At 41.9% G+C, this 101936-nt stretch overlaps 1 protein-coding gene, 2 long non-coding RNA genes and 2 other non-coding genes across 5 annotated transcripts; all 5 read right to left on the reverse strand.

The window, feature by feature from the left end:
• Positions 1 to 37359: 37359 nt before the first annotated feature.
• On the reverse strand, positions 37360 to 41623 carry LOC114783512 (uncharacterized). The gene is made up of 3 exons (XR_003748504.1): positions 41430 to 41623; positions 40063 to 40248; positions 37360 to 38058 (listed from the first exon to the last, which is right to left on the reverse strand). It is a non-coding gene; the product is annotated as an uncharacterized LOC114783512 (long non-coding RNA).
• Positions 41624 to 46871: 5248 nt separating this feature from the next.
• Positions 46872 to 46943, reverse strand: trnag-ccc (transfer RNA glycine (anticodon CCC)). The gene has a single exon. It is a non-coding gene; the product is annotated as a tRNA-Gly (tRNA).
• A 2038-nt stretch (positions 46944 to 48981) lies between these two features.
• Positions 48982 to 67237, reverse strand: LOC114783503 (rabphilin-3A-like). The gene is made up of 14 exons (XM_028968964.1): positions 67074 to 67237; positions 66389 to 66549; positions 63953 to 64081; positions 63549 to 63788; positions 59446 to 59667; positions 58385 to 58464; positions 57649 to 57723; positions 53063 to 53172; positions 52845 to 52971; positions 51981 to 52037; positions 51718 to 51869; positions 51225 to 51306; positions 51020 to 51116; positions 48982 to 50318 (listed from the first exon to the last, which is right to left on the reverse strand). The coding sequence occupies exons 1-14, from the start codon at positions 67235 to 67237 to the stop codon at positions 50188 to 50190; spliced, it is 1827 nt and encodes a 608-aa protein (XP_028824797.1). The 3' UTR covers positions 48982 to 50187.
• A 4265-nt stretch (positions 67238 to 71502) lies between these two features.
• Positions 71503 to 75450, reverse strand: LOC114783504 (uncharacterized). The gene is made up of 4 exons (XR_003748502.1): positions 75227 to 75450; positions 74385 to 74861; positions 74031 to 74089; positions 71503 to 71705 (listed from the first exon to the last, which is right to left on the reverse strand). It is a non-coding gene; the product is annotated as an uncharacterized LOC114783504 (long non-coding RNA).
• A 25928-nt stretch (positions 75451 to 101378) lies between these two features.
• trnag-ccc (transfer RNA glycine (anticodon CCC)) lies at positions 101379 to 101450 on the reverse strand. The gene has a single exon. It is a non-coding gene; the product is annotated as a tRNA-Gly (tRNA).
• Positions 101451 to 101936: the final 486 nt, after the last annotated feature.

Genomic DNA, 101936 nt, shown 5'->3' on the forward strand with positions numbered 1-101936 from the left:
ACTGAGAACACTTCCGGGAGCCCAACCATCTCCTACATCTTTATCCAGTTCTCCTTCCATTGTTATTTCCACGGAAAGGCTTGTCTTTATTTTTTATTTTTATTTATTTATTTATTTTTTTTTTTTGAGAATTTAGTCCAGCTGGGGGTCTTGCCAATAGGTGGCACTAACAGCTGGGGAGTACCGTTTTTAAGTCAGTGAGTCAGCACTTGAAATATCCCCCTTTGGTGGTATCAAGCTTCTACCTGGGAGTAAGACTTCCCAGGCGGATACACCTTGCCTCTGCTTCCAAATGGGGGTGCTAGTTGTTCTCACTGTTATTATTCACAATCATTCATTCCCATGTGGTGCAGTATGTAAATGTGATTATGTGTTTTTACACTTTTAACATTAACAGGGGAATACCTGATATTCACCCTTTATTGAAATGAATTGGGAACAAAAAGGAATCTAATTCCCTTTATTATGTAATCTGTGAACACGGAAGAACAGACTGTCTTTCCCAGTGTTTCACAGCATTCACACCGTTGTGTATTTATTTGGCCATGTTAACACAATATATTCATATATCACATGTATAAAAACCTCTTCATACCTTTTAACTAATATTCTGGAAATTTAAGTAACAACCTGGGTGATTACTAGGGACTCCAACCCGTACGATAATTCTCTTTAATTATTCCTCTGGTACTTTAAGAAATAACTTCTGGTATTTCTAGGGACTCCAACCCATAACCTCTGGTAATTTAAGAAACAACTTGTGTTATTTCTAAGGACTCCAACCCATAACAAAACACACTTGTATTTAAATTTATTAAGGAATTTAGAAGTAATCTAAAATTACTCCAGGGCCTCCAACCCACTACTGAGATTTCACGCCGGACCCCAAATTGGACTCGTCAGTGCCAATAGTGGTCCGACCTCAGTATTCTTTTGTCACCGTTCTTTTATTGTAATTCCAAATTTTCTATCGTCTTTTAACTCGTATTCAATTCAGTCTTTTTCAGCCTTTTAGAACAATATTCTAATACAGGATACTCGGAGTCTGGACACAAAGTTATATTTAGAGTAGTCAATTACAGCAGAAGGAAAGGTCTGCTTACCTTTGTGATTCGAGCGCTCGCTTTCTGTCCAAACTCCTTTCACCCGGTCTCGACCAAATTCCTCCGACTTGTTTTTATCTGTTTCCTCTGTTGATCCAGAAGAACATCCTGTTCGTGACGCCAATTTGAAGGAATAAATTTGTGAGATTATTGGTCTTCTCCGCGGGTCCTTCAACCCAGGTTCTTTGTTGGAGGATGCATTGCTCAAGGCTGAGAAAGAATGAAGACTCAAGACTCAGTCTGCGCAGAAGGGGGAATCTTTAATGTTCACAGAAGACAACCACTAGCACTCTGTGTACAGATTCCGATGTTTCAGTGCGTGCTCAGCTCTTTTATAGGTACTGACAAACAAAGTCTTTTTGGGGTGGGGTCTTCTTTTGGGGTCTTCTGGTTGTTTGTACTGTCTTCTGGCAGGGGCAGATAACCCCTTCAGCAGGGTCAAACCACAAGGTGCAAAGTTGACAGTTTTAACACTGTCGGGTACGGTTGTCTTGTTTCACTTCCTCTTTGAGTGATATGTTCCACTTCCTCTTTGAGTGAGTCTTTTGTTCCTTTGTTTGCACGACATCTGATAACAGATGTTTTACCAGTCTTTAGCAAAGTAACATATGTCAAAGCAGTATATTTCTACACTTTGTATAGATCTATTAATATAACTCGGCGATATGAAGCGCTGATTACACAAACTACAGATCCCAAAATGCCGTGCGCACGTTGCTGAGCGCCCTACGCATTATTTGAATCGTTACATGCTGCAATACACGGATTTCGCCTGTATAGTTCAGCTCGACAAAAAGTCAGGAAAATAAAGCTCTACATCTGGGGTAACTAAATTTAAAGAGGATCAGTTAGAAAAGATTTCTAGGAACAAAGGTCCAAAAGATTATAACTGTTTAGTTTGAATAGTATCCTATTCATTTTTCATTCATATTAATTACATTTTCATGATGTAATTAATACCTAAAAAGTCTAATCAAATTAATTCAGAACAATTAAAAAACATTGACAATATTTATTGTCACATTACACAGAACTGAACATACATGTATGACTGCTGATATGCATGTTTTATAGTTTACTAAAAAAGAGTAGGGCTGCATTTCATAATAAAAGGAAATTGTGCATAAAAATTGTGCTTTTTCCCCTTTTCTGTGTCACATTTTGACTCAGCAGACTTTCATAGAAAATAAACCAACACATTTTAACAGTTAAACAATTTTAGACGCTCACTTTCTTCCCCTGTTATATTCCCCTGCTTTTTTGTTCAGTGAGAGAATTGATCTCTAGCTTGTCCTGCCAGGATTTTTAACCTGGGCTTGAATGGAGTCAGGGCCATTCTCATACACATGTGGAGGTGCTCGATTGTGAGCCTGGAAATATCAAGTCAAGTCAAGTCAACTTTATTGTCAATTCTGCCACATGTACAGGACATGCAGAGAATTGAAATTACGTTACTCTCTGACCCATACAAGTAACATTAAATACAAAAACAGTAACAGTAACGAATACAGAGTATAAATATATTTAGTTTTAATTATGTTCATTGTCGAGAAAGCTGTCTTGCAGCTGTCTTGCCAATCATGGTCAATATGTACAAGGCTACTTTGCTCAGACCAGGGAAAGTTGTCATAATAAGCATTTGAAGCCAGAAAGTGGAAGGGTCAGTTCTTATAAAACTGCTCTTTCAGGGCCACATCTTCTTGGAGATCGAGCAATTCCATCTGGAGAGGATCCAGCATTTGTCCATTCAAAGTGCTGTTTGACTTCCTTTGAGAACCCTCTGACAGCAGTGATGAGAAATGGATTCTGAAGGAACGTGGTGAGTTGCTGTCCAAAGCTGAAGCTGTAAAAACGGCTGCAAAAAAAGTTCACAATCAGCTTATCAATAAAGCCAACGAAAGAAACAGCATCTCGTCATCCCTGAACCTGTTCCTGCACTGCTGGGAAGTGCGTGAAGTCTCTATGCAAGTCTTCCATGAAGACGTTTCCTCTGAAAGGAGCAGACAGATGTCATCAGGTCACAAATTGAATTGTCCTTTCCCTGTAGCCTCAAATTCAGATCATTCAAATGTGAAGCGATATCAACCAAAAAGGTCACATTTTCCATCTGTTTCTCATTTTGTAAAAAGAGAGAAAACTCTTTTGCCTTCTGACTTCTTAGTTCTACCAAAAAAAAGATGCTGCTTCCTTCCTAATGGACCACAAGCATGCTAACACCCTGCCTTTCCTGAGCTGTTTCGCATTATCGTGCAGCAAAAGATCATCAGCATCGACTTCTCTGAGGAATTCTCGATGCGATGCTGGTAGGAAGAAGATGCCCTGAGAAAAATGATAATTTGGCTCATTGTATTCATCACCTCAGCATGCTCGTCTGACAGGGAGTGACTGAGGACAGATTGGTGAATGATGCAATGGTAAGATGTGAGTTCAGGATTGTCTTCTTTCAGTCTCGCTACAGCTCCTTTCTCTCTCCCTATCATAGCAGGGGCTCCATCTGCAGTTATTAAAATCACTTTTTTGGCTCTAGTCCTCTCTCTGTTAACAGCTCCTTAATGTCCATGTAGATGTCTTCTGGTCTGAAGTGAGATGAGCCCTAAAAGATCTTCACAGAATTCTGTGGTCTGTGTTGAAATACCAGACAGACTAACAATTGAGCATCGTCACACAAGTCAGTGGACTCATCCACAGATAAACCTTCACATGGTGCCGTACACTGGGGCAGTGGTGGCCAAGCGGTTGAGGAAGCGGACACGTAATCAGCAGGTTGACGGTTTGAATCCCGATCCGCCAAGGTGCCACTGAGGTGCCACTGAGCAAAGGGTGGTAGTAGCCTAGTGGGTAAAACACTCGCCTATGAACCAGAAGACCCTGGTTCGAATCCCACTTACTACCACTGTGTCCCTGAGCAAGACACTTAACCCTGAGTTGCTCCAGGCGGACTGTCCCTGTAAATACTGATTGTAAGTCACTCTGGATAAGGGCGTCTGATAAATGCTGTAAATGTAAAATGTAAATGTACTCATGCATGTCTAGGAAATCAAAGCACCATCCCCACACATTGCTCCCTGGGTGCCTGTCATGGCTGCCCACTGCTCACTCAAGGTGATGGGTTAAATGCAGAGGACAAATTTGTGTGCACTGTGTGCTGTGATGCTGTGTATCACATATGACAATCACTTCACTTTCTTTCTTCTTCTTTACACATGGCTTCATCTAGCTGGTTTAGCACATCCTGAGACAGTATTTCCCTTTTCTTTGTGGCAGAAGATGCTAACAATGGTATCTGCTTTATTTTATCACAAAGCTCTTGTTTTCCATCAAGTAACGTTACTGACAACCTCTCAATCAGTAAATGGCAGCTCTGAGGGAACACACATGAGCACGTTGTTGGGCAGTGAATGTGTGACTCGGGATCCCTTTGGGCTGGTCGTATTGGATTCTGAGACTGCTTATTTTCAGTGATATTACCTCAGATTTTATTGGGAATGTTTCCATTATGTCTCATAATGCCGTTTCACATTGGCACTTTTAGCAAGAGCCACGTTTTCTGAACAAATGAGGCTCGTAAGAATACATTTATTTATCATGAACATGGACATTTCCATGCAATATAAAAAGGGTTTAAAAGTTTTAAGCCACTAAAATCTGATTTATTTAGGGTAAAAGAGCACATGTACAACACTGTTTTCACGGTAGATATCTTCTGGGAACTTTGCTGTAATGCACATAGGTTTATTAATATGTACAATTCCATGTAATATAAATAAGGTTTCAACTTTTTGGACAACTATTAAGGATGACCTTACTAATATAACATCAGACCCAAGGGGAGGGGGATCTTGCAAGGCCTTGAGAAACTGTTCACCTTGGCAAGGATGTGCATATGGGTAAAGTTCCAAGGCAAATTGTACAGTGAAAACAGGATAGTATTTCTACACATACTATTTTAGCCTAAACAAGTGAGTTTTCAGTGGCACAAAACTTTTAAACCCTTTTTATTTTATTGTGGTCTCATGCTGAAGTAAATAAGGCTGCTCACCTGGATGAGCAGATGAGATTAATACATGGATCTCCGTTCATAGCGTTCTATGGTAAACAGGTTGGTAATGTTGCCTGGAAGATCTTCGTGGACTGGGGGCTTTCTCTGCCATTAAACCCGCCGTTTACATATCTCTGATATTATCATAATGTCACATCTTAGTGGAAAACGTAAAGGCAAAGGAGACTTACAGGTCACACACGCACTCATGTGACACTACAGGTGTCATATATTTAATACCACTGCAATGGTGCTGATATTTAATAATAGACACTTTATCTGTGAGGTTTTAGGGTGTACAGATATTACTAGATACATAATGGTGTGTGTGATTGTATCTGCATTTGCAGTGGCTAATCCAGATTCGTTTTCCCTTTCAGAGGTGTCCCCTTTGACCCTCCGGCCTTGCAGCCATCATGAGGGTCTGCAGGACCTGAGGTGGGACCGACATTGATGTTGACCAGTCCAGGGGAGATGCAGTCTGCATGGGCTGTGGATCGGCCCTGGAGGGCAACATCATCGTCTCCGAGGTCACTTTTTCGTAGCGCTCCAGCGGGAAACTATCGGCTGTGGGCCAGTTTTTGGCTGGAGATTGTGAGAGCACACTTACTTAATTATTTACTCACACCCGCTCGTTGGAAACCTGGTGGTGGCCTGGTGGAACTTGCATTATTTTTTCTTTTTCTCATTGCACACAATGTGTCTTTTAATGGCCACATACCTAAACATGCTGTGTTCATTCTTAGATATCTGATTAATAATCTGATTCAGAGGATACATGTTGGGAGTAGATGGCGAGATCTCCCTAAATTCTCCCTAAATGCAGGCGCGAGAAGAAAATATAATTTAACCCAACCCACAATTTATTATCCCTCCATGTCAGGTCACTAGTGTGGTTCAAAATTATTTTATTAAGTTTACTTTAGGATGTATTGAAACTAATTATAGGTTTTTCATCTTCTAAATGTAAAAATAAAAAGACAAATAAGTACTACTTTCCGATTATGATCGTCATTGTGAAACACAGCACAGCACATGGTGCATACAACCCAGCAGCCATGACAGGTGCCCGGGGAGCAGTCTGTGGGGATGGGGCTTTGCTCAGTGGCACCTTGGTGTTTCAGGGATTTGAACCTGCAACCTTCTGATTATGAGTCCATTTCTGTATATGCTAGGCCACCACTGCCCCACAAAACATCAACGCAACAAGAGCGAGAATCAAACCCCTAGTGGGCTGGCGATGGGGCAAAAGTCCCGTTTAGTGTTTAATCTGATGCATGGTTGTGATGTATTATTTATATTCCTAGTATACACACATAAAAAGGGCACTCTTTTGTTTAATTTTTTTTCAACTAAAACTATTTGCCTGGTTGCGATGTGTCACGGGAACAGGTTGAGATGCAGAGGTTTTTTTTCCCCAGCAGAGATCGGTGCTCTCGTTTGTAATGCCCCCTTTCCTACCGATGCCAATGCGTTTAATATTCTTTTTCCAAAATATTTCAGTATTTTGTCACTGTGTTTATCTGATCAACACTGTTGCATGTAAATGTCTGTAACGTTTTCTTTGTTTTTCTTGGCTGTTACATTTTGGTCTGGTTCTCGTTTCAGCTGCAGGAAATGCCCCTTCCATGGGTTCTGCTTTCTTTGCGAGGACAGGCAAGGAGTCCCAAGCCCAGACTGTGCAGAATGGTGAGCTAATCATATACCTATTGCAATTTGAAGATGATTGTACTTTTAAAAACCATCTTTTTGGTTTTATTTCCTCTTCTAGGTATACATAGCTGCAGAATTAATTTGATGTATGTGTGGGTGGTTTTTGCATTCATTTTCATATACCTGTACAGCATCATCAGTAGCTTATACCATAAATAAAAATAACCTACACCATAAATAGCACCAAAAATGGCTGATTGCTTGCTAATGATTAGTTTGGTGACATTTGTACTGAATTTATGTATGTCCCCTCATCCACATTGACTAATTACAGGTGAGTCCCCTGGGTCAGTGGTGGGTTAAGTATGTGGGTCAGCTGGGTCACAGGTACCAGGAACCTATTTCTCTTACCGCAGATTCAGCCTGAGCTTATTTACTGTACTGTAGAAAGACTTGGATGAAAAGACTGAGATGGGATGTCAAAAGGTGAGTTCATAGACTGCAGGACATGACACACTCACGCACACACACACACACACACACACACACACACAAGCTGCTCACATTGTGTGTACTGATATTGTCATAAATTCTGCAGTTTCAACCCTAATAACTGTGTTGGTTCTTTTAAAATACATGACATCACTTCCCGCCTCACAGCAGGCTCTTCCTGTGCCAGGCCCAGAGGTCTATTAGCATGTCCTCTGGCGCCACACCTTAAATCTCAGACTCTCCGATCAGAATCATCTGAATCGTTTCCAGTGTCTCGGGTGTCTGAGTCTAAAGAACATCCATTAGGTCGGGGTGGGAGGAGGGGACGACGCACCCATCCTAATCTTACCTCGGGACTGCTGCTCCAATGGACCGAAAGAATGGTGTGGATAACTAGACTGGCGGACAGATGTCATTGTCCCCGAAACCAGTGATTCTGGCACCACCAACCGCGCAGAAAATAGCATGTGGCTGTCGTTTCAAGTTCATTGGATTGAATTCATTTACAATTCCAGCATTTATAAGATGCTCTTATCCAGAGCAAATTACAATCAGTAGTTACAGGGACAGTCCCCCTGGAGACACTCAGGGTTAAGTGTCTTGTTCAGGGACACAATGGTAGTAAGTGGGGTTTGAACCTGTGATTTTTGTGGTCTTCTTGTTCACAGGTGGATGTGTTTCCTACTAGGCTACTACCACCCCATGTTAAAATAATTCATTCATTTTTATCTCTCAGGATGTTCATCGTTGTACTTGACGCCTGAAAAAAAGTGCAATCCAGTCACATGACTAAAAGTTATCCAGAGCTCCCTGATCGCCACTGAGCAAAGCACTGTCCCCACACACTGCTCCCCGGGCGCCTGTCATGGCGTCTGTCATTTCTGTCTGCCCCCTCATGTATGCCTATCTAGAACAGGCCCTGCCGAGAAGGGATAATGGCTCATTGGGCACAACTTGTACATTTTCACCTAGGGGCGTACTCACTTTTGTTGCAAGCAGTTTGGACATTATAGTCTGTGTGTTAGTTATTTTGAGTGCAGAGCAACTGTATACTTTACATTTACAGCATCACATCTTCAGTGTTGTACCAAGGAAAGATATAATAAAACATTCAAACCGCAAACTTCTGATTACGGGTCCCAGCAACACTGTAACCTCCAGTCATCCTCTTCACTTCAATGAAGAAGTGGGGTTTGTGACAGCGGTCAATCACCAATATGTTTACCTCAGATTTTTTTTACATTCTTATAGTTCAATTCCTCTTCTATATTAGTTACCACAATTAATTACAGCAATACTAGGACAATCTCTGGATGATCTAAAGAGATTTTGTAATGTGCTGCCAAAAATTTTGTCAAATAAGCATTTATTTTTCATGGGGGATTTGTTTAAATTTTATGATCATTTCAATTTAACAATGAGTGCAAAATACAGTGGAGGGTTCTGTATACAGAGACATGCTAAGCTGTAAGTACAGATGAGATGTACACACATTCAGACCTTCTTTCTATATATTCACATAGAGCATTTTCAATTCTGTTTTGGCTGTGCGCTGAGCCTGAATTAACACATTGAATTAATAGATGATCACACTCATATATTTGGGGTGGGACAGAATTGTTCCAATGTTCATAAGAAATCATAGAGCATACAATTCTACAAAACGTCTTTTGTTAATATGCTAAAGTATATGATTGCATTTATCATTATATAAGAATGATCAATTGTGGAAAAAGTACTGAAAAAGTCTCTTTACCCTGCATAATACAGCACTTTTATTCTACGTTTAGGTGGTATAAATGTACAAACTGTGTTCAGACCACCCCATAAAACATTTTAAGCACAGTTGGCCACAGAAGCACCAAATTCTGAATTGTATGGTACAATAAAAAGAGAAAAGAAAACCCAAAGTATCCAAAACTGTGAAAATGTTCAACCACTCCTTATTAACAAGCTTCTTGTTTTTCCTACATCAAAGATTAATATACAGATTAATATACTTGCTGGTCTTAAGCTCATCATTCGTTTGTGACCACATCGTTGTGTCTGTAGGGTGTCATATTAAAAAATACAGTCCTGCTTTATGTTACATAAGGGAACATAATTGCATATTTTCTTTGAATAACTTCTGTTTAAAGAGAAGTAGCACTGTGTCAAGACAATAATATATAAAATATCCATATAACCATGGTTTATCTAAGATGCAAGCAATTTTGTTTATGCATTTGAACAAATGCTGATCAAATATTGATTTATCTCAACCGTGCAACAAATTGTGCAACAATGACAGAAATACAGTCGTGTTCTCCATCTGCAGACTTTTGCTTGTAGGAGATCATTCCTTAGTTTACAGAGTTGGGAGAGACCAACACCCAGTTCTTCTAGCACATGTCCACATATCAACATGAAGATTATGGACACTTTCACTTTTTAGACAGCATTATGTGTGTGATTTACAATTTTAAATAGTACCTTCCTGAACACTTTCTGTTGGGTACTGCTGTATAACAGGTCGTGTGTAAGTGGTACAGTAAGTGCTGGCAGAGGTGATATAAAAATAAGAGTCAGTAAGCGAAGTTGATTTTTGAGAAAATTATCTCATCTTTTACAAACGCTCAGTCAGGTTGTGGTCATAGGGTAAGCAAAACATTAAAACAATGCAACACATTGAAGAACTCAAAGAAGAAAATTATAATGATTTTTATTGCCAACATTCAAAAATTACAATATTTGTAAAAGCTGAAAGCACGTCACTATATCATAACAAAATATGATAAACAAATGAAATAAAAGAAGAAACTGTGACTGCTGCTATATAAAGGACAGAAAAAAGGGGAAACCCACCAACACTCTAGAGTGAACTTATCTTCCAAACATCAAAGTCCAAAAGAAGACAATAAAGTCATAACGGTGGCTCTGAAAGAGCTTTTTACAAGACATATAGCAGCAGTAGCCCACCACACCAAGAAAAGATCTGCTGATGTGTAGCAGACTGCTATGAGCAGGAGGAAGTGGAGAAGGAAGAGTAGAACTGCATTTGTCACAAACCTGACCCCCCAATCAACATTTTCATTAAGATATTAATCACCATATTAATTCATTAAAAGTAAAGTGATCATGGGTGGCACGACTGAGGGCTGATGGGAGAAGGAAAGGGGAGTCATTTAGTAACACAAAAAAAAAAACGGCACAACGGATGGAAACGGATGGATCAAGACTGCATAATCTGCCGCATGGGCATCTGCTGTGATGGACCCGTGGCCCTGGGACATCATACTACCCTCCACTCAAGGGTGCAGCTCTGATGGCTGCGACAACCACAGGGCTCCGGGACTGCTGTAGTTGGTGGTCCTCCCTGGCACTGAAGGACCCGGAACCTCCGGATGCTGTCCTGTCATGTGACATAGCAGCATCAACAGGGAGGCTTCACAGCAGGATGCAGAGGTCCTCGCCCGACATCTCAAACATGGCGGGGGGTGCGTCCTCCATGCCCACACCGATTCCTCGCCACTGTAATTGGCCTCCTCGTCGCTCTGCCAACTCACCTGCAGATCGTTCCACTTCCAGGAGAGCCAAAACAAAGGAAACAGGATACAAATGGAAACTAACTCACAGGCGTGAGGCACTAGGCCAGGAACATAAACAAACACAATGTCCACATTAATGCAGCAATGATGTCTGCATGCTGCTTCACAGGTTTTATGGAGTCCCGATACATTGGTGTCAGCTGGGATGGATCAGGACTCCATAAAAAGCTGTGACGGCCCCATGGCCCCGGTACGTCACAATGGGAGCTCATATATAATCCAGTGATTGCTCTGTAAAAGACAAATCACAAATTCCTGTTCATGAAGAGCATTTTTATATTACATGTATTATATTATTTACAGTAATGTATTTTATGTCATATAATATGATGTCATTATATAATAAAGAACAGACAAGAGACAGACAAACAGACAGATAAAAATGAAAAACAACAATGTTTAGGGCAAACCAATTATTCAACCCAGGCCAGGATTCGAACCCGGTATTTCCACCACGAAGGTGAATGTGTTACCAATACACCACCAGGGTTTTTGGTTTGGTTTGCCAATTCATACTGGTTCACAGAACAACCAGTAGATTGACTAAATTTAGCTGCCAATTTAAACTAATTATAACTCAATTTTGGCTTGGAAAGCAGTGAAAGTTTAAAAAACGATAGGATAAAAGGATTAAGAGGGAAGAGTGGAATTGTTTTAGAATAAGTTAATTTTGTGGAATGGGTAAAATTGCAAAAAGAGTAGAGGAAAGAACATAAAGAGTGTAATGTTAATGCTAAAATTAAAAAATGCTAACTGGGCCTGGCCCATGAAATCAGATGAGGTTTGGAGCATGTTCAAAAATTAAACATGTTACGGAGGATGAATAGCAGAGATGGAAAGAAAAAAGGAGGAGCGGAGAAGAAGGAATTAAGAGAAAGAGGTTAAATGTGGTTGAATTGGTTAAACTGGTGAATAGTTGAAATATGTGGTGGTTGAAATGCTGAAAGTGTTATCATTGTTGCTCTGTAAAATGGAATAATAATAATAAGAAGAAGAAGAAGAAGAAATTGAAGAAGATTTTGGGTTTTCCAAGCCTAAATTTGAAATAATGTTTTGAATGTACTGAGTGTGGGAAACCGGAGTACCCGGAGAAAAACCCACGTGAACACGGGCAGTGTGCGCAAACTCCACACAGAAAGAACCCGGGCCAGGACTAGAACCCAGTTTCTTCCTATAAGGCAGCAGCTCCAAGCACTGTACTACCGTGTCACTAGAACAGAACACGTAAACACACAGACATCATATCAATTATATCACATATTACTAAATAACTATTACAAACCTAGCTTACCTCTCACTTACTTACCCATTACTTGGGCCAAATTTAAGGGTAGTGCCAGTGGTCAGCCAGTCTGCTGCAGATCCTGGACACCTCTTCTTACTGTCGCTGGGCCTCTCTCTTCATGTCTTCTCGCTCTGATATGATGCTGGACGATGTGAGGCGAGAAGGCGGTTGCCTCCCAGATGAAAAGCACACAGCACTTGGTGGATTCGACTTTTCCATCTTTGTGCTGAAGAGACAGACCAGGGGGTAACTTAATAACTATTATAAGCTAACTTACTACATATAACTAAATAACTATAACTACCTCACTTGCTACATACTACTTACTAACTATTACAACCTATCTTACTATATCTAACTTAATAACTATTACAACCTAACTTAATGCATTTTACTAAACAACTATTACAAACCTAAATTACTACATATTACCTAACTTACCTCTCACTTACTTCCCCATTAATTAGGCCAAACGTAAGGGTAGTGCCAGCGGTCAGCTGGTACGCTGCAGTCTATCCCATTACGAGTGATCCTGGACGCCTCTTCTCGCTGCTGCTGAGCTTCTCTCTTCATGTCTTCTCGCTCCTCCCAGATGAAAAGCACACAGCACTGGGTGGATTTGTCTTTTCCATCTGATTAACAGTAACATGTAAGACAAGATAACTTAATGACAATCAGGCTTAATGACAAAAAATGACTTAAAAAATGATTGGTATCATTAATTTGTTCAAGAAAACACCACAAAACACATGTGAAGTTTTACCCTCAGTCGGCTCGTCCATGTCCGAGCGCCCAGTAGATACACAGCAGCAGGACGCTGAACTGGGTCTGGACCGATCGTTGTCCTCTTGCTGCTGTTGATTCCTTCATGTCCTGGTTCTCCTTGCTGCAGAACTGGGTGGAATCAGCTTTTCCATCCGACTGCTGTAGAGACAGACCGGGGGGTAACTTAATAACTATTATTACCTAACTTACTACATATAACTAACTAACTATTACTTCCTAACTTACTACATACTATTATTACATATAGCTTAATAACTATTATGGCCTAACTTACTACATATCTCCTAACTTACCTCTCACTTCCTTCCCCATTAATTAGGCCAAACGTAAGGGTAGTGCCAGCGGTCAGCCAGTACGCTGCAGTCTATCCCATTACGAGTGATCCTGGCCGCCTCTTCTCGCTGCTGCTGAGCTTCTCTCTTCTTGTCTTCTCGCTCTGATATCGTGCTGGACGACAGGAGGCGAGAAGGTGGTTTCCTCCCAGATGGAAAGCACACAGGTGGATTCGGCTTTTCCATCTGTGTGCTGAAGAGACGGACCAGCTTGTCCCGGGGCAGCTGGGTCCAGGTGGTGGTGGGGTCTGGCTGCGTCCCGGTGGCCTTCATGCCTGCCTCTGGTGAACTGGTCACAGCGGTGACAGGCAGAGGCAGCATGGTGGATGTTCCAGGCTGGGGTCTTCTGTAAGGACAGCTCGTCTTGTCTCTGCCTGACAAGGTGCCTGGACTGGTCCTCCTGGCTGCAGTGTAGGGGAGAGGCGGCTTGGCTGCGGTGCCTGTCAGGGGCAGCTTCGTCATCCCGGCCTTGGGGTGTCGCTGGGGCTTCCTGGCTGCAGGGTGTCGTTCCAACTTCTTCGCCCTTTTTGATGGTTGGGGCATTGGCTCAATCAAAATAGCCAAACCTTCAACAGAGACAAGATTTACCACGAGTGTAAAATCTACCAACAGTAACGTGTAAGACTTAACAAGATAACTGGGAATTATGCGCTTGTTAAAATTGTCGTTTACTTTAAATCTGAGCTGATTCTGAAATCTTTACATTAATTATAATGCATGTTGGGATGGAAAACAGTGATTCTTGAAACTTTAGCAAAAACATGTCCTACTAAGAAAAGTGGCCATTATGTTAGAAATTAAAAACATTTTCATGAATAAAAATAATCAGGGTGTCTTTTGCACATTTGTGAGGCTTCTTTTCTAGGTGTACTAAAAAAAATTATTAATTTAAATTATTATATGCTGGCCACTGCTGACAAAATCAATTGGCCTTCGATAGGAGATAACAATCTTCTCAAACCCACATTATCGTCACCACCGTCAGATATTTATAAAAAGCAATAAAATCAGGCAACTACAAAGTCAACTACATTCCTGAGGACCCATTTTCAAACATTCAGCTCTAGAGCAGGGTTCCTGTAAGGTCGCTTTTTCTCTTAAACTTGTTCATAATTTTGGACACAGCTACTTTCACCACCATAACATGTCAACACTGTCTGTTTTTAAAAAATATATATTAGATTAGATAATGACATTAATGTATACTGATAAAGAAGAGGTCTGAAGTAGCAAAAGAAGGCAAACTATATTTATAATGTGAAAAACTTATGCATATCATGTGAAAGACTAGGTTTTTGTCCCCAGTGTCAGTCGTCACCACTGTCAGGTTTGGTGGTGGTGGCAAAAATCTCCAAAATTTGACAGTGGTGACAAAAATCTCCAAATGGTCCTCAGCAGAGTATAGAATACTCTCACTAGAATATAACTGTTGATCACAATATTTAAAAAAAAAATCATTAATTAAAACACCACAAAAACATGTGAAGTTTTACCCTCAGTCGGTTTCGTCCAGGTCCGAGCGCCCAGTAGATACGCAGCAGCAGGACGCTTAACTGGGTCTGGGCCGACCGCTGTCCTCTTGCTGCTGTTGGTTCCTGGATGTCCCGGTCCTCCTCGCTGCTCCCTCGTGATCCTGGCCGCCTCTTCTAGCTGCTGCTGAGCTTCTCTCTTCATGTCCTCTCGCTCTGCTATCATGCTGGTCGACATGAGGCGAGAAGGCGGTTTCCTCCCAGATGGAAAGCACACAGGTGGATTCGGCTTTTCCATCTGAGCACTGAAGAGACGGACCAGCTTGTCCCGGGGCAGCTGGGTCCAGGTGGTGGTCGGGTCTGGCTGAGTCCCGGTGGCCTTCATGCCTGCCTCTGGTGAACTGGTCACAGCGGTGACAGGCAGAGGCAGCACGGTGGATGTTCCAGGCTGGGGTCTTCTGTAAGGACAGCTCGTCTGGTTCCTCCTGGACAAGCTGTCTGGTCTGGTCCTCTTGGCTGCAGTGTAGGGGAGAGGCGGCTTGGCTACAGTACCCCTCAGGGGCAACTTGGTCAACGCGTTGACCTGTGACGTTCCGGCCTTGGGGTATCGCTGGGGCTTCCTGGCTGCAGGGTATTGCTGCACCTTCTTTGCCCTTTTTGCTGGTAGGGGCATTGGCTCAATCAAAATAGCCAAACCTTCAACAGAGACAATAACAAGATTTACCACGAGTGTAAAATCTACAACAATAACATGTAAGACTTAGTTAACAAGACAACTGGGAATTATTTGCTTGTTTACTTTAAAACTGTGCTGATTCTGAAATCTTCACAATCACCTCACTTTCACAAAACTCAACTGAAAGGGATCAGTGGTTTTTATCATTAATCAAGAAAACACAAAAAAACATGCGAAGTTTTACCCTCAGTTGGTTTAGTCCAGGCCCGAGCACCCAGTAGATACGCAGCCGCGCACCGCTGAACTGGGTCTGGGCCGACTGTCGTCTTCCTGCTGCTGTCGATTCCTGGATGTCCTGGTCCTCCTCGCTGCTCTGTCATGGTCTCCATCCGGATGAATATCCTAATCTGCTAACTTTGATCAGCTTCTATCTCTGTTTAAATTAAAACACAAACACGATGACGTCACTGACCGGAGCACGTTGCTTTTTTAAGTTCTTTAGTCACCACGTGATTTGTAGTGAGATTACATCTAGAAACCCTGAATTCACCTTCCTGAGCAGTAAAAGTACACAGGCAAACACAGCAAACGACAGCCACACAACCAGACTGCGAAATGATTTTATTTCATGTACTACTCGCTCACTACACCAAGTAACTTCTCCCCGTTTTTCAAAATTGTGAAGGTGAAGCTGCCAAATATGCAAATTAACCGCGAATTAGCAGAAATACATAAATAAACGAGGATATCTGTGTGAATAGTTGTCTGAGAGTCTGTTGCTGCGAGTATAAACATATTCGCTCTGGAAAGAGCAGCTAAACCGATGTCGGCTGGATAAACGGGGACTATTTTAATTAGTAAAACATGGCGCCGGTCCCGCACTGAAGGGTTAGAGGTCACAAACCAGCCGGTCCACGCAAAAATAACATTTTAACATTGTACTCCCTACTCACCAAAAACGATGTCGCTCCTCTCGGTCGCTTTACAGCTCTGAGAATCAACAAACTCCGTTTCCATGACAACGACGTTCTCGTCCGACGCGACGTGCGGCGCAGCGCGATTCTAACATTAAACACGGAGGCGCTTATGAAACGCGACGGCGATTTTAAATAAAGCAAATAAGGATTTTATGTTAATTTGGTAATTTGATCAAGCTTCATTAAAGGAGTAATAAGAAGTAATACATGCAGTTAAATACTAAAACCAGTAATAAATAAACTTGTAAAGTCCAGTTTTTAGAACAACTCAGTCGCCCAGTAATTGCTAGACAGGGTAGAAGCTATTTCGACTCGTGCACGCAGTGTTTCCTTCATAATGACATTTATTTTGATCAGGAAAATGTGAGGCCACCTCAATCACTTCGGCCTTTACAGGTGAGCTCACCGATGGAACTATTTTACCTGCTCATGCCACTCTTAAGTATTTAACCCTTTTTATTCCCCCTCCTCACCTATTCCTGAATTATGGTGCGCTCTGAAAGCCGCTGTTTTGTCCGGTTTGCGCGTCTGAAGTGACAGCGTTAACCACGCCCACTTGTCGCGCTGAACCCCGCGACAAGAAGTGGGGTGTTTCACTGTATTACGTGACATTACACCGTAATGTGTGACTCTAGTGGCGCTGTGTCATGATGCGATTTTAAGTGACGCTGGGACTGTCCCTGTAACTACTGGTTGTAAGTTCCTCTGGATCAGGGGATAAATGCTGTAAATGTAAAATGGCGCCAGCGTTTTTATAGGAGGGAAGTCGTGCTTTTAAAGTATACTGGCGACGATAAAGTTTTGTTTTGTGCTCAGAATGTACTCATATTTCGGGAAATATATCACCTGAACGTATAATGTGAGCTGAGCGCGGTGACTCCTTGCTGGTTTATGAATATTAACCTGTGATATTCCAGTCATAATTGCTCATATCGAAATGATGGGCTATTTTTCATGTGATGAAATATGACATAAACATTGTTTTGTGTTTATTTAATACTTGAGTAATATTAAATATGAATGGAGGATGAATGCCTCTGGGAAAATAAATATAACTGAACAGAAAAATCTTCTGCCTCTTTTTTTATTTGTAGCTGTGGCACATATCACTGTCGGTAGGGACGCACACAGGAACCCCCACAACTAGTCTCCTTAACCCCGTCTCCAGCCTGGCTCCTTGCTGCAGCGTGCACATCACCACGGTGACCAGATGCTTGCTACTGCTTCCCACCTGTTGCCGGTGCGTGGCGTTGCCTGCTACTGAACTCTTTCACATACCTGCCCTGCTGCATGAGCATCAACATGGCAAACAGAAGTTGTTCCAGATCACCTCTGCCCCTGCCCTGTTTCCATGAAGCGCTGCCTACATGTATTTTCACCCCACAGTCTGCTTCCAGCTCCAGCCCCATGTCAGTGAATGCACCCCCTGGATCGGCCTTGACAGTATGAACGAACAATCAGTAAATATATTATTTTTAAAAAATCATGAAATAAGTAAAAAATGAACAAACAACATGTTATTCTCTGCTGTGGAATAAAAGGTGTATGTTGCATTTTTGCACATAACTTTGGGTATTCCTGTGAACCCAGGAACCCTGCACCTTCCCTTTTTTATTATTACATTATTGGCCAGTGTGAAGTATTGGTCATGTGGACATCTTGGTTTGGAATGGGAGCCGTGGGCCTTGTTTCCTCCTCATCTCCACCACTGGTTCATACTTTCTTCCTGGCACTTTGAATTTCACAATCTGGTGGAGGGATGTATAGCCATGCAGAATGTAGTAGAGAGCCATCTGAGTGACGTGTTCCCTGGTGTCCAAGAGGAACTTCTACTGTCATCTTCATTATCACTGATATCTGTTTCAGAAACATAAAGTTTGAGTCAGTAAAATTGCAACCAGAATAAAAACAGCTTGATATTACACATCAAATTTGATATAAAAAATGTGTATTGAGGATAGAGATACACTTCTGGTATTAGTTTGGTGAACACTTCTACAGAAACCCATCAGTTGTGTAAAATCTGTGTACAGTAAATCTGTCAAAAGGAATGCATGTGCTTTTTAATGCATAAAAGTCTTTAAATTTGCATAATTTGACTTCAGATTGTAAATCTGGAAGCTGAATTTTACCAGCCCATGATGATGGTGTACGGTGATTTCCACTCTAAATGATGTACAAACTACAGATCCCATAATGCAGTGCACACTTTGCTGAGAAACGGAGTGCCCGGCGCACTGAGTTCGCCTAGGATCTGAAGTTTGTGTGTTATTAGCGCTTCGTATCTCTGGGCCTTAATAATGAATATTTAAAGTGATCTCTCGGACCACGATTTTGACACCCCTGCCTTAAAGAATCCTAATATATTAAAATGACCAATAAAGACCAATTTGGTCAAATTAAATAGAAATTAATAATAGATAGAATCGTGAAGAGCATTACAAATTCATGGCAACGTAGATGCCTAGCATTTGGATATTTAGCATTTTCTTTACAGTCAGCAGTAGATTCATTTTTTGGACATTTCAGAATTTGTATAATTTTCTACAAAGATCACATCCAAATTCATGTATTTGTTCTTTTTTATCTGATTTTTTTACTGTGGATTATGAGACTTATTGTTCCTGTTGTCATGTGAATGTTTATTTTTTTATTTTTTAAATTTAAATGTTATGTTTTTATGTTTTAAAATCCTTATTTTTGGGGATTCAGACTCTGTACCGAAGGTTCTGGAAAGAGTTTGATTGTGTGACTCACGAGACGTTATTTTATACGTTACAATACAGTGGGGTCCCCAACTCCTTAATTAAGATTATATCCTTTTGATTCACTCATCAGTCTACGTATGTTAAATGGGGTAACTGTGTGTCCGTCCCTTTTGATGTTTGTCATGTGGTTAGTAAAGGAAGTGTTCTGTCATCTCTTCTTTTTAATGTATACATGGATGTATACATTAATACATTAATACAATGTATACATAATGTATACATTAATGTATACATGGAAAGTTATGTTAACAAAAGGCTTCTCTATCAATTTACGAACCAAAACAATAAAAATCACTTCTCAAATTTGCCAGTTTATGTATTCTGTATTTTGTATGACACCTTGCCTTCCAGATGTTCATTCATTTAGGAGCTCTACCCAGACCTATTGACGCATTTGCTCCCAAAAAAATTTCCCATGCAGTATGGTGTTCCGGCTGGTCTCTTCCCAGTGAAATTCAGCTCTCGTTTCGGTCTCTGACTCTCTTGAGCTGCCACCATCTGGCACTCAGATTCCTGTTAAGCAACTCTGCAAAACCCACAAGGTTGTAGGAGGTATCCGGCTTTGCAGTGCAGGCATGTCTGGCAAAGGTTGCCATGAGGTCTGAAGAGAGCTTGGCCAGGAGCTGCTGTACATGCGAAGAACTGCCCAACTCTGCAGCTACCTGATTAGTGTCCAGAGACTGGAGCAGGCCTACTAAGACCCGACACCAGAGCGCACCGGAGGTCACTTAAGAATTGTGCTTATTTCTCTCAATACTAAGTGGTGGGGCTGCCCATATCTTTGCTGAAGGGCTGTCAGAGCATGTTTGTATGGAAGTGGGCTATTCTCAGATTCATGATGAAGTTATGCAGAGCCATTTTCAACATAGCAAACTCTAAAGGATCATCATGAACAAAATTAGGAAATGAAGGGTCTTCTATACATCGTCAGTATGTTCTTGGGGTGACTGGGAACTAACCGAAGGAAGATCTACATGCTGGGAACATAAAACATCAGGTACCTGATTACAGGCCTGAGTGGGAACCTGCATTACTGTGCTTCTAGTTAGAACTCCACCTGGTGGTCATGGATGGGATTGGATGACACGCTATAACATGGACGTTATGACAGAAATACGTGTCTGCAGTAGCTGTTGCTGCTGTACTGGGTTAACATACGCTGGGGGCTGTACAGAGTGTAGCAGAGTTGCATCTGAAACAGGCAGAATACTAATGGCTATCCGGACATGAAAAGGTGAAGCGAGGTGTTACCTGGGAGGAGGAAGAGCAGGCAGATAGGTCCATGGCACTGATGGCTGCTGACAAGAGACTGACACTGATTCAAAAATCATTGATTATTATAAAACCCTTTCAATAATCTTAGTACAGCACTGAATGAAGAAACAAAATTGGCCTTCATGACACAACAGATGTGGGTTTGAATACATCATTATTTCAATGTTTGTCCATAACTATTTATTATCTTCCCAGTAATTTTTCTATACTTTTAATCGAAAAACAAGTAAATTACTGAATGATCCACAAAGTTTGAACTGTAGTGTAAAAAAACAGAACACTTTTACCTGTATGTTGTGTCGTCCGCGGTGGACCCTGGCCCACTCCACGGGGGGTGGAATTAAAGCTCATTTTATTCACATGAATACTACATTAAACCCCACTGAAGATGAAGGTTAACTCCATCTGCATCGATGCAGCAAAGCATCTCATTTTCATTTTTCTTTTCTACAGTTAAAAGCCGGCAGTGTAATCTGACACTGAAATAATCTCCCCACAGTCTCACGTCTCTGTCTCAGTACTTGTTCATCTCAGTTTCGGGATGGGAACTAATGTGATAATTACAAGGGTGTTAAAATATAACTAGTTTAACAGATTCAAACCTAAAATGGGAAATGAGTGTGTGTGTGTGTGTGTGTTCTGGCACTCCAAGTTATTGTTCAGTTCATAAATCCTGGCAGATTAAAATAAACTCATCGGGCAGCAAGGTTGGAAGCATCTCCCAATTTCCTTTTTAAAAATGCGCTGCCTTTCCAAAATCTGGTGGTTTGCGCAACACTGGAAGGAAACGGGACCATCTGTGACCCCCTGTATAAATGTACATTCAGAAACAGTTACTACAACTAACAACGTTCTATAGTTCATGTAATACCAACAGAACTAACGTACTGATTTACTAAACTAGTTAACATTCCAAATTAAATAACTCAAAGCTGCATTACCATAGAGCAGTGGTCTCAAACTCCACTTTAGAAGTTATTTTAAACGGTGTAATTCACATAAAACCTTTTTTTGTATATTTGTATGCATCTTTACTGTGTAACAGCATTCACTGCCTCCAACGTGCAATAACTCCCCCCAAATTCTACCTATAAAGAATAAAGAAATATTAATGAAGGGGACAACATCACTCACTCAGAGGTGCAAAGTTGGGGTGATGACTCGCAGCTTGGCGTAGATGGAACTCGCCTCCTTTCCTTTCTGGCTCTTTGTTTCTCTCCTGTCTGGTTTCGCCAGGCGCCGCACTGCTTGTAGTGTCATTTTTTTTACTTGCTGAGTTAAAACTGTCTAGAACGCCACGGACACCGTCGCCATCATCCTCACGTCTCCGCCGCAGTCAGTGCCAGAATCAGAATCAGAGTTTTCACGACTCTGCCGTAAAGCGCCAAAAAGACGCGCCCCGTTCGGAGAGAGAAATCCTGCCCGTAAACTTTGTAAAAGCTGTGACGCACGAACTCCCACATTCTCATCCTTTTTTACAAATAGCCTAATAAAAACATTTCATTAGGCGCACTTTAAAATGAGCCCTTAAGGTACACGTGCCAAACTCGCTATTAATATAACTCGGCGATATGAAGCGCTGATTGCACACAAACTACAGATCCCAAAATGCCGTGCGCACGTTGCTGAGCGCCTTACGCATTATTTGAATCGTTACATGCTGCAATACACGGATTTCGCCTGTATAGTTCAGCTCGACAAAAAGTCAGGAAAATAAAGCTCTACATCTGGGGTATTCAACTAAATTTAAAGAGGATCAGTTAGAAAATATTTCTAGAAACAAAGGTCCAAAAGATTATAACTGTTTAGTGTGAATAGTGTCCTATTCATTTTTCATTTAATCAACATTTGATGTAATTAATACCTAAAAAGTCTAATCAAATTAATTCAGAACAATTAAAAAACATTGACAATATTTATTGTCACATTACACAGAACTGAACATAAATGTATGACTGCTGATATGCATGTTTTATAGTTTACTAAAAAAGAGTAGGGCTGCATTTCATAATAAAAGGAAATTGTGCATAAAAATTGTGCATTTTTAAATAAAGTTCTGAACTTCAAAAAAATAAAGGGAGAATTTCCCCTTTTCTGACTCAGCAGACTTTTAAAGAAAATAAACCAACAAATTTTAACAGTTAAACAATTTTAGACGCTCACTTTGTTCCCCTGTTATATTCCCCTGCTTTTTTGTTCAGTGAGAGAATTGATCTCTAGCTTGTCCTGCCAGGATTTTAAACCTGGGCTTGAATGGAGTCAGGGCCATTCTCATACACATGTGGAGGTGCTCGATCGAGAGCCTGGAATGATATTTAGTTTTAATTATGTTCATTGTTGAGAAAGCTGTCTTGCAGTGGCGTGTGGAGCCAATCATGGTCAATATGTACAAGGCTACTTTGCTCAGACCAGGGAAAGTTGTCATAATAACCATTTGAAGCCAGAAAGTGGAAGGGTCAGTTCTTATAAACTGCTCTTTCAGGGCCACATCTTCTTGGAGATCGAGCAATTCTATCTGGAGAGGATCCAGCATTTGCCCATTCAAAGTGCTGTGTGACTTCCTTTGAGAACCCTCTGACAGCAGTGATGAGAAATGGATTCTGAAGGAATGTTGTGAGTTGCTGTCCAAAGCTGAAGCTGTAAAAACGGCTGCTGAAGTTCACAATCAGCTTATCAATAAAGCCAACGAAAGAAACAGCATCTCGTCGTCCCTGAACCTGTTCCTGCACTGCTGGGAAGTGCGTGAAGTCTCTATGCAAGTCTTCCATGAAGACGTTTCCTCTGAAAGGAGCAGACAGATGTCATCAAGTCACAAATTGAATTGTCCTTTCCCTGTAGCCTCAAATTCAGATCATTCAAATGTGAAGCGATATCAACCAAAAAGGTCACATTGTCCATCTGTTTCTCATTTTGTAAAAAGAGAGAAAACTCTTTTGCCTTCTGACTTCTTAGTTCTACCAAAAAAAAGATGCTGGTTCCTTCCTAATGGACCACAAGCATGCTAACACCCTGCCTTTCCTGAGCTGTTTCGCATTATCGTGCAGCAAAAGATCATCAGCATCGACTTCTCTGAGGAATTCTCGATGCGATGCTGGTAGGAAGAAGATGCCCTGAGAAAAATGATAATTTGGCTCATTGTATTCATCACCTCAGCATGCTCGTCTGACAGGGAGTGACCGAGGACAGATTGGTGAATGATGCAATGGTAAGATGTGAGTTCAGGATTGTCTTCTTTCAGTCTCGCTACAGCTCCTTTCTCTCTCCCTATCATAGCAGGGGCTCCATCTGCAGTTATTAAAATCACTTTTTTGGCTCTAGTCCTCTCTCTGTTAACAGCTCCTTAATGTCCATGTAGATGTCTTCTGGTCTGACGTGAGATGAGCCCTAAAAGATCTTCACAGAATTCTGTGGTCTGTGTTGAAATACCAGACAGACTAACAATTGAGCATCGTCACACAAGTCAGTGGACTCATCCACAGATAAACCTTCACATGGTGCCGTACACTGGGGCAGTGGTGGCCAAGCGGTTGAGGAAGCGGACACGTAATCAGCAGGTTGACGGTTTGAATCCCAATCCGCCAAGGTGCCACTGAGGTGCCACTGAGCAAAGGGTGGTAGTAGCCTAGTGGGTAAAACACTCGCCTATGAACCAGAAGACCCTGGTTCGAATCCCACTTACTACCACTGTGTCCCTGAGCAAGACACTTAACCCTGAGTTGCTCCAGGCGGACTGTCCCTGTAAATACTGATTGTAAGTCACTCTGGATAAGGGCGTCTGATAAATGCTGTAAATGTAAAATGTAAATGTACTCATGCATGTCTAGGAAATCAAAGCACCATCCCCACACATTGCTCCCTGGGTGCCTGTCATGGCTGCCCACTGCTCACTCAAGGTGATGGGTTAAATGCAGAGGACAAATTTGTGTGCACTGTGTGCTGTGATGCTGTGTATCACATATGACAATCACTTCACTTTCTTTCTTCTTCTTTACACATGGCTTCATCTAGCTGGTTTAGCACATCCTGAGACAGTATTTCCCTTTTCTTTGTGGCAGAAGATGCTAACAATGGTATCTGCTTTATTTTATCACAAAGCTCTTGTTTTCCATCAAGTAACGTTACTGACAACCTCTCAATCAGTAAATGGCAGCTCTGAGGGAACACACATGAGAACATTGTTGGGCAGTGAATGTGTGACTCGGGATCCCTTTGGGCTGGTCGTATTGGATTCTGAGACTGCTTATTTTCAGTGATATTACCTCAGATTTTATTGGGAATGTTTCCATTATGTCTCATAATGCCGTTTCACATTGGCACTTTTAGCAAGAGCCACGTTTTCTGAACAAATGAGGCTCGTAAGAATACATTTATTTATCATGAACATGGACATTTCCATGCAATATAAAAAGGGTTTAAAAGTTTTAAGCCACTAAAATCTGATTTATTTAGGGTAAAAGAGCACATGTACAACACTGTTTTCACGGTAGATATCTTCTGGGAACTTTGCTGTAATGCACATAGGTTTATTAATATGTACAATTCCATGTAATATAAATAAGGTTTCAACTTTTTGGACAACTATTAAGGATGACCTTACTAATATAACATCAGACCCAAGGGGAGGGGGATCTTGCAAGGCCTTGAGAAACTGTTCACCTTGGCAAGGATGTGCATATGGGTAAAGTTCCAAGGCAAATTGTACAGTGAAAACAGGGTAGTATTTCTACACATCCTATTTTAGCCTAAACAAGTGAGTTTTCAGTGGCACAAAACTTTTAAACCCTTTTTATTTTATTGTGGTCTCATGCTGAAGTAAATAAGGCTGCTCACCCGGATGAGCAGATGAGATTAATACATGGATCTCCGTTCATAGCGTTCTATGGTAAACAGGTTGGTAATGTTGCCTGGAAGATCTTCGTGGACTGGGGGCTTTCTCTGCCATTAAACCCGCCGTTTACATATCTCTGATATTATCATAATGTCACATCTTAGTGGAAAACGTAAAGGCAAAGGAGACTTACAGGTCACACACGCACTCATGTGACACTACAGGTGTCATATATTTAATACCACTGCAATGGTGCTGATATTTAATAATAGACACTTTATCTGTGAGGTTTTAGGGTGTACAGATATTACTAGATACATAATGGTGTGTGTGATTGTATCTGCATTTGCAGTGGCTAATCCAGATTCGTTTTCCCTTTCAGAGGTGTCCCCTTTGACCCTCCGGCCTTGCAGCCATCATGAGGGTCTGCAGGACCTGAGGTGAGACCGACATTGATGTTGACCAGTCCAGGGGAGATGCAGTCTGCATGGGCTGTGGATCGGCCCTGGAGGGCAACATCATCGTCTCCGAGGTCACTTTTTCGTAGCGCTCCAGCGGGAAACTATCGGCTGTGGGCCAGTTTTTGGCTGGAGATTGTGAGAGCACACTTACTTAATTATTTACTCACACCCGCTCGTTGGAAACCTGGTGGTGGCCTGGTGGAACTTGCATTATTTTTTCTTTTTCTCATTGCACACAATGTGTCTTTTAATGGCCACATGCCTAAACATGCTGTGTTCATTCTTAGATATCTGATTAATAATCTGATTCAGAGGATACATGTTGGGAGTAGATGGCGAGATCTCCCTAAATTCTCCCTAAATGCAGGCGCGAGAAGAAAATATAATTCAACCCAACCCACAATTTATTATCCCGCCATGTCAGGTCACTAGTGTGGTTCAAAATTATTTTATTAAGTTTACTTTAGGATGTATTGAAACTAAATATAGGTTTTTCATCTTCTAAATGTAAAAATAAAAAGACAAATAAGTACTACTTTCCGATTATGATCGTCATTGTGAAACACAGCACAGCACATGGTGCATACAACCCAGCAGCCATGACAGGTGCCCGGGGAGCAGTGTGTGGGGACGGGGCTTTGCTCAGTGGCACCTTGGGGTTTTAGGGATTTGAACCTGCAACCTTCTGATAATGAGTCCATTTCTGTATCTGCTAGGCCACCACTGCCCCACAAAACATCAACGCAACAAGAGCGAGAATCCAACCCCTAGTGGGCTGGCGATGGGGCAAAAGTCCCGTTTAGTGTTTAATCTGATGCATGTTTGTGATGTATTATTTATATTCCTAGTATACACACATAAAAAGGAGACTCATTTGTTTAATTTTTTTTCAACTAAAACTATTTGCCTGGTTGCGATGTGTCACGGGAACAGGTTGAGATGCAGAGGTCTTTTTTCCCCAGCAGAGGGCGGTGCTCTCGTTTGTAATGCCCCCTTTCCTACCGATGCCAATGCGTTTAATATTCTTTTTCCAAAATATTTCAGTATTTTGTCACTGTGTTTATCTGATCAACACAGTTGCATGTAAATGTCTGTAACGTTTTCTTTGTTTTTCTTGGCTGTAGTTACAGGGACAGTCCCCCTGGAGACACTCAGGGTTAAGTGTCTTGTTCAGGGACACAATGGTAGTAAGTGGGGTTTGAACCTGTGATTTTTGTGGTCTTCTTGTTCACAGGTGGATGTGTTTCCTACTAGGCTACTACCACCCCATGTTAAAATAATTCATTCATTTTTATCTCTCAGGATGTTCATCGTTGTACTTGACGGCTGAAAAAAAGTGCAATCCAGTCACATGACTAAAACAGTTATCCAGAGCTCCCTGATCGCCACTGAGCAAAGCACTGTCCCCACACACTGCTCCCCGGGCGCCTGTCATGGCGTCTGTCATTTCTGTCTGCCCCCTCACGTATGCCTATCTAGAACAGGCCCTGCCGAGAAGGGATAATGGCTCATTGGGCACAACTTGTAAATTTTCACCTAGGGGTGTACTCACTTTTGTTGCAAGCAGTTTGGACATTATAGTCTGTGTGTTAGTTATTTTGAGTGCAGAGCAACTGTATACTTTACATTTACAGCATCACATCTTCAGTGTTGTACCAAGGAAAGATATAATAAAACATTCAAATCGCAAACTTCTGATTACGGGTCCCAGCAACACTGTAACCTCCAGTCATCCTCTTCACTTCAATGAAGAAGTGGGGTTTGTGACAGCGGTCAATCACCAATATGTTTACCTCAGATTTTTTTTACATTCTTATAGTTCAATTCCTCTTCTATATTAGTTACCACAATTAATTACAGCAATACTAGGACAATCTCTGGATGATCTAAAGAGATTTTGTAATGTGCTGCCAAAAATTTTGTCAAATAAGCATTTATTTTTCATGGGGGATTTGTTTAAATTTTATGATCATTTCAATTTAACAATGAGTGCAAAATACAGTGGAGGGTTCTGTATACAGAGACATGCTAAGCTGTAAGTACAGATGAGATGTACACACATTCAGACCTTCTTTCTATATATTCACATAGAGCATTTTCAATTCTGTTTTGGCTGTGCGCTGAGCCTGAATTAACACATTGAATTAATAGATGATCACACTCATATATTTGGGGTGGGACAGAATTGTTCCAATGTTCATAAGAAATCATAGAGCATACAATTCTACAAAACGTCTTTTGTTAATATGCTAAAGTATATGATTGCATTTATCATTATATAAGAATTATAAATTGTGGAAAAAGTACTGAAAATGTAAAAGTGTCTTTACCTTGCATAATACAGCACTTTTATTCTACTTTTAGGCGGTATAAATGTACAAACTGTGTTCAGACCACCCCATAAAACATTTTGAGCACAGTTGGCCACAGAAGCACCAAATTCTGAATTGTATGGTACAATAAAAAGAAAAAAGAAAACCCAAAGTATCCAAAACTGTGAAAATGTTCAACAACTCCTTATTAACAAGCTTCTTGTTTTTCCTTCATCAAAGATTAATATACAGATTAATATATTTGCTGGTCTTAAGCTCATCATTCGCTGATGACCACATCGTTGTGTCTGTAGGGTGTCATATTAAAAAATACAGTCCTGCTTTATGTTACATAAGGGAACATAATTGCATATTTTTTTTGAATAACTTCTGTTTAAAGAGAAGTAGCACTGTGTCAAGACAATAATATATAAAATATCCATATAACCATGGTTTATCTAAGATGCAAGCAATTTTGTTTATGCATTTGAACAAACGCTGATCAAATATTGATTTATCTCAACCGTGCAACAAATTGTGCAACAATGACAGAAGTACAGTCGTGTTCTCCATCTGCAGACTTTTGCTTGTAGGAGATCATTCCTTAGTTTACAGAGTTGGGAGAGACCAACACCCAGTTCTTCTAGCACATGTCCACATATCAACATGAAGATTATGGACACTTTCACTTTTTAGACAGCATTATGTGTGTGATTTACATTTTTAAATAGTACCTTCCTGAACACTTTCTGTTGGGTACTGCTGTATAACAGGTCGTGTGTAAATGGTACAGTAAGTGCTGGCAGAGGTGATTTAAAAATAAGAGTCAGTAAGCGAAGTTGATTTTTGAAAAAATTATCTCATCTTTTACAAACGCTCAGTCAGGTTGTGGTCATAGGGTAAGCAATACATTAAAACAATGCAACACAATGAATAACTCAAAGAAGAAAATTATAATGATTTTTATTGCGAACATTCAAAAATTACAATATTTGTAAAAGCTGAAAGCACTTCACTATATCATAACAAAATATGATAAACAAATGAAATAAAAGAAGAAACTGTGACTGCTGCTATATAAAGGACAGAAAAAAGGGGCACTTATTTGTGTTAATAACTATTACTACCCATCAACACTCTAGAGTGAACTTATCTTCCAAACATCAAAGTCCAAAAGAAGACAATAAAGTCATAACGGTGGCTCTGAAACAGCTTTTTACAAGACATATAGCAGCAGTAGCCCACCACACCAAGAAAAACCTGACCCCCCAATCAACATTTTCATTTTCAAGTCAAATAATCCCCATATTAATTCATTAAAAGTAAAGTGATCATGGGTGGCATGACTGAGGGCTGATGGGAGAAGGAAGCGCACATATGGTACATCTGGGAAAGGGGAGTCATTTAGTATCACAAAAAAAAAAACGGCACAACGGATGGAAACGGATGGATCAGGACTGCATAATCTGCCGCATGGGCATCTGCTGTGACGGACCCGTGGCCCCGGGACATCATACTACCCTCCACTCAAGGGTGCAGCTCTGATGGCAGCGACAACCACAGGGCTCCGGCACTGCTGTAGTTGGTGGTCCTCCCTGGCACTGAAGGACCCGGAACCTCCGGATGCTGTCCTGTCATGTGACATAGCAGTGGCTCCTGCTCCACGGGACACCTGACATATGTCTGGTGTGTCTGTGTTCTCCTGCAGGGTACTGGCTGATCAGACACTGCAGGCTGTGGTGGACACCCAGAAAAAGCTCTACCAGCCCGCTTAGAGTGGTTGAAGTACAGGGAGCAGTCATAGGATGCTGAAGATGGCATGGCACGACTGCAGTGACCAGGCAGAGGGCAGGATGCTGCGCTACTGACGATTGTGGGCGTGCAATGGTGGTAGTAGGCGACCCCTGTGGACTCCTCTCGAGTGGTGGTGGTAGGCGTGAGCAGGGAAGAGGAGGGGGTGATGTTCTCTGCTGTGGGCTGGAGTGCTGATACAGTGCTGTTGCCTGCGGGGGAACATCAGTGCAGAAGGAGAATGAGTTTACGATTAACGCAGGAGAGGCGGGGTTACCTCAAAGCAGGACCGACAGCGCAGCATCTGGCTGGCAACAATCCATCGCATGCTTTGTCCAGCACTCCACCGGATCGCAAAACTCCTCCTCGCTCTCACCATCTTCGTGCACCAGGAAGTCATGTGGGCCCACACCATACTGGCGACAATTCAGGAAGGGCACTGTGGGAGGTACAGACCCTACACTGTCCAGACACCAGCTTGCGTTGTCCTCACTCTCGTTGCTGTCTGTGTCATCCGCATCAACAGGGAGGCTTCGCAGCAGGACGCAGAGGTCCTCGCCCGACATCTCGAACATGGTGGGGGGCACGTCCTCCATGCCCACACCGATTCCTCGCCACTGTAATTGGCCTCCTCGTCGCTCTGCCAACTCACCTGCAGATCGTTCCACTTCCAGGAGAGCCAAAACAAAGGAAACAGGATACAAATGGAAACTAACTCACAGGCGTGAGGCACTAGGCCAGGAACATAAACAAACACAATGTCCACATTAATGCAGCAATGATGTCTGCATGCTGCTTCACAGGTTTTATGGAGTCCCGATACATTGGTGTCAGCTGGGATGGATCAGGACTCCATAAAAAGCTGTGACGGCCCCATGGCCCCGGTACGTCACAATGGGAGCTCATATATAATCCAGTGATTGCTCTGTAAAAGACAAATCACAAATTCCTTTTCATGAAGAGCATTTTTTTATTACATGTATTATATTATTTATAGTAATGTATTTTATGTCATATAATATGATGTCATTATATAATAAAGAACAGACAAGAGATAGACAAATAGATAAAAAAATGAAAAACAGCAATGTTTAGGGCAAACCAATTATTCAACCCAGGTCAGGATTCGAACCCGGTATTTCCACCACGAAGGTGAATGTGTTACCAATACACCACCAGGGTTTTTGGTTTGGTTTGCCAATTCATACTGGTTCACAGAACAACCAGTAGATTGACTAAATTTAGCTGCCAATTTAAACTAATTATAACTCAATTTTGGCTTGGAAAGCAGTGAAAGTTTAAAAAAACGATAGGATAAAAGGATTAAGAGGGAAGAGTGGAATTGTTTTAGAATTAGTTAATTTTGTGGAATAGATAAAATTGCAAAAAGAGTAGAGGAAAGAACAGGAAGAGTGTAATGCTAATGCTAGCATGCTAAAAATTAAAAAATGCTAACTGGGCCTGGCCACAATGCGTCACATGAAATCAGATGAGGTTTGGAGCATGTTCAAAAATTAAACATGTTATGGAGGATGAATAGCAGAGATGGAAAGAAAAAAGGAGGAGTGGAGATGAAGGAATTAAAAGAAAGGTTAAATGTGGTTGAATTGGTTAAACTGGTGAATAGTTGAAATGTGTGGTGGTTGAAAGGCTGAAAGTGTTATCATTGTTGCTCTGTAAAATGGAATAATAATAATAAGAAGAAGAAGAAATAGAAAAAGAAGATTTTGGGTTTTCCAAGCCTAAATTGGAAATAATGTTTTGAATGTACTGAGTGTGGGAAACCGGAGTACCCGGAGAAAAACCCACGTGAACCCGGGCAGTGTGCGCAAACTCCACACAGAAAGAACCCGGGCCAGGACTAGAACCCAGTTTCTTTCTATAAGGCAGCAGCTCCAAGCACTGTACTACCGTGTCACTAGAACAGCACACGTAAACACAAAGACATCATATCAATTATATCACATATTACTAAATAACTATTACAAACCTAGCTTACCTCTCACATACTTACCCATTACTTGGGCCAAATTTAAGGGTAGTGCCAGTGGTCAGCCAGTCTGCTGCAGATCCTGGACACCTCTTCTTACTGTCGCTGGGCCTCTCTCTTCATGTCTTCTCGCTCTGATATGATGCTGGACGATGTGAGGCGAGAAGGCGGTTGCCTCCCAGATGAAAAGCACACAGCACTTGGTGGATTCGACTTTTCCATCTTTGTGCTGAAGAGAAAAACCAGGGGGTAACTTAATAACTATTATAAGATAACTTACTACATATAACTAAATAACTATAACTACCTCACTTGCTACATACTACTTACTAACTAGCACAACCTATCTTACTTAATTTAACTTAATAACTATTACTACTTACCTAACTAGATACTACCTATTATTATCTAACTTACTACATATAACTTAATAACTATTACAACCTAACTTAATACATTTTACTAAACAACTATTACAAACCTAAATTACTACATATTACCTAACTTACCTCTCACTTACTTCCCCATTAATTAGGCCAAACGTAAGGGTAGTGCCAGCGGTCAGCCAGTACGCTGCAGTTTATCCCATTACGAGTGATCCTGGACGCCTCTTCTTGCTGCTGCTGAGCTTCTCTCTTCATGTCTTCTCGCTCCTCCCAGATGAAAAGCACACAGCACTGGGTGGATTTGTCTTTTCCATCTGATTAATAGTAACATGTAAGACAAGATAACTTAATGACAATCAGGCTTAATGACAAAAAATGACTTAAAAAATTATTGATATCATTAATTTGTGCAAGAAAAACACCACAAAACACATGTGAAGTTTTACCCTCAGTCGGCTCGTCCAGATCCGAGCACCCAGTAGATACACAGCAGCAGGACGCTGAACTGGGTCTGGACCGATCGTTGTCCTCTTGCTGCTGTTGATTCCTGCATGTCCTGGTTCTCCTTGCTGCAGAACTGGGTGGAATCAGCTTTTCCATCCGACTGCTGTAGAGACAGACCAGGGGGTAACTTAATAACTATTATAACCTAACTTACTACATATAACTAACTAACTATTACTTCCTAACTTACTACATACTATTATTATCTAACTTATTACATATAGCTTAATAACTATTATGGCCTAACTTACTACATATCTCCTAACTTACCTCTCACTTCCTTCCCCATTAATTAGGCCAAACGTAAGGGTAGTGCCAGCGGTCAGCCAGTACGCTGCAGTCTATCCCATTACGAGTGATCCTGGCCGCCTCTTCTCGCTGCTGCTGAGCTTCTCTCTTCTTGTCTTCTCGCTCTGATATCGTGCTGGACGACAGGAGGCGAGAAGGTGGTTTCCTCCCAGATGGAAAGCACACAGGTGGATTCGGCTTTTCCATCTGTGTGCTGAAGAGACGGACCAGCTTGTCCCGGGGCAGCTGGGTCCAGGTGGTGGTGGGGTCTGGCTGCGTCCCGGTGGCCTTCATGCCTGCCTCTGGTGAACTGGTCACAGCGGTGACAGGCAGAGGCAGCACGGTGGATGTTCCAGGCTGAGGTATTCTGTAAGGACAGCTCGTCTTGTCTCTGCCTGACAAGGTGCCTGGACTGGTCCTCCTGGCTGCAGTGTAGGGGAGAGGCGGCTTGGTCAACGTGTTGACCTGTGACATCCCGGCCTTGGGGTGTCGCTGGGGCTTCCTGGCTGCAGGGTGTCGCTCCAACTTCTTCGCCCTTTTTGATGGTTGGGGCATTGGCTCAATCAAAATAGCCAAACCTTCAACAGAGACAAGATTTACCACGAGTGTAAAATCTACAACAGTAACGTGTAAGACTTAACAAGATAACTGGGAATTATGCGCTTGTTAAAATTGTCGTTTACTTTAAATCTGAGCTGATTCTGAAATCTTTACATTAATTATAATGCATGTTGGGATGGAAAACACTGATTCTTGAAACTTTAGCAAAAACATGACCTACTAAGAAAAGTGGCCATTATGTTAGAAATTAAAAACATTTTCATGAATAAAAATAATCAGGGTGTCTTTTGCACATTTGTGAGGCTTCTTTTCTAGGTGTACTAAAAAAATTATTAATTTAAATTATTATATTCTGGCCACTGCTGACAAAATCAATTGGCCTTCGATAGGAGATAACAATCTTCTCAAACCGACATTATCGTCACCACCGTCAGATATTTATAAAAAGCAATAAAATCAGGCAACTACAAAGTCAACTACATTCCTGAGGACCCATTTTCGAACATTCAGCTCTAGTGCAGGGTTCCTGTAAGGTCGCTTTTTCTCTTAAACTTGTTCATAATTTTGGACACAGCTACTTTCACAACCATAACATGTCAACACTGTCTGTTTTTAAAAAATATATATTAGATTAGATAATGACATTAATGTATACTGATAAAGAAGAGGTCTGAAGTAGCAAAAGAAGGCAAACTATATTTATAATGTGAACAACTTATGCATATCATGTGAAAGACTAGGTTTTTGTCCCCAGCGTCAGTCGTCACTACTGTCAGGTTTGGTGGTGGTGGCAAAAATCTCCAAAATTTGACAGTGGTGACAAAAATCTCCAAATGGTCCTCAGCAGAGTATAGAATACTCTCACTAGAATATAACTGTTGATCACAATATTTAAAAAAAAAAACATTAATTAAAACACCACAAAAACACATGAAGTTTTACCCTCAGTCGGTTTCGTCCAGGTCCGAGCGCCCAGTAGATACGCAGCAGCAGGACGCTGAACTGGGTCTGGGCCGACCGCTGTCCTCTTGCTGCTGTTGGTTCCTGGATGTCGCTGCTCCCTCGTGATCCTGGCCGCCTCTTCTAGCTGCTGCTGAGCTTCTCTCTTCATGTCTTCTCGCTCTGATATCATGCTGGTCGACATGAGGCGAGAAGGCGGTTTCCTCCCAGATGGAAAGCACACAGGTGGATTCGGCTTTTCCATCTGAGCACTGAAGAGACGGACCAGCTTGTCCCGGGGCAGCTGGGTCCAGGTGGTGGTGGGGTCTGGCTGCGTCCCGGTGGCCTTCATGCCTGCCTCTGGTGAACTGGTCACAGCGGTGACAGGCAGAGGCAGCATGGTGGATGTTCCAGGCTGGGGTCTTCTGTAAGGACAGCTTGTCTGGTTCCTCCTGGACAAGCTGTCTGGTCTGGTCCTCTTGGCTGCAGTGTAGGGGAGAGGCGGCTTGGCTACAGTACGCCTCAGGGGCAGCTTGGTCAACGTGTTGACCTGTGACGTTCCGGCCTTGGGGTATCGCTGGGGCTTCCTGGCTGCAGGGTATTGCTGCACCTTCTTCGCCCTTTTTGCTGGTAGGGGCATTGGCTCAATCAAAATAGCCAAACCTTCAACAGAGACAATAACAAGATTTACCACGAGTGTAAAATCTACAACAATAACATGTAAGACTTAGTTAACAAGATAACTGGGAATTATTTGCTTGTTTACTTTAAAACTGTACTGATTCTGAAATCACAATCACCTCACTTTCACAAAACTCAACTGTAAATGAAGGGATCAGTGGTTTTTATCATTAATCAAGAAAACACAAAAAAACATGCGAAGTTTTACCCTCAGTTGGTTTAGTCCAGGCCCGAGCACCCAGTAGATACGCAGCCGCGCACCGCTGAACTGGGTCTGGGCCGACCGTCGTCTTCCTGCTGCTGTCGATTCCTGGATGTCCTGGTCCTCCTCGCTGCTCTGTCATGGTCTCCATCCGGATGAATATCGTAATCTGCTAACTTTGATCTGCTTCTATCTCTGTTTAAATTAAAACACAAACATGATGACGTCACTGACCGGAGCACGTCGCTTTTTTTAAGTTCTTTAGTCACCATGTGATTTGTAGTGAGAGTACATCTAGAAACCCTGAATTCACCTTCCTGAGCAGTAAAAGTACACGGGCAAACACAGCAAACTACAGCCACACAACCAGACTGCGAAATGATTTTATTTCATGTACTACTCGCTCACTACACCAAGTAGCTTCTCCCCGTTTTTCAAAATTGTGAAGGTGAAGCTGCCAAATATGCAAATTAACCGCGAATTAGCAGAAATACATAAATAAACGAGGATATCTGTATGAATAGTTGTCTGAGAGTCTGTTGCTGCGAGTATAAACCTATTCGCTCTGGAAAGAGCAGCTAAACCGATGTCGGCTGGATAAACGGAGACTATTTTAATTAGTAAAACATGGCGCCGGTCCCGCACTGAAGGGTTAGAGGTCACAAACCAGCCGGTCCACGCAAAAATAACATTTTAACATTGTACTCTCTACTCACCAAAAACGATGTCGCTCCTCTCGGTCGCTTTACAGCTCTGAGAATCAACAAACTCCGTTTCCATGACAACGACGTTCTCGTCCGACGCGACGTGCGGCGCAGCGCGATTCTAACATTAAACACGGAGGCGCTTATAAAACGCGACGGCGATTTTAAATAAAGCAAATAAGGATTTTATTTTAATTTGGTAATTTGATGAAGCTTCATTAAAGTAGTAATAAGAAGTAATACATGCAGTTAAATACTAAAACCAGTAATAAATAAACTTGTTGTAAAGTCCAGTTTTTAGAACAACTCAGTCGCCCAGTAATTGCTAGACAGGGTAGAAGCTATTTCGACTCGTGCACGCAGTGTTTCCTTCATAATGACATTTATTTTGATCAGGAAAATGTGAGGCCACCTCAATCACTTCGGCCTTTACAGGTGAGCTCACCGATGGAACTATTTTACCTGCTCATGCCCCTCTAAGTGTTTAACCCTTTTTTATTCCCCCTCCTCACCTATTCCTGAATTATGGTGCGCTCTGAAAGCCGCTGTTTTGTCCGGTTTGCGCGTCTGAAGTGACAGCGTTAACCACGCCCACTTGTCGCGCTGAACCCCGCGACAAGAAGTGGGGTGTTTCACTGTATTACGTGACATTACACCGTAATGTGTGACTCTAGTGGCGCTGTGTCATGATGCGATTTTAAGTGACGCTGGGACTGTCCCTGTAACTACTGGTTGCAAGTTCCTCTGGATCAGGGGATGAATGCTGTAAATGTAAAATGGCGCCAGCGTTTTTATAGGAGGGAAGTCGTGCTTTTAAAGTTTACTGGCGACGATAAAGTTTTGTTTTGTGCTCAGAATGTACTCATATTTTGGGAAATATATCACCTGAACGTATAATGTGAGGTGAGCGCGGTGACTCCTTGCTGATTTATGAATATTAACCTGTGATATTCCAGTCATAATTGCACATATCTAAATGATGGGCTATTTTTCTTGTGATGAAATAAGACATAAACATTGTTTTGTGTTTATTTAATGCTTGAGTAATATTAAATATGAATGGAGGATGAATGCCTCTGGAAAAATAAATATAACTGAACAGAAAAATCTTCTGCCTTTTTTTATTTGTGGCTGAGGCACATATCACTGTTGGTAGGGGCACACACAGGAACCCCCACAACTAGTCTCCTTAACCCCGTCTCCAGCCTGGCTCCTTGCTGCAGCGTGCACATCACCACGGTGACCAGATGCTTGCTACTTCTTCCCACCTGTTGCCGCTGCCTGCTACTGAACTCTTTCACATACCTGCCCTGCTGCATGAGCATCAACATGGCAAACAGAAGTTGTTCCAGATCACCTCTGCCCCTGTCCTGTTTCCATGAAGCTCTGCCCACATGTATATTCACCCCACAGTCTGCTTCCAGCTCCAGCCCCATGTCAGTGAAAGACCCCCTGGATCGGCCTTGACAGTATGAACAAACCACAACAGGCTTTTTTTTTGTTATTCCAAATCACTGAGAATTTTCAACTCAAAGATCATGAGATTAAGTTCAAATTTGATAAAAATCATGAAATAATTAAAAAAGGAACAAACAACATATGTACTTGTAGTGCATAATATGTTCAAAACAGTTATTCTCTGCTGTGGAATAAAAGGTGTACGTTGCATTTTTGCACATAACTTTGGGTATTCCTGTGAACCCAGGAACCCTGCACCTTCCCTTTTTTATTATTACATTATTGGCCAGTGTGAAGTATTGGTCATGTGGACATCTTGGTTTGGAATGGGAGCCGTGGGCCTTGTTTCCTCCTCATCTCCACCACCGGTGTTCATACTTTCTTCCTGGCACTTTGAATTCCACAATCTGGTGGAGGGATGTATAGCCATGCAGGATGTATTAGAGAGCCATCTGAGTGATGTGTTCCCTGGTGTCCGAGAGGAACTTCTACTGTCATCTTCATTATGTTTCTGAAACAGATACCAGTGATAAAGTTTGAGTCAGTAAAATTGCAACCAGAATAAAAAGCTTGATATTACACATCAAATTTGATATTAAAAATCTGTATTGAGGGTAGAGATACACTTCTGGTATTTTTTTGGTGAACACTTCTAAAAAAAAGTCTCAAGCAGGTAGGATTTTTTAGCAGGTTCAACTAAACACTCATTAGATGTAGTGATTGGTTGTTTTTTCAGTTCAAAGAAATTCTGGTGACACTGAAGTCCTGAATTTTGAAGCCCTAATGACGTACAAACTACAGATCCCATAATGCAGCGCACACTTTGCTGAAAAACGGAGTTCGCTGAGAATCTGAAGTTTGTGTGTTATTAGCGCTTTGTATTGCTGGGCCTTAATAACGAATATTTAAAGTGATCTCACGGGATGCGAACCACGATTTTGACACCCCTGCCTTAAAGAATCCTAATACATTAAAATGAAGGAACTAATAAAGACCAATTTGGTCAAATTAAATAGAAATTAATAATAGATAGAATCGTGAAGAGCATTACAAATTCATGACTAGCATTTAGATATTTAGCATTTTCTTTACAGTCAGCAGTAGATTCATTTTTGGACATTCAGAATCTGTATGATTCACATCCAAATTCATGCATTTGTTTTTTTATCTATTTTTTTTACTGTGGATTATGAGACTTATTGTTCCTGTTGTCATTTTAATGGTTATTTTTTTATATTTTAAATTAAAATTTTATGTTTTAAAATCCTTATTTTTGGGGATTCAGACTCTGTACCGAAGGTTCTGGAAAGAGTTTGATTGTGCGACTCATGAAACGTTATTTTATACGTTACAATACAGTGGGGTCCCCAACTCCTTAATTTAGATTCTACCCGTTTGATTCACTCATCAGTGAATGCGTTAAATGGGGTAACTGTGTGTCCGTCCCTTTTGATGTTTGTCATGTGGTTAGTAAAGGAAGTGTTCTGTCATCTCTTCTTTTTAATGTGTACATGGATGTGTAGTCGGTGGAACTATAATCAATAACCTGACGTGTGCAGATGATTTAATGATCTACTGTCCATACAGTGCTGGCCTTCATACGTTACTGAGGGTCTGGTCACAGCACCGTTCAGAGTTTGAGATCACTTATAATGGCAAGAAAAATCGTAAGGAAAGAAAAACATTATACAGACCAGTGACATTCAGCTCTCGTTTCGGTCTCTGACTCTCTTGAGCTGCCACCATCTGGCACTCAGATTCCTGTTCAAGCCACTCTGCAAAACCCACAAGGTTGTAGGAGGTATCCGGCTTCGCTGTGCGGGCATGTCTGGCAAAGGTTGCCATGAGGTCTGAAGAGAGCTTGGCCAGGAGCTGCTGTACATGTGAAGAACTGCCTGACTCTGCAGCTACCTGATTAGTGTCCAGAGACTGGATCAGGCCTACTAAGACCCGACTCCGTACTGCAAAGTCCCTGAAGTGTTTGGAGTCACCAGAGCGCACCAGAGGTCAATTAAGAATTGTGCTTATTTCTCTCAATACTAAGTGGTGGGGCTGCCCATATCTTTGCTGAAGGGCTGTCAGAGCATGTTTGTATGGAAGTGGGCTATGCTCAGATTCATGATGAAGTTATAGCAAACTCTAAAGGATCATCATGAACGAAATTAGGAAATGAAGGGTCTTCTATACATCGTCAGTATGTTCTTGGGGTGACTGGGAACTAACCGAAGGAAGATCTACATGCTGGGAACATAAAATATCAGGTACCTGATTACAGGCCTGAGTGGGAACCTCCATTACTGTGCTTCTAGTTAGAACTCCACCTGGTGGTCATGGATGGGATTGGATGACACGCTATAACATGGACATTATGACAGAAATATGTGTCTGCAGTAGCTGTTGCTGCTGTACTGGGTTAACATACGCTGGGGGCTGTACAGAGTGTAGCAGAGTTGCATCTGAAACAGGCAGAATACTAATGGCTATCCGGACATGAAAAGGTGAAGCAAGGTGTTACCTGGGAGGAGGAATAGCAGGCAGATAGGTCCATGGCACTGATGGCTGCTGACAAGAGACTGACACTTGTTCTATTGCGGCAGTGGGCAGCCATGGCAGGCGCCCGGGGAGCAGTGTGTGGGGACGGTGCTTTGCTCAGTGTCACTTCAGTGGCAACCTTCTGATTATGGGGCCGCTTCCTCATCACCTATGGGGGGGTGTTAATGCAGAGGACACATTTCATTGTGTGCATGTCTGATGTGCATGCTGTGTAATGACAAAGATCCAAAAATCATTGATTATTATAAAACCCTTTCAATAATCTTAGTACAGCACTGAATGAAGAAACAAAATTGGCCTTCATGACACAACAGATGTGGGTTTGAATACATAATTATTTCAATGTTTGTCCATAACTATTTAATATCTTCCCAGTAATTTTTCTATACTTTTAATCGAAAAACAAGTCAATTACTGAATGATCCACAAAGTTTGAACTGTAGTGTAAAAAAACAGAACACTTTTACCTGTATGTTGTGTCGTCCGCAGTGGACCCTGGCCCACTCCACGGGGGGTGGAATTAAAGCTCATTTTATTCACATGAATACTACATTAAACACCACTGAAGATGAAGGTTAACTCCATCTGCATCTATGCAGCAAAGCATCTCATTTACATTTTTCTTTTCCACAGTTAAAAGCCGGCAGTGTAATCTGACACTGAAATAATCTCCCCACAGTCTCACGTCTCTGTCTCAGTACTTGTTCATCTCAGTTTCGGGATGGGAACTAATGTGATAATTACAAGGGTGTTAAAATATAACTAGTTTAACAGATTCAAACCTAAAATGGGAAATTAGTGTGTGTGTGTGTTCTGGCACTCCAAGTTATTGTTCAGTTCATAAATCCTGGCAGATTAAAATAAACTCATCGGGCAGCGAGGTTGGAAGCATCTCCCAATTTCCTTTTTAAAAATGCGCTGCCTTTCCAAAAACTGGTGGTTTGCGCAACACTGGAAGGAAACGGGACCATCTGTGACCCCCTGTATAAATGTACATTCAGAATGGTTCTAGACGCAGATAATAAACAGTTACTACAAATAACAAAGTTCTATAGTTCATGTAATACCAACAGAACTAACGTACTGATTTACTAAACTAGTTAACATTCCAAATTAAATAACTCAAAGCTGCATTACCATAGAGCATTGGTCTCAAACTCCACTTTAGAAGTTATTTTAAACTGTGTAATTCACATTAAACCTTTTTTTGTATATTTGTATGCATCTTTACTGTGTAACAGCATTCACTGCCTTCAACGTGCAATAACTTCCCCAAATTCTACCTATAAAGAATAAAGAAATATTAATGAAGGGGACAACATCACTCACTCAGAGGTGCAAAGTTGGGGTGATGACTCGCAGCTTGGCGCAGATGGAACTCGCCTCCTTTCCTTTCTGGCTCTTTGTTTCTCTCCGGTCTGGTTTCGCCAGGCGCCGCACTGCTTGTAGTGTCATTTTTTTTACTTGCTGAGTTAAAACTGTCTAGAACGCCACGGACACCGTCGCCATCATCCTCACGTCTCCGCCACAGTCAGTGCCAGAATCTGCCGAGTTTTCACGAATCTGCCGTAATGCGCCAAAAAGACGCGCCCCGTTCAGAGAGAGAAATCCTGCTTTGTAAAAGCAGTTACGCACGATCTCCCACATTCTCATCCTTTTTTACAAATAGCCTAATAAAAACATTTCATTAGGCGCACTCATTAGGAGCCCTTAAGGTACTCGCGGGTCACATCCCGCGAGATTACTTTGTATAGATCTATTAATATAACTCGGCGATATGAAGCGCTGATTGCACACAAACTACAGATCCCAAAATGCCGTGCGCACGTTGCTGAGCGCCTTACGCATTATTTGAATCGTTACATGCTGCAACACACGGATTTCGCCTGTATAGTTCAGCTCGACAAAAAGTCAGGAAAATAAAGCGCTACATCTGGGGTATTCAACTAAATTTAAAGAGGACCAGTTAGAAAAGATTTCTAGAAACAAAAGTCCCAAAGATTATAACTGTTTAGTGTGAATAGTATCCTATTCATTTTTCATTTAATCAACATTTGATGTAATTAATACCTGAAAGTCAAATCAAATTAATTCAGAACAATTAAAAAACATTGACAATATTTATTGTCACATTACACAGAACTGAACATACATGTATGACTGCTGATATGCATGTTTTATAGTTTACTAAAAAAAGAGTAGGGCTGCATTTCATAATAAAAGGAAATTGTGCATAAAAATTGTGCATTTTTAAATAAAGTTCTGAACTTCAAAAAAATAAAGGGAGAATTTCCCCTTTTCTGTGTCACATTTTGACTCAGCAGACTTTTATAGAAAATAAACCAACAAATTTTAACAGTTAAACAATTTTAGACGCTCACTTTCTTCCCCTGTTATATTCCCCTGCTTTTTTGTTCAGTGAGAGGGTTGATCTCTAGCTTGTCCTGCCAGGATTTTTAACCTGGGCTTGAATGGAGTCAGGGCCATTCTCATACACATGTGGAGGTGCTCGATTGTGAGCCTGGAACGATATTTAGTTTTAATTATGTTCATTGTCGAGAAAGCTGTCTTGCAGTGGTGTGTGGAGCCAATCATGGTCAATATGTACAAGGCTACTTTGCTCAGACCAGGGAAAGTTGTCATAATAACCATTTGAAGCCAGAAAGTGGAAGGGTCAGTTCTTACAAACTGCTCTTTCAGGGCCACATCTTCTTGGAGATCGAGCAATTCCATCTGGAGAGGATCCAGCATTTGTCCATTCAAAGTGCTGTTTGACTTCCTTTGAGAACCCTCTGACAGCAGTGATGAGAAATGGATTCTGAAGGAACGTGGTGAGTTGCTGTCCAAAGCTGAAGCTGTAAAAACGGCTGCAAAAAAAGTTCACAATCAGCTTATCAATAAAGCCAACGAAAGAAACAGCATCTCGTCATCCCTGAACCTGTTCCTGCACTGCTGGGAAGTGCGTGAAGTCTCTCTGCAAGTCTTCCATGAAGACGTTTCCTCTGAAAGGAGCAGACAGATGTCATCAGGTCACAAATTGAATGATCTGAATTGTAGCCTCAAATTCAGATCATTCAAATGTTAAGCGATATCAACCAAAAAGGTCACATTGTCCATCTGTTTCTCATTTTGTAAAAAGAGAGAAAACTCTTTTGCCTTCTGACTTCTTAGTTCTACCAAAAAAAGATGCTGCTTCCCTCCTAATGGACCACAAGCATGCTAACACCCTGCCTTTCCTGAGCTGTTTCGCATTATCGTGCAGCAAAAGATCATCAGCATCGACTTCTCTGAGGAATTCTCGATGTGATGCTGGTAGGAAGAAGATGCCCTGAGAAAAATTATCATTTGCATCATTGTATTCATCACCTCAGCATGCTCGTCTGACAGGGAGAGACTGAGGACAGATTGGTGAATGATGCAATGGTAAGATGTGAGTTCAGGATTGTCTTCTTTCAGTCTCGCTACAGCTCCTTTCTCTCTCCCTATCATAGCAGGGGCTCCATCTGCGGTTATTAAAATCACTTTTTTGGCTTTAGTCCTCTCTCTGTTAACAGCTCCTTAATGTCCATGTAGATGTCTTCTGGTCTGAAGTGAGGTGAGCCCTAAAAGATCTTCACAGAATTCTGTGGTCTGTGTTGAAATACCCGACAGACTAACAGCTGAGCATCGTCACACAAGTCAGTGGACTCATCCACAGATAAACCTGCACATGGTGCCGTACACTGGGGCAGTGGTGGCCAAGCACTGAGGTGACACTGAGCAAAGCACCGTCCCCACACACTGCTCGCCGGGCGCCTGTCATGGCTGCCCACTGCTCAATCAGGGTGTTGGGTTAAATGCAGAGGACAAATTTGTGTGCACTGTGTGTTGTGATGCTGTGTATCACATATAACAATCACTTCACTTCCATGAAGTAACGTTTCAGCTACTGACAACCTCTCAATCAGTAAATGGCTTTTTTGTGTTGACCCAAAATCCGAGCAGCTCTGAGGGAACACACATGAGCACATTGTTGGGCAGTGAATGTGTGACTCGGGATCCCTTTGGGCTGGTCGTATTGGATTCTGAGACTGCTTATTTTCAGTGATATTACCTCAGATTTTATTGGGAATGTTTGCTGTAATGCACATAGGTTTATTAATATGTACAATTCCATGTAATATAAATAAGGTTTCAACTTTTTGGACAACTATTAAGGATGACCTTACTAATATAACATCAGACCCAAGGGGAGGGGGATCTTGCAAGGCCTTGATAAACTGTTCACCTTGGCAAGGATGTGCATATGGGTAAAGTTCCAAGGCAAATTGTACAGTGAAAACAGGATAGTATTTCTACACATCCTATTTTAGCCTAAACAAGTGAGTTTTCAGTGGCACAAAACTTTTAAACCCTATTTATTTTATTGTAATCTCATGCTGAAGTAAAGAAGGCTGCTCACCCGGATGAGCAGATGAGGTTAATACATGGATCTCCGTTCATAGCATTCTATGGTAAACAGGTTGGTAATGTTGCCTGGAAGATCTTCGTGGACTGGGGGCTTTCTCTGCCATTAAACCCGTCGTTTACATATCTCTGATATTATCATAATGTCACATCTTAGTGGAACACGTAAAGGCAAAGGAGATTTACAGGTCACACACGCACTTATGTGACACTACAGGTGTCATATATTTAATACCACTGCAATGGTGCTGATGTTTAATAATAGACACTTTATCTGTGAGGTTTTAGGGTGTACAGATATTACCAGATTCATAATGGTGTGTGTGATTGTATCTGCATTTGCAGTGGCTAATCCAGATTCGTTTTCCCTTTCAGAGGTGTCCCCTTTGACCCTCCAGCCTTGCAGCCATCATGAGGGTCTGCAGGACCTGAGGTGGGACCGACATTGATGTTGACCAGTCCAGGGGAGATGCAGTCTGCATGGGCTGTGGATCGGCCCTGGAGGACCACATCATCGTCTCCGAGGTCACTTTTTCGTAGAGCTCCAGCGGGAAACTATCAGCTGTGGGCCAGTTTGTGGCCGCAGGCACAAGAAGGAAATATAATTAAACCCAACCCACAATTTATTATCCCTCCATGTCAGGTCACTAGTGTGGTTCAAAATTATTTCATTAAAAGACTTTTACTAGATCTTGTAAGCACACTTACTGCTGGTCTAGCTGTTCTCAATAAAGGTTTTTGGATTGCCCTTTGTAGGGCAATAAAGCATTCTTTTTTTATGTTTTTTATTGATAATATTAGTCATTGAAAAACTGACTTTTTTCATAAGATGACACCGTGTGCATATAAATTGTATATACATTTTTAAAGGATGTAGTGAAACTAATTATAGGTTTTTCATCTTCTAAATGTAAAAATAAAAAGACAAATAAGTGCTACTTTCTGTTTATGGCCACCACTTCCTCAGTATGAAAGTGAAGTGATCGTCATTGTAAAACACAGCACAGCACATAGTGCATACAACCCAGCAGCCCTGACAGGCGCCCGGGGAGCAGTAGGTGAGGACGGGGCTTTGCTCAGTGGCACCTCAGTGGCACCTTGGTGTTTCAGGGATTGAACCTGCAACCTTCTGATTATGAGTCCATTTCTGTATCTGCTAGGCCGCCACTGCCCCACAAAACATCAATGCAACAAGAGCGAGAATCCAACCCCTAGTGGGCTGGAGATGGGGCAAAAAGTCAATTTCAGTGTTTAATCTGATGCATGGTTGTGATGTATTATTTATATTCCTAGTATACACACATAAAAAGGGCACTCATTTGTCTTTGTTTTTTTCAACTAAAACTATTTGCCTGGTTGCGATGTGTCACGGGAACAGGTTGAGCTGCAGAGGTCTTTTTTCCCCAGCAGAGGGCGGTGCTCTATCGTTTAATGCCCCCTTTCCTACCAATACCTGAAGCGTTTAATATTCTTTTTCCAAAATATTTCAGTATTTTGTCACTGTGTTTATCTGATCAACACTGTTGCATGTAAATGTCTGTAAATTTGCTTTGTTTTTCTTGGCTGTTACATTTTGGTCTGGTTCTCGTTTCAGCTGCAGGAAATGCCCCTTCCATGGGTTCTGCTTTCTTTGCGGGGACAGGCAAGGAGTCCCAAGCCCAGACTGTGCAGAATGGTGATTAGTTTGGTGTCATTCGTACTGAATTTATTTATGTCCCCCTCATCCACATTGACTAATTACAGGTGAGTCCCCTGGGTCAGTGGTGGGTTAAGTATGTGGGTCAGCTGGGTCACAGGTACCAGGAACCTATTTCTCTTACCGCAGATTCAGCCTGAGCTTATTTACTGTACTGTAGAAAGACTTGGATGAAAAGACTGATTAATACGTCTGTCCATGGCACTGATGTGAGATGGGACATCAAAGGGTGAGTTCATAGACTGCAGGGCATGACACACTCACACACACACACACACACACACACACACACACACACACACAAGCTGCTCACATTGTATGTACTGATATTATGATAAATTCTGCATATTCTAATAACGGAAAGTGAAAGTGAAGTGATTGTCACATGTGATACACAGCAGCACAGCACACGGTGCACACAGTGAAATTTGTCCTCTGCATTTAACCCATCACCCTGAGTGAGCAGTGGGCAGCCATGACAGGCGCCCGGGGAGCAGTGTGTGCGGACAGTGCTTTTCTCAGTGGCACCTCAGTGGTACCTTGGCAGATCGGGATTCGAACCAGCAACCTTCTGATTACGGGGCCGCTTCCTTAACCACTAGGCCACCACTGCCCCAAAAAATGTCCATTGCATTGGCCGGGAATCGAACCCAGGTCCACTACTTGGGAAGCAGCTATGCTCACCACTATACCACCAATGCACTGCGTTGGTTCTTTTAAAATACCACAGATTCTGCATAAGATGAGCACCAAGTGGCTTTCTTTTGTACCTACAGCTTGTGAAATCTCCTGCTGACCAAATCTCAAACTCCACTAAATCTGTTTTTACTGCCTGCCTGAAATTCCAATTAAAACAGTGATTTGTTTAGCAGCTGTTGCTAAGTGACTGACTGACTGGTCTCCAGTAACAGCCTCTGTTAGCAGAGCCCTTTAATTATGAGCTGAAGTGATCCTTAAATTCACAGTTCTCATGGACGTGCATCCTGATGTTCATGATGTTCAGTTATCTGCGTTCTTTCCCCAGATCTTTCAGATCGGTCACCCCTGGAGGCATGACATCACTTCCTGCCGCACAGCAGGCACTTCCTGTGCCAGGCCCAGAGGTCTATTAGCATGTCCTCTGGCGCCACACCTTAAATCTCAGACTCTCCTATCAGAATCGTCTGAATCGTTTCCAGTGTCTTGTGTGTCTGAGTCCATAGAACATCCATGAGGTCGGGGTGGGAGGAGGGGACGACGCACACATCCTAATCTTACCTTGGGACTGCTGCTCCAATGGACCAAAAGGATGGTGTGGATAACTAGATAACTAGTAAGTGGGGTTTGAACCTGTGATTTATGTGGTCTTCAATCCAGTTACCTGACTAAAACAGTTATCCAAAGCTCCCTGATCGCCACCCCACCCATTTCCCACCTCTGTTGCCACCATGCCACTGGGGGCAGTGGTGGCCTAGTGGTCCCAGCAACACTGTAACCTCCAGTCATCCTCCTCACTTCAATGAGGAAGTGGGGTTTGTGACAGCTGTCAATCACCAATATGTTTTCCTCAGATTTTTTTTGCATTATTATAGTTCAATTCCTCTTCTATATTAGTTACCGCAATTAATTAGCGCAATAATCGGACAATCTCTGGATGTGTGTTGCTCACTTATGCAATGGTGGTAGGAGGAGGGGGAGTTGTTTTCTACGGTCATTCTACAGTATGCCGTGGGAAAATGTTTCTCCCAGACTCATAGACAACATGAAATGAAACAATAAGTGCTGACAAAAATTGCATCAGTTGTACTGCGATTGTAGTAGCAGGGCAAGTACATGTTTAGATGGATATATATTGTAGCCTCTCATTTTGCAACTTCCCAACAGACAAGTTGCAAGAAGTTCCATCTGAGAATACAAGCACCTCTTTACCTTACACCGAAAATGAGATCTTGTCAGACACTGTGGACCATGGCGCTGTGACCACTGTAGGAGAACCTCTGTCCAACAAGGATCTTGCGTTGCGTCGTGGAATGACCCTGGGGGTTATTCTTATCATCTTTACTGCAGGAGTCATCACTCATGTGCTGTTGACCAGAAAAGACTGACACACACCAGGGGTCTTATTTATAACCACTGCGTATGCACAAAATGGGACCTAAATGTGCGCCTCTTCCTATGTATCCGTTGCAATCTTTACGCCAAAATATGCACACGTTTATGCAAACTCTGGTCCATGTGTGCAAATATTTTCTGGTTTCCTGTTAGAATACATAGAGAAAATAAAGGCATGGGCACAGATGGCCCAGAGCATCCTGTTGGATGTATTCCCTGTAATTTTGAAATGAATGAGACTGAAAACTACACTTATCCATCTATTTATTAAGGAACATGTGTGAACCTCTATTAGACAATTTGAAGGTGAAATTTTCTAATGAAAATCTGGTATGATTTATAAAGAAACGTGGTTCACGTTCAAACACCATCATTAAAGGTCCAAAAAATAAACATGTTAACATGGGGTACATTACAAAAAATAATTGAGAAAAAAAAAACAATCATGGGTTGCATTAGCATTTATTGTCAGTTTCAACCAAACTCCAGGTAAACCCTTTATTTAACATGCAAAACAATACAGGTCCAAACACACAGGAATTACTCTGCCTGCTCCAGTACATGCACTATATATACAGTCCATAAATGAGAAAGCAGCAATCATTCCATTTTATAGGCAGTCAACAGGTCATACAGAGTGGGTGACCTACACAGAGTAATACTGGTTTGTATTCTTTGTAACATAGAAAACAGGAAGGTGAGATCCTTCCAGTCAATGAAATATAGTTTTGTTCCAAGGCATCTTTGTTCAAAATCAGTGTCAAGTGCTTATTAGTAGTAACTAGTAGTAGTCAATAGTAGTAGTCAATAGAACGCATAAGATAGGAAATCAGGAAGGTTTTGGGGTGGGTTTTTTTTTATCTTAATTAGTTACTGATGGACCCCATCAAATCTGATGAGCCGATTGGCCTGATTGCATCATTTTATAAAGTTCAAATATGTAAACCTCAAATGCAAAGTTGCAACCATGAGTTGAACTATAAAGCACTACTAATTTCAGACTAGACTACTGAAGGACTATGGGGAGGGTATAAAAAGAAGAGATGTCATCATAGGCGCCGACTATTGTTGGGGGGCTGGGAGGCATTACCGTGTCATACAGCATGCCTAAATAAGCTGACTTTATTCATACAAAATGGGTATACCACACCGTTCTTGATGCAATACCGCAATGTGCCATAAATATTTTCAAGTTCACAAACATCTGCTTGTAAACTGAGAAAACTGGAAAAATGTTCAAGGTGCATGTTTTTTTTTTACGGGTCCATGGTGCGTGGCCATTGACACTGACAATACAGATCTAGAAAGTATAGATCTAGTCTTAGTGTTTTAGATGCAAAAATGTAACCGAACTTCTTCATGTTTTTATTATTCTGCAGAAATAAGGCATAGATATTGGACCTTCCACCTGAATACTGTCAAGGAGAATAATATAAAGAATCTCCATAAACATATTTTTCATAGTCTGACTAGTTATTAGATCTTGAGGTAAACCATTATCGGTGCTGCAGGCTCCAACATACCCACAGAGTTGGCACCTATGGATGTCATCGTATGCATCTCAACAAATCTTATACAACGTGAACAACACCAGATCATGCATTGGTTTTTCTCATGGAAACTTGCAATATAATAGCACTAGAAAGTCTTGAGGTCATTCTACCATGTAGAAGTGTGTGCTTTCTTTTTCACTTACACACGTCGGGGCTTGGGCTGCAGTTGTAAACAGTTGTAGTGCGAGTGGGTGGAGATGTAAAGAGTTTTGGAATAGGACAGTTGTCTCTTCTTTGTCATGCAGGGCAGGTTGTAGATAGGGAGGCGGTGGTGAGTCAGGGTGGGTGCAGAGCAGCAATCTTAATCACTGGTGACGTGGTTCTCGTTGAGGAGGGTGTGCCAGCGTTCAATCTTCTTGTCTTTGTTCTTCAGACACTCGTACCAATGCTTCAGACGCTCTCCTTTAGCAGAGATGCCCAGCTGGCAACCTCCTGTCAAGGGTTGAAGGCATTGAAAAAGATGTGTTTGATAAACATGTTCATCTCCTTCTATGTTATTCAGCATTAACAGACACTGAGGAATTACATTTCTGAGAATATTTTTCATATGCTTACAGTTATCCTTACTTTACATTCTCTCTATCACTTCTAAATGATACATTTGTGGCTGGTTCTTTGGTCAAGATGGAGCATTCATTTTGTTTTATTTAGCCTATGCAAAATGTCTGTTTGGGACATTTTCTGGAGAAATAAAATGTCGTAGTCCCAAATACATACCACTCTGTTGAAAGCAGGATTTCACATAAATATGTGACAAGCTCATGCTGGGTACATAAGTAAATGTTTATTTAAAATGTATTTAATGCATAAATGTTCTTGATAATGTACTGTAAATGATATAGATTTATTGCCTTTTACAAAAAAGGAAAAATAGAAAGTGCTGTTATTTTATATTTTCAGATCATCTTGTGTAGCTTAAGCTTTGTTAACCTTTTAAGAATATAGTAAAATATCATTATAGCAACCTGATCATCATAAAAACATAGAGACAAAAAAACAGCAATTCAAATAAAAGCAGTTAGAGAAAAGAACATGTGTGAATGCCATGTCTTTATGTACTCAATAAATGTCAAGAGGGGGTCAAGCAGGTCGGCCAATTAAAAAGAAGCAATGAGTGCTGCCTCTGTTCTCACCAATGTAGTCATTAGATTTGCCAATGTCGTAGTCCCAAACTGAAATGTCCAGTGTCTTCTTTGCCAGTTCTGCATGTTTAATTTCATAGCTAAACTCCTGTAAAATAGCCACATGTAGGCCTCATTAATTAAATAAATTTCATATATTTACATTTATTTAAATAAATACATTTATAAAAAACATACATCAATGGCAGCTTCTAACCTCATTAAACTCAGGGTTCAAGGTCTTCTTCTTGATCTGTGTCTTATTCTTAGCCTTCTTTCCCATGTCAGGCTTCAGGCATCTGTATATAGAAGCACAGGCAGCAAATGATAAATTATGATAAAAGCATATTAAGTCACCTTAAATTGTTATTTACTGGATTCATTTAGGTTTTTGCAAGATAATCGATCTTATATCGAGAGAACTTTCAAAGCTCAGCCTTATTCTCAAGCAATTTAAAAATTTGCCCACCAGGAACATTGTTGCACCAATTGTCTATGTTTGGCTAGGAATGAGGCCAACAGTGCGTCTCTCTGTTACTGCAGAAGCTATTTTGCTTAGATAAAAGAGGAACACTCCCTGTGTGATGCAGGTAAAATCATTGATATGAAAAAAGCTATTAATGTACTCACATTCATCAATACATGTGTTAGGATGCATTAATGAAAGTGTAAATGCATGTAAGAGTGGATAAATGAGCATGATAACTCACATTTTGACGAAGGGGTCTGAATACCCATTTGCCTCCATAGCAGCAAGGTGAACACAGCGAACAACCCGAACAATCAGCCGACTCAGCTGAGAGTTGTACGTCAGAGAGATTAGGATCCGGCCCTTCTCCTCCACATCTGCTCCATCTTTTACAACAAATGATAAACATGCTGATAAATAGAAAAAAGAAAGGAACAATGTTTTATTTTTTTACTGTATAATACCTGTATATATATATATATCTTTCATTTATTCTCCTCTTACCTCATCCTCATAAAGAGCAATGCCTCGTGCTCCACCAGCTGTAGCAGTTCTCTTTGTCTGAGAGAGACAGTATGAGAGTTATGAAAGGTAAAGTGGGTAAACGGGTTATCTCATTCATTTTCATAGTAGATGCTCCATATGCATGTATTTCATTTGACTTGTTTCAAATCTATATTTTGGTTATGGGTCTCAACTAGGCCTGTCCCAAACGATTATTTTCTAAATGATTCATCTAGTGATTATTTTTTCGGTGCATCGATGAATCTAACGTTTCCTTTTTCTTAATCAGTTGGATTAAGTAATCCCACATTAATTGACTAATATAGTTATTTATAAATTCTAAATTTGCGGCAACGCAATTGATGATGTCGACAGGTGAGGACAGCTCTAGTCTCAACACAAACATGAAAAAATAAAATATATTCAATACATAAACAGTATGTATTCATGGTTGGCGCGTGACCTGACACCTCCAAGGCTGTGGAGTTTTCATGCTTCCCCCTGTTTTGAAGCTGGTTTCCTTCAGGTTCTCCGGTTTCCTCTCGGCATCCACAAGCACGCACACTAATTGAATTGTTGACTCTATATTGACTGTAGGTATGAGCGTGTGATTGGATGGTGTGTTGGTGTGTGTGCACCCTGCCCTGGTTGAATCCCCAGTAACAGCCATGACCCTGAGTAACAGCACTACACGGTTAAGGAAAGTGTGTTCATGAAGTCAGTGCTTGTGTGTTTGTGTGTTCTTGTACATTTGAAAGTTTTAGCTTTACTGTTGTGAGCTTAGTGGGTACCTTCTGAGGTTTAAAGGTATGGCTAGTTTGCATATAATTCACTATCTGTTGGCTGTGTGTAGTGGTGACTCACAGGAATCACTCTTTCCAGACAGACATTGAAGTTCTTCTTCTGGTTCATCTTCAGCTTCTTAAGGGCGACTCGGGTTTCTCCGATGAACTCGTTATGTCCAAACTTATCCTCATCGCACACAGACAGCCTGCAGTGGAGACATTTGGGATACAGTCAGCCCCACCCCACACCTCCTGTCACCTGAGCCACCCTGAGAGCGAGCTCACTGATCTCCCTACCTCAGGGTTTTACGCTGCATGTCCTCATCTGTGATCCTGTGATACACAAGAATCTCATTCCAGGTGGGGTTTCTGGTGTTGCGTAGGGTCTTTGTGCGTAGCTTGGATGACTGCAAGTGGATAATTTGGTGATAATTTGGGAATTTAAAGTTTAACATAACTTTAACTATAAACACACTAAATTAGAAGATTATAAAAATATATCTGCAATGATTTGGCTGTGGTGGCCTTCGGGGCAGCGGTTAAGGAAGTGGCCCCGTAATCAGAAGGTTGCCGGTTCCAATCCTGATCCGCCAAGGTGCCAATGAGGTGCTATTGAGCAAAGGACAACAACTACAACAACAACATTTATTTCTTATATAGCCCAAAATCACATACAGTATGTCTCAATGGGCTTTGACAGGCCCTACAGTTGACACCCCCCACACTTGACCCTTCTGCACACAAGGAAAAACTCCACACAAAAAAAACTCTAGGAGAGAGAAAAAAAAAAGAAAGGAAGAAACCTTGGGAAGGAGTGATACAGAGAGGGACCCCCTTCCAGGGTAGAGTGAGCCAGCAAATGGTGTCAGTGCAGGGTTATCTAAAGTGAAGTGATTGTCACATGTGATACACAGCAGCACAGCACACGATGCACACAGTGAAATTTGTCCTCTGCATTTAACCCATCACCCTGAGTGAGCAGTGGGCAGCCATGACAAGCGCCCGGGGAGCAGTGTGTGGGGACGGTGCTTTGCTCAGTGGTACCTCAGTGGCACCTTGGCAGATCAGGAATCGAACCAGCAACCTTCTGATTACAGGGCTGCTTCCTTAACCGCTAGGCCACCACTGTTGGGGATGATATAATAATAAGTCCTACAGTTGTAGGGTTGGAGAAGTCCAGAATGTAGTCCAGTGTCATGGTCTAGATTACGTGTCCATAATGATGTTACTGGTCCACTTGAAGATCCTTGAAGCGGTGGTGGTGGCTGTGGTGACCCTCTGGTTTGTTTCATGGTATGTCCTTGTTTAGCAGTTGTCAGGAAGTGAAGTGAAATGAGGGTCTAGGATTTTAACAAAAAGCCAGAGAAAACAGATAGGTTTTGAGATTGGATTTAAACACTGAGATAGTGTCTGAGTCCCGGACACTGACAGGCAGGCCGTTCCACTACTGCGGAGCTCTACAGGAGAAGGATCTGCTCCCAGCTGTGACCTTCTGTACTTTTGGTACCAGTAGTGACCCCTGCACCCATTGATCGAAGGGGGCGTGGCGGTTCGTAAAGAACCAAAAGTTCACTCAGGTATTGCGGGGCGGGACCATTTAGAGCTTTATAGGTCAAAAGTAGGATTTTGTAGTCAATCCTAAATTTGATGGGTAACCAGTGCAGTGATTGTAAGACTGGGGTGATGTGGTCAAATTTCCTAGTTCTAGTTAGAACTCTGGCTGCAGCATTCTGTACTAGCTGGAGTTTACTCATGCACCTACTAGAGCATCCAGACAGTAATGCATTGCAGTAATCTAACCTTGATGTAATAAATGCATGGACCAACTTTTCTGCATCATGCATTGAAATGATATTTCTTATTTTTGCAATATTTCTAAGGTGAAAGAATGCTATCCTAGTAACATTATCTACGTGCAAATTGAATGAGAGACCTGCATCAATGATGACACCTAGATCCTTTACTTCAATACTTGGTGAGATAGAAAGGCTATCCAGGGTTATGATGTAGTCAGCCATCTTATGCCTGGCTGCTTGAGGCCCAAGTACAAGCGCTTCTGTCCTGTCAGGGTTTAACAGGAGAAAGTTGGTGAGCATCCACTGTCTAATGTCCTTCAGACAATTCTCTATTTTGTTCAGCTGCTGCCTCTGATCTGGCATTGCTGACAGATACAGCTGTGTGTCGTCAGCGTAGCAATGAAAGCTAATACCGTGTTTGCGGATGACGTCACCTAAAGGTAACATGTATAGCGAAAAAAGTAACGGACAGAACCTTGTGGAACACCAAACTCTACTTTACTATGTGAAGACGAAACACCATTGATGTCCACAAACTGATATCGGTTGGTCAAATATGATCTGAACCATTGAAGGGCTGTTCCCTTAATCCCAACAAAATTCGCTAACCTGGCAAGGAGAATAGCGTGATCAATAGTGTCAAACGCTGCACTCAGATCAAGCAGGACAAGCAGCGAGATGCGTCCCTGATCAGAGGCCAACAGCAGGTCACTTTAACCAGCGCTGTATCAGTGCTATGATGAGATCTAAATCCCGATTGATATACTTCATGGATATTGTTACAGTCTAGGTATGTGCTCAGCTGCTGGGCTACGACTTTTTCTAAGATTTTTGATATAAACGGGAGGTTGGATATCGGTCTATAATTTGATTGCGATCAAGATCAGGCTTTTTAATCAGGGGTCTAATGACTGCTACCTTGAACGAACTTGGTACGTGGCCGATACTAAGCGACGAGTTAACAATTTTGAGGGTAGAATTTATAATATCGGGTGTTATTTGCTACAAATTCGTTTTGTTTTAACCAAGTTTCGGTCAGGCACAGCACATCGAACCCCTGATCTGTAATAATTTCATTGACAATTAGCGTTTTAGGTGTGAGAGATCTAACATTTAATAATCCTATTATTAAATCGGGGGTGCTGGTGGTACGTTCAGAAGGAGTGATAGTAACGGGTAGTATGTTCCTGAAACAGACACCCCGCCCAGTCCGTGGAACAGACACAGTGTCAGCATATTATTGAGTTTTATTATTAATGTTTCTTGTAGAATCTCTTGTTTTAATAGAGCGAGGTAAAGACACAGTGACAATATTGTACACGCTGGGTGGCGACTCTACGCAAATGGCAGACACTCGGTTTAGCCGGTCTGTCTGCTGCCTGGTCTCGGCTCTGGCGAGTCAGTTTTGTTTTTTGGTTCTAAGACTATGAGCTAAATTTTTAAGAAAACTGAGTGGCGCCCGCCCAGTTGGGGTGGATGCCGTCTCGCCCAAAAAGACCAGGCTTCCCCCTAAATGTTGGCCAGTTATTAATAAAACCCACTTTATTTTTTGGACACCACTCCGACAACCAGCGATTTATGTAGAGGAGCAGCTACAGATCTCGTCGCTACTCCGAAACTGCGGTAATGGGCCAGAGCATGTTACTTTATCCGACATCGTTTTAGCCAGTTCAAGCATCTCTATAAAAGTATCTTTAGTTATTTCCGACTGGCGTAGCCGGACGTCGTAGCGCCGACGTGAATCGTTATACTGGAGTACCTGCGGTTACAGGGTTTTATTCGCTGGTGCCGCTATCCTCACGTTTCTAACTATAGAGTCGCCAATGACGAGAGCCGGTGGACTGTAGGACCCAGCGGATGCCTCGCTGAGGGGGGAGAAGCGGTTCTGAACGCGGACCGGTGTGTGGTGCCCAGGTGGTGGGGGAGCTTGGCGGGAAGCTCGCTTGCGTGATTTACGCCGAGCCGTCACCCAAGTGCCCTGCTGTCCGGAGGGCGCTACTGGTACCGGCGCCGGGGTAGACACACTCACCGGCTGACTGGGCTGGTGCGCGTCCGGAACTAGAAAGGAGTCAATTAAGACTTCTGTTTCCCTAATTAAATATAAATTTCGGAAGCGCTCCTCTAGCTCGGCTATTTTCTCCGCCATTTCAACTAGTCTCCTACACTTCCCACAGGTGAAATCCTCACTACTGACGGAGTTCGTCAAGCTGTACATTTCACACACTGCACATGGGATTAGCGAGGGAGCCATAACTTACGTTTTTGGTGAATTTGCGTGAGGACCTTCCCCACACACTGCTCCCCGGGAGCCTGTCATGGCTGCCCACTGCTCACCAAGGGTGATGGTTAAAAGCTGAGGACGCATTTCGTTGTGTCACCGTGTGCTCTGCTGCATTGTTTCACAATGACAATCATCACTTCACTTTCAATTTCGGTGGATGAAGAAACAGATAAAACTATTCTGCATGTACCTTGTACCCTCCTTCCCCAAAGCACTTATCACACCCTGCACTGCACCTCACCCTGTAAGATCATCTAAACTCTTCTCTGCTTTGGCGTCTACAGTGGGAACAGACCATGGGATATTGCAGGTTTTCTTTGTTAATAAATCAGACAAAATGTAAACAATTCTGTATTATCTGTCAGTATGGGGTGCTGTGTGTACATTAATTAGGAAAAAAATACTTTTATTTTAGCAAATGGTTGCAATATAACAAAGAGTGAAAAATTTAAGAGGGTCTGAATACTTTCCGTACCCTCTGTAGGTGGTGGAATGAACTTCCCCTAGATGTTCAAACAGTGACTGGGGGCTTTAAACAAAGGCTAAACACCCATTAAAAAGTCTTCCTTTTTGTTCTTATTCTACATGCTATATATGGAAAAAAAAGTTTGACTGATGATATGTTTAGACCAGATTTAGACCAGATTTTCACTGATAGTGAATGCCATCACAGCACCTGTCAAATGCTGTAAATATAATGTAAATTTCCTAAACAGCCCTGCGTTGAGTCCCCACGTCCACCAGGTGGCACCAAATGCAGCCTCTGTCACTCTCTTTCTCCCTCAGGACTGGTTAACAGTAGTTACCTTGTTGGCTCCAGGCAGCAGGTGCAGTTTGATGTAGGGGTCAGCCAGACCATTGGAGTCCATCGGCTTCAGACCCTGCAGATGGAGCACCAGTTTAAATTAGGCAACAAATAGACTGCAAGTTTGATCCTGACACATTGTTTGATTAGCATATACATAATTTATATATTCAAGTATGGGACAATGAAGCAGTATCTTGTGAAGACATTCACTTTGTCTTCTGGTAACACGTAAGGTGTGAAGATGTGCCCGCGCTACCGTAATGCTGCGGTCCTCCTGGAGAACTAGGTGTCGGCTTTCAGCATCTGTGTTCGGCCCCAAGTCACTTTCAGCTGCTTCAGAGTTAGGTAATTAGGGCCCCTTAAGAGCAGGGTAGCGCCCACACTCGCCTTCACTCGAGATTGTGTAATGCTGCGTGATTCTTTTTTTGGTTTGTATGTGCTTTTTCAGGCACATATTTCTGTTTACATTATTAAAACCCATTTATGTTAACATGGCACGGACTGGTATCTTCATCCCTCAAAGATGTGGCATGACATTTACAATCTATTAATAATTTATAATCTATAAATCTACAATTATTTAATGAGATCAATATATAAAGTATATCCCACAGCAGTGATGGCACAAAATGGGTTCAATAAACAAACAAACAAACAAATAAACTAATAAACTAATGTCATAGTAAACATAAGAATGTATGCTTTTTGCATGAATATTGTTCCTGCTCTCTTACTTTTCCTCTAATGATGTTGCAGTGAAGGCTGCTGTTGTCCTGGTCATACAGAAGGCTGATCTCCAGAGCTCCCAAAGTGGCTGAAAGAAGCACAGAGATGATCCAAAACATTTACAATGGAAAACACAATGGGAGTTCCATGGTGTGTCAAATCTACTCGAACTTTATATGTATTGGAAATCCAGTTTAACCCTTGTGTTGTGTTAGAAAGCTGTAACACCTGTGGTGTTAGCGGGTCAATTTGGACTCATGATTTAAAAATGCTTGAAAATGCTTAAAATCACCAGTTTTCTTCAAATTTTGGTTTTCAGCTAATTGCTGGCTTAGTATGTAGTCATATAAATGGAACCAGTGTGTGAATAGTTTTTTAGTTGGCTCCACACACACAGTATTTTAAAATATACCACTCGTTTTTGATTGCAAAAACTGTTTAAATTCACTAAATATATTTCTTTTTCTTATAGAATGAGTAATAATAAACTATAAATATGTTATAAACTAATATTAGAGTACACCTACCAAAAATGTTTAATTTTTTTTTTTATTATTATTTAAAATAATTAATAATAGTGACATCTTTGGTGTTTCGGGACAAAACGAACCCACATAGATAAATGGTAGGATAAAGACAAGAAGTCAAAAACAATTTTCCATAACCCAAGTCTTGTCTCCCTGTTGTCAAAACGTAGCACACTTGATAATGCATGAAAGGACTGAAGCAATATTGTGGCATGAAAAATAGGGCGTCCTGACTCACTATGCCATAAGCTGCCCGTAGCTTCATTACAGGATCTGTATACCCTCGCAAGAAGCAACAGTCCCATGTAGGTATTGAGCTGTGTTTTGTCCATCTCTGTCCAGCTATCACCAAACACTCTTCTTCCTTCCATGTTGGTCATCTCAAGTAGGATATTCTGAATAGGTCGTGAAAAGTACAGTTCAAATGCTGTCTTGGGCGTGTGACACCACGTATCTAGTAGGCCCTGGAGTCATTCTGAGGATGTTCTCTGTTGGTGCCCTGGATTGGGTTTGAAGAGGGCTTGATAACCATGAAATGTCACCTTTTCTGGACTTGAAAACCTCTTTTTGATCATCTGTGACATCTGGGTCCTCCTCATTGGATGTTTGGTCTTGTTCAGGGTCATACTGAACGTCATCCTCATCCACAGACACATCCTCCTCAGCTTCACTTTGCCCTCTATCCTCAGGATCACCATCATTACCAAAGATATGATCCAGTGCCTCATGAACAGTATACCTTTTGCTCATGTTGTCTGATGCTCCTACAGAATTCAACTGATACTATCCCACTCTTTATATGTGCCAATGTTTATAAACAATAAATCAATATGCTGCGAGAAGGTTTGAGTTCACATGGGGGGTGGTGTATGTGCACCTGTATGCATGTGTTTCTGAATGTCTCTGTTTGTGCCTGTGCATGTGAAAGAGGCCTGTGTGTGTGTGTGTGTGTGTGTGTATGCGTGTGTTGGTGATATGGGCCATAACTGTGCACATTGGGCCATACTTGATCCTCAGAGCAACCCATAGATTTAAGTGATGACGGGTCATTTTGGACCCGTAACACCACATATGTAACTTTTTTTTTTTTTGAGACCTTTAGAATTTAAGAAAATTGTGAAAATTGATTTACTGCATTTAAATAAGTGTGTCTGAGGATTAGGTGAGGTCTCATTCCAGGACAAAAAAGGAAAGTGTACTTTTTACACAGTGTCACGGGTGGGCTGGACATGGCATGAAGGAGGACGCATTCGCACGATCACAGGACAGGGGTTTAATCCAAACTTCACAAGACAGGGGAACATCTACACGCACAATGACCCGACGGCGAACAGACACGAACAGGATAGCTTTATACAATTATATAAATATACACCAGGTGAACACGATCAGGGAACATTACATTACACGAACATGAAACTCCGGTCCAGACTACGGATCCGGAGTAACCCCTGCCGTTCCGGATCATGACACACAGTCACAACAGAAGGGTTAATAAGAGCAAAAATAGGCCACTGTGTTAACACCGAAAGTCAATTACAAAAGAGTCACTAAAGGAAAACTAGATTACAGCAATGGGACAGACCCTAATCAGAAAACAATCATTTAGGGCATAAAATAACACAAGTCACATTACATCACAGCTAAAACTATTTCCAAATATCTGTTTAAGAATACATTTCTAATAAAATACCTATTTACTGCCTCTGTCAGGAAAAAATGTCATTATATTCTAATTTTATTTGTCACATACATAATCATACTGTCAAGTCCATGACGAGGCAGGTGTACGGAGAGGAGGACGAAGAGTGACGAGAAGACGAGGAATGAAGGACGCAATCACCTGACATCACGAAACCGGGGTTTAATGGCACAAGACAGGGGAGACATCCGAGACGTTGACACTGGTGAACATGGAACATAACTTTAAAGACCTGACGGCGAACAGAAACGAACAGGGCAGCTTTATACAATTAACACAGGTGAAAACGATTAGGGAAGATTTCACATGACAGCAGTGAAACTCCGGTCCGGAACGTGACACATACATGGTATGATATGCAGTGAAATGCTTTAGCGACTGCTACAGACCACAGCATTGCAAGTATACAATGAACCAAATATTACAAACATAACCAAATATTACACTTTTATGTCTTTAACATTAAACATAAAATATATGTAACAGGTAGGGTGAAGGTGTGCAAATGAGTGTACATTTTCACTTAGGGGCGTATTCACTTATGTTGCAAGCAGTTTGGACATTATAGTCTGTGTGTTTAGTTATTTTGAGGGCGGAGCAAACTGACAAGCTGTACATTGTTTACTTTACATTTACAGCGTCACATCTTCAGTGTTGTACCAAGGAAAGATATAATAAAATATTTTGATATTCAAACCGCAAACTTCTGATAATGGATCCCAGCAACACTGTAACTTCCAGTCACCCTCCTCCTTCAATGAGGAAGTGGGGTTTGTGACAGCTGTCAATCACCAATATGTTTACCTCAGATTTTTTGTTACATTATTATAGTTCAATTCCTATTCTACATTACATTTTCAATTATATTGAATTCATAGATGATCACACTGGATTAAAGATTCCATTGACATATTTAATTCACATTTAGTCAGTGGTGCAGGTAGCCCAGTGGGTTTGTTGTAACTGTAATATTTTGGGTCAAATCAGTGGAGGGCTATATTTAGGGTTCGACAGAATTGTTCCAATGTTCATAAGAAATCATAGCGCATACAATTCTACAAAAAGTCTTATGTTAATATGCTAAAGTATATGATTGCATTTATCATTACATAAGAATTATCACTTGTGGAAAAAGTACTGAAAATGTAAAAGTGTCTTTACCTTGCATAATACAGCACTTTTATTCTACTTTTAGGTGGTATAAATGTACAAACTGTGTTCAGACCACCCCATAAAACATTTTGAGCACAGTTGGCCACAGAAGCACCAAATTCTGAATTGTATGGTACAATAAAAAGAGAAAAGAAAACCCAAAGTATCCAAAACTGTGAAAATGTTCAACAACTCCTTATTAACAAGCTTCTTGTTTTTCCTACATCAAAGATTAATATACAGATTAATATATTTGCTGGTCTTAAGCTCATCATTCGCTGATGACCACATTGTTGTGTCTGTAGGGTGTCATATTGTTACATAAGGGAACATAATTGCATATTTTCTTTGAATAACTTCTGTTTAAAGAGAAGTAGCACTGTGTCAAGACAATAATATATAACATAACCATATAACCATGGTTTATCTAAGATGCAAGCAATTTTGTTAATGCATTTGAACAAACGCTGATCAAATATTGATTTATCTTAACCATGCAACAAATTGTGCAACAATGACAGAAATACAGTCATGTTCTCCATCTGCAGACTTTTGCTTGTAGGAGATCATTCCTTAGTTTACAGAGTTGGGAGAGACCAACACCCAGTTCTTCTAGCACATGTCCACATATCAACATGAAGATTATGGACACTTTCACTTTTTAGACAGCATTATGTGTGTAATTTACACTTTTTAAATAGTACCTTCCTGAACACTTTCTGTTGGGTACTGCTGTATAACAGGTCGTGTGTAAATGGTACAGTAAGTGCTGGCAGAGGTGATATAAGAATAAGAGTCAGTAAGCGAAGTTGATTTTTGAAAAAATTATCTTATCTTTTACAAACGCTCAGTCAGGTTGTGGTCATAGGGTAAGCAATACATTAAAACAATGCAACACAATGAAGAACTCAAAGAAGAAAATTATAATGATTTTTATTGCCAACATTCAAAAATTTAAATATTTGTAAAAGCTGAAAGCACGTCACTATATCATAACAAAATATGATAAACAAATGAAATAAAAGAAGAAACTGTGACTGCTGCTATATAAAGGACAGAAAAAAGGGGAAACCCACCAACACTCTAGAGTTAACTTATCTTCCAAACATCAAAGTCCAAAAGAAGACAATAAAGTCATAACGGTGGCTCTGAAACAGCTTTTTACAAGACATATAGCAGCAGTAGCCCACCACACCAAGAAAAGATCTGCTGATGTGTAGCAGACTGCTATGAGCAGGAGGAAGTAGAGCAGGAAGAGTAGAACTGCATTTGTCACAAACCTGACCCCCCAATCAACATTTTCATTAGGTCAAATAATCACCATATTAATTCATTAAAAGTAAAGTGATCATGGGTGGCACGACTGAGGGCTGATGGGAGAAGGAAGCACACAGATGGTACATCTGGGAAAGGGGAGTCATTTAGTAACACAAAAAAAAGAACGGCACAACGGATGAAAACGGATGGATCAGGACTGCATAATCTGCCGCATGGGCATCTGCTGTGACGGACCCGTGGCCCTGGGACATCATACTACCCTCCTCTCAAGGGTGCAGCTCTGATGGCAGCGACAACCACAGGGCTCCGGCACTGCTGTAGTTGGTGGTCCTCCCTGGCACGGAAGGACCCGGAACCTCCGGATGCTGTCCTGTCATGTGACATAGCAGCGGCTCCTACTCCACGGGACACCTGACATATGTCTGGTGTGTCTGTGTTCTCCTGCAGGGCACTGGCTGATCAGACACTGCAGGCTGTGGCGTGAGTGTGGTGGACACCCGGAAAAAGCTCTACCGGCCCGCTTAGAGTGGTTGAAGTACAGGGAGCAGTCATAGGATGCTGAATATGGCATGGCACGACTGCAGTGACCAGGCAGAGGGCAGGATGCTGCGCTACTGACGATTGTGGGCGTGCAATGGTGGTAGTAGGCGACCCCTGTGGACTCCTCTCGAGTGGTGGTGGTAGGCGTGAGCAGGGAGGAGGAGGGGGTGATGTTCTCTGCTGTGGGCTGGAGTGCTGATACAGTGCTGTTGCCTGCGGGGGAACATCAGTGCAGACGGAGAATGAGTTTACGATTAACGCAGGAGAGGCGGGGTTACCTCAAAGCAGGACCGACATCGCAGCATCTGGCTGGCAGCAATCCATCGCATGCTTTGTCCAGCACTCCACCGGATCGCAAAACTCCTCCTCGCTCTCACCATCTTCATGCACCAGGAAGTCATGTGGGCCCACACCACACTGGTGACAATTCAGGAAGGGCACTGTGGGAGGTACAGACCCTACACTGTCCAGACACCAGCTTGCGTTGTTCTCACTCTCGTTGCTGTCTGTGTCATCCGCATCAACAGGGAGGCTTCACAGCAGGACGCAGAGGTCCTCGCCCGACATCTCGAACATGGTGGGGGGTGCGTCCTCCATGCCCACACCGATTCCTCGCCACTATCATTGGCCTCCTCGTCGCTCTGCCAACTCAACTGCAGATTGTGCCACTTCCAGGAGAGCCAAAACAAAGGAAACAGGATACAATGGAAACTAACTCACAGGCGTGAGGCACTAGGCCAGGAACATAAACAAACACAATGTCCACATTAATGCAGCAACGATGTCTGCATGCTGCTTCACAGGTTTTATGAAGTCCCGATACATTGGTGTCAACTGGGATGGATCAGGACTCCATAAAAAGCTGTGACGGCCCCATGGCCCCGGTACGTCACAATGGGAGCTCATATATAATCCAGTGATTGCTCTGTAAAAGACAAATCACAAATTCCTGTTCATGAAGAGCATTTTTATATTACATGTATTATATTATTTATAGTAATGTATTTTATGTCATATAATATGATGTCATTATATAATAAAGAACAGACAAGAGACAGACAAACAGACAGATAAAAATGAAAAACAACAATGTTTAGGGCAAACCAATTATTCAACCCAGGCCAGGATTCGAACCCGGTATTTCCACCACGAAGGTGAATGTGTTACCAATACACCACCAGGGTTTTTGGTTTGGTTTGCCAATTCATACTGGTTCACAGAACAACCAGTAGATTGACTAAATTTAGCTGCCAATTTAAACTAATTATAACTCAATTTTGGCTTGGAAAGCAGTGAAAGTTTAAAAAACGATAGGATAAAAGGATTAAGAGGGAAGAGTGGAATTGTTTTAGAATAAGTTAATTTTGTGGAATGGGTAAAATTGCAAAAAGAGTAGAGGAAAGAACAGAAAGAGTGTAATGCTAATGCTAGCATGCTAAAATTAAAAAATGATAACTGGGCCTGGTCACAATGCGTCACATGAAATCAGGGAGGAGCATGTTCAAAAATTAAACATGTTACGGAGGATGAATAGCAGAGATGGAAAGAAAAAAGGAGGAGTGGAGAAGAAGGAATTAAGAGAAAGAGGTTAAATGCGGTTGAATTGGTTAAACTGGTGAATAGTTGAAATGTGTGGTGGTTGAAAGGCTGAAAGTGTTATCATTGTTGCTGTGTAAAATGGAATAATAATAATAATAAGAAGAAGAAGAAATAGAAAAAGAAGATTTTGGGTTTTCCAAGCCTAAATTGGAAATAATGTTTTGAATGTACTGAGTGTGGGAAACCGGAGTACCCGGAGAAAAACCCACGTGAACACGGGCAGTGTGCGCAAACTCCACACAGAAAGAACCCGGGCCAGGACTAGAACCCAGTTTCTTTCTATAAGGCAGCAGCACCAAGCACTGTACTACCGTGTCACTAGAACAGAACACGTAAACAAAAAGACATCATATCAATTATATCACATATTACTAAATAACTATTACAAACCTAGCTTACCTCTCACTTACTTACCCATTACTTGGGACAAATTTAAGGGCAGTGCCAGTGGTAAGCCAGTCTGCTGCAGATCCTGGACGCCTCTTCTTGCTGTCGCTGGGCCTCTCTCTTCATGTCTTCTCGCTCTGATATGATGCTGGACGATGTGAGGCGAGAAGGCGGTTGCCTCCCAGATGAAAAGCACACAGCGCTTGGTGGATTCGACTTTTCCATCTTTGTGCTGAAGAGAAAGACCAGGGGGTAACTTAATAACTATTATAAGATAACTTACTACATATAACTATAACTACCTCACTTGCTACATACTACTTACTAACTAGTACAACCTATCTTACTTAATATAACTTAATAACTATTACTACTTACCTAACTAGATACTACCTATTATTATCTAACTTACTACATATAACTTAATAACTATTACAACCTAACTTAATACATTTTACTAAACAACTATTACAAACCTAAATTACTACATATTACCTAACTTACCTCTCACTTTCTTCCCCATTAATTAGGCCAAACGTAAGGGTAGTGCCAGCGGTCAGCCAGTACGCTGCAGTCTATCCCATTACGAGTGATCCTGGACGCCTCTTCTCACTGCTGCTGAGCTTCTCTCTTCATGTCTTCTCGCTCCTCCCAGATGAAAAGCACACAGCACTGGGTGGATTTGTCTTTTCCATCTGATTAACAGTAACATGTAAGACAAGATAACTTAATGACAATCAGGCTTAATGACAAAATATGACTTAAAAAAATGATTGGTATCATTAATTTGTTCAAGAAAACACCACAAAAAACATGTGAAGTTTTACCCTCAGTCGGCTCGTCCAGGTCCGAGCGGCCAGTAGATACACAGCAGCAGGATGCTGAACTGGGTCTGGACCGACCGTTGTCCTCTTGCTGCTGTTGATTCCTGCATGTCCTGGTTCTCCTTGCTGCAGAACTGGGTGGAATCAGCTTTTCCATCCGACTGCTGTAGAGCCAGACCAGGGGGTAACTTAATAACTATTATAACCTAACTTACTACATATAGCTTAATAACTATTATGGCCTAACTTACTACATATCTCCTAACTTACCTCTCACTTCCTTCCCCATTAATTAGGCCAAACGTAAGGGTAGTGCCAGCGGTCAGCCAGTACGCTGCAGTCTATCCCATTACGAGTGATCCTGGCCGCCTCTTCTCGCTGCTGCTGAGCTTCTCTCTTCTTGTCTTCTCGCTCTGATATCGTGCTGGTCGACAGGAGGCGAGAAGGCGGTTTCCTCCCAGATGGAAAGCACACAGGTGGATTCGGCTTTTCCATCTGTGTGCTGAAGAGACGGACCAGCTTGTCCCGGGGCAGCTGGGTCCAGGTGGTGGTGGGGTCTGGCTGCGTCCCGGTGGCCTTCATGCCTGCCTCTGGTGAACTGGTCACAGCGGTGACAGGCAGAGGCAGCATGGTGGATGTTCCAGGCTGGGGTCTTCTGTAAGGACAGCTCATCTTGTCTCTGCCTGACAAGGTGCCTGGACTGGTCCTCCTGGCTGCAGTGTAGGGGAGAGGCGGCTTGGCTGTGGTGCCTGTCAGGGGCAGCTTCGTCATCCCGGCCTTGGGGTGTCGCTGGGGCTTCCTGGCTGCAGGGTGTCGCTCCAACTTCTTCGCCCTTTTTGATGGTTGGGGCATTGGCTCAATCAAAATAGCCAAACCTTCAACAGAGACAAGATTTACCACGAGTGTAAAATCTACAACAGTAACGTGTAAGACTTAACAAGATAACTGGGAATTATGCGCTTGTTAAAATTGTCGTTTACTTTAAATCTGAGATGATTCTGAAATCTTTACATTAATTATAATGCATGTTGGGATGGAAAACACTGATTCTTGAAACTTTAGCAAAAACATGTCCTACTAAGAAAAGTGGCCATTATGTTAGAAATTAAAAACATTTTCATGAATAAAAATAATCAGGGTGTTTTTTGCACATTTGTGAGGCTTCTTTTCTAGGTGTACTAAAAAAAATTATTAATTTAAATTATTATATGCTGGCCACTGCTGACAAAATCAATTGGCCTTCGATAGGAGATAACAATCTTCTCAAACCCACATTATCGTCACCACCGTCAGATATTTATAAAAAGCAATAAAATCAGGCAACTACAAAGTCAACTACATTCCTGAGGACCCATTTTCAAACATTCAGCTCTAGTGCAGGGTTCCTGTAAGGTCGCTTTTTCTCTTAAACTTGTTCATAATTTTGGACACAGCTACTTTCACAACCATAACATGTCAACACTGTCTGTTTTTAAAAATATATATATTAGATTAGATAATGACATTAATGTATACTGATAAAGAAGAGGTCTGAAGTAGCAAAAGAAGGCAAACTATATTTATAATGTGAAAAACTTATGCATATCATGTGAAAGACTAGGTTTTTGTCCCCAGTGTCAGTCGTCACCACTGTCAGATTTGGTGGTGGTGGCAAAAATCTCCAAAATTTGACAGTGGTGACAAAAATCTCCAAATGGTCCTCAGCAGAGTATAGAATACTCTCACTAGAATATAACTGTTTATCACAATATTTAAAAAAAAATCATTAATTAAAACACCACAAAAACATGTGAAGTTTTACCCTCAGTCGGATTCGTCCAGGTCCGAGCGCCCAGTAGATACGCAGCAGCAGGACGCTGAACTGGGTCTGGGCCGACCGCTGTCCTCTTGCTGCTGTTGGTTCCTGGATGTCCCGGTCCTCCTCGCTGCTCCCTCGTGATCCTGGCCGCCTCTTCTCGCTGCTGCTGAGCTTCTCTCTTCATGTCTTCTCGCTCTGATATCGTGCTGGTCGACATGAGGCGAGAAGGCGGTTTCCTCCCAGATGGAAAGCACACAGGTGGATTCGGCTTTTCCATCTGAGCACTGAAGAGACGGACCAGCTTGTCCCGGGGCAGCTGGGTCCAGGTGGTGGTCGGGTCTGGCTGCATCCCGGTGGCCTTCATGCCTGCCTCTGGTGAACTGGTCACAGCGGTGACAGGCAGAGGCAGCATGGTGGATGTTCCAGGCTGGGGTCTTCTGTAAGGACAGCTTGTCTGGTTCCTCCTGGACAAGCTGTCTGGTCTGGTCCTCTTGGCTGCAGTGTAGGGGAGAGGCGGCTTGGCTACAGTACGCCTCAGGGGCAGCTTGGTCAACGTGTTGACCTGTGACGTCCCGGCCTTGGGGTATCGCTGGGGCTTTCTGGCTGCAGGGTATTGCTGCACCTTCTTCGCCCTTTTTGCTGGTAGGGGCATTGGCTCAATCAAAATAGCCAAACCTTCAACAGAGACAATAACAAGATTTACCACGAGTGTAAAATCTACAATAGTAACATGTAAGACTTAGTTAACAAGATTTACTTGAATTATTTGCTTGTTTACTTTAAAACTGTGCTGATTCTGAAATCTTCACAATCACCTCACTTTCACAAAACTCAACTGAAAGGGATCAGTGGTTTTTATCATTAATCAAGAAAACACAAAAAACATGCGAAGTTTTACCCTCAGTTGGTTTAGTCCAGGCCCGAGCACCCAGTAGATACGCAGCCGCGCACCGCTGAACTGGGTCTGGGCCGACTGTCGTCTTCCTGCTGCTGTCGATTCCTGGATGTCCTGGTCCTCCTCGCTGCTCTGTCATGGTCTCCATCCGGATGAATATCGTAATCTGCTAACTTTGATCAGCTTCTATCTCTGTTTAAATTAAAACACAAACACGATGACGTCACTGACCGGAGCACGTCGCTTTTTTAAGTTCTTTAGTCACCACGTGATTTGTAGTGAGATTACATCTAGAAACCCTGAATTCACCTTCCTGAGCAGTAAAAGTACACAGGCAAACACAGCAAACGACAGCCACACAACCAGACTACGAAATGGTTTTATTTCATGTACTACTCGCTCACTACACCAAGTAGCTTCTCCCCGTTTTTCAAAATTGTGAAGGTGAAGCTGCCAAATATGCAAATTTACCGTGAATTAGCAGAAATACATAAGTAAACGAGGATATCTGTATGAATAGTTGTCTGAGAGTCTATTGCTGCGAGTATAAACCTATTTGCTCTGGAAAGAGCAGCTAAACCGATGTCGGCTGGATAAACGGGGACTATTTTAATTAGTAAAACATGGCGCCGGTCCCGCACTGAAGGGTTAGAGGTCACAAACCAGCCGGTCCACGCAAAAATAACATTTTAACATTGTACTCCCTACTCACCAAAAACGATGTCGCTCCTCTCGGTCGCTTTACAGCTCTGAGAATCAACAAACTCCGTTTCCATGACAACGACGTTCTCGTCCGACGCGACGTGCGGCGCAGCGCGAATCTAACATTAAACACGGAGGCGCTTATGAAACGCGACGGCGATTTTAAATAAAGCAAATAAGGATTTAATTTTAATTTGGTTATTTGATGAAGCTTCATTAAAGTAGTAATAAGAAGCAATACATGCAGTTAAATACTAAAACCAGTAATAAATAAACTTGTTGTAAAGTCCAGTTTTTAGAACAACTCAGTCGCCCAGTAATTGCTAGACAGGGTAGAAGCTATTTCGACTCGTGCACGCAGTGTTTCCTTCATAATGACATTTATTTTGATCAGGAAAATGTGAGGCCACCTCAATCACTTCGGCCTTTACAGGTGAGCTCACCGATGGAACTATTTTACCTGCTCCTGCCCCTCTAAGTGTTTAACCCTTTTTTATTCCCCCTCCTCACCTATTCCTGAATTATGGTGCGCTCTGAAAGCCGCTGTTTTGTCCGGTTTGCGCGTCTGAAGTGACAGCGTTAACCACGCCCACTTGTCGCGCTGAACCCCGCGACAAGAAGTGGGGTGTTTCACTGTATTACGTGACATTACACCGTAATGTGTGACTCTATTTGCGCTGTGTCATGATGCGATTTTAAGTGACGCTGGGACTGTCCCTGTAACTACTGGTTGTAAGTTCCTCTGGATCAGGGGATAAATGCTGTAAATGTAAAATGGCGCCAGCGTTTTTATAGGAGGGAAGTCGTGCTTTTAAAGTATACTGGCGACGATAAAGTTTTGTTTTGTGCTCAGAATGTACTCATATTTCGGGAAATATATCACCTGAACGTATAATGTGAGCTGAGCGCGGTGACTCCTTGCTGGTTTATGAATATTAACCTGTGATATTCCAGTCATAATTGCTCATATCGAAATGATGGGCTATTTTTCATGTGATGAAATAAGACATAAACATTGTTTTGTGTTTATTTAATGCTTGAGTAATATTAAATATGAATGGAGGATGAATGCCTCTGGAAAAATAAATATAACTGAACAGAAAAATCTTCTGCCTGTTTTTCTATTTGTAGCTGTGGCACATATCACTGTCGGTAGGGACGCACACAGGAACCCCCACAACTAGTCTCCTTAACCCCATCTCCAGCCTGGCTCCTTGCTGCAGCGTGCACATCACCACGGTGACCACCACTTGCTACTTCTTCCCACCTGTTGCCGGTGCGGGCGCTGCCTGCTACTGAACTCTTTCACATACCTGCCCTGCTGCATGAGCATCAACATGGCAAACAGAAGTTGTTCCAGATCACCTCTGCCTCTGCCCTGTTTCCATGAAGCTCTGCCCACATGTATATTCACCCCACAGTCTGCTTCCAGCTCCAGCCCCATGTCAGTGAAGGCACCCCCTGGATCAGCCTTGACAGTATGAACGAACCATAACAGGCCTTTTTTGTTTTTCATGAGATTAAATTCAAATTTGATGTATCATAAAATAAGTAAAAAATGAACAAACAACATGTTCAAAAACAGTTATTCTCTGCTGTGGAATAAAAGGTGTACGTTGCATTTTTGCACATAATTTTGGGTATTCCTGTGAACCCAGGAACCCTGCACCTTCCCTTTTTTATTATTACATTATTGGCCAGTGTGAAATATTGGTCATGTGGACATCTTGGTTTGGAATGGGAGCCGTGGGCCTTGTTTCCTCCTCATCTCCACCACTGGTTCATACTTTCTTCCTGGCACTTTGAATTTCACAATCTGGTGGAGGGATGTATAGCCATGCAGAATGTAGTAGAGAGCCATCTGAGTGATGTGTTCCCTGGTGTCCAAGAGGAACTTCTACTGTCATCTTCATTATCACTGATATCTGTTTCAGAAACATAAAGTTTGAGTCAGTAAAATTGCAACCAGAATAAAAACAGCTTGATATTACACATCAAATTTGATATTAAAAATCTGTATTGAGGGTAGAGATACACTTCTGGTATTTTTTTGGTGAACACTTCTAAAAAAAGTCTCAAGCAGGTAGGATTTTTTAGCAGGTTCAACTAAACACTCATTAGATGTAGTGATTGGTTGTTTTTTCAGTTCAAAGAAATTCTGGTGACACTGAAGTCCTGAATTTTGAAGCCCTAATGACGTAAAAATTACAGATACACACTTTGCTGAAAAACGGAGTTCGCTGAGAATCTGAAGTTTGTGTGTTATTAGCGCTTTGTATCGCTGGGCCTTAATAACGAATATTTAAAGTGATCTCACAGGATGCGAAACACGATTTTGACACCCCTGCCTTAAAGAATCCTAATACATTAAAATGAAGGAACAATTTGGTCAAATTAAATGGAAATTAATAATAGATAGAATCGTGAAGAGCATTACAAATTCATGACTAGCATTTAGATATTTAGCATTTTATTTACAGTCAGCAGTAGATTCATTTTTTGGACATTCAGAATCTGTATGATTTTCTACAAAGATCACATCCAAATTCATGCATTTGTTTTTTTATCTATTTTTTTTTGCTGTGGATTATGAGACTTATTGTTCCTGTTGTCATCTTAATGGTTATTTTTTTATATTTTAAATTAAAATTTTATGTTTTAAAATCCTTATTTTTGGGGATTCAGACTCTGTACCGAAGGTTCTGGAAAGAGTTTGATTGTGTGACTCATGAGACGTTATTTTATACGTTACAATACAGTGGGGTCCCCAACTCCTTAATTAAGATTCTATCCTTTTGATTCACTCATCAGTCTACGTATGTTAAATGGGGTAACTGTGTGTCCGTCCCTTTTGATGTTTGTCATGTGGTTAGTAAAGGAAGTGTTCTGTCATCTCTTCTTTTTAATGTGTACATGGATGTGTAGTCGGTGGAACTATAATCAATAACCTGACGTGTGCAGATGATTTAATGATCTACTGTCCATACAGTGCTGGCCTTCAAACGTTACTGAGGGTCTGGTCACAGCACGGTTCAGAGTTTGAGATCACTTATAATGGCAAGAAAAATTGTAAGGAAAGAGAAACATTATACAGACTGTTAGTATTGTGTATAATCTGCATTTAAGTGTTCTCTCTCTCATTTTCCATGACCGAAATGTCATGTGACATATTTTCTGTTCCTTTGGTGCGCAAAACTCTTTACCATAGACACACCTCGTAGATATATACACTAGATGTTGCATTCAGCCCCTCAGCAAAGTCATTGCCATATTTTGACGTGGTTCCGAGCTAATTAAATCACACTTCTCACACCGGCTGGTCTCCACCCAGTGAAATTCAGCTCTCGTTTCAGTCTCTGACTCTCTTGAGCTGCCACCATCTGGCACTCAGATTCCTGTTCAAGCAACTCTGCAAAACCCACAAGGTTGTAGGAGGTATCCGGCTTCGCTGTGCGGGCATGTCTGGCAAAGGTTGCCATGAGGTCTGAAGAGAGCTTGGCCAGGAGCTGCTGTACATGTGAAGAACTGCCTGACTCTGCAGCTACCTGATTAGTGTCCAGAGACTGGAGCAGGCCTACTAAGACCCGACTCCGTACTGCAAAGTCCCTGAAGTGTTTGGAGTCACCAGAGCGCACCAGAGGTCAATTAAGAATTGTGCTTATTTCTCTCAATACTAAGTGGTGGGGCTGCCCATATCTTTGCTGAAGGGCTGTCAGAGCATGTTTGTATGGAAGTGGGCTATTCTCAGATTCATGATGAAGTTATGCAGAGCCATTTTCAACATAGCAAACTCTAAAGGATCATCATGAACGAAATTAGGAAATGAAGGGGCTTCTATACATCGTCAGTATGTTCTTGGGGTGACTGGGAACTAACCGAAGGAAGATCTACATGCTGGGAACATAAAATATCAGGTACCTGATTACATGGACACTATAACATGGACATTATGACAGAAATACGTGGCTGCAGTAGCTGTTGCTGCTGTACTGGGTTAACATACGCTGGGTCTGTACAGAGTGTAGCAGAGTTGCATCTGAAACAGGCAGAATACTAATGGCTATCTGGACATGAAAAGGTGAAGCGAGGTGTTTCCTGGGAGGAGGAAGAGCAGGCAGATAGCTCCATGGCACTGATGGCTGCTGACAAGAGACTGACACTCGTTCTACTGCGGCAGTGGGCAGCCATGACAGGCGCCCGGGGAGCAGTGTGTGGGGACGGTGCTTTGCTCAGTGTCACTTCAGTGGTACCTTGGCGATTCGGGATTCGAACCGGCAACTCTCTGATTTTGGGACCGCTTCCTCATCACCTACAGAGGAGGGGTTAATGCAGAGGACACATTTCATTGAGTGCATGTCTGATGTGCATGCTGTGACAAAGACCCAAAAATCACTGATTATTATAAAACCCTTTCAATAATCTTAGTACATAAGATAGTTATGACACAACAGATGTGGGTTTGAATACATCATTATTTCAATGTTTGTCCATAACTATTTATTATCTTCCCAGTAATTTGTCTATACTTTTAATCGAAAAACAAGTAAAATACTGAATGATCCACAAAGTTTGAACTGTAGTGTAAAAAAACAGAACACTTTTACCTGTATGTTGTGTCGTCCGCGGTGGACCCTGGCCCACTCCACGGGGGGTGGAATTAAAGCTCATTTTATTCACATGAATACTACATTAAACCCCACTGAAGATGAAGGTTAACTCCATCTGCATCTATGCAGCAAAGCATCTAATTTTCATTTTTCTTTTCCACAGTTAAAAGCCGGCAGTGTAATCTGACACTGAAATATTCTCCCCACAGTCTCACGTCTCTGTCTCAGTACATGTTCATCTCATTTTCGGGATGGAAACTAATGTGATAATTACAAGGGTGTTAAAATATAACTAGTTTAACAGATTAAAACCTAAAATGGGAAATGAGTGTGTGTGTGTGTTCTGGCACTCCAAGTTATTGTTCAGTTCATAAATCCTGGCAGATTAAAATAAACTCATCAGGCAGCGAGGATGGAAGCATCTCCCAATTTCCTTGTTAGAAATCCGATGCCTTTCCAAAGCCTGGTGGTTGCCTGGAAGGAAACGGGACCATCTGTAACCCCCTGAATTTACATTCAGAATGGTTCTAGACGCAGATAATAAACAGTTACTACAACTAACAACATTCTATAGTTCATGTAATACCAACAGAACTAACATACTGATTTACTAAACTAGTTAACATTCCAAATTAAATAACTCAAAGCTGCATTACCATAGAGCAGTGGTCTCAAACTCCACTTTAGAAGTTATTTTAAACTGTGTAATTCACATAAAACCTTTTTTTGTATATTTGTATGCATCTTTACTGTGTAACAGCATTCAACGTGCAATAACTTCCCCAAATTCTACCTATAAAGAATAAAGAAATATTAATGAAGGGGACAACATCACTCACTCAGAGGTGCAAAGTTGGGGTGATGACTCGCAGCTTGGCGTAGATGGAACTCGCCTCCTTTCCTTTCTGGCTCTTTGTTTCTCTCCTGTCTGGTTTCGCCAGGCGCCGCACTGCTTGTAGTGTCGTTTTTTTTATTTGCTGAGTTAAAACTGTCTAGAACGCCACGGACACCGTCGCCATCATCCTCACGTCTCCGCCGCAGTCAGTGCCAGAATCTGCCGAGTTTTCACGACTCTGCCGTAAAGCGCCAAAAAGACGCGCCCCGTTAGGAGAGAGAAATCCTGCCCGTAAACTTTGTAAAAGCTGTGACGCACGAACTCCCACATTCTCATCCTTTTTTACAAATAGCCTAATAAAAACATTTCATTAGGCGCACTTTAAAATGAGCCCTTAAGGTACACGTGTCAAACTCGCGGCCCGCGGGTCACATCCCGCGAGATTACTTTGTATAGATCTATTAATATAACTCGGCGATATGAAGCGCTGATTGCACACAAACTACAGATCCCAAAATGCCGTGCGCACGTTGCTGAGCGCCCTACGCATTATTTGAATCGTTACATGCTGCAATACACGGATTTCGCCTGTATAGTTCAGCTCGACAAAAAGTCAGGAAAATAAAGCTCTACATCTGGGGTATTCAACTAAATTTAAAGAGTTAGAAAAGATTTCTAGAAACAAAAGTCCCAAAGATTATAACTGTTTAGTGTCAATAGTGTCCTATTCATTTTTCATTTAATCAACATTTGATGTAATTAATTCCTGAAAGTCAAATCAAATTAATTCAGAACAATTAAAAAACATTGACAATATTTATTGTCACATTACACAGAACTGAACATACATGTATGACTGCTGATATGCATGTTTTATAGTTTACTAAAAAAGAGTAGGGCTGCATTTCATAATAAAAGGAAATTGTGCATAAAAATTGTGCATTTTTAAATAAAGTTCTGAACTTCAAAAAAATAAAGGGAGAATTTTGACTCAGCAGATTTTATAAAAAATAAACCAACAATTTTTAACAGTTAAACTATTTTAGATGCTCACTTTCTTCCCCTGTTATATTCCCCTGCCTTTTTGTTCAGTTAGAGAATTGATCTCTAGCTTGTCCTACCAGGATTTTAAACATGGGCTTGAATGGAGTCAGGGCCATTCTCATACACATGTGGAGGTGCTCGATCGAGAGCCTGGAATGATATTTAGTTTTAATTATGTTCATTGTTGAGAAAGCTGTCTTGCAGTGGCGTGTGGAGCCAATCATGGTCAATATGTACAAGGCTACTTTGCTCAGACCAGGGAAAGTTGTCATAATAACCATTTGAAGCCAGAAAGTGGAAGGGTCAGTTCTTACAAACTGCTCTTTCAGGGCCACATCTTCTTGGAGATCGAGCAATTCCATCTGGAGAGGATCCAGCATTTGCCCATTCAAAGTGCTGTGTGACTTCCTTTGAGAACCCTCTGACAGCAGTGATGAGAAATAGATTCTGAAGGAACGTGGTGAGTTGCTGTCCAAAGCTGAAGCTGTAAAAACGGCTGCTGAAGTTCACAATCAGCTTATCAATAAAGCCAACGAAAGAAACAGCATCTCGTCATCCCTGAACCTGTTCCTGCACTGCTGGGAAGTGCGTGAAGTCTCTATGCAAGTCTTCCATGAAGACGTTTCCTCTGAAAGGAGCAGACAGATGTCATCAAGTCACAAATTGAATTGTCCTTTCCTTGTAGCCTCAAATTCAGATCATTCAAATGTGAAGCGATATCAACCAAAAAGGTCACATTGTCCATCTGTTTCTCATTTTGTAAAAAGAGAGAAAACTCTTTTGCCTTCTGACTTCTTAGTTCTACCAAAAAAGATGCTGCTTCCCTCCTAATGGACCACAAGCATGCTAACACCCTGCCTTTCCTGAGCTGTTTCGCATTATCGTGCAGCAAAAGATCATCAGCATCGACTTCTCTGAGGAATTCTCGATGCGATGCTGGTAGGAAGAAGATGCCCTGAGAAAAATGATCATTTGCATCATTGTATTCATCACCTCAGCATGCTCGTCTGACAGGGAGACACTGAGGACAGATTGGTGAATGATGCAATGGTAAGATGTGAATTCAGGATTGTCTTCTTTCAGTCTCGCTACAGCTCCTTTCTCTCTCCCTATCATAGCAGGGGCTCCATCTGCAGTTATGTAGATGTCTTCTGGTCTGAAGTGAGGTGAGCCCTAAAAGATCTTCACAGAATTCTGTGGTCTGTGTTGAAATACCAGACGGACTAACAGTTGAACATCGTTACACAAGTTAGTGGACTAATCCACAGATAAACCTTCACATGGTGCCGTACACTGGGGCAGTGGTGGCCAAGCGGTTGAGGAAGAGGACACGCAATCAGCAGGTTGACGGTTCGAATCCCGATCCACCAAGGTGCCACTGAGGTGCCACTGAGCAAAGCACCGTCCCCACACACTGTTCCCCGGGCGCCTGTCATGGCTGCCCACTGCTCACTCAAGGTGATGGGTTAAATGCAGAGGACAAATTTGTGTGCACTGTGTGCTGTGATGCTGTATATCACATATGACAATCACTTCACTTTCTTTCTTCTTCCTTACACATGGCTTCATCTAGCTGGTTTAGCACATCCTGAGACAATATTTCCCTTTTCTTTGTGGCAGAAGATGCTAACAACGGTATCTGTTTTATTTTATCTCAAAGCTCTTGTTTTCCATCAAGTAACGTTACTGACAACCTCTCAATCAGTAAATGGCTTTTTTGTGTTGACCCAAAATCCAAGCAGCTCTGAGGGAACACACATGAGAACATTGTTGGGCAGTGAATGTTTGACTCGGGATCCCTTTGGGCTGGTCGTATTGGATTCTGAGACTGCTTATTTGCAGTGATATTACCTCAGATTTTATTGGGAATGTTTCCATTATGTCTCATAATGCCGTTTCACATTGGCACTTTTAATAAGAGCCACGTTTTCTGAACAGATGAGGCTCGTAAGAATAAATGTATTTATCATGAACATGGACATTTCCATGCAATATAAAAAGGGTTTCAAAGTTTTGAGCCACTAAAATCTGATTTATTTAGGGTAAAAGAGCAAATGTACAACACTGTTTTCACTGTAGAATTCACCTGGGAACTTTGCTGTAATGCACATAGGTTTATTAATATGTACAATTCCATGTAATATAAATAAGGTTTCAACTTTTTGGACAACTATTAAGGATGACCTTACTAATATAACATCAGACCCAAGGGGAGGGGGATCTTGCAAGGCTTTGAGAAACTGTTCACCTTGGCAAGGATGTGCATATGGGTTAAGTTCCAAGGCAAATTGTACAGTGAAAACAGGGTAGTATTTCTACACATCCTATTTTAGCCTAAACAAGTGAGTTTTCAATGGCACAAAACTTTTAAACCCTATTTATTTTATTGTGGTCTCATGCTGAAGTAAAGAAGGCTGCTCATCCGGATGAGCAGATGAGATCAATACATGGATCTCTGTTCATAGCGTTCTATGGTAAACAGGTTGGTAATGTTGCCTGGAAGATCTTCGTGGACTGGGGGCTTTCTCTGCCATTAAACCCGCCGTTTACATATCTCTGATATTATCATAATGTCACATCTTAGTGGAACACGAAAAGGCAAAAGAGACTTACAGGTCACACACGCACTCATGTGACACTACAGGTGTCATATTTTAATGCCACTGCAATGGTGCTGATATTTAATAATAGACGCTTTATCTGTGAGGTTTTAGGGTGTACAGATATTACCAGATTCATAATGGTGTGTGTGATTGTATCTGCATTTGCAGTGGCTAATCCAGATTCATTTTCCCTTTCAGAGGTGTCCCCTTTGACCCTCCGGCCTTGCAGCCATCATGAGGGTCTGCAGGACCTGCGGTGGGACTGACATTGATGTTGACCAGTCCAGGGGACATCCAGTCTGCATGGGCTGTGGATCGGCCCTGGAGGACAACATCATCGTCTCCGAGGTCACTTTTTCGTAGAGCTCCAGCGGGAAACTATTGGCTGTGAGCCAGTTTTTGGCTGGAGATTGTGAGAGCACACTTACTTAATTATTTACTCACACCCGCTCGTTGGAAACCTGGTGGTGGCCTGGTGGAACTTGCATTATTTTTTCTTATTCTCATTGCACTCAATGTGTCTTTTAATGGCCACATACCTAAACATGCTGTGTTCATTCTTAGATATCTGATTCAGAGGATACATGTTGGGAGTAGATGGCGAGATCTCCCTAAATTCTCCCTAAATGCAGGCACGAGAAGAAAATATAATTTAACCCAACCCACAATTTATTATCCCTCCATGTCAGGTCACTAGTGTGGTTCAAAATTATTTTATTAAGTTTACTTTAGGATGTATTGAAACTAATTATAGGTTTTTCATCTTCTAAATGTAAAAATAAAAAGACAAATAAGTACTACTTTCCGATTATGATCGTCATTGTGAAACACAGCACAGCACATGGTGCATACAACCCAGCAGCCATGACAGGTGCCCGGGGAGCAGTCTGTGGGGATGGGGCTTTGCTCAGTGGCACCTTGGTGTTTCAGGGATTTGAACCTGCAACCTTCTGATTATGAGTCCATTTCTGTATATGCTAGGCCACCACTGCCCCACAAAACATCAACGCAACAAGAGCGAGAATCAAACCCCTAGTGGGCTGGCGATGGGGCAAAAGTCCCGTTTAGTTTTTAATCTGATGCATGGTTGTGATGTATTATTTATATTCCTAGTATACACACATAAAAAGGGCACTCATTTGTTTAAATTTTTTTCAACTAAAACTATTTCCCTGGTTGCGATGTGTCACGGGAACAGGTTGAGATGCAGAGGTCTTTTTTCCCCAGCAGAGGGCGGTGCTCTCGTTTGTAATGCCCCCCTTTCCTACCGATGCCAATGCGTTTAATATTCTTTTTCCAAAATATTTCAGTATTTTGTCACTGTGTTTATCTGATCAACACTGTTGCATGTAAATGTCTGTAACGTTTTCTTTGTTTTTCTTGGCTGTTACATTTTGGTCTGGTTCTCGTTTCAGCTGCAGGAAATGCCCCTTCCATGGGTTCTGCTTTCTTTGCGAGGACAGGCAAGGAGTCCCAAGCCCAGACTGTGCAGAATGGTGAGCTAATCATATACCTATTGCAATTTGAAGATGATTGTACTTTTAAAAAACCATCTTTTTGGTTTTATTTCCTCTTCTAGGTATACATAGCTGCAGAATGTTAATTTGATGTATGTGTGGGTGGTTTTTGCATTCATTTTCATATACCTGTACAGCATCATCAGTAGCTTATACCATAAATAAAAAATAACCTACACCATAAATAGCACCAAAAATGGCTGATTGCTTGCTAATGATTAGTTTGGTGACATTTGTACTGAATTTATGTATGTCCCCCCTCATCCACATTGACTAATTACAGGTGAGTCCCCTGGGTCAGTGGTGGGTTAAGTATGTGGGTCAGCTGGGTCACAGGTACCAGGAACCTATTTCTCTTACCGCAGATTCAGCCTGAGCTTATTTACTGTACTGTAGAAAGACTTGGATGAAAAGACTGAGATGGGATGTCAAAAGGTGAGTTCATAGACTGCAGGACATGACACACTCACGCACACACACACACACACACACACACAAGCTGCTCACATTGTGTGTACTGATATTGTCATAAATTCTGCAGTTTCAACCCTAATAACTGTGTTGGTTCTTTTAAAATACATGACATCACTTCCCGCCTCACAGCAGGCTCTTCCTGTGCCAGGCCCAGAGGTCTATTAGCATGTCCTCTGGCGCCACACCTTAAATCTCAGACTCTCCGATCAGAATCATCTGAATCGTTTCCAGTGTCTCGGGTGTCTGAGTCTAAAGAACATCCATTAGGTCGGGGTGGGAGGAGGGGACGACGCACCCATCCTAATCTTACCTCGGGACTGCTGCTCCAATGGACCGAAAGAATGGTGTGTGTAACTAGACTGGCGGACAGATGTCATTGTCCCCGAAACCAGTGATTCTGGCACCACCAACCGCGCAGAAAATAGCATGTGGCTGTCGTTTCAAGTTCATTGGATTGAATTCATTTACAATTCCAGCATTTATAAGATGCTCTTATCCAGAGCAAATTACAATCAGTAGTTACAGGGACAGTCCCCCTGGAGACACTCAGGGTTAAGTGTCTTGTTCAGGGACACAATGGTAGTAAGTGGGGTTTGAACCTGTGATTTTTGTGGTCCTCTGGTTCACAGCTGGGTGTGTTTCCTACTAGGCTACTACCACCCCATGTTAAAATAATTCATTCATTTTTATCTCTCAGGATGTTCATCGTTGTACTTGACGCCTGAAAAAAAGTGCAATCCAGTCACATGACTAAAAGTTATCCAGAGCTCCCTGATCGCCACTGAGCAAAGCACTGTCCCCACACACTGCTCCCCGGGCGCCTGTCATGGCGTCTGTCATTTCTGTCTGCCCCCTCATGTATGCCTATCTAGAACAGGCCCTGCCGAGAAGGGATAATGGCTCATTGGGCACAACTTGTACATTTTCACCTAGGGGTGTAACTCACTTTTGTTGCAAGCAGTTTGGACATTATAGTCTGTGTGTTAGTTATTTTGAGTGCAGAGCAACTGTATACTTTACATTTACAGCATCACATCTTCAGTGTTGTACCAAGGAAAGATATAATAAAACATTCAAACCGCAAACTTCTGATTACGGGTCCCAGCAACACTGTAACCTCCAGTCATCCTCTTCACTTCAATGAAGAAGTGGGGTTTGTGACAGCGGTCAATCACCAATATGTTTACCTCAGATTTTTTTTACATTCTTATAGTTCAATTCCTCTTCTATATTAGTTACCACAATTAATTACAGCAATACTAGGACAATCTCTGGATGATCTAAAGAGATTTTGTAATGTGCTGCCAAAAATTTTGTCAAATAAGCATTTATTTTTCATGGGGGATTTGTTTAAATTTTATGATCATTTCAATTTAACAATGAGTGCAAAATACAGTGGAGGGTTCTGTATACAGAGACATGCTAAGCTGTAAGTACAGATGAGATGTACACACATTCAGACCTTCTTTCTATATATTCACATAGAGCATTTTCAATTCTGTTTTGGCTGTGCGCTGAGCCTGAATTAACACATTGAATTAATAGATGATCACACTCATATATTTGGGGTGGGACAGAATTATTCCAATGTTCATAAGAAATCATAGAGCATACAATTCTACAAAACGTCTTTTGTTAATATGCTAAAGTATATGATTGCATTTATCATTATATAAGAATGATCAATTGTGGAAAAAGTACTGAAAAAGTCTCTTTACCTTGCATAATACAGCACTTTTATTCTACTTTTAGGTGGTATAAATGTACAAACTGTGTTCAGACCACCCCATAAAACATTTTGAGCACAGTTGGCCACAGAAGCACCAAATTCTGAATTGTATGGTACAATAAAAAGAAAAAAGAAAACCCAAAGTATCCAAAACTGTGAAATGTTCAACAACTCCTTATTAACAAGCTTCTTGTTTTTCCTTTATCAAAGATTAATATACAGATTCATATTTTTGCTGGTCTTAAGCTCATCATTCGCTGATGACCACATCGTTGTGTCTGTAGGGTGTCATATTAAAAAATACAGTCCTGCTTTATGTTACATAAGGGAACATAATTGCATATTTTCTTTGAATAACTTCTGTTTAAAGAGAAGTAGCACTGTGTCAAGACAATAATATATAAAATATCCATATAACCATGGTTTATCTAAGATGCAAGCAATTTTGTTTATGCATTTGAACAAATGCTGATCAAATATTGATTTATCTCAACCGTGCAACAAATTGTGCAACAATGACAGAAATACAGTCGTGTTCTCCATCTGCAGACTTTTGCTTGTAGGAGATCATTCCTTAGTTTACAGAGTTGGGAGAGACCAACGCCCAGTTCTTCTAGCACATGTCCACATATCAACATGAAGATTATGGACACTTTCACTTTTTAGACAGCATTATGTGTGTGATTTACAATTTTAAATAGTACCTTCCTGAACACTTTCTGTTGGGTACTGCTGTATAACAGGTCGTGTGTAAATGGTACAGTAAGTGCTGGCAGAGGTGATATAAGAATAAGAGTCAGTAAGCGAAGTTGATTTTTGAAAAAATTATCTCATCTTTTACAAACGCTCAGTCAGGTTGTGGTCATAGGGTAAGCAAAACATTAAAACAATGCAACACAATGAAGAACTCAAAGAAGAAAATTATAATGATTTTTATTGCCAACATTCAAAAATTACAATATTTGTAAAAGCTGAAAGCACGTCACTATATCATAACAAAATATGATAAACAAATGAAATAAAAGAAGAAACTGTGACTGCTGCTATATAAAGGACAGAAAAAAGGGGGAAACCCACCAACACTCTAGAGTGAACTTATCTTCCAAACATCAAAGTCCCAAAAGAAGACAATAAAGTCATAACGGTGGCTCTGAAACAGCTTTTTACAAGACATATAGCAGCAGTAGCCCACCACACCAAGAAAAGATCTGCTGATGTGTAGCAGACTGCTATGAGCAGGAGGAAGTGGAGAAGGAAGAGTAGAACTGCATTTGTCACAAACCTGACCCCCCAATCAACATTTTCATTAAGACAAATAATCACCATATTAATTCATTAAAGTAAAGTGATCATGGGTGGCACGACTGAGGGCTGATGGGAGAAGGAAAGGGGAGTCATTTAGTAACACAAAAAAAAAACGGCACAACGGATGGAAACGGATGGATCAAGACTGCATAATCTGCCGCATGGGCATCTGCTGTGATGGACCCGTGGCCCTGGGACATCATACTACCCTCCACTCAAGGGTGCAGCTCTGATGGCAGCGACAACCACAGGGCTCCGGGACTGCTGTAGTTGGTGGTCCTCCCTGGCACTGAAGGACCCGGAACCTCCGGATGCTGTCCTGTCATGTGACATAGCAGCGGCTCCTGCTCCACGGGACACCTGACATATGTCTGGTGTGTCTGTGTTCTCCTGCAGGGTAATGGCTGATCAGACACTGCAGGCTGTGGTGGACACCCGGAAAAAGCTCTACCAGCCCGCTTAGAGTGGTTGAAGTACAGGGAGCAGTCATAGGATGCTGAAGATGGCATGGCACGACTGCAGTGACCAGGCAGAGGGCAGGATGCTGCGCTACTGACGATTGTGGGCGTGCAATGGTGGTAGTAGGCGACCCCTGTGGACTCCTCTCGAGTGGTGGTGGTAGGCGTGAGCAGGGAGGAGGTTGCCAGGAGGGGGTGATGTTCTCTGCTGTGGGCTGGAGTGCTGATACAGTGCTGTTGCCTGCGGGGGAACATCAGTGCAGACGGAGAATGAGTTTACGATTAACGCAGGAGAGGCGGGGTTACCTCAAAGCAGGACCGACATCGCAGCATCTGGCTGGCAACAATCCATCGCATGCTTTGTCCAGCACTCCACCGGATCGCAAAACTCCTCCTCGATCTCACCATCTTCATGCACCAGGAAGTCATGTGGGCCCACACCACACTGGTGACAATTCAGGAAGGGCACTGTGGGAGGTACAGACCCTACACTGTTCAGACACCAGCTCGCGTTGTCCTCACTCTCGTTGCTGTCTGTGTCATCCGCATCAACAGGGAGGCTTCACAGCAGGATGCAGAGGTCCTCGCCCGACATCTCAAACATGGCGGGGGGTGCGTCCTCCATGCCCAAACACCGATTCCTCGCCACTGTAATTGGCCTCCTCGTCGCTCTGCCAACTCACCTGCAGATCGTTCCACTTCCAGGAGAGCCAAAACAAAGGAAACAGGATACAAATGGAAACTAACTCACAGGCGTGAGGCACTAGGCCAGGAACATAAACAAACACAATGTCCACATTAATGCAGCAATGATGTCTGCATGCTGCTTCACAGGTTTTATGGAGTCCCGATACATTGGTGTCAGCTGGGATGGATCAGGACTCCATAAAAAGCTGTGACGGCCCCATGGCCCCGGTACGTCACAATGGGAGCTCATATATAATCCAGTGATTGCTCTGTAAAAGACAAATCACAAATTCCTGTTCATGAAGAGCATTTTTATATTACATGTATTATATTATTTACAGTAATGTATTTTATGTCATATAATATGATGTCATTATATAATAAAGAACAGACAAGAGACAGACAAACAGACAGATAAAAATGAAAAACAACAATGTTTAGGGCAAACCAATTATTCAACCCAGGCCAGGATTCGAACCCGGTATTTCCACCACGAAGGTGAATGTGTTACCAATACACCACCAGGGTTTTTGGTTTGGTTTGCCCAATTCATACTGGTTCACAGAACAACCAGTAGATTGACTAAATTTAGCTGCCAATTTAAACTAATTATAACTCAATTTTGGCTTGGAAAGCAGTGAAAGTTTAAAAAACGATAGGATAAAAGGATTAAGAGGGAAGAGTGGAATTGTTTTAGAATAAGTTAATTTTGTGGAATGGGTAAAATTGCAAAAAGAGTAGAGGAAAGAACATAAAGAGTGTAATAGTAAATGCTAGCATGCTAAAATTAAAAAATGCTAACTGGGCCTGGCCCATGAAATCAGATGAGGTTTGGAGCATGTTCAAAAATTAAACATGTTACGGAGGATGAATAGCAGAGATGGAAAGAAAAAAGGAGGAGTGGAGAAGAAGGAATTAAGAGAAAGAGGTTAAATGTGGTTGAATTGGTTAAACTGGTGAATAGTTGAAATATGTGGTGGTTGAAATGCTGAAAGTGTTATCATTGTTGCTGTGTAAAATGGAATAATAATAATAAGAAGAAGAAGAAGAAGAAATTGAAGAAGATTTTGGGTTTTCCAAGCCTAAATTGGAAATAATGTTTTGAATGTACTGAGTGTGGGAAACCGGAGTACCCGGAGAAAAACCCACGTGAACACGGGCAGTGTGCGCAAACTCCACACAGAAAGAACCCGGGCCAGGACTAGAACCCAGTTTCTTCCTATAAGGCAGCAGCTCCAAGCACTGTACTACCGTGTCACTAGAACAGAACACGTAAACACACAGACATCATATCAATTATATCACATATTACTAAATAACTATTACAAACCTAGCTTACCTCTCACCAAATTTAAGGGTAGTGCCAGTGGTAAGCCAGTACGCTGCAGATCCTGGACGCCTCTTCTTGCTGTCGCTGGGCCTCTCTCTTCATGTCTTCTCGCTCTGATATGATGCTGGACGATGTGAGGCGAGAAGGCGGTTGCCTCCCAGATGAAAAGCACACAGCACTTGGTGGATTCGACTTTTCCATCTTTGTGCTGAAGAGACAGACCAGGGGGTAACTTAATAACTATTATAAGCTAACTTACTACATATAACTAAATAACTATAACTACCTCACTTGCTACATACTACTTACTAACTATTACAACCTATCTTACTAAATCTAACTTAATAACTATTACAACCTAACTTAATGCATTTTACTAAACAACTATTACAAACCTAAATTACTACATATTACCTAACTTACCTCTCACTTACTTCCCCATTAATTAGGCCAAACGTAAGGGTAGTGCCAGCGGTCAGCCAGTACGCTGCAGTCTATCCCATTACGAGTGATCCTGGACGCCTCTTCTCGCTGCTGCTGAGCTTCTCTCTTCATGTCTTCTCGCTCCTCCCAGATGAAAAGCACACAGCACTGGGTGGATTTGTCTTTTCCATCTGATTAACAGTAACATGTAAGACAAGATAACTTAATGACAATCAGGCTTAATGACAAAAAATGACTTAAAAAATGATTGGTATCATTAATTTGTTCAAGAAAACACCACAAATCACATGTGAAGTTTTACCCTCAGTCGGCTCGTCCATGTCCGAGCGCCCAGTAGATACACAGCAGCAGGACGCTGAACTGGGTCTGGTCCGATCGTTGTCCTCTTGCTGCTGTTGATTCCTTCATGTCCTGGTTCTCCTTGCTGCAGAACTGGGTGGAATCAGCTTTTCCATCCGACTGCTGTAGAGACAGACCGGGGGGTAACTTAATAACTATTATTACCTAACTTACTACATATAACTAACTAACTATTACTTCCTAACTTACTACATACTATTATTACATATAGCTTAATAACTATTATGGCCTAACTTACTACATATCTCCTAACTTACCTCTCACTTCCTTCCCCATTAATTAGGCCAAACGTAAGGGTAGTGCCAGCGGTCAGCCAGTACGCTGCAGTCTATCCCATTACGAGTGATCCTGGCCGCCTCTTCTCGCTGCTGCTGAGCTTCTCTCTTCTTGTCTTCTCGCTCTGATATCGTGCTGGACGACAGGAGGCGAGAAGGTGGTTTCCTCCCAGATGGAAAGCACACAGGTGGATTCGGCTTTTCCATCTGTGTGCTGAAGAGACGGACCAGCTTGTCCCGGGGCAGCTGGGTCCAGGTGGTGGTGGGGTCTGGCTGCGTCCCGGTGGCCTTCATGCCTGCCTCTGGTGAACTGGTCACAAGCGGTGACAGGCAGAGGCAGCATGGTGGATGTTCCAGGCTGGGGTCTTCTGTAAGGACAGCTCGTCTTGTCTCTGCCTGACAAGGTGCCTGGACTGGTCCTCCTGGCTGCAGTGTAGGGGAGAGGCGGCTTGGCTGCGGTGCCTGTCAGGGGCAGCTTCGTCATCCCGGCCTTGGGGTGTCGCTGGGGCTTCCTGGCTGCAGGGTGTCGCTCCAACTTCTTCGCCCTTTTTGATGGTTGGGGCATTGGCTCAATCAAAATAGCCAAACCTTCAACAGAGACAAGATTTACCACGAGTGTAAAATCTACCAACAGTAACGTGTAAGACTTAACAAGATAACTGGGAATTATGCGCTTGTTAAAATTGTCGTTTACTTTAAATCTGAGCTGATTCTGAAATCTTTACATTAATTATAATGCATGTTGGGATGGAAAACACTGATTCTTGAAACTTTAGCAAAAACATGTCCTACTAAGAAAAGTGGCCATTATGTTAGAAATTAAAAACATTTTCATGAATAAAAATAATCAGGGTGTTTTTTGCACATTTGTGAGGCTTCTTTTCTAGGTGTACTAAAAAAAATTATTAATTTAAATTATTATATACTGGCCACTGCTGACAAAATCAATTGGCCTTCTATAGGAGATAACAATCTTCTCAAACCCACATTATCGTCACCACCGTCAGATATTTATAAAAAGCAATAAAATCAGGCAACTACAAAGTCAACTACATTCCTGAGGACCCATTTTCAAACATTCAGCTCTAGTGCAGGGTTCCTGTAAGGTCGCTTTTTCTCTTAAACTTGTTCATAATTTTGGACACAGCTACTTTCACCACCATAACATGTCAACACTGTCTGTTTTTAAAAAATATATATTAGATTAGATAATGACATTAATGTATACTGATAAAGAAGAGGTCTGAAGTAGCAAAAGAAGGCAAACTATATTTATAATGTGAAAAAACTTATGCATATCATGTGAAAGACTAGGTTTTTGTCCCCAGTGTCAGTCGTCACCACTGTCAGGTTTGGTGGTGGTGGCAAAAATCTCCAAAATTTGACAGTGGTGACAAAAATCTCCAAATGGTCCTCAGCAGAGTATAGAATACTCTCACTAGAATATAACTGTTGATCACAATATTTAAAAAAAAAAATCATTAATTAAAACACCACAAAAACATGTGAAGTTTTACCCTCAGTCGGTTTCGTCCAGGTCCGAGCGCCCAGTAGATACGCAGCAGCAGGACGCTTAACTGGGTCTGGGCCGACCGCTGTCCTCTTGCTGCTGTTGGTTCCTGGATGTCCCGGTCCTCCTCGCTGCTCCCTCGTGATCCTGGCTGCCTCTTCTCGCTGCTGCTGAGCTTCTCTCTTCATGTCTTCTCGCTCTGATATCGTGCTGGTCGACATGAGGCGAGAAGGCGGTTTCCTCCCAGATGGAAAGCACACAGGTGGATTCGGCTTTTCCATCTGAGCACTGAAGAGACGGACCAGCTTGTCCCGGGGCAGCTGGGTCCAGGTGGTGGTGGGGTCTGGCTGCGTCCCGGTGGCCTTCATGCCTGCCTCTGGTGAACTGGTCACAGCGGTGACAGGCAGAGGCAGCATGGTGGATGTTCCAGGCTGGGGTCTTCTGTAAGGACAGCTCGTCTGGTTCCTCCTGGACAAGCTGTCTGGTCTGGTCCTCTTGGCTGCAGTGTAGGGGAGAGGCGGCTTGGCTACAGTACCCCTCAGGGGCAACTTGGTCAACGCGTTGACCTGTGACGTTCCGGCCTTGGGGTATCGCTGGGGCTTCCTGGCTGCAGGGTATTGCTGCACCTTCTTTGCCCTTTTTGCTGGTAGGGGCATTGGCTCAATCAAAATAGCCAAACCTTCAACAGAGACAATAACAAGATTTACCACGAGTGTAAAATCTACAACAATAACATGTAAGACTTAGTTAACAAGACAACTGGGAATTATTTGCTTGTTTACTTTAAAACTGTGCTGATTCTGAAATCTTCACAATCACCTCACTTTCACAAAACTCAACTGAAAGGGATCAGTGGTTTTTATCATTAATCAAGAAAACACAAAAAAACAAGTTTTACCCTCAGTCGGTTTAGTCCAGGCCCGAGCACCCAGTAGATACGCAGCCGCGCACCGCTGAACTGGGTCTGGGCCGACTGTCGTCTTCCTGCTGCTGTCGATTCCTGGATGTCCTGGTCCTCCTCGCTGCTCTGTCATGGTCTCCATCCGGATGAATATCCTAATCTGCTAACTTTGATCAGCTTCTATCTCTGTTTAAATTAAAACACAAACACGATGACGTCACTGACCGGAGCACGTTGCTTTTTTAAGTTCTTTAGTCACCACGTGATTTGTAGTGAATAGATGTCTGAGAGTCTGTTGCTGCGAGTATAAACCTATTTGCTCTGGAAAGAGCAGCTAAACCGATGTCGGCTGGATAAACGGGGACTATTTTAATTAGTAAAACATGGCGCCGGTCCCGCACTGAAGGGTTAGAGGTCACAAACCAGCCGGTCCACGCAAAAATAACATTTTAACATTGTACTCTCTACTCACCAAAAACGATGTCGCTCCTCTCGGTCGCTTTACAGCTCTGAGAATCAACAAACTCCGTTTCCATGACAACGACGTTCTCGTCCGACGCGACGTGCGGCGCAGCGCGAATCTAACATTAAACACGGAGGCGCTTATAAAACGCGACGGCGATTTTAAATAAAGCAAATAAGGATTTTATGTTAATTTGGTAATTTGATCAAGCTTCATTAAAGGAGTAATAAGAAGTAATACATGCAGTTAAATACTAAAACCAGTAATAAATAAACTTGTAAAGTCCAGTTTTTAGAACAACTCAGTCGCCCAGTAATTGCTAGACAGGGTAGAAGCTATTTCGACTCGTGCACGCAGTGTTTCCTTCATTATGACATTTATTTTGATCAGGAAAATGTGAGGCCACCTCAATCACTTCGGCCTGTACAGGTAAGCTCACCGATGGAACTATTTACCTGCTCATGCCCCTCTTAAGTATTTAACCCTTTTTATTCCCCCTCCTCACCTATTCCTGAATTATGGTGCGCTCTGAAAGCCGCTGTTTTGTCCGGTTTGCGCGTCTGAAGTGACAGCGTTAACCACGCCCACTTGTCGCGCTGAACCCCGCGACAAGAAGTGGGGTGTTTCACTGTATTACGTGACATTACACCGTAATGTGTGACTCTAGTGGCGCTGTGTCATGATGCGATTTTAAGTGACGCTGGGACTGTCCCTGTAACTACTGGTTGTAAGTTCCTCTGGATCAGGGGATAAATGCTGTAAATGTAAAATGGCGCCAGCGTTTTTATAGGAGGGAAGTCGTGCTTTTAAAGTATACTGGCGACGATAAAGTTTTGTTTTGTGCTCAGAATGTACTCATATTTCGGGAAATATATCACCTGAACGTATAATGTGAGCTGAGCGCGGTGACTCCTTGCTGGTTTATGAATATTAACCTGTGATATTCCAGTCATAATTGCTCATATCGAAATGATGGGCTATTTTCATGTGATGAAATATGACATAAACATTGTTTTGTGTTTATTTAATGCTTGAGTAATATTAAATATGAATGGAGGATGAATGCCTCTGGGAAAATAAATATAACTGAACAGAAAAATCTTCTGCCTCTTTTTTTATTTGTAGCTGTGGCACATATCACTGTCGGTAGGGACGCACACAGGAACCCCCACAACTAGTCTCCTTAACCCCGTCTCCAGCCTGGCTCCTTGCTGCAGCGTGCACATCACCACGGTGACCACCACTTGCTACTTCTTCCCACCTGTTGCCGGTGCGGGCGCTGCCTGCTACTGAACTCTTTCACATACCTGCCCTGCTGCATGAGCATCAACATGGCAAACAGAAGTTGTTCCAGATCACCTCTGCCCCTGCCCTGTTTCCATGAAGCGCTGCCTACATGTATTTTCACCCCACAGTCTGCTTCCAGCTCCAGCCCCATGTCAGTGAATGCACCCCCTGGATCGGCCTTGACAGTATGAACGAACAATCAGTAAATATATTATTTTTAAAAAATCATGAAATAAGTAAAAAATGAACAAACAACATGTTATTCTCTGCTGTGGAATAAAAGGTGTATGTTGCATTTTTGCACATAACTTTGGGTATTCCTGTGAACCCAGGAACCCTGCACCTTCCCTTTTTCATTATTACATTATTGGCCAGTGTGAAGTATTGGTCATGTGGACATCTTGGTTTGGAATGGGAGCCGTGGGCCCTTGTTTCCTCCTCTTCTCCTGTATCTGTTGAGAAATCCCACCACTGGTTCATACTTTCTTCCTGGCACTTTGAATTTCACAATCTGGTGGAGGGATGTATAGCCATGCAGAATGTAGTAGAGAGCCATCTGAGTGACGTGTTCCCTGGTGTCCAAGAGGAACTTCTACTGTCATCTTCATTATCACTGATATCTGTTTCAGAAACATAAAGTTTGAGTCAGTAAAATTGCAACCAGAATAAAAACAGCTTGATATTACACATCAAATTTGATATAAAAAATGTGTATTGAGGATAGAGATACACTTCTGGTATTAGTTTGGTGAACACTTCTACAGAAACCCATCAGTTGTGTAAAATCTGTGTACAGTAAATCTGTCAAAAGGAATGCATGTGCTTTTTAATGCATAAAAGTCTTTAAATTTGCATAATTTGACTTCAGATTGTAAATCTGGAAGCTGAATTTTACCAGCCCATGATGATGGTGTACGGTGATTTCCACTCTAAATGATGTACAACTACAGATCCCATAATGCAGTGCACACTTTGCTGAGAAACGGAGTGCCGGCGCACTGAGTTCGCTGAGGATCTGAAGTTTGTGTGTTATTAGCGCTTCGTATCTCTGGGCCTTAATAATGAATATTTAAAGTGATCTCTCGGACCACGATTTTGACACCCCTGCCTTAAAGAATCCTAATATATTAAAATGACCAATAAAGACCAATTTGGTCAAATTAAATAGAAATTAATAATAGATAGAATCGTGAAGAGCATTACAAATTCATGGCAACGTAGATGCCTAGCATTTGGATATTTAGCATTTTCTTTACAGTCAGCAGTAGATTCATTTTTTGGACATTTCAGAATTTGTATAATTTTCTACAAAGATCACATCCAAATTCATGTATTTGTTCTTTTTATCTGATTTTTTTACTGTGGATTATGAGACTTATTGTTCCTGTTGTCATGTGAATGTTTGTTTTTTTATTTTTAAATTTAAATGTTATGTTTTTATGTTTTAAAATCCTTATTTTTGGGGATTCAGACTCTGTACCGAAGGTTCTGGAAAGAGTTTGATTGTGTGACTCATGAGACGTTATTTTATACGTTACAATACAGTGGGGTCCCCAACTCCTTAATTAAGATTATATCCTTTTGATTCACTCATCAGTCTACGTATGTTAAATGGGGTAACTGTGTGTCCGTCCCTTTTGATGTTTGTCATGTGGTTAGTAAAGGAAGTGTTCTGTCATCTCTTCTTTTTAATGTATACATGGATGTGTAGTCGGTGGAACTATAATCAATAACCTGACGTGTGCAGATGATTTAATGATCTACTGTCCATACAGTGCTGGCCTTCAAACGTTACTGAGGGTCTGTTCACAGCATGGTTCAGAGTTTGAGATCACTTATAATGTGTATCACTTATATGTGTATAATCTGCATTTAAGTGTTCTCTCTCTCATTTTCCATGACCGAAATGTCAAGAGGCATATTTTCTGTTCCTTTGGTGCGCAAAAAATCTTTACCATAGACACACCTCGTAGATATATACACTAGATGTTGCATTCAGCCCCTCAGCAAAGTCACTGCCATATTTTGACGTGGTTCCGAGCTAATTAAATCACACTTCTCTGAAAATTACAGACCAGAGCATCTGTCTTCCCACCCCACCTCATGCTTGTAGTAGGAGTGTAGTTTAAGTTCATTTTGAAGGAAAAAATACCTATATGGAGATAGCTTACTTGTATGTTCAAAAAGTTATGTTAACAAAAGGCTTCTCTATCAATTTACGAACCAAAACAATAAAAATCACTTCTCAAATTTGCCAGTTTATGTATTCTGTATTTTGTATGACACCTTGCCTTCCAGATGTTCATTCATTTAGGAGCTCTACCCAGACCTATTGACGCATTTGCTCCCAAAAAAATTTCCCATGCAGTATGGTGTTCCGGCTGGTCTCCTCCCAGTGAAATTCAGCTCTCGTTTCGGTCTCTGACTCTCTTGAGCTGCCACCATCTGGCACTCAGATTCCTGTTAATCAACTCTGCAAAACCCACAAGGTTGTAGGAGGTATCCGGCTTTGCAGTGCAGGCATGTCTGGCAAAGGTTGCCATGAGGTCTGAAGAGAGCTTGGCCAGGAGCTGCTGTACATGCGAAGAACTGCCCAACTCTGCAGCTACCTGATTAGTGTCCAGAGACTGGAGCAGGCCTACTAAGACCCGACACCAGAGCGCACCGGAGGTCACTTAAGAATTGTGCTTATTTCTCTCAATACTAAGTGGTGGGGCTGCCCATATCTTTGCTGAAGGGCTGTCAGAGCATGTTTGTATGGAAGTGGGCTATTCTCAGATTCATGATGAAGTTATGCAGAGCCATTTTCAACATAGCAAACTCTAAAGGATCATCATGAACGAAATTAGGAAATGAAGGGTCTTCTATACATCGTCAGTATGTTCTTGGGGTGACTGGGAACTAACCGAAGGAAGATCTACATGCTGGGAACATAAAATATCAGGTACCTGATTACAGGCCTGAGTGGGAACCTGCATTACTGTGCTTCTAGTTAGAACTCCACCTGGTGGTCATGGATGGGATTGGACGACACGCTATAACATGGACATTATGACAGAAATACGTGGCTGCAGTAGCTGTTGCTGCTGTACTGGGTTAACATACGCTGGGGGCTGTACAGAGTGTAGCAGAGTTGCATCTGAAACAGGCAGAATACTAATGGCTATCCGGACATGAAAAGGTGAAGCGAGGTGTTACCTGGGAGGAGGAAGAGCAGGCAGATAGGTCCATGGCACTGATGGCTGCTGACAAGAGACTGACACTGATTCAAAAATCATTGATTATTATAAAACCCTTTCAATAATCTTAGTACAGCACTGAATGAAGAAACAAAATTGGCCTTCATGACACAACAGATGTGGGTTTGAATACATCATTATTTCAATGTTTGTCCATAACTATTTATTATCTTCCCAGTAATTTTTCTATACTTTTAATCGAAAAACAAGTCAATTACTGAATGATCTACAAAGTTTGAACTGTAGTGTAAAAAAACAGAACACTTTTACCTGTATGTTGTGTCGTCCGCGGTGGACCCTGGCCCACTCCACGGGGGGTGGAATTAAAGCTCATTTTATTCACATGAATACTACATTAAACCCCACTGAAGATGAAGGTTAACTCCATCTGCATCGATGCAGCAAAGCATCTCATTTTCATTTTTCTTTTCTACAGTTAAAAGCCGGCAGTGTAATCTGACACTGAAATATTCTCCCCACAGTCTCACGTCTCAGTACTTGTTCATCTCAGTTTCGGGATGGGAACTAATGTGATAATTACAAGCGTGTTAAAACATAACTAGTTTAACAGATTAAAACCTAAAATGGGAAATGAGTGTGTGTGTGTGTGTGTTCTGGCACTCCAAGTTATTGTTCAGTTCATAAATCCTGGCAGATTAAAATAAACTCATCGGGCAGCGAGGTTGGAAGCATCTCCCAATTTCCTTTTTAAAAATGCGCTGCCTTTCCAAAATCTGGTGGTTTGCGCAACACTGGAAGGAAACGGGACCATCTGTGACCCCCTCTATAAATGTACATTCAGAAACAGTTACTACAACTAACAACGTTCTATAGTTCATGTAATACCAACAGAACTAACGTACTGATTTACTAAACTAGTTAACATTCCAAATTAAATAACTCAAAGCTGCATTACCATAGAGCAGTGGTCTCAAACTCCACTTTAGAAGTTATTTTAAACGGTGTAATTCACATAAAACCTTTTTTTGTATATTTGTATGCATCTTTACTGTGTAACAGCATTCACTGCCTCCAACGTGCAATAACTCCCCCAAATTCTACCTATAAAGAATAAAGAAATATTAATGAAGGGGACAACATCACTCACTCAGAGGTGCAAAGTTGGGGTGATGACTCGCAGCTTGGCGTAGATGGAACTCGCCTCCTTTCCTTTCTGGCTCTTTGTTTTCTCTCCTGTCTGGTTTCGCCAGGCGCCGCACTGCTTGTAGTGTCATTTTTTTATTTGCTGAGTTAAAACTGTCTAGAACGCCACGGAACACCGTCGCCATCATCCTCACGTCTCCGCCGCAGTCAGTGCCAGAATCAGAATCAGAGTTTTCACGACTCTGCCGTAAAGCGCCAAAAGACGCGCCCCGTTCAGAGAGAGAAATCCTGCCCGTAAACTTTGTAAAAGCTGTGACGCACGAACTCCCACATTCTCATCCTTTTTTACAAATAGCCCAATAAAACATTTCATTAGGCGCACTTTAAAATGAGCCCTTAAGGTACACGTGCCAAACTCGCTATTAATATAACTCGGCGATATGAAGCGCTGATTGCACACAAACTAACAGATCCCAAAATGCCGTGCGCACGTTGCTGAGCGCCTTACGCATTATTTGAATCGTTACATGCTGCAATACACGGATTTCGCCTGTATAGTTCAGCTCGACAAAAAGTCAGGAAAATAAAGCTCTACATCTGGGGTATTCAACTAAATTTAAAGAGGATCAGTTAGAAAATATTTCTAGAAACAAAGGTCCAAAAGATTATAACTGTTTAGTGTGAATAGTGTCCTATTCATTTTTCATTTAATCAACATTTGATGTAATTAATACCTAAAAAGTCTAATCAAATTAATTCAGAACAATTAAAAAACCATTGACAATATTTATTGTCACATTACACAGAACTGAACATAAATGTATGACTGCTGATATGCATGTTTTATAGTTTACTAAAAAAGAGTAGGGCTGCATTTCATAATAAAAGGCAATTGTGCATAAAATTGTGGCATTTTTAAATAAGTTCTGAACTTCAAAAAAATAAGGGAGAATTTCCCCCTTTTCTGACTCAGCAGACTTTTATAGAAAATAAACCAACAAATTTTAACAGTTAAACAATTTTAGGACGCTCACTTTGTTCCCCTGTTATATTCCCCTGCTTTTTTGTTCAGTGAGAGAATTGATCTCTAGCTTGTCCTGCCAGGATTTAAACCTGGGCTTGAATGGAGTCAGGGCCATTCTCATACAAATGTGGAGGTGCTCGATCGAGAGCCTGGAATGATATTAGTTTTAATTATGTTCATTGTCGAGGAAAGCTGTCTTGCAGTGGCGTGTGGAGCCATCATGGTCAATATGTACAAGGCTACTTTGCTCAGACCAGTGGAAAGTTGTCATAATAACCATTTGAAGCCAGAAAGTGGAAGGGTCAGTTCTTATAAACTGCTCTTTCAGGGCCACATCTTCTTGGAGATCGAGCAATTCTATCTGGAGAGGATCCAGCATGTGCCCATTCAAAGTGCTGTGTGACTCTCTTTGAGAACCCTCTGACAGCAGTGCATGAGAAATAGATTCTGAAGGAATGTTGTGAGTTGCTGTCCAAAGCTGAAGCTGTAAAAACGGCTGCTGAAGTTCACAATCAGGCTTATCAATAAAGCCAACGAAAGAAAACAGCATCTCGTCGTCCCCTGAACCTGTTCCTGCACTGCTGGGAAGTGCGTGAAGTACTCTATGCAAGTCTTCCATGAAGACGTTTCCTCTGAAAGGAGCAGACAGATGTCATCAAGTCACAAATTGAATTGTCCTTTCCCTGTAGCCTCAAATTCAGATCATTCAAATGTGAAGCGATATCAACCAAAAAGGTCACATTGTCCATCTGTTTCTCATTTTGTAAAAAGAGAGAAAACTCTTTTGCCTTCTGACTTCTTAGTTCTACCAAAAAAAGATGCTGCTTCCCTCCTAATGGACCACAAGCATGCTAACACCCTGCCTTTCCTGAGCTGTTTCGCATTATCGTGCAGCAAAAGATCATCAGCATCGACTTCTCTGAGGAATTCTCGATGCGATGCTGGTAGGAAGAAGATGCCCTGAGAAAAATGATCATTTGCCTCATTGTATTCATCACCTCAGCATGCTCGTCTGACAGGGAGACTGAGGACAGATTGGTGAATGATGCAATGGTAAGATGTGAATTCAGGATTGTCTTATTTCAGTCTCGCTACAGCTCCTTTCTCTCTCCTATCATAGCAGGGGCTCCATCTGCAGTTATTAAAATCATTTTTTGGCTCTAGTCCTCTCTCTGTTAACAGCTCCTTAATGTCCATGTAGATGTCTTCTGGTCTGAAGTGAGGTGAGCCCTAAAAGATCTTCACAGAATTCTGTGGTCTGTGTTGAAATACCAGACGGACTAACAGTTGAGCATCGTCACACAAGTCAGTGGACTCATCCACAGATAAACCTGCACATGGTGCTGTACACTGGGGCAGTGGTGGCCAAGCACTGAGGTGCCACTGAGCAAAGCACCGTCCCCACACACTGCTCCCCGGGCGCCTGTCATGGCTGCCCACTGCTCACTCAAGGTGATGGGTTAAATGCAGAGGACAAATTTGTGTGCACTTCACTTTCTTTCTTCTTCTTTACACATGGCTTCATCTAGCTGGTTTAGCACATCCTGAGACAGTATTTCCCTTTTCTTTGTGGCAGAAGATGCTAACAACGGTATCTGCTTTATTTTATCTCAAAGCTCTTGTTTTCCATCAAGTAACGTTACTGACAACCTCTCAATCAGTAAATGGCTTTTTTGTGTTGACCCAAAATCCAAGCAGCTCTGAGGGAACACACATGAGCACATTGTTGGGCAGTGAATGTGTGACTCGGGATCCCTTTGGGCTGGTCGTATTGGATTCTGAGACTGCTTATTTTTAGTGATATTACCTCAGATTTTATTGGGAATGTTTCCATTATGTCTCATAATGCCGTTTCACATTGGCACTTTTAGTAAGTGCCACGTTTTCTGAACAAATGAGGCTCGTAAGAATACATTTATTTATCATGAACATGGACATTTCTATGCAATATAAAAAGGGTTTAAAAGTTTTAAGCCACTAAAATCTGATTTATTTACTTTTAAACCCTATTTATTTTATTGTGGTCTCATGCTGAAGTAAAGAAGGCTGCATATCCGGATGAGCAGATGAGATCAATCAGAATACATGGATCTCCGTTCATAGCGTTCTATGGTAAACAGGTTGGTAATGTTGCCTGGAAGATCTTCGTGGACTGGGGGCTTTCTCTGCCATTAAACCCGCCGTTTACATATCTCTGATATTATCATAATGTCACATCTTAGTGGAACACGTAAAGGCAAAGGAGATTTACAGGTCACAACGCACTCATGTGACACTACAGGTGTCTATATTTAATACCACTGCAATGGTGCTGATATTTAATAATAGACACTTTATCTGTGAGGTTTTAGGGTGTACAGATATTACCAGATTCATAATGGTGTGTGTGTTTGTAGCTGCATTTGCAGTGGCTAATCCAGATTCGTTTTCCCTTTCAGAGGTGTCCCCTTTGACCCTCCGGCCTTGCAGCCATCATGAGGGTCTGCAGGACCTGCGGTGGGACCGACATTGATGTTGACCAGTCCAAGGGAGATGCAGTCTGCATGGGCTGTGGATCGGCCCTGGAGGACAACATCATCGTCTCCGAGGTCACTTTTTCGTAGAGCTCCAGCGGGAAACTATCGGCTGTGGGCCAGTTTTGTGGCCGCAGGCACGAGAAGGAAATATAATTAAACCCAACCCACAATTTATTATCCCTCCATGTCAGGTCACTAGTGTGGTTCAAAATTATTTAATTAAAAGACTTTTACTAGATCTTGTAAGCACACTTACTGCTGGTCTAGCTGTTCTCAATAAAGGTTTTTGGATTGCCCTTTGTAGGGCAATAAAGCATTCTTTTTTTATGTTTTTTTATTGATAATATTAGTCATTGAAAAACTTTTTTTTCATAAGATGACACCGTGTGCATATAAATTGTATATACATTTTTAAAGGATGTAGTGAAACTAATTATAGGTTTTTCATCTTCTAAATGTAAAAATAAAAAGACAAATAAGTGCTACTTTCTGTTTAAGGCCACCACTTCCTCAGTATGAAAGTGAAGTGATCGTCATTGTGAAACACAGCACAGCACATGGTGCATACAACCCAGCAGCCCTGACAGGCGCCCGTGGAGCAGTAAGTGAGGACGGGGCTTTGCTCAGTGGCACCTCAGTGGCACCTTGGTGTTTTAGGGATTGAACCTGCAACCTTCTGATTATGAGTCCATTTCTGTATCTGCTAGGCCACCACTGCCCCACAAAACATCAACGCAACAAGAGCGAGAATCAAACCCCTAGTGGGCTGGCGATGGGGCAAAAAGTCCAGTTCAGTGTTTAATCTGATGCATGGTTGTGATGTTATTTATATTCCTAGTATACACACATAAAAAGGGCACTCATTTGTCTTTATTTTTTTCAACTAAAACTATTTGCCTGGTTGCGATGTGTCACGGGAACAGGTTGAGATGCAGAGGTCTTTTTTCCCCAGCAGAGGGCGGTGCTCTATCGTTTAATGCCCCCTTTCCTACCAATACCTGAAGCGTTTAATATTCTTTTTCCAAAATATTTCAGTATTTTGTCACTGTGTTTATCTGATCAACACTGTTGCATGTAAATGTCTGTAAATTTGCTTTGTTTTTCTTGGCTGTTACATTTTGGTCTGGTTCTCGTTTCAGCTGCAGGAAATGCCCCTTCCATGGGTTCTGCTTTCTTTGCGGGGACAGGCAAGGAGTCCCAAGCCCAGACTGTGCAGAATGGTGATTAGTTTGGTGTCATTCGTACTGAATTTATTTATGTCCCCCTCATCCACATTGACTAATTACAGGTGAGTCCCCTGGGTCAGTGGTGGGTTAAGTATGTGGGTCAGCTGGGTCACAGGTACCAGGAACCTATTTCTCTTACCGCAGATTCAGCCTGAGCTTATTTACTGTACTGTAGAAAGACTTGGATGAAAAGACTGATTAATACGTCTGTCCATGGCGCTGATGTGAGATGGGATGTCAAAGGGTGAGTTCATAGACTGCAGGGCATGACACACTCACACACACACACACACACACACACACACACACACACACACAACACACACACAAGCTGCTCACATTGTATGTACTGAATTATGATAAATTCTGCAGATTCAACCCTAATAACGGAAAGTGAAAGTGAAGTGATTGTCACACGTGATACACAGCAGCACAGCACACGGTGCACACAGTGAAATTTGTCCTCTGCATTTAACCCATCACCCTGAGTGAGCAGTGGGCAGCCATGACAGGCGCCCGGGGAGCAGGTGTGTGCGGACGGTGCTTTGCTCAGTGGCACCTCAGTGGTACCTTGGCTGATCGGGATTCAAACCAGCAACCTTCTGATTACGGGGCCGCTTCCTTAACCACTAGGCCACCACTGCCCCAAAAAATGTCCATTGCATTGGCCGGGAATCGAACCTGGGTCCACTACATGGGAAGCAGCTATGCTCACCACTATACCACCAATGCACTGCGTTGGTTCTTTTAAAATACCACAGATTCTGATAAGATGAGCACCAAGTGGCTTTCTTTTGTACCTACAGCTTGTGAAATCTCCTGCTGACCAAATCTCAAACTCCACTAAATCTGTTTTTACTGCCTGCCTGAAATTCCAATTAAAACAGTGATTTGTTTAGCAGCTGTTGCTAAGGACTGACTGACTGGTCTCCAGTAACAGCCTCTGTTAGCAGAGCCCTTTAATTATGGGCTGAAGTGATCCTTAAATTCACAGTTCTCATGGACGTGCATCCTGATCTTCATGATGTTCAGTTATCTGCGTTCTTTCCCCAGATCTTTCAGATGGGTCACCCCTGGAGGCATGACATCACTTCCTGCCTCACAGCAGGCACTTCCTGTGCCAGGCCCAGAGGTCTATTAGCATGTCATCTGGCGCCACACCTTAAATCTCAGACTCTCCTATCAGAATCGTCTGAATCGTTTCCAGTGTCTCGGGTG

Source organism: Denticeps clupeoides, unplaced genomic scaffold (assembly GCF_900700375.1).
Source record: "Denticeps clupeoides unplaced genomic scaffold, fDenClu1.1, whole genome shotgun sequence".
Classification (NCBI taxonomy): Eukaryota; Metazoa; Chordata; class Actinopteri; order Clupeiformes; family Denticipitidae; genus Denticeps; species Denticeps clupeoides.

What these genes read in the sequence shown, in the direction of transcription:
- LOC114783503 (XM_028968964.1), bottom strand. Translation starts at nt 67,237, where the DNA reads ATGCCCCAACCATCAAAAAGGGCGAAGAAGTTGGAGCGACACCCTGCA. An exon ending in GGTTTTCAAGTCCAGAAAAG is followed by an intron (nt 58,465 to 59,445) that starts GTGACATTTCAT and finishes TGCTTCTTTCAG; the next exon opens with CCACTTTGGGAGCTCTGGAG. An exon ending in CAAATCTAATGACTACATTG is followed by an intron (nt 50,319 to 51,019) that starts GTGAGAACAGAG and finishes AACCCTTGACAG; the next exon opens with GAGGTTGCCAGCTGGGCATC.